General features: G+C 41.1%; 1 protein-coding gene across 2 annotated transcripts; it reads left to right on the forward strand.

Moving 5' to 3' along the window:
- The first annotated feature begins 19661 nt into the window (after positions 1-19661).
- Positions 19662-117904, forward strand: LOC144494321 (ubiquitin carboxyl-terminal hydrolase 53-like). 2 transcript variants are annotated; one of them, XM_078213819.1, is made up of 16 exons: positions 19662-20268; positions 43831-43923; positions 44745-44879; positions 53338-53451; positions 56932-57014; positions 57107-57212; positions 59209-59355; positions 63404-63553; positions 68125-68287; positions 72298-72468; positions 73451-73600; positions 77123-77810; positions 83560-83630; positions 107127-107190; positions 107334-108274; positions 115496-117904. In XM_078213819.1, exons 1-16 carry the CDS (start codon positions 20125-20127, stop codon positions 115501-115503), a joined length of 3228 nt encoding a protein of 1075 aa, XP_078069945.1. In that variant the 5' UTR covers positions 19662-20124; the 3' UTR covers positions 115504-117904. The 2 variants fall into 2 exon arrangements, with proteins under 2 accessions (XP_078069945.1, XP_078069946.1); XM_078213820.1 differs by lacking the exon at positions 19662-20268 and adding an exon at positions 36563-36688.
- The last annotated feature ends 26275 nt before the right edge of the window (positions 117905-144179 follow it).

Consider the following 144179-nt stretch of genomic DNA (forward strand, 5'->3'; position numbering starts at 1 on the left):
TTAAAAATCAGAGAATGCGACAAAAAGCAATAAGGTTAATTAAATTAGTAACAAGACACAGTAATAAAAATGTTATGTTATCATGGACAAGACCAGTGCAGTGATCAGTTCATTAACTGGAACTATCTCGTCCAACCAAGTTACTATGATGTAGGACTTAAAATCAAGCCCATATCCCTGCCTTCTGAACCAAACAGGTCTTGGAGCTATGAGGGGAATAACTCCAGTTACATTAAACCACATCACTAATAAATAAATCATCCTGAAATACCCCCCTTCCCCTAGACTATTGACAAACTGCTTCCAAATAAATTTGCACTCTGAGTATTGTAATGCAGTACCTCCTGCCACTGAGTGGAAGAGAAAGCCAATATGAGGCTGATACTCCCAATAAATAAATCAGACAGGACCAGAATTTCTAAAACAGAAACGTGCTGGGGGCAAAAAGCAACACCAAATATACCTTGAAAATTATAAAACAAAGCTTCTTCCATGTAACTATCACCAAATTTCCAGGAGCCAAATTTAAACAAACTGCTATCTGGGCTGTTTTGAACTTCATCCAAAAATGTGAGGAGTGATGTTTTTAGCTGGAATTTCACTGACAATCAGACTTGCAATCACTATATTCAAACATGTGCCTACATGTCATTAGAAGCTGCTAACTATCAGCATTATCTCCAATCATGTTTATTACTGCGACACACATAGCATGTTTTATTTAAAAACACAAAAGCATATCTTTAAATTTACATAAAGGCTTCAACTCAATTGAAACTGTACATTGACCCGGAAGAGTGGTTTTCCAGGTTTTTACCCACAGAAGAGGGTCTTCAATGGTATTGCACCTTGATCACAAAGCAGTGTTACATGGAAACTAAGGGAGATCTAAACAGGTTTCATTTAAAAAAAAGACCCATTTTAGAGACTCAGGAACAGGAACAAACTTTGACACTGTCAGAACGAAAACCTTAAAATAGTCAGGTAGACCATGACTTAAGACTGGAGAAATAGATAAAACACTAAGACAAGCAAATTGCAGAAGAGAAACACAGATGATCATGGAATTAAAATGAGCTTGCTGGCTATAAAAACCTATAGCTAAGATTAGCAGTACAATCACTCCAGACAGTCGACAAAATCCATGTGGTACACAAGCAGTTAAATACAGACCACCACATTAAGGTTATAAAATCAAAGTGAAGGATACAAGGACATTAACACAATGGAAGGTATCTAAAGTAGGAATAGTTCAGTCACCCAAGAGGAATATCAACAACCCAGGCATCTAAAGCTCAGGCTATCCGCCTTAATGAGAAGAGATCCAATGAAGGTAACCTGCCCTGTATTTTATGGCCCCTGTCGTTTGGGGGACTTTGTGCCTCTGCACATGACATTTCATGACGTTTCGTGGTAAGTCGGTCACTGAGTTGAAGATTCAGCTATTTGCCATCTATGTAACAACCAAGGTCATTTTGAAGCCCAAGATGAAACTGCAGGTGGAATTTTGAGCCCTTGTTACTGTTTATGCTGACGGTGGACAAGGGCTCAAAACTCCACAAGATTCAGGAAACAAGATTCTTGTCAGCGAGATCTTGTTTCCCAACTTTTCCCTCACCCGAGACGTAATGAAGTTCCCGCCCAGGAAGGCTGGGAACCTCAATTTAAAACATTAGCATCCAACTGATGTGCACTGGTGCTTCCACCTTCTCTCAATATTAATTACATGCCAGTGTAGTTTACAACAGCTCAATAGAAATATGAGCCTGGAAACCTCACCTCTGAAGAGGAAATTAGAGGTAAGCACACAGATCACAATTACTCACCATGGAGTCCAATGGAGTGAGGGCATTGGAGAAGATGTGGAGGAACCAGTTGTTATCCTCAGGGCTAGGCGTGTTAGAGTCTTGTCACTTCGGATGGGAGGGGGTTTGCAAAGAGAGGTTTGCAGTTCGCAGGCATTAGCGGACCTTCATTATTGTGGACCCCTAGGTCTCCAAAGGGTCTGGAGCCTGGTGTGGAGTTGGTGTTTCTCGGGTCCCCCTTGCTGATGTCTAAGTGATAGTTCCTCAGAGGGAAGGCCTGGAGTGGCAGCTGGAAGTAGGTGGGAGCGGGAGAAACCACAGGGGGTGACTGCAAGTTCCCAGGGTGGGGTCCTGTGAAACGCCAAGCTGAATGGGCAGTGTGGAGGACTCCAACATGAGTAATGATATGCTCCATGAGGACGAGAGGAGTGATGATAAGCCCCATGAAGGCAAGAGGAGCCTGACGCAGAGGGGACTAAAAGGCCAGGCACAGTCATCAGTTTCAGAGCATGAGCTGTGAGGATATGCAATGCTATTGGTCATAGAGTCCAGGCTAACAAGGATGTTATCATGGTTGTCTGGCTGTTCAACATGGGAGTCTCAGTTTGTTCGCAACCCATGAGAGCAATGAAGGTGAGGTCTAAGGGTGAAACTGAGTGCAAATTGAAGTTTTGAAATAAATCAGGCACGCCTTGTCTGCCACAGGGGGAATCCCTAATAAGTTCCCTAATGCTCTCCTTGACAAGCCAATTATGCTCATTAATCATGATTGTAATACATTAATCTGTCACTGATTGGCACCCACTGGTTAACACTTAGCCCCCACTCTCGACCACCCTTATGGAGCTGCCCTTTTACTTTGTCCCTCAGTTTGTTTGATTTGGTTTAATTGGTTTATACAAAAGAGTTGGGAGATGAGCCCCAAGCACTAAACTCCCCCTAAAAGACAAAAAAAAAGCAGTAAACTCTGTGGCTTATATTCATCTCTCCATAAGAGAGAGGTGACACAGATGTTGCCCCCAATTCAAGGGCCAAAGGTAACAGAGCTCATCGGTCAGCCCTGAAACAACAAGTTTGGTGGCAGCATTTCATACCCTCAGAAAGTCAACACACAGGTCAGCTCATTGCACTCATGTGCCCTCAGTCCTCACCCTTGGGGGGGTTAGGCAATCGACTAAGGCTAGGCTATCCAAGATAGGTAACCATCCGTCAAGTGGAGCTGGGAAAGGCTAATGTAGGGACAAAGCCATTTTGTGAGAGAAAAAGGAGTGAAGCTCATTGGAAAGGTGTACGGGTGGATGAAAGGGCCTTGTCTTGAAAGGGCTATGGGTCAGGACATTGTCAGAACTCCTCGATGCTCATATTTCTGTTTCTTTCCTTTCAGTTTTTGGATTGAGAGGATGATGGAACCAGTTGATCTGGCTCTGCTATTGCTAGCAGTGGACCAGCAGCAATGACACCAATGTGTGGCTGCACATGGGCAGGACCAGTACCCTGCAGAGGAAGGAGTGGCAGGGCCTGCTGAGGTACCAGGGGAAGGGCCACATAGAGGTGACTCAGAGGTGACACGACTGGCCAGGTGTGCTCCGTAGGAGAGCATCATACCCATATGGTGAATGAAGGACCATAGAGGTACTGATGGAATTTTTTCACTGCAAAAATGATAGTTCGACCTTCTTTGTCCAACTGTGAGTATCCCTTTTCAGCCTTTGTCTGTGTCCTAGATGCAAAACCAATGGGTTTTTCAGCCCTGTCTTCTATTAAGTGAGAAAGTACCGTCCCCACACTGTAGGGCGAGGTATCATACGACAGGATAAATTCCCTGTCTGGATCAAAATGATGTAAGAAGTCTCACAACATCAGGTTAAAGTCCAACAGGTTTATTTGGTAGCAAAAGCCACTAGCTTTCAGAGAGCTGTTCCTTCGTCAGGTAAGTGGGAGTTCTGTTCACAAACAGGGTGTATAAAGACACAAACTCAATTTACAAAATAATGCTTGGAATGCGAGTCTTTACAGGTAATCAAGTCTTAAAGGTACAGACAATGTGAGTGGAGAGAGCGTTAAGCACAGGTTAAAGAGATGTGTATTATCTCCAGACAGGTCAGTTAGTAAGATTTTGCAAGCCCAGGCAAGTCGTGGGGGTTACAGATAGTGTGACATGAACCCAAGATCCCGGTTGAGGCCGTCCTCATGTGTGCGGAACTTGGCTATCAGTCTCTGCTTAACGACTCTGCATTGTCATGTGTCGTAAAGGCCGCCTTGGAGAATGCTTACCCGAAGATCAGAGGCCGAATGCCCGTGACTGCTGAAGTGTTCCCCATCAGGAAGAGAACATTCTTGCCTGGTGATTGTAGGACTGTAGGTGATTGTGATTGAAGGGCAGGGCACCCTGGAATGGGTTCACTCCGAGAGAGGGGCCCGTGTCTTGGAAAGCGCATCACTGACTAATCAAAATTTTTTTTTAAATATAATTTTCCAATTCAATCAAATCAAGTCCAACTCAGAGTCTCAACAAGTTGAGACATTTCCGATCCAGGCTGACAAGACAGGGTAAGCGACCCTTTACCCTGTCCTGGGCCTGAGCTGCATGAGCCAAGCTGATTGGAGGAGGCGCAGGTCTTCCTTCTCCAAGGCTTGATCTCATTTGCATCTCAGCCAAAAGGCCGAGATGCCGCTTTTAAAAAATTGCTTCATATGAAAATGAAGCCCTAAAAAATAGCCCAAACAAAAACTGAGTATAATTATTACAGCTACCTATCTTGACATGGCTAAGTGTTGGTTTCTAGATCTGCCACTTTCTAGTACATATCTTAGAATCTTAGAATCCCTACAGCACAGAAAGAGGCCATTCGGCCCATCGAGTCTGCACCGACCACAATCCCACCCAGGCCCTACCCCCATATTTTTACCCACTAATCCCTCTAACCTATGCATCCCAGGACACTAAGGGCAATTTTAGCATGGCCAATCAACCTAACCCGCACATCTTTGGACTGTGGGAGGAAACCGGAGCACCTGGAGGAAACCCACGCAGACATGAGGAGAATGTGCAAACTCCACACAGACAGTGACCCAAGCCAGGAATCAAACCCAGGTCCCTGGAGCTGTGAAGCAGCAGTGCTAACCACTGTGCTACCGTGCCGCCCTTATATGATCGTACATATGATCTGCATATTTTATTAAATGATGTGGGTTGCATTCATAAAAGCTTTGCTGCACTTTTTCTGTGGAATTCTCGAAAAAGATACTTAGTTTGTGGAGGAAAATAGAAAAGCCACAATGATGTCAGATGTAAGACACAATAATGTCCTTGAATTAGATTACATCATTGCATCTTGTGCTTGTGAGTGAATAAATAAGTTTATATTTGCACACATACTGTAATAATTAAACTCATGTTACTTCTGAGAATGTTGAAAATTTATTTCTAAGATAACATGTTTAAAATGAACTAGTTGAGAAGTTTACGAACTTTTGATTTCGACGTAGATACATTCAAATTTATGAGGTTACGTTATCAATCAAGAATTCTAAACAATGGTCAGGAATATCTAACAATTAACAGTTTGTTTCAAGTGCAGAGGAAGTTAATTATTTCTAAAACATTTAGATAGCTTTCCTGTCATTGAATTTTCATAACTGTGCTACACCCCATCCTGTTTAACATAGAGGTGTTTACATTTTAGAGGGTAGGAAAGTGTTCAAAAGCCAGATGAATATGTTGAGATAATTTGTGAACTTTTCAGATGACTTTCTTCATTTTTTTTTCATTTTCCTTAGTAACTTAATGTTAAGGATTTTCTACTTTGAAATTTATTTGTTAATGTTTTCTAATATTTCAGAAAATGGATTGTTACTTCTATCTTGATATCCAGTCCTGCATTATATATTAAAATCATTTGACCATTGGTTGAGTGTCACAGTCTCTTGCAATAAAAATCTTTTAGAAGAGCAGATTACTTCTCCTCAATTCCAATGCATATACTTCTCATGACTCAGTGAGACAGATGATGTGGTCAGTTCCACTGGTGACATTCATCACACAGGTGTTAGGCAAGCTAAATGTTGACATAAGAACATAAGAACTAGGAGCAGGAGTAGGCCATCTGGCCCCTCAAGCCTGCTCCGCCATTCAATAAGACCATGGCTGATCTTTTTGTGGACTCAGCTCCACTTCCCTGCCTGCTCACCATAACCCTTGATTCCTTTACTGTTCAAAAAATTATCTATCTTTGCCTTAAAAACATTCAATGAGGTAGCCTCAACTGCTTCATTGGGTAGGGAATTTCAGATTCACAACCCTTTGGGTGAAGAAGTTTCTTCTCAACTCAGTCCTAAATCTGCTCCCCCTTATTTTGAGGCCATGCTCCCTAGTTCTAGTTTCACCTGCCAGTGGAAACAACTTCCCTGCTTCTATCTTATCTATTCCCTTCATAATCTTATATGTTTCTATAAGAGCTCCCCTCATTCTTCTGAATTCCAATGAGTATAGTTCCAATCTACTCAGTCTCTTCTCATAAGCCAACCCTCTCAACTCTGGAATCAACCTAGTGAATCTCCTCTGCACCCCCTTCAGTGCCAGTATATTCTTTCTCAAGGAAGGAGACCAAAACTGTACACAGTACTCCAGGTGTGGCCTCACCAACACCTTATACAGCTGCAACATAACCTCCCTGTTTTTAAACTCCATCCCAAAATTCCATTTGCCTTCTTAATTATCTGCTGCACCTGCAAACCAACGTTATGTGATTCATTGACATAGTGTCTTTCTCTGTTTCTTATAAAAAGCTTTTCACATATCAGTGGAATAGTTGTTAATTATACTGCCAGTATTTTGCTATTTGTTCTGAACCTTTCACGAGTCACCAGAGGATTTATACCATTTTGTAGTTCTATAAAGAATAAAATCTATTGTACCAGTGATGCAAAAACTGTTTTAGTGACCAGAACTGTACACTAAATTTGAGCTGTGGCCTAACCACCGTTTTATACAGTTCCATCATTACATCCCTGCTTTTGCATTCAATACCTCGCCTAATAAAGGAAAACATTCTATATGCTTTCTTGACCACCTTGTCCACCTGTTCCGCCACCTTCAAGGACCTGTGGACATGCTCTCCATTCTTCCTCAACCCATCTCAATATCTTCCCATTTATTCAGTATTCCCTTGCTTTGATGGATTTGTGAGTGTGTGAATTCAGAGTGATGAGAAGAATGACTTATCCTAGCAAAATCCTCTTTCAGCACTGGATGGCCCTTCAACTTCTTATATCAGTGCTAGATCAATGTCAAAGTCATCCATCCCAACTGCATTTCCTTGTATTCTTTAATACCTTTTCCCTCTTAAATATGATTGATTTTACTTTAATAACCGCCAACAGCAATGCAACCTATATTCTAACAACTATCTGTGTAGAAATAATGGTTTTAACTTATCCCTTGATGCATTTTAAAGACTCCCAGGGAATTTATTAGTGGTGTTGACATAATGAAACAACTAGACTGTATACATATGGAGACATTATTTCAATTAAATAGGTTATGGAGAACCAGGGATCATGAATATAAGTTACACAAGGATTAAATGAAATTTGATGTCTGGAAGATCTTATGTTATAATGATATGACCACTGGACTTACTTACTCTACAAGTCAGAAGGCACCAATCACTCATCAGGGATTTGATAAACATGTTGTGGGTTCATTTATTAAAGCTGGGCACATGAGAAGAGTTATACATTGGTGTAAATCTTGAAGACAACAGGGATGTGTGTTTGTGTGCTCTGCTTATGGTAAAAGTGAAACTAAGATTGGATCGCACAACACATTTCCCTTCTATCATGCTGATACCTCTGAAAGCCATATTACAACATGTAGACCTATAGAATACATTGTTGGCTTGTGCCTTATGTTTGACTTCTTTAGGCGAGAGCTGGACTGGTTCATGATATACAAAAGGTAAGTGAGATACAGGTTGGGGTGGTGGGGGGTGCAATTTCAATCTAACCCATCAGTCAGGAAAATAACCTGATCAGTTGTAAAGATGGTTTTACACCCACCAAATTTTATCCTCTATTGAGATGAGAGAGTAGAGTTGTGCAGGCTGCAAAGCAGGCATTCCACCAGATGCCATGTGTTTCTGACCAGTTAGGTTGAAGTTACCCTCACTGAATCATATCTCATCATCTGAACCAGTTTTGATCACCTTAAGGGTTAGAAAGGAATTTATTGGATTTTATTTCTCCCCAAATCAGCCTTTTCTGCTTCTACTAGAAGATTTCATGACTGTTGAGAAACGTTGTGTTGGGACCCATGATGCGAAAGACATTGGGCTGAACTTACTGTCGCTCGTGGTTGCTGATGATGGGCTGGAAATCCAGGGGAAAACCCCTCCACAGCTCTAACTGGGAGTGTGGACATGATTCTGTGTCCATCAGACAATTAGCTGCCTGGTGTCTGGCCAACCATCTTGGGTGGAAATCCTGCTTCAAGGGCAGCCTGTCAGCTGGAAGACTGGCAGTTCTTCTGTCTCGGCAGTGCCACCAGGAACATTGGTTACTCCTGGAACTTCAAACAGTCAAGAGCAGCAAGAAATGGCATGAAAAGGCAATCTCAGCAATGAAAGTGCATGTGGTTGAGATCATTGGGCAGGTGAGGCAGGCTCCGAGGAGAGAGAGGGAGGTTCATTGGTCAATGTGGGGTTTAGGTGTCTCTCCAAAGTGGTAGACCTAGCTGCTGAGGGATCCTGTGAGAGAGATAGGGTGCCCAATCAGGAGATCCCATGTCTTGGTTCTCAGGAGACCACCGGTTGGGTTAAATTTAATTAGGACAAGAACAATGCTTTGGTTGTTTCACTTCTATCACTGATTTGCTCTACACTGCTGGTACTGGACACTTCTGCTGCAAATGGACAGCATTTGTCAAGAGACTTCAGTTATCTAAACAAAGAAACTTCCAGTATGGAATGAGAATCAAGTCATTCACTTTCAGAGCCCAACTAAGATGATTTTAACCACTCCATATCCAACAAATAGTTGTGTGCGAGGATTCAGATGAAGCTGATCCCTGCTGGCCCAAGGCCACATTATTACCACCTGCAATCTTACTTTCACACATTTTTAAATTGGTTAAATAATCCCACTGCAGGCAAACAAGGATCTAATTTAAATTTAAATTCAAATTCAGCTGCAACACAATTTCCTTGACAACTGTGGGGGTGGCCTGCCCCATATCAAAGTCGCCAGTGATGTTTGTTAGGAAGTGTCTTAATATTTAATAAGTGAAGTTCTTGTCTTCCAAAATGGCTGTAGTTATTTTATTTCAGATTGGTATGGGATTCATTCTGAAGTTGCTTTCATCTCAGAAAATCTGTAGGAACACAAGTGGTTTCTGTCAGTCATTGACATGACCCGACCAGCAGGCCAGTTGTGGCTGGGCTCCGAGAGAATGGGAAACAGTGTGAAAGTTTCACTAAAAAAGACAAAGAATATACTTTGATGATGGAGTTAAAGGGGACATCACCCCTACCCTTTACTGCCTTTGAAGTGGTTCAGTGATTATGATCAATGTGCATATCAAGCTCAGTAAATTGTCCCAATCTCCTTGACGATGTAGCTTGAATCCTATGAAATAACATTATTTTTTTTTAAAAGCAACAGGAAGAGCTGGGAGGAAACTAACAAACATAATTACTTGCAATGCTTTGATTTTTAAAAAGAATTCTGCCAATAAAGCAACCCTTCAGCATTTGTTAAATGAGCAAATCAGAAAGCTGATATGCTAAATTTTCAGATGAAATCAATTTAAGCTAGTTACACGCAGCCATTTTTGATTTGATTGCAAAATGATTTGAATGTACATCAAAGCAATAATGGCAACCTTGTAGGAGCTGGGGCTCAGCTGGTAGCACTCTCATCTCTAAGACAGAGGATTCTGGGTTCAACACCCACTCCAGAACTCGAGCACAAAAACAAAACTCAATGCTGACACACTGTTGCAGAGCTGAGAGAGCACTGCTCTGTTGGAGGTACGTTCTCTCAAATGAGATGTTAAACAGGGGTCCTGCCTGCCCTCCCAAATGAAGGCAAAGGATCCTATAGCACTATCTGAGAAAGAACAGGGGAATTATTCCTAGTGTGCTGATCAATGTTTATTCCTCAGTCAACATTAGAAAAACAGATCACTTGTTTACATTCTCGCCTGTGGGAGTTTGCTGAATTCAAATTGGCTGCCATGTTTCCTACAATAGGGACTGCACTTCAGAAGTAATTCATTGGCTGGAAAGTGCTTTGAGAGGTCTGGTGGTCATGAAAGGTGCTGTCTAAATTCAAGCCATTCTATTTTCTTTTTTACATATCTCCAGAGTGAAGTCTATATCTGACTGTAGAATGTATTAAAGCAGGGCAGTATGAGTCCCCTCTAAATGGTGTCCTCCACCTTCTGGGCTAAGTACCCACTTCAGTATAATTCTAGTAAACAATGAAATTGTGCTTAAGTTGTGCTTAAGTTGCATCTCTGAAGCATTTCATTAACTTTGCACTGAGTTGTTTGAATTATATGAAAAAGCAGATGCTGCTACTTGCACTTTCCTAATATTAAAAATGTCGACAAGGAGTGTAAAACTCTCTTTCAGCGGGCAAAATGCAATTCATAACCTGCAAAGTAGTTTGTGCTTTTCACTACAGCCAGTAGAGAATAGGCAAAAGGAATGGTCAGGGGCAAGTCAAATGACAAAATTTGTTACACACAAAATTCAACCAGTAATTGGATTATGAATGTTATTATTTACCCTGCATCAGAGCAACAGAACCACACATGCATTCTAAAGCTGCAGCTTGATTGCACCTCTGACCTGACATTGGTGGATATTTTTGCTTTACCCATGCCAACAAAAAATAACCAGAAATACAAAATTGAATATTAAGGGTAAATTGTCTTATCAAAAACATAACGCATTTCACAAGGCACAAAACATTATCCTTCACTAAAATAATTTAAACTGTAAAATACCTGACCTGGACTCAGACCACAAGACTGCCACAGAAACACTCTAATTAGCTGCATGGACATGTCAGGTTGCCAGCTGAGTTAATCTGTCAAGCGTAAAGTGGCGCCAGTCTGAGCCAACTGCCTGATTTACTTGTATCCTGTACAAGAATGTGCAACTGGGCGAGTGTGTGGCAAACATCAACAGCTGAGCATGACTGCTGATTTATTTTCCCTGAATTAGCGGCTGACACAAAACCAGGGACAGCATTCCAATGACACGCTGATTCCGGGCTGAAGTAAAGTACAAGTCTTGGTAACCTTGAAATATTTCAATAATTGCACTCCTGTGATTGGGAGCCTCAATTAAATGAAGAATCAGAGATTATGATGGCTGAATCTTCATAAAAATAAAATACCTGACATGAATGGAATGCCCCAGCGTTTAGCAATATACCTTTCGAAGTCTGCTAGAATTAAAATTCATGGGCTCAAGTTTATGCAAGGGGCAGGGGGTGCATACAACTGGCCTCCACTCAGGAAGGAAAGCCGTTTCCAAACTGAGCAACTTTAACTAAGACCACCCCACAACAAAAACATGTTGCAAGTGGCCAAAACAAGCTAAGGGTCGGATTTCTGCCCCTCAGTCGGAGTGCATGGGGTGGGGCTGTCAGGTTTTGGAAGCCAGGTGGGGAGGAACAAAGGGAGGCAACATACTGGGGGGGGGGGGGGTTCACCTGATGCACTCTCCAAATGATTTGACTCCCCCCTTCCCCCATCTTCCTGCCTTTGCAAAACATTGTTTAAACGATGACCTCTCAGTCCTAAATGGCCAATCTCTTCTTCTGAGACAGTCCCCTAGTTCTAGACCCCCAATCAAAGGAAACATCTTAATATAAAAGCAAAATACTGTGAATGCTGTTAATCTGAAATAAAACCAGAAAATGCTGAAAAAACTTAGCAAGCCTGGCAGCATCTGTGGAGAGGAAACAGAGTTAATGGGCGGGAATTTACAGCCTTGCTCGACCCGAGACCTGTCCAAGGTCAACCGACCTTTCCATTCTCCGCCCCTCGCCCGCTCCAATTCCCGTGGTGGGCAGGGTGGTAGAATTCTGGAGAATGTTTCGAGTCAATATGACTCTTCTTCAGACCTAAAGAGAGAGAGAAATGTAATGAATTATATACTGTGCAAGAGGGGGTGGAGCAGCTGGAGCAGAGTAGAAAGTCAGTGATAGGTGAGAGCTGGGAAAGATTTCAATGAAAATGTGTAGAACACGAGATAAAGGAAGCTTTGATAGCAGTATGAATGCCTATAGAAGATGCTGATAGTTGCACAAAGTTAAGATAGCAGAATTTGTTAATAGGAGAACAAAGGTCAGTGCTCAGTGAAAGGGAAATATTCTTCTTGCATCTATTCCTTCAGCCCTGTAAGAATTTAATGTGCCTCAATAAGAATTCTTATTCTTTTACATTCTAGAGAATGCAGCCACTGACTGCTCAACCTCTCCTCATAGGAGAATTCCACCTTCCCAGGGATCAGTCTAGTGAACTTTTGTTGCACTCCCTCTAAGGCAAGTATATCCTTTCTTCGGTAAGGAGACCAAAACTGAACTAAAAACTCCAGTTGTGGTTTCACAAAGCTCTATAAAATTGCAGCAAGACTTATTCACTCAAATCCTCTTGCAATAAAGGCCAATATACCATTTGCCTTCCTAACTGCTTGCTACATTTGCATGTTAGCGATTTATGAAGAAGAACACCTAGGTTCTTGTGGATATTAACACTTCCCAATATCTCACAATTTAAGAAATACTCTGCATTTCTGTTTTTCCTACCAATATGGATAATTGCACATTGTATTCCATATACCATGTTCTTGTCCATTTACTTAGTCTGTTTAAGTCCCTTTGAAGCCTGTTTGTGTCCTCCTCACAACTTACATGCCCACCTAGCTTTGTGTCATCAGCAAATTTGGAAATATTACATTTAGTTCCCATATCCAAATCATGATATGGATTGTGAATAGCTGGGGCCCAAACACTGATCCTTGCAGTACTCCAATTTTATGACACTGGAGCTGGATTAGTGGACAATAGTTGGCCACCTAAAGGTCCTCAATAGGTGTCAGGGCAAGCAGACCGGTAGGCGCTTTACCCCGTCCCCATATTATGAGGACCAGGTCGGGGGTGGACAGGAACACATTGGGCTAACCACCCAACATGTTTTATGGTCTCCCTGTCCTCATCGCACCAAAAGTACGATTGGCAGGGTGTCATAAAATACTGCCATACGCGCATTCTGATGATCAGCAGAATTTTGTTTAGGGGGAGGGGAAAGAAAGAAACTTGAATCTGTACACTAATGGATTAATTAATATGTTAATGAGATATGATGACTGATGACTTTATTGAAGTAACTGATATCAGTAGTCAAATGACCGAGAGGCTCTAAGAAAGCTAGGCACAGCACAGATCATGTTCTGATTAACCTTGTGCTTACAATGAGGTCTTTGTGAATATCATCATAGAAATCATAGAAACCCTACAGTGCAGAAGGAGGCCAGTCGACCCATCGAGTCTGCACCGACCACAATCCCACCAGGCCTGACTCCCATATCCCCACACATTTACCCACTAATCCCTCTAACCTACACATCTCAGGACACTAAGGGACAATTTTTTAGCATGGCCGATCAACCTCACCCGCACATCTTTGGAGTTTGTAATAAAAAGTTTTAAGTTAAATAATACCAACTAATTCAAGTCTGTCTAAAAGGAGCAGATCCTCATCAAGGTTAGGTAGGCCAAGGCAGCATAATATTAGTGAAACCTCGCTAACACTTGGTAACAACACCAAAAGCTATCTAGGCTTGGATAAAACAGAATTATTATTCTTCTCAGTAATTTTAAGCATTCAGAAAATAAAGCCGTCCAAAGTATAGAAGACTATTATTATGTAACATAAAATATTCATAGATAGTGCATAAGGAGGTCTTTCGGCCCATCGAGTCTGCACCGACAACAATCCCACTCTGGCCCTATTCCTGCAACCCCACGCATTTACCCTGCTAGTCCCCCTGACACTAAGGGGTAACTTAGCATGGCCAATCCACTTAACCTGCATATCCTTGGAGTGTGGAAGGAAACCAGAGCACCCGGAGGAAACCCACACAGGAGTCTGCACATTCTCCCCATGTCTGCATGGGTTTCCTCCAGGTGCTCTATTATAATTAAGAATGTAATAGAATATAATTGCCTCACCTGCTCGCCCATTCTTTAATAGAGCTGCAAAAATATAGTATTTCACTTTAGCTGTCTAACCCATAAAGATCTAGAAGAACATATTTATAATCTTCTCACATAAGTAAACACCGATGAGCTCATCAAATCTTTTATAGTGGACTTTAATATTTTGAATCGTGCATCTATGTGAACCAGGCAGAAGTTTCATACCAACTATACAGGGGCTGAACAAGTATCAGCAACAACCAAGAGATTAAGACACATCCTTCCTCTTTTTGAATTTGAATTTCAGAATAAAAAGCATAATAATAGAAAGACTGCAGAAGAGAAAAATAGGTGGAGAATGGCAATCAAAGGCGGCGAAGGTGGAGGACAGACTGGAGGAGAAACAGGAGGAACAGTATGTTGTGCTTGGAATCTGGATGTACTGTATTTTACCAAGCAGCTTGGGTAGTAGTGGGTGAACGAAAATTAGATTTGGCAGGGGTGCTGTGAACCTGTAGTTAGAAGCCAATGATACATTCAACATCTGTGTAAACAAAGCCTGGTTAAAGGTGGTAAGTATTTTGCAATATTGGAATCAAATGGAGACTTTATAAAGGAGTGTATGATTTTGCTTAAAAGAAACAGGAATAATTCCTTAAGGAAAGGTGAGTATGGAGAAGACAACTGGAAGCTGGATGGTCAGGAGCTGAACTGGAATGGGATGAACTTCTCGGAGGCAGTGAGTCTGATGAAAGCGGGGGAAAGCTCAGGAGATGCCATGGGTAGAAGTCAACTAGAAGGAATTGGAAGTGGAGAGAAGTGAAGATGGCCATGTATATGACCTTACTTTTGAAAACAAATTAATCATTTAGCTCTTCTGTTTTTAGGATCAGAGCTGTAGATGCAATAGATATTTTGACGTAGGCAAAATGATACTGGAAAAATGAAAAATTGGTCACAGAGAGGAAAAGGCATTACTGCTTGAGCTGGTAAAAGCAGACTTGGCAGTGAACAGCCGGACTTATACACTGATCAGTTTGCTTCATCCTCGTGTCCTAGAAGGAAACCAATTGTTGAAATGGCTTCAAGATTCATGCAAGAAAATATAATACAAAACAATGATTCAAAAGATGTTGATCTATCACCATAAAATTCACAAGTATTTGCTTTAGGAAGTGGGAACAGGTGGAAAAAAAATCACTCCTGCACACCAAAATTTGACAGTTCACAAAAGATTGCATTTTTGGTACAAATCAGAAAAGGTTTTACTCTTTACCTGCTGTGCACTTTGCTACCAGTGGATCCTGTATGTTGACACTGGGGCTGAATTTTAACCTGTTTGGTTGTTGGGTTCCTGTACGGGCTACAGGTTAAAGCATCATAAACTGTCAGCCTTTAGAAGCTGGCAGAGACAATTTCCACGTTTAATTCAAATACATTCATTGGCATACGGGAAATACTATGGGACAATGGGGTCTGATATTTTTCTTGATTGCCATGTGCATATCCTTCTGCAATACAAATCCTTTTTCTTCCCTTTCCTATTACCGCTATGGCCGTGGTGGAAACCCTGTAGCTTGAATACAGCTAGAGGCAGGCTACTCATTTTCCTGTTCTGACTACTCAGATGCTTTGGTTGACATTTTTGGGGTTTTGGAGCTTGTTTGGGTCCTGCCAAAGTCTGCCCGATTTGCATATGTGCAGGGGCAGACTCTGCCATCAAGACAGGAAGCAACATGTGGGGCTCTGACAGACAGAAGAAGGACAAGAGACCAGTAGTGAGAAGCACTTTGAGCAGAGTTCCCTCTTTATTTATTTTTGCCCCCCCAATCCCCAAAAAAAGAAAACTGCCTTGCTGGTCAAGAGCTAGAGAATACTTTGCTGCACTTCAGTGAACGGTTGAAGGACCACAATGAGACTTTCCTCTATTTTACTTAGGGTGGCAGCCTAAGTATACAGCAAGAATAATTGCCATGTTTGGTGCTTCATGCAGGCGACCACTTTTCCATGGATGCAGGCATCAGTGCGAAGACCTGAAACGTCATGGTGCTCATTTGGACTTCTCTAACCTCTCCAGTTGTGTACAGCACTCTGCAAAGGCTAACAGGATCTTATATATTTTCTGCTGTTGCTCCACAATAGTTCTCTTCATTGATCCTTGAGAGGCACCACATTTGTATCCAGCTCAGCAGAGCTTAGAGAGTTCTGTGTCCTCTGACAGCAACTATTCACTGCTGTATCTCTCTCACTTGAGATGCACGCTTCAACATGTGATGATCTAACTACTTCTCTTTCTTGCCCATTAAGGTGTCCATAATGAAGCTAGTGGAGGGAGCATGATTTTTGTGATGGTGCTTCCTCAGACTGAGTGACCTCTTCTCATTGGTTTTGTGCTTTCTTACTTTGCAAGGAGAGATAGAGTTTAAAGTTTTGAAGTTTATTTATTAGTGTCACAAGTAGGCTTACATTAACACTGCAATGAAGTTACTATGAAAATCCCCTAGTCGCCACACGCTGGCGCCTGCTTGGGTACACTGAGGGAGAATTTAGCATGGCCAATGCACCTAACCAGCACGTCTTTCAGGCTGTGGGACGAAACCAGAACACCCAGAGGAAACCCACGCAAACACGGGGAGAATATGCAGACTCCACACAGTCACTCAAACCGGGAATCAAACCCAGGTCCCTGGAGCTGTGAGGCAACAGTGCTAACCACTGTGCCTCCATGTCGCCCGACAGATAGAAGAGACCTCCAGATGCTTATTGTTTTGAGAGGATGGAAGGATATTTGCGGAGCGTCACTGGAAGAATGGGTGTGACATCTGAATAAGATCAAGGTGAGTATCAGTCAGTGACGGCTGCTCACTTGAAGATGTGTGGAGATGTCTTGAGAGAAAGGCAGGGGTTCACCTCTAAGTGAACCCCTGCTAGTCTGGAGTGATTTGCATGAGAAGGCTGAGAAAGGCAGAGTGGATTTGCACTTGAACATGGATTGCCATTCATCTTTTCTGTACTTATCAAATCATTAAATCTCTTATAACACTGCATTCACATGCAAGGCACACCAGTGCTATCGACCTCCTCTGCCACACTCCCACTAGAGCTCCTTGTTCTCTGTGGTTCCCTTCTTCTTGCAATAGATGGGGAACAGGTCTTCCCCTTACTGTGTTCTTCGGCCCACAGCATGATGCCCAGAGATGCATTTGAGAATTGTGGACAGGCTTTGCAAGTTAACCCTTCATTTGCCAATTTTATGGTTCAGTTTTGTACTTCTAGAATGCTTCTCTTCATACCCTCCCTTCAAGCAGCAGAATTGAAACAAGCAGCAGTGGGTCATCATCACGCCCACCCATCACAACTGTTGGGAAACCTGGAAGTCAGATGCAAGTACTGTGGCTGAGCTAAAAATTCACTAACAAGCAGGCTGCAGAAATATCTGGGTTTGCAAGCTGGCTTCCTCCACTATGGGCAGGTCAGAAGGTTAAAATTCAATTGTGGGTGTCTGACAAGGGAATATTTTCAATTGCCTAGCATTGTCAAAAGTCTTGCTGAGTCCAATAATCTTTTGGCCTCACTGAAAAATGTATTGTATTAACCTGGCATTTGCAATAAAATGTTTAAAAACATCCAATGAAGGTTTTCCTGCATAACAACAATGACTACATTTCAACAGTAGCTCATTGCATGCATCCTGGGGTTATGAAAGATGCTTTAACTGATCAAAATGAAACTTCAGACTCAGGTTTGGCATTAGCTGCCAATATTACAGATGCATTTTGTTTTGGTGATGGAATGCCTGCATCACAAAGTGTGCCCTTCGTGATCATAAGAATCAAACAAACTACAGAAATCTAATTTTCAGGTCAAAGCAGAGACATTTTGTCTAAATTTGTCAACAGATCTGACACAGAAAGAAGTGACAGCATTTATCTTGTGGGGAGTTTCACTCCACGTCAATTAATTTACCTTTGTCATACTCATATAGAATGTGACTGTGACTTTGATATGAACCATTTTGGTGCTATGGTGGTAGTGGAACCCTGATTGGAGGGATCCCTACAGTTTTGGATAAGCTGACATTTTCAACAGGTAAAAGATAGGAGGCTAACTTGGAAAGTACAGGAAAAGATGAATGGAAACAGCATTTGATGGTTTCAGAGGCAGATATATTGAGGTAGGAGTGGAGACGTGATATTACAAAGGTCCAGGTAGGTGACCTTCCTTGGTTCAGCAGCTGAGCCAACATGCATTTGTGCTAAAATAAAAAGTATTACAAGTTTGTCACTGTTGCTAAGATTATTTATCCAAGGCATATGCTCATCATATTTGATGTATCCAGTACCATCGAATCGGAACTGTGATCTCAGATAGCTATCTATCTGGTGACTTAGGAGGTGATTACAAGTAATTTTTGTGTGTTTATATAATTGGAAAATAATTAATATGACTGTTGTCAGAAAGGAAAACTTCAAACTCGCTGTTGCTATGTTCTGGATTCAGTGGCTAAACATATATCTGCTTGGATACAAAACCATCTCTGTATTGTAAAATTTCAAGCACAGAAGGAAGCCATTTGGTGAATCAAACACACAACTCTGAAAAAACAGCTACTTAATCTCATGTGCCTGTCTTTCACCTACAACCTTGTCTATTGATAAACATAAATTGTTTCATTTAAAAAATATTTAAAAGTATAAAAAAATTGAAATTGTTGAAATTGAAAAAAGCTTTTTTAAAAGCTGTATTCAAATTAAATCACATGTTCTGCTATAGTAATATTTGTACAGATTAGTATACTGGCAAAGAGGAAAAAAAATGTTTATCAATAAAGTTCTTGACCCATACAAACATCTTTCAACATGAAAGCAATAACAATTTATCCAGAGATAATAATCCAAACAAATTATCCAACAGGAAGAAGGAGTGACTGCTCCGATCACAGAGATTTCCAATCTTTTTTTTCCCTTCAGCTTGATCTTTGTGTTGCAATCACTGAGGTTTCTCAACTTGGTTATTATACTGCCAGGGTACACCCCTGCTTTTCTTCAGTATGGAGTGGAGGAGGCAAATCAGGAATTGGTTCCCTATCTCTTGGCAGCATTAGTTTTGCACAACACACAACAGAGAGCACATCACAGAGCAGCACGGTGGTTAGCACTGCTGCCTCACAGTGCCAGGGACACGGATTTGATTCCCAGCTTAGATCATTGTCTGTGTGGAGTTTGCACATTCTCCCTATGCCTTGCGTTGGTTTCCTCTGGGTGCTCTGGTTTCCTAGCACAGTCTGAAAGACATGCTGGTTAAGCATATTGGCTATGCTAAATTTTCCCTCAGTGTCCCCGAACAGGCACTGGAGTGTGGGGACTAGGGGATTTTCCCAGTAACTTCATTGCAGTGTCAATGTAAGCCTACTTGTGACACTAATAAATAAACATTTAAAAAAACTTAAACCAAACGCCTGATCACCGTTCTCCTTATTTTTCCCCCCTTCTCCTTTCCTACTGGCTATGCAAACGAGGAAGTCATAGTGGGACACACACACAAGCCTAGGTTTTACCTAAGCCAGGAATTGTGAGCCATCCCAGCACCACGTCCCTGGGCAGAGCAAGCGGGGCACGTGACCGGACGCAAGCAGCTGGAATCAGGTGGTGGTGACGCAGCGGCGGTGCTCTCGAGCTGGGACGGTTGGATGTGACTGGTGCCTCGCGCCGCCCCACTCGGAAAGCACGAGTGCTCACCTACAGGGAGGGAGCCGCCGAACTGGGCGCCGCCAGTCTCCGTCAGCGAGCTAGTCAGCTAGGCGACGGGAGAAGCAGGGGGCCGCCGTTTGTCAACTTTTCGTCGTCAACTTTGATAACCCAGCCCCGAGTTGCTCGCCCACCCGAGTTAAGTCGGTGGCCCCGCCACTCACTTTGACCTCAAGAAAACAAGACAATGAAGGACAGCGGTGGTTAAAGGGAAGCCGCACCAATGGGCAGCAGCTGCTTTACCTGAAAAGAGAGTGAGGCGGGAGGGGTGAGAGCGCGAGGCACCTGGTAGCCAGCGCGCGGCCGCGAGCTGCTTGGCTCCGCCCCTGATTGTTGTCGCTCGAGCCGCTCCCGGGACAATGGCCTGGGTGAAGCTTTTCCTGAAGCCCGGGGGTAACCTGCGGAGCGCCTACCAGCCGGGCAGCATGTTGTCCATCGCCCCGACCAAAGGGCTGCTCAACGGACCTGGGGAGAACAGCTGCTTCCTCAACAGCGCCGTGCAGGTAAGGGAGCGGTGCACTTTTAACCAGGCTTGGGAGCTGCTTGCGCTGAAGTGTGCAGCGACAGACATAGCAACAACAATTGGTTCGGCACACCTTGCAAAAACAAAAGCGCTGTCTAAAGTTGGGGAAAGTTTTAACTTGTTGCGGTGCTCCGTCTGAAGGCGCTGCTAACTGCTAAACTCCACCCTGCTGGCTCCCGATTTAAGGAATGTAGTGACACCCTGATTGTATGTCGTCTTGTGTTTACCACTTCGGATCCTTGTCCAAAAAGTGCCACCCAGGGTGTAACTGACCCCAAAAATTCTTTTTTTTCCCCCCACAAAAATTGTAGAGTATTTAACTTTTTGTTGTTGCAGATCAATAGAGTTGTTACCGTACCTTGTAATAAACATCCTATCAACACTAGCCGGATTGCAAAAACAGCCCAGATTGTTTTCAAGTGTTGACTCACATAGGCGGTTCTAAGGAGGACAGGAAGAAGTGAAATTTGACAGGTGTGATACAGACACACTTTGTCATCTGATGTTATGATGTAGAGATGCCGGCGTTGGACTGGGGTGGGCACAGTAAGAAGTCTCATAACACCAGGTTAAAGTCCAACAGGTTTATTTGGTATCATGAGCTTTCGGAGCGCTGCTCCTTGCATCAGGTGAGAGGATGAAGGAGCGGCACTCCGAAAGCTTGTGATACCTGTTAGACTTCACCTGATGTTGAAATGGAAACAGTTAAATCTCAATTTTATAACTCAAGAAGTATACTGCAGTGTGGTTTGTTAAAAGAGTGAAGTAATACTATAGGGCAAGTACTGTTTGAGATGCTAGTCAATTTTGTTCTTGGCTTCTGATTATACTTGGTTTTAAAATTTTGTCTTTTCCATGGGGGATTGGCAAGCACCTATATTATACTTGTCTAATGACACAATTCAGGAGTGTGCGTTATTTTGTACCTTGAGGGTCACTGAAGTGTTTACCGTGATCCTTTTGGGTCATAAAGTTTAATCAATGTACCCATTAGTTTGCAAATATCTAAAACTGCCAAAAGATCTGGAATTTATGATTTAAGATTTAGTCATCACTGAATAAAAATAACCTATATCAAACTTGCAAACCCGCAGCATTTGAACAAGACACATGAGCAAAAAGAAATGCAAGCTTAGTGTATTGATAAACAAGGTTATACTTCAAAGTAGAAGTTGCTTATATATTTGAAAGTTCAGATTCAATTAAAACCTTTGGGGTTATCAAAAGAGCAGCAACTCAGTTTAGACAGCTGGCAATAATATCGCAAATGTCATTTTGGTTGACAGTATAAGTTGTTTGAAAAAGGGCAATCAGTTTGAATTCCAATTAAATGAATAGGGTTAGAAATTAAAGATCAAAACCCACATGTTTATTTGGACAGTATAGCATAATTGCAAAGAATATGCTTTGATGATCAGGTCGTTTTTAGACATTGTGTTTTAATTGCTTATCATGAGCTGCACTTCATAATTTAAAGATCTGTATCGAGGCACCTCTCAGCCTTCCCCTTTCGAGAGAATTGAATTCCAGCCTGTTCAGTCTTTCCTGATATCTTTCAGGATGATACTGAAAGATCTTATTTTCTCCTCCACTAGTACCTATAAATAATTTTTATAATGGAAAGACTGTGCTGCTCACCGCACTGTGGTCTAACCAAGTTTTCATCTATGTTTAACATTACTTCTCTGCTTTTCTGTTATTTTCCTCTCATTGAGAACCTGTATTTATCAGCTTATATTTGGGTGAAAGTTCCTTAAAGTTTTTTTGATATTGCCAAGGGAAGATTTAAGCACGTTGAAAGACTGGCAAAAACAATATGGAGAACAGTGGGGCATACAGTGTATTTTATAAAATGCATGGTGAGTTGCAACATATCTCTGTATAATCCAGGTGTAAGTGTTGCCATTTTATAATTTGTTTCAGTTCAAAGGAATTGGCAGTTTAGGTGCAGATTAATCAACATTCAGTGCATATTTGCATTTTGCGTCTGTATTAAAGCAATGGGGCCCCATGGCCAATGTTCTAGTCTTGTTTAGTAATAAGTCAGTTTACTACTTCTGTTTAAATAAAACTACAGGAAAGATTTCTGGTAATAGAAGTAAAGTATTGTTTTGTATGGCAAAGCATTTGTTGAAAACCCTCAGTCTGTGCTAGAAAACTTTTCACTGTGCGCTCAGGGGGATGATATATCTTCCATAATAAGCTCTAACTCCCTCATGAGTTCACAATATTTTTACAAAAAAAACAACCTTTGTGTAATTCAGATTTTGACTGCTGTAGCTGGTGCTATTTATGGGTTGCTTTTTGGTTAAAAACATTTTGAAGACCTATGCAAGGTTTCCGTTCAATTTGAGAGAGAGGCATCACTTGCCAGTCAATTCATTGGAATGAAGCACTTTGTTTAAACAAATAGGGAGTGCATAAAATTATACTATATTGAATGATCTGTTTTATTATTTTACACTAGATGAGTTGAGCACTAGAACAATGAGGTTTGATGGAACAAATTAATTTTTATCTGCTCTGTTTATTCCTTTGTTTAAATGTACTATTTCAGTATTTCTCTCCCATCAACATTTGACTTGATTTATTTTTTGCTGTGGGGTTTGACAGATTTTTCAGTTTAAATAACACCGCTCAACTGTAATTTTGATCTTTTTTTTATCTTGGGTATAATAATACACTTTTTAAACTGTTGACTATTCAGAAACATACTGAACGAACCACTTTGTAACAGGTTCTGACATGAAAAGGGAATTCTGAGCAGGACAAATCTAATCCAGTCAATTAATGTACCCTTGGTCTGTCCCTAATCATTAAAAAAGCGAGACGAGTTAAACAATAGTTGCATCCAATGATGCCTGCTCACTGGCATTCAGTTCAGGTTCTGCCAGAACCAGGCTACTCCTGACCTCATAAGTCTTGAAACGGACATTAATTGAATACCAATGGAAAGGAGTGAAAACAGTTGCCCTCAATATCAAAGCAGTAGTCAACTAACTCCAATACAATGCACTGCCTAAACCAATGTCAATAGGAAAATCCTCCAGTGCCATGTTATCTGTTGCAAACGAAGATGGTTATGTTTAATAGAGGCTAAAAGACACAACCTTTGACCATTGTTGTTAGAGTTCCTCAGAACATCCTTGGCTTAACCATTTCAACAGCTTCATAAATTTCCTTGTCTCTGACCTCAGACGAGGGGAAGGAATTAATCTCAGAATAAGAAGTCAGCGGTTTAGGGCTGAGATGAGGAGAAATTACTTTAAAAGACTGTGAATCTTTGGAATTTTTAACCCCAGAGATCTGAGGACACTTGGTTGTTGATTATATTCAAAGCAGTAATCAGCTAACTCCAATACAATACACTGCCAAAACCAATGCACTGCCGAAACCAAATAATATTCAAGATCTTCGAGCCTTTAACAAGAAAGAGTGCACAATGGCAGTGTTCCTGGATGTGGCAAAGATGTTTGGAACAATAGCATCCACTGTGAACTGCAATTGAATATCCTGGCAATAAACAATAGCTATCCAAGTGGGTACAGTTCCCTTTTGTTTGTTTTGAAGACAAGATTTCACCGTCCCCAGTGTTTGATTGTCAGCCCATTCCCTGTTCCTCTTTTTTGTTAATGACATGTACTCAAAGATTGTGGCTTGCTCATAGTTCCTTGATGATATCATCATTTGATATCCTCTTTGAGTTCGGAAATAACATCCGAAAGGCTACAAAATTACATGGGTGCTCTGGAGAAGTAGGCCAAACTCTACAAAAGCACGATGTGAGACATTTCCCAAAGGACAAGGAAAAGGACATAAAAGTTAAACTGCATCAAGGCCAGTAGGCAGCAGAAGTTCCTGGGCACAATTGTCCAAGGAATGTGGTTTGCTCATGAAATCATTTCAAACAGGCTAGGTTGATTGCGACATAAAAGCAACATATTGTGGATGCTGCAAATCTGAAATAAAAACAAAAATTGCTGGAAATGCTTGAGTCAGGTGACATTTGTGGGGAGAAACAGTTAACTTTTCAGGTTGAGATGACTTGGTGTTGCTTAAGGGAGAGATCAAGAATGTGAATGGCATTGAGAATATTTTATATTTTAGGATGCATCCAGAACAGTTTTTGAAGTCTTCTGGATGTCTTGGGGATATCTGTATTTACAACATGACATTTAGAATTTATGGAATCCATGTGAAATAGGTTGAAGTCAGACACTTACTGAGAAAGGAAACAAGGTTGTGGAAGTGTTTTTTTAGATAGCTGATCAAACAAGAGAAGGGAAATGCAAAGCCAAGAAGATGAACAAGAATCGGGGACCTGCCTAGCAACAGCAGTAACAAGAATTCAAAAAGACATGATAGAATGCAATTTGCCCACCAACAGGTAGAAATCTGCATAGCTATAGCAGTAGCCAGCATTCCAAAGACATGATGAGATGCAATTTACCCAGTAACAAAATAGCAGGCATCTAGACAGAGTCAGGTGTAAACTGCCCTAAAAGTAGAATCAGATTACCTAGATGATTCAGATCAGTGGACATGCTAATTTCTAGGGTCAAGAAATTTGAGATATCATAGAATCCCTACAGTGCAGAAGAAGGCCATTCAGCCCATCGAGTCTGCATCAATCCCACCCAGGCCCTATTCCTGTAACCCCACTTAATTATCCTACTAATTCCCCTGACACTAGGGTCAATTTAGCATGGCCAATCAACCTAACCCGCTCATCTTTGGACTGTGGGAGGAAACCAGAGCACCCGGAGGAAATCCATGCAGACACGGGGAGAACGTGCAAGTTCCACACAGACAGTGACCCAAGGTCGGAATTGAACCTGGGTCCCTGGCGTTGTGAGGCAGCAGTGCTAACCATTGCGCCACTGTGCTGCCCAGACAGACAGCCAAATCCACAAAATGAAATATCAAAGAGTCTAAATAGTATAATTGCCAGCAGACTCAGAAGAAAGGAAGCTAGTTTATCTCTGACATCCCAAGAGGCCAAAATTGTCAGAGAAACCTGTTCCATGTAACATTTAGAGGCACAGTATATTGCAGATATTCTCCTCTGCAAGGCATGGTTTCTTACCTTCTCCGAACCAATAAAAGATGGTTTCTCCGACCTGGTCATCTAAGCTATATTGTGTGGTAATTATAAGCTGGATTTGATTTGTAAAGCTATAAAATTGGATGTTGTTTGGGTTAGGGAGTGTCTTCGTGAGTTCAGGTAACATAGTGGGTATTTAACCATCCACATGCTTAAGTGTCATGTTGTATTTTTGTCTTTTTTGTAGTGTATTTTCCTTTTCTGTGACCATAGAACTATAGAATCCCTACAGTGCAGAGAGGCCATTCGGCTCATTGAGTCTGCACCAACTCTCCGAAAGAGCATGTCACCCAGGCCAACCTATCTGCCCTATCCCCATGACCCCACACATTTACCATGGCTAATCCACCTAATTTACACACCTTTGGACACTAAGGGTCAATTTAGCATGGCCAGTCCACTTAACCTGCACATCTTTGGACAGTGGGAGGAAACCAGAGTACCTAGAGGAAACCTGGGAGGACACGGGCGAACATGCAATCTCCAACACAGTCACTTGAGGCCGGAATTGAATGTGGGTCTCTGGTGCTGGGAGACAGCAGTGTTAGCCACTGTGCCACCGTGCTGCTCTTAAATATGCTTTGTTAGTTCTTTACATAAAGATTGGACTGTTTTCTCACTGGGTTGTATGTTGCTCCTCACGTTAATCCAAACAAAAATACACCACTACGAACCAGTGTTTCAAGTTGGGACACTCTCACTCTAACACCAAGGTAGATGAGACAAATGGAAATCCTGTTTTAGACAAGAGTAGAACTTCAAAAGCATTCTTGGAAGAGCAGTGGCAATGAATTAAATACTAATGCAATAGCAAAATGCTGTAAATCTGAGGGCAGAACTGATGAAAAATCATCTTGACCTGAAACAGAACTCTCTCTTTCGCAGGTGCTATCTGGCTTGTTTCTAGTCGACGAGAAATTGAGGAGCAAGTATGTAAGGAGATTACAGATAGCTCCAAGAAAAATAGGGTGGTAATAGTAGGGGTTTTTAACTTTCCCAATGTTGACTGGGACAGCCATCGTATTAGAGGGTTGGATGGAGAGAAATTTGTTCAGTGTATTCAGGAGGAATTTCTCATTCAGTATGTGGATGGCCCGACTAGAGTGGGGGCAAAAATTGGACCTCTTGGGAAATAAGGAAGAGCAGGTGACAGAAGTGTTAGTGAGGGATCACTTCGGGACCAGTGACCATAATTCTATTAGTTTTAAGATAGCTATGGAGAATTATAGATCTGGCCCAAAAGTTAAAATTCTAAATTGGGGCAAGGCCAATTTTGATGGTATCAGGCAGGAACTTTTGAAATTTTAATTGTGGGATCTGTGGGAAGGCAAAGGGACATCGGTAAGTGGGAGGCTTTCAAAAGTGTGTTAACCAGGGTTCAGGGTAAGCACATTCCTCTTAGAGTGAAGGGCAAGGCTGGCGGAAGTAGGGAACCCTGGATGACTCTGGGTATTGAGGCCCTCGTCAAGAAGAAGGAGGCACATGACATGCATAGGCAGCTGGGATCAAGTGAATGCCTTGAAGAGTATAGGGAGTGTAGGAGTAGAGTTAAGAGAGAAATCAGGAGGGCAAAAAGGGATCACGAGATTTTTTTGGCAGATAAGGCAATGGAGAATCCAAAGAGCTTCTACAAATACATAAAGGGCAGAAGAGTAACTATGGAGATTAAGGATCAACAAAGTCATCTATGTGCAGATCCACAAGAGATGGGTGAGATCCTAAATTAATATTTCTCATCAGTATTTACTGTTGAGAAAAGCATGGATGTGAGGGAACTTGGGGAAATAAAAAGTGATGTCTTGAGGAATGAAAATATTACACATAAGGAGGTACTGGAAATCTTAAAGCGCATCAGGGTAGATAAATCCCCAGGACCTGATGAAGTGTATCCCAGGACATTGTGGGAGGCTAGGGAGGAAATTGCGGGTCCCCCAGCAGAGATATTTGAATCATCGATAGTTACAGGCGAGGTGCCTGTGCCTTTGTTTAAAAAGGGCTGCAGGGAAAAGCCTGGGAACTACAGGCTGGTGAGCCTCACATCTGTGGTGGGTAAGTTGTTGGAAGGTATTTTGAGACGCAAAGACTGATTACGGACAGTCAGCATGGCTTTGAGTGGAAAATTATGTCTCACAAATTTGAGTTTTTTGAAGAAGTAACGAAGAAGGTAGATGAGGGCAGTTGATGTTGTCTACATGGACTTTAGCAAGGCACCGCATGGTAGGTTATTGCATAAGGTTAAATCTCATGGGATCCAGGGTGAGGTAGCTAAATGGATACAAAATTGGCTTGATGACAGAAGACAGAGGGTGGTTGGAGAGGGTTGTTTTTCAAACTGGAGGCCTGTGACCAACGGTGTGCCTCGGGGATCAGTGCTGGGTCCACTGTTATTTGTCGTTTATATTAATGATTTGGATGAGAATATAGGCGGCATAGTTAGTAAGTTTGCAGATGACACCAAATTTGGTGGCATAGTGGACAGTGAAGAAGGTTATCTTGGATTACAACGGGATCTTGATCAATTTGGCCAGTGGGCTGACAAACGGCAAATGGAGTTTAATTTAGATAAATGTGAGGTGATGCATTTTGGTAGATTGAACCAGGGCAGGACTTACTCAGTGAATGGTAGAGCGTTGGGGCGAGTTACAGAACAGAGATCTAGGGGTACATGTTCATAGCTCCTTGAAAGTGGAGCCACAGGTGGACAAAGTGGTGAAGAAGGCATTCAACATGTTTGGTTTCATTGGTCAGAACATTGAATACAGGAGTTGGGACGTCTTGTTGAAGTTGTACAAGACATTGGTGAGGCCACACTTGGAATACTATGTACAGTTCTGATCACCCTATTATAGAAAGGATATTATTAAACTAGAAAGAGTGCAGGGAAGATTTACTAGGATGCTACCTGGACTTGATGGATTGAGTTATAAGGAGAGGCTGGATAGACTGGGACTTTTTTCTCTGGAGCTTGGAAGGCTGAGGGGTGATCTTATCGAGGTCTATAAAATAATGAAGGGCATAAATCAACTAGATAGTCAATATCTTTTCCCAAAGGTAGGGGAGCCTAAAACTAGAGGGCATAGGTTTAAGGTGAGGGGAGAGATACAAAAGTGTCCAGAAGGGCAATTGTTTTCACACACAGGGTGATGAGTGTCTGGAACTAGCTGCCAGAGGTGGGTGCAATTTTGTCTTTTAAACTGTCTTTTAGACAGTTACATGGGTAAGATGGGTATGGAGGCTTATGGGCCAAATGCGGGCAATTGGGATTGGCTTCGGGGTTTTAAAAAAAGGGCGGCATCGACAAGTTGGGCCGAAGGGCCTGTTTCCATGCTGTAAACCTCTCTGACTCTTTACAGATACTGCTTGATCTGTCGAATATTTCCAGCATTTTTTGTTTTTATTTGGTCTGATTGAGTTTTCTGTGGAAAGTATGATTCTGTTTGCTCCAGAACTTTGCCACAGCTGTTGAAATCTTTCACCTGTCCAATTCTGGAACCTGGCCATCCAGCTACCAAATAAACCTGTTGGACTTTAACCTGGTGGTAAAACTCTTACTGTATCCAGCCTCCGCCATAGAAAGGCAACCACAAATTAAGCAGTTTAGAAATAATTTAAAACTGAGCAGAAGGGGCATCACATCTCACGTATTAAGCAACAGGGATCAATACCATTTAGACATCCACTTTATATTAAATATTCTGGAATATTACTGTCAATTCCAAATGTCGATTCAATGCCACTCATTAAGCCCCTATTACGGAAACCTTCAGCCATTGCATATTGCTAAGATCTGCCAGCAATTACACTTTAAAAATAACTTAACCAGTGCTGACTTTAAGAAGGATAGAATCCATTGTAGTATATTTTGTGCTGTTTGTGAGTCTGCAACAGATGGTAGTCATTTGCAACACACAACGTCAGAGAGGGTTCTGTATGGATTTATAAAGGTTAGTGAACTCCTGTGCCACCAACTAAAATCTGTGCTTGCCACTTCTGTGGGTACTACGTTTATCAAGTGTACACATATTTAAAATATACTTGAACATTTCCTCCACTACCAACATTCGACTAGCTGGTTTGTTTTCAGATTCTGTGTCTGATTTCTTTTGGAATAATATTTGCCTTCCTCCAATTCTTGGCCGCGAACTCAAGTTTTTATGGAACTAAAATGATTGCTTGTTTTGAGATTTTAGGGTGTATTCCACAAGTGGTTCGTGGACATTTTTATTTGTTGAATTTCTTAATGCTTTAGTAACCCTGCATAGTTCTAGATTGAATTAAAATGAGTACACTTACAAGTTTGTTCATTTAATTTTCTACAATTAATTTATTTTGCACATCTGTAGTTTTTGGAGCTTCTCTACGTAATTTCTAGATCCTTGAAATTTTAAATCATAAATTTTCTATACTGTTTGGACAAAAGCATGTTTGAGTTGGGTTGCTCTAGCTCGAGAAAAGAATGTTTGGACTTGTGCATATCCTATCAGCCGAGTGTCAACTGTGTCTCAGTTGATGGCACTCATTCCGAAGAGTGCACAAGAAATAGGACTAAGCCATTCAGCCCTTGAGCCTGATCCATCATTCAATGAGATCATGGCTGATCTTCTATTTCAATACCATTTTTCTGCACTACCCCATATTCCCTGATATTTTTAATACGTGACTGAGCCTCTGCAGCCTTCTGGGGCAGAGAATTCCAAAGATTTGCCACTCTGAGTGAAGAGATTTCTCCTCATTTCAGTCCTAAAATACCTGCCCCTTACAGTGAGACTGTGTCCCCTGGTTCTTGACCAAATATGATGTGGAGATGCCGGCGTTGGACTGGGGTAAACACAGTAACAGTTTTAACAACACCAGGTTAAAGTCCAACAGGTTTATTTGGTAGCAAATACCATTAGCTTTCGGAGCGCTGCTCCTTCGTCAGATGGAGTGGAAATCTGCTCTCAAACAGGGCACAGAGACACAAAATCAAGTTACAGAATACTGATTAGAATGCAAATCTGTACAGGTTGGCTGAAGAAGGAGCAGCTCATTCCGAAGGACGAAGGAGCTCCATCTGACGAAGGTGCAGCGCTCCGAAAGCTAATGGTATTTGCTACCAAATAAACCTGTTGAACTTTAACCTGGTGTTGTTAAAACTCTTACTGTCTTGACCAAATAACCAGGAAAACATCCATCCTGTATCTGTCCTATTGAGCCTTGTAAGGATTGTGTGTTTTTGAATAAGATCACATCTCATTCTTCTGCATTCCTGAGAATAATGCCCAGTCCATTTAATTGTACCTCATTCCAGGAATTAATTTAATAAAAAAGGCAAAATACTGCGGATGCTGGAATCCGGAACAAAAACAGAAAATGGTGGAAAATCTCAGCAGGTTTGGCAGCATCTGTGGAGAGAAAATAGAGCCAACATTTTGAGTCTGAGTGACCCTTCTTCAGGCTCCGACTTGAAACATTGGCTCTATTCTCTCTCCACAGATACTGTTAGACCTGCATCAATTTAATAAATCTCTGTATACTCCCTCTATAACAAATATATCTTTCCTTTCTCTGGAGATTTAAGCACGTAAGTCTAAACTGACACTCCAGTTACTGCAGGAAAGCTGCACTATTGGAGAGACTGTCTTTGAATGAGGCTTTGTTTGAATCAAAGCTCCATCTATGCACTCAGTTGGGTGTAGATTGTATGATGTTGTTTCGAGGAAGAGTAGGTTAGTCATCCTTGGTGTTCTGACCAGTATTTGTTCCTTGGTCAACATCACAGAAAATACATTATCTGATCATTATCACGTTGCTATTTGTGGGAGCTTGCTATGCACAAACGGCTGTCTTGCTTCCTATATTACAACCTTGACACCCCATTAACTGTAAAGCACTATAATATGTCCCACGGTCGTGAAAAAACACTATAAAAAGAAAATCTTGCATTCGTATCAACCTGACAAACTGATGCAGTGGAAATGGCTTTGTTTTGGTGTTGCACTATATCTCATATGGATGTGAATCTTTGTGATGCTGCATGTTGATAGCTATCATATTAGCTATCAACTGTATAAAATTATGAAAGGCATAGATAGGGTGAACGGTGGGAAGCTTTTCCCCAGGTCGGTGGTGACGTTCACGAGGGGTCATAGGTTCAAGGTGAAGTGGGGGGGAGGTTTAACACAGATATCAGAAGGACATATTTTACACAGAGGGTGGTGGGGGCCTGGAATGCGCTGCCAGGCAAGGTGGTGGAGGCGGACACACTGGAAACGTTTAAGACTTATCTAGACAGCCATATGAATGGAGTGGGAATGGAGGGATACAAAAGAATGGTCTAGTTTGGACCAGGGAGCGGCACGGGCTTGGAGGGCCGAAGGGCCTGTTCCTGTGCTGTATTGTTCTTTGTTCTAGCACGTTGGTGCACGTTGACTAAAATGTATGTGCTTTAGAAAGTGAATGTATATTTAAATAAAAATATTTGAAACAATGCAAGATCGATTTTTGTTTTGTCTATTTTCATGGCATGAATAAACGATGACCTGAGTCCTAATGGTACCATTTATTTTGTACACGTAGTTGTGAAGGTTGGTATACTTGCAGTCAGTCCCGCAAGCTATATTCTATGTTTAGCTTAAAATTTGAATCAAATGGTTGTAGAAACTCTTTATTTTCTATTCCTTTTGGCAAAACGTTCTCTGGCAAAACAGTCTTGGACCTCCAATCATCAGCCTTATTCCTGATAAAGCAAAACAAACTATTATCCAAAGTGACATGATTAGTACTTCAAGGGTTATGGGGCATTTTTTTTTAATTTTAACTAGCTAAGAATGGAAGTGCAAAGTTTAACTGCAATTTAATTAGTCAATTGGCATTGATGCACAACATAATAAATGCCACAAGGTTTAGAACATTAAGTTAAATTGACTGATGGGGAATTAATTTTTTGTTTGAAGCTTTTTTGGGTATCAATTTATAAAATTCCATCTGACTATGGAATAAGAACTCATAATTTTTTTTCCATTTTATCCCTTTTTCCTTTATTCTAGTGCTCTTTGTGGATTTAAAAAATCATGTATGTCGTGTTAACTTTGTGAACCGAAGCTGAGTATTGGCAGGCTATTTGAGTTGAAGCATCAAGGCTGAATTACACATGTGATATTAAAATGAGCTTGCTTCTAAGAGAGCTTTACTAGACATCAATCTGACACTGCAACCATTGCTTGTCTTTGTAATTTATTATAATATTGAAGTGATTGAGAAGCTTTACTTCATTAAATGTATTGAAAGTGTTCTTCATATGACACAATTCATACACATGCATATTATTTGTTTAGCATGGGTGGGAAATGTTCCACTTAAATATGCTGAAATCATTAAAATTCATGAACTTAATATATTTGCTCAATATATTTGCTGTAATGTTACACAATAATAAATGGCTTGGGTATCCGTTTGTAAATTTCTCCATGAAAATGCAATAGTGACTTCTTCAACTCCAATCGTTCAATTTAATGTTGCTGCCTCTTCACAGTCTGGTATTTGCTCCCACATGGAAATAAGGGGATGTATTAGCGAGAGGCAACATGGTTTTGTGAAGGGGAGGTCGTGACTCACTAACTTGATCAAGTTTTTCGAGGAAGTGACAAAAATGATTGATGAGGGTAGGGCAGTGGAAGTTGTCTACATGGACTTCAGTAAGGGCTTTGACAAGGTGCCTCATGGCAGACTGGTACAGAAGGTGAAGTTATACAGGATCAGAGGTGAGCTGGCAAGATGGATACAGAACTGCATGGTCATGGAAGTCAGATGTGGAGATGCCGGCATTGGACTGGGGTAAACACAGTAAGAGGTCTCACAACACCAGGTTAAAGTCCAACAGGTTTATTTGGTAGCAAAATCCACTAGCTTTCGGAGTGCTTGCTGCTCCTTCGTCAGGTGAGTGGGAGTTTTATTCACAAACAGGGCATGTAAAGACACAAACTCAATTTACAAAATAATGGTTGGAATGCGCGAGTCTTTACAGGTAATCAAGTCTGAAAGGTACAGACAATGTGAGTGGAGAGAGCATTAAGCACAAGTTAAAGAGGTGTGTATTGTCTCCAGACAGGACAGTTAGTGGGATTTTGCAAACCCAGGCAAGTCATGGGGGTCGCAGATAGTGTGACATGAACCCAAGATCCTGGTTGCGGCCGTCCTCATGTGTGCGGAACTTGGCTATCAGTCTTTGCTCAGTGACATTGATGAAGATGAACATCTCGCCAAGGCCATCCCCACACCCCCACTTCTTGCCTTCAAACAACCGCACAACCTCAAACAGACCATTGTCCGCAGCAAACTACCCAGCCTTATGGAGAACAGTGACCACAACACCACACAACCCTGCCACAGCAACCTCTGCAAGACGTGCCGGATCATCGACATGGATGCCATCATCTCACGTGAGAACACCATCCACCAGGTACACGATACATACTCTTGCAACTTGGCCAACATTGTCTACCTGATATGCTGCAGGAAAGGATGTCCCGAGGCATGGTACATTGGGGAGACCATGCAGACGCTACGACAGCGGATGAATGAACACTGCTCGACAGTCACCAGGCAAGAGTGTTCTCTTCCTGTTGGGGACCACTTCAGCGGTCACGGGCATTCGGCCTCTGATCTTCGGGCAAGTGTTCTCCAAGGCGGCTTTCACGACACACAACAGCGCAGAGTTGCTGAGCAGAGACTGATTGCCAAGTTCCGCACAATACACATCTCTTTAACCTGTGCTTAACGCTCTCTCCGCCCTCACATTGTCTGTACCTTTGAGACTTGATTACCTGTAAAGACTCGCATTCCAACCATTATTTTGTGAATTGAGTTTGTCTTTATATGCCCTGTTTGTGAAGAGAACTCCCACTCACCTGACGAAGGAGCAGCAAGCGCTCCGAAAGCTAGTGGATTTTGCGACCAAATAAACCTGTTGGACTTTAACCTGGCGTTGCGAGACTGCTTACCATGGTGATGGAAGACAGAGGGTAGCAATGGAAGGGTGCATTTTTGAATGGAGAGTTGTGCCAAGTGGGACCTTTTGCTGTTTGTAATGTATGTATTTGATTTGGAGGAAAATGTAACTGGTTTGATAAGTTTGCGGACACTACAAAGGTTGATGGAATTGCGGATGGCGATGGGGACCGTCAGAGGATACAGCAGGACGTAGATCGGTTGGAGACTTGGGTGGAGAGATAGCAAATGGAGTTTAATCCGGACAAATGTGAGATAATGCATTTTGGAAGGTCAAATACAGTAAAATGGCAGAACCCTTAAGAGGGATCTGGGTGTACAGGTACACTGGTCACTGAAAGTAGCAACGCAGGTGGAGAAGGTAGTTAAGAAGGTATATGGAATACTTGCCTTCATCGGCATTGAGTTTAAAAATTGGCAAGTCATGTTGCAGCTTTGTAGAACCTTAGGCCGCACTTGGAATATAGCGTTCAATTCTGGTCGTCTCACTACCAGAAGGATGTGGAGAGGGTACAGAAAAGACTTACCAGGATGTTGCCTGATATGGAGGGCATTAGCTATGAGGAGAGATTGGAGAAACTTGGTTTGTTCTCACCGGAGCGATGGAGGTTGAGGGGCGGCCTGATAGAAGTCTACAAGATTGAGGGGCATGGACCGAGTGGATAGTCAGAAGTTTTTTCAATTACTTGGGGGCATAGGTTTAAGGTGCGAGGGGCAAGGTTTAAGGCAGATGTACGAGGCAAGGTTTTTACACAGGGTGGTGGGTGTCTGGAACTCACTGCCGTGGGAGATAGTGGAAGCAGATACGATGGTGACTTTAAAGGGGTGTCTTGACAAATGCATGAATAGGATGGGAATAGAGGAATATGGTCCCCGGAAGGGTAGGGGGTTTTAGTTCAGTCAGACAGCATGGTCGGTGCAGGCTTGGAGGGCTGAAGAGCCTGTTCCTGTGCTGTAATTTTCTTTGTTCTTTGTTCAGTGCTAGCGCAGCTGATGTACAATCCACCATGTTGAGAATTGCGGGCACAAATTGTGTTCATTGAAATGGATAGAACATCATCAGGGGAAATTGCTCATTTTGGCTTATTCATAATGGAAAGCCTACATGATGAAATTGAAGAGAGACATCTGAAAATCTAGAACCTTTAAGCAATAAATTTGAGAGTTTTGGTTGGTGGATGGAAAAGTGTTTCAGTGGAACATAAATTAGTACTGTAAGAATGTAGGAGCAAGAGTAGGCCATTTGGTCTCTTGAGTGTGCTCTGCCATTTAACTAACTCATGCATGACCTTCTACTTCATGCCTTCTTCCCACACTATCCCCATATCCTTAGACGTCATTTGGTATTTAGAAATCTATCAACCTCTGCTTTGAATTCTGAAACTGTATCCCCTGGTTCTAGTATGTAACCCCCACAAGGAAAACATTCTTCCTGTAGTGTTGAGTCCTGTAAGAATTGTTTAAACTTCAAAGAGATCACCTCTTATTCTTTTAAACTCTAGAGAATACAGGTCAAGTCTCCTTGATCTTTCCGCATAGGTGAATCCTGCCATCCCAGGAACCTTTGTTGCACTCTCATTATGGTCAGTATATCCTTCCTTGGATAAGAAGACCAAAACTGCACACGCTACTCCATGTATGGTCTCGCCAAAGCTCTTTGCATTTACAGCAATGCTTCTTTACCCTTGTACTCAAATCCCCTTGCAATAAAGGCTAATATACCATTTATATTCTTAATCGCTTGTTGCACCTGCATGTTGGCTTTCAGTGACTTAGGAACAAGAACATCCAGGTCCTTTTGGATGTCAGCACTCCCCAATTTCTTTCCCCCATGTAAGAAATACTCTACATCTGACAAAAGTGCAAACTTTGCATTTCCCCATATTTATATTCCATCTGCCAAGTTCTTGCCCATTCATTTAGTTTGCCTCAATCTCCTTGAAGTCTCTTCACAACTCTCATTCCTGCCAAGTTTTGTGTCGTCAGTAAACTTTCTAAATGTTGTTTTTGGCCTCCACATCCAACCATAGACATAGATGGTGACTAGCTGGGGCCCAAGCATTGATCCTTACAGAACCTCACTTGTCATAACCTGTCAACCTGAGAATGATCTGTTTATCCCTACTTTCAAATCGTGTGTGTGTGTCATTTTTCTCCGATTTCATTGGTCTTTCATTGACAGGACTGTCAACCAATGGGATATGAGATGTGATAGAACCCAGCCACCATTCAGCTAAGGCATGGCCACAAACCCCCAACCAATTGGAATGGGAAGGGCAGCTACCAAAAAATCAGCCATTTTCTCCAGGTAGGTGCTGCTGTACTGAATTATTTTAGCTCCCATTATTTCCAAATAACTGCCTTTTCATTATATCCAGCCTCTGTTACCCTGAGCGTCATATCCTGGATCTGTCTGTGTCTGATTCTTTCATCTTGTGCTTTATTCCATTTCCTGCAATGTTCAATAAACCACCATCATTTTTTCTTATTCTTTTGGTCTTATTTCTAAATCTGATGCTGCTGAATTGAAGTTGCGCTAAATAAGTTTCTTCAATTTATATGGCTTCTGAAATGTAGAACAGAAGGTAGTAGAAGGATGTAAAAGGGATTGACAGAAAAGTGCTGTAGAGGAGAGAAAGGAACAGGTAGAGAGAGAGAGACGTCTTTGAGAGGAATAATTAAGTCTCAAAATGCTGTTGTGGAAGTGAGAAGAGAGGCAAATAAACTATTGAGGATAGATGGACAAAAGATTGAGATGCTTTTGAAGAAAAAGACTTCCCTTTGATCTCCTAGGCCCAAAAATGACATCTCTTCCAATGTTGTAGGCCCATCTTTGTTATAATATGCCTTCCAACTTAAACTAATGGCTCTTCAGTAATTTTGTTCATTGTTTATCATATTTGTTGAGATTCGCTACTTATGAAAAGGTTACATTTGCAGGTTTCCTGTGAGGCATTAATTTATGAAATGCCAACAGGAAATTCTGGAAATACTTAAGTCAGGCAGCATCTGCGGAGAGAGAAAAATAATTAACGTTGCATGTCTGTGACCTTTCATTCGGATTAATTTATGAAACCTAGTTAAAATATTGCCTAAAGTGTTACATATCAGGATAGATTGACTGTCAGCATTCATAAGTTACCTCTGACATTTTAAGATACAGTTGAAATGCATTGTATAAACTGTTCTTTAAAAAAAATCCAACCATATAAATTTAGATATCGACTTTCTATTCTCCTGGAGAAAAGCATTTTGACGTTTGAAATTAAGTGCCAGTGGGTTCAAGTTGCTCACTAGTGATGGTAATACTCTGAACAGTTTGAAGTGAAGAAGGATATTCTAAAACATTCATTCATATTTGCTTAAGGGCAACTTCCTCGTATTTTTTTTCACTGCAGCAAAAACAAATGTAAATTTTTTAGTCTTTGTAAGACTTGAATATGAAGAAGAAAAAAATGGAAACACAACTTCTGTACTTCATGAAATAAGAAGCCTGCCCATCTTCAGACTGCACAGTTGTGGTAAGTTTTAATCTTTATGGAATTATTTTTGTTTCTTAATTTACATATAGTTTCAGCTATTAGCAATTCATATAATGTAAATAATATAAAACGCAAGTTATTTGAACTTTATTCAATCAATAATATTTTCTGGTGTTTTAAATGTGTTTTTTCATCAGTTTATGTACTTTCCATAATTTGAGCTTTGGCACTCTCTCCACAGGTGGATTGCTCACATCTTCCTCTTTGGGTTGCAGTGACAGCAAGCCATTGTGATCGTGAAGAAAAACATCTCTGCTGTACGACAAGATGAACCTGAGGCTGAAGAAGACTTTGAAATGAGTGATAAAGTATTTGTGGAAAAACCACATTAGTGTGTACTTGGGAAATATAGCAGCGGAGGTGAGGGAGTCATCTGAGCAAGCCATCAGTGATGTTGATTTTTTTTCCAAGTCCCAGAGCATGCAGGAGGCTGATGTTTCATTTTCTATGCTTGTTGTTGAATGATGAGCTTAGTACAATGCACAGATTCATAAAATGTATTGCAAAATAATTTGTATAGTGCAGCTTAGTTTTTACAGGAGATAATCTGTCTAATGAATGCATTACATGAACAGAGGAGACTCTAAACTTGTACTGTGTTGAGGTGCTGACTGTATCCTTCAGTAGAGTTAGCCAAGGTTAATCTTGAGGGGGTATATGACCCTGTGGTTGATGTGCTGTTCCTACTTAAGAGTGACCCTGTGGAAGGTAACCGCAATGAGGATTTTTCCCAGAGCTCCTTTTGTGAGGTTGTAAAACATCGAGAGGTGCAAAACACATGCAGAATTTCATTTAAATACAAAACACGTTCTTAACTTGGAAATAAGTTGTATTCTATCACATTAATAAAGCCATTGCAGGTTGTATTGCTGTAGCATTTTAAAAGCCCTGTTATTTCTAAAGCTGTTGCACTGACTGGATCTTTATGTAACTACTGATCCATGTCAATGTGTATATGTTTTGCACCCTGTTTGTATTTTATGGCAATAAAAATCTTCTTTTATCCATTTATTTGGTTTTTTTATCGTTGCAATGGTTTTCCAGTTATATATTTTCAGTAATTTTGAACCTGGGCTTGGCATGTTCACAAACTTCTTGACTTACTCGCGCACACATTTTGCTGGGGATTCATTCACACATAAATATTTGTGATTGTACCATTTCACAAATACATGGTTATTTGTTGTGCAATTTTTATGCTAATAATTTCCATGTGAAGATATTTCATAAAATTGTAGTGCAACCATAGTATTGAGACAGTTGATCATCAAAATGAGAGGACTTAGTAAATGTCTTCGATAGCCCCAAAATATTTTCAAAGAATAACATTTTGTCATGGAAATTCTACTGTCACGGGAATTGCAACTTGATTGTGGTTCCAATCTTGAGTTACATAATTCTTCAACTTTTATTTATACTTTCAATATTATTCAAGATACTTTAATTAATTGCTCAAGAGTTCATGATTGGAGGAGCATCTTGTATTTCTTTTGGATCACACGTCTTGAGGTATTAAATACAAATGCAATTTATGGTGTTTGGACAGTTGCCTAGAAGTACTAGTAATTCAAGATAACAGGAACCATCAGGAACAATCAGGGCAAAACAGTGGAAGAAGGGATAAAAATGGCAGAGAGCAACAGTGAGAGGTACAGGGGCAACAAATAACTTCAATTTCTGTGGCTAAGGGACATCTGGAAGCTTTTAATGGTGAATATCAGGAATTCAAAAAAATGGGTTGAAATTTGAATTTAAGTTCAAAGGAAATGGGTTGATGGAAGCTTTTGAATTCACAGAGGCAAGTGATGGAAAGAAAGTAACAAGATGGGTTTGTGGTAGTTGATTCTGAGACCATGGTCCTGAATCTCAATAAAGGTAATTATGATGGTATGAAACATGAATTAGCTATGATAGACTGGGAAACATTACTGAAAGAAAGGAAGTGGACAGGTGGTGGCAGGAATTTAAGGAACAAATAGGTGAACTCCAAAAGTTGTATATTTCTGTTTGGTGCAAGAGTGGTAAGGGAACTATGGCCAAACTATGGCTTACAAGGGAAAGTAGATATCATATCAGATTCAAAGAAGCAGCATACAAAATGGCAAGGAAAAGCAATAAATCTGAGGATCGGAAGCAGTTTAAAATTCAGCAAATGAGGACCTGGGGAATTGATTAAGAAGGGGAAAATAGAGTATGAAAGTATGTTAGCGGAGAAACATAAAAACTGACTGTAAATGTTTTTTTATATATGTAAAGAGAAAAAGATGGACAAACAAATGTAGGCCCCTTACAGTCAGAAGCAGGAGAATTCATAACTGGGAGTAAAGAAATGGCCGCGGAACTAAATTCATACTTTGCTTCTGACTTCACAAAGGAAGACATGAATAATGCACCAGAAGTTATGAGAGAAACAAGTTTTAGTGATGAGCTGATGGAAATTCATATTAGTAAACTAGTTTTGGGGAAACTGGGATTGCAGGTGGATAAATCTCCAGGGCCAGATAATCTTCATCCCAGAGTAAACTAAGGAAGTTGCCCTGGAAATAGTAGATCCATTGGTGGTCATTTTCTAAAATTCTTTGGACTGGTTCCTACAGATTGAAGGGTAGCTAATGTAAGCATACAATTCAAAAAGGGAGGTAGAGAGATAACAGGAAACTAGACCAGTGAGCCTAACATCAGTACTGGGGATGTTGCTAGAGTCTTATTATCAATGATTTCATAGCTCAACATTTGGAAAGCAGTGGTATAATCAGACAAAGTCAGCATGGATTTACAAAGAGGAAATTGTGCTTGATGAATCTATTGGATTTCTTTGAGAATATAAGTAATAGAGTTGACCAAGGAGAACACATGGATGTGGTTTATTTAGACTTTCAGAAGGCTTTAAACAAGTTCTCACATAGGCTACTATGTAAAGTTAAAGTGGGGTTGCAGGTAGTGTTTTGAGATGGATAGAAAGCTGGTTAACAGACAGCAAGCGAGGTGTTGGCATAAGTGGGTCTTTTTCCAATTGGCAGGCAGTGACTAGTGGGCTACCATCAGGTTCTGTCTAGGACCCCAACTGTTCCAATTATATATTACTGATTTGGAAGAGGGAACTAAATTTGTAGATGATACAAAGTTGGGTGGGAGGGTGAGCTGTGAGGAGGAAGGGCCAAAAGATAGGGTGGGAATAAATGTAATAACTTATCACTCGGAAAAACATACTCAGGAAACTAATGGAGCTAAAGGTCGATACATCGTCTGGACTTGATGGGTTGCATCCACGGATGTTATAGGAAGTACCTACCAAGATAGTGGATGCATTGGTAGTAATATTCCAAAAATCCTTAAATTCTGGAAAGGGCACAAAGGATTTGAAAACTGTCAATGTAAAAGGGAGCGGGACAGAGCGTAAGTAACGATATGCCAGTTAGCTTAACATCTGTCATTGGGAAAATGTTAGAATCCATTATAAAGCATGTAATAGTAGAGCATTTAGAAATGTGTAATATAATCAAACAGTGTTAGCATGGCCCCAGGAAGGGGTAGTCATGCCTGACAAATGTATTAGAATGCTTTGAGGTGGCAGCAAGCAAGGTATATAAGGGGAAACCAGTAGGTGCAGGCTGGAATTCTCTGATGTCATAAGCCCTGCCAGTGAGAATAGAGAATGTGGCGCTCAACCAAAACTCCATTCACTGCAGCGGGACTGGAGAATCCCAACCGTGAGTGAGGTTAGAGAATTCTGGCTGTAATATACTTGGATTTCCAAGAAGTGTTTGATAAGGTATGGCACATAAGGCTACTTAATAAGATAAGAGCTCTTGGTGGCGGGGTAGTACGTTAGCATGGATAGAGAATTTGCTAATTAATAGAAGACAGAGTTTGGATAAGAGGGGCATTTTCAGGATGACAACCTGTAACTAGTGGAGTGCGGCAGGGCGGTGCTGGGGCCACAATTACTTATATATATTAATGACTTGGATGAGGGAGGCGAATGTATTATTGCCAAGTTTGCAGAAGACACAAGAATAGATAGAAAGACAAGTGGTGAGGATGACATGGCCTGCAGAGGGATATAAACAGCTTCAATGGGCAAAAACTTGGCAGAAGGAATATAATGTAGGAAAATGTGAAGTTATGCATTAATAGGAAGCATAAAGAAGCTGAATATTATCTAAATGGAAAGTCTGTAAAAAGCTACAGCACAGGGATTTGGGTGTCTTCATGCATAAATTACATAATGCTAGCATGCAAGCTCGGGTAATAGGGAAGGCAGGAATTTAAGGATTTATTCAAAGGGAATGGAGTATAAAATTAGTGAAGTCTTGCTAAAATTATATAAGGCACAAGTAAGATCACACCAGGACTACTGTAGGCAGTTTTGGTTCCTTTATCTGAGGAAAGATGTACTGGCACTGGAGGCAGTCGAGAGAAAGTTGACTAGGTTGATCCAGGGTATGGAGGGATTTTCTTATGAGGATAAGTTGAGTAGGTTGGACCTGTATTCATTGAGTTCAGTCGAATATGAGGCAACCTTATTAAGACCTAGTGGATTCTCAGTGGACTTGACAGAGTAGCTGCTGGGAGGTTGCTCCCCCTGTGGGGGAGTCTAGGACCAGAGGGCATAGTCTCAAAATAATGAATCACCCATTTAAAACAGACGACAAATTTCTTCTGTCGGAGGGTAGTAAATCTATGGAATTCTTTATCGCAGAGGGTTGTAGAGGCTGGATTGTTAAGAATGTTCAAGGCTGCGAAAGATTTTTTAATCAGTAAGGGAATCAAAGGTTGTGGGGATAATGCAGGAAAGTGGAGTTGAGGATTATCGTATCAGATCATTCGTTATCCCATTGAATGGCGGAGCAGGCTTGATGGACCAAATGGTTTACTTCCATTCCTACATCTTACGGTCTTATTCTTATCCCATTTCTTAGTGTTAACTCCTTTCATCCATATTGATGGTTGATTTCTGTATGTCTTTTGGCTGGAATGTGTCTATGTAAATTGATGGAAAAGCCAAACGTATTTGTTGGGGAATGGTTCTTGTATCGCCAACTGATCAGTCTTGTGATGAATCTGGAAAGTAATTGAACAACTTTTTTGAACCCGTTGTATGCAATCGACATATTGACATACTGAAGCCAAACAGTGTTTGCCCCAATTGTCTTGACAGGTGATTATCTAACTCAGCAAAGAATAAGGATTGAATCTGCAACCCGTTTACCAGAAAGAAACGTTTGCTCAGTGAGCCCTATATGAGTTTTCTCCTATATTTTGATGTGTAGGAAGTGTTGTGTCCTTTAAAACATGTTGATTAAAGGATTAATAAGTGATATTTTTGACACTGGAGCCTGTGGAGCAATAGTTAGAGTATTCCCATCTGAAGGCCTGTGTGAAAAGTTATGATGATTACACTTGAGTAGCATGTTTAGAGACATAGTTTTATGTGTAAACAGCAGCCCTAGTGATTTCAAATCCCCTCAAGTGATTGGTGGGTGTAATGGTGTGGGGGTGGTGGGGAACAGTTGAGGTGCTGCAATGGGGTAAAGGAGAAATGTGTTCATAGAATCCCACTGTGCAGAAGGAGGCCATTCAGCCCATCAAGTCTGTACTGACAATTATCCCACCCAGGCCCTATCGCCGTAACCCCACATATTTACCCTGATAATCCCCTGACACTAAGGGACAATTTAGCATGCTCAATCAACGTAACCTGCACATCTTTGGACTGTGGGAGGAAACTGGGGCATCCGGAGGAAACCACGCAGAAATGGGGAGAATGTGCCGGGGGATTATCAGGGTAAATGTGGGGTTTTGGGGTAGGCCCTTTTCCTTCTTTATATTTATACACCATTTGTATTTTTGAAGGCAGCCTTTTTAATTGATCATTTTTATAACTATAACCTGTCTCGCCCTGCAGATTCTATGGCACCTGGACATTTTCCGCCGCAGTTTGAGACAGCTGCCTGGACATGTGTGCTCAGGAAATGCTTGCATTTTTTGTGCTTTGAAGGTAAATCAACTATCAACATTTAGAGATTATTACAGCAGTACAGCCCATTTGAAATTGTAAATTGCCCATTGTGGTTGTGTTACCTGTCCCTGCAGTTAATTTTGACTTTATTTTAGCATGTTAATATATATTTTCTTAGATTGGACATTTCAAAAACTGCTGTTCAAATGTTTACACTCATTTTATTAATCTTTCATTAATTTGTAATTGATAAATGACTGAGAATTAATGGAAATGTTATTGAAAAAGGTTAATTTAGCAAATTTCTGAAAGATTTTTAAACCTTGCTCTTATTGTATGTGGCTACTTGTCTGTGTCTTAGCAATAACTGCATCTTATATCTGTGGGGGCCACTTTCCTTCCCCCTTTTCCTCCTTTATTGCTTTTGACTCAAATTTCACTACTGACCTAATAGGATTTCCACATCTCCATTGTTAAAGCTACTTCCTTTGTGACAAACATTGTCTTCTGCTGAACTAATTTTAGTGATATAAAACACCAAACCTTTGCCTCTACCTAGGGAGACGGGAATTCTGTATCATCTTTCACAAGAATGCAAGAAAATGCTCTTATCTGAGGCATTCAATCCCTCTCTGTTGCAATGTTGTTGGACCTTGATTTTATCAGTAGTGTTGTGTTTCTGTGAACTTTCTTTTCTTGTTCTCTTTGAGATCCAAATATACAAACTTCCCATTTACTCACCCTTGCCCTCTGGAAATCAAGATTTCATGTCATGTCTTCTATTCTAAATCATTAATTCTTAGAAGTTGCTTGTTTATTTTCACTGTTGCGAATCATTGTTTTCAACTGTTTTCTTGCAGAATATATTTGTAGAATTTCAAAACAGCAGGGAAAAAGCCCTTCCCTCTGATGTTTTGCGCAATGCTCTAGCTGAAAGCTTTAAAGATGAACATCGCTTTCAACTCGGTTTGATGGATGATGCAGCTGAATGTTTTGTAAGTATTCCATTGATTTTGGTCTGTTTATTCATAGCTTTAAAATTGTATTAATTCAAAGAAGGCGACCATTTCTCCCCTCATATTCGTCCTCCCAAAGTGCATCTCTTAGCACTTCTACATTGAACCCCGCTGCCATGCTTCTGCCCAGTTCACCATCCCACCTATCATCCTGACGTCTACAGCTGTCTTCAATATTTACTATGTTGCTTATTTCTGCATTCTTCCAGATGTTGGTTCTTACCTCCTCATCCTCAAGGGCCTGCCCCAGTTTATTTTTTTAATTATTTATGGAGCCAACTACCATCACCTTTTTCAGGTAGAATGCTCCAGATTCCAGTAATTTTGAGTGGGTTGCAAAATTCCCACTTGTCTTTAGATCTTTTACCAATGACGTTAAATCTATTGCATGAGGTTATCGCTCCAAATCTAGAGAGAATAGCCTTTATTAAAACCCTTCATCATTGTGAAACCTTTATTTAGCTGACCTTTCAACTGTCTCTGGCCATGAAAATAATCCTAACAGTTCTAACGTTGTCTCAACTGGATGCCCTCATCCTTGGTAAATCTCCTTTGTTCCATTTCTCCATCTTTATATTCTTCCTGAAGTGTCTAATATTCCTTATTAGACCTAACTAGTGATTTATAAACTTCTCATGTGATCTCTTTGCTTTTATACCTGATTCATCTACCTATAAACCAAAGTAATCCAGTTGCTTTTTTAACCACTTTATCAACTTATGCTGCCATCTTTAAGCATTTGTGTATGTGAATACCAAGGCATGTCCTTCATATGCATTTTTCAAAATCGTGTCATTTATGGTATATTGTCTCTCCATATTCGTCCCCCCAAAGTGCATCTCTTAGCACTTTTACATTGAACCGCATAGCCATAGCTTCTGCCCTGTTCGCCATCCCATCTGCCATCCTGAAGTTTACAACCGTCTTCAATATTTACTCTGTCGCTTATTTCTGCATTCTTCCAGATGTAGGGAGAAGCATTATAGTCTGGATATATAAAAGATGAGAAAAGTAATGGACTCTAAGCTACCCTTGGAGAAACACCATTGCAAACCACTCCCAATCTGAAAAATAAGCATTCCAGCATCAATCACCCTTTGCTTCCCATTACTGAGCCAATCCATGTTGGCTTTCCTTCATTTACCTATGTCTTTCCAAAGTTTATCTTTTCCCTGATGGTGGTTTACAACAGCTTCTCCACCACCAGTATTGGGCTGAATCTCATGTAGTTCCTCAATTTATCCCCCTCCACTTTCAGGAATAATAATATATTAATACCGCCTAATCTGTTCACCCACTTCTTCACCTCCTGCAGCTTCTATGGCAATATGGCGACTACTACTTGTAATGTGACACCTGGATACACTGCTGTTCTACCAACCACTCCTCAGGCTTTGAAACTCGGAGCTTGAACTGAACAGCTGAGGCATTTACTGCACCAATGATTATCTTGGATGTGTGAGGTGCCCTTGAGTTCTCTCATAGAACAGGATGTGCATGCATCGATTCTGCTGGCTTGCCGTGATAGTCAATCCAAGTAACCTCTTAATCACTTGAAACCCTGGCTGCTAAAATGTGTGATAATGAACTCTTTAAAAAAAGTTATGACACTGACATATATAAACTCTTGAAACTGGCCTTTATAAAGTGACCTCAAAAGTGGAGATACTAAAATAGTTTTAAAAATAAATTAACTACAAACATGAAGTGATTTTGATCAATCTAAAACACAATGGAAGCTATAAAACAAATTTTCAAAAGTTGTGCAGAAAAGAATTATTTAATGACACTAAATAACCAATTACCCACCAATCCACTCCCTGCATTGTGATACACCTTTTGATTTCCTTTCTTGTTTTTCTGACTCTGATTGTTCAAACTCATTCTGCTCTCACTGGCTGTCTGCTGCCAGTTCTTATGGTTCTACCTGTTGACCTCTTGCACTTTTCCCACTGAGGCTCACGCCAGTCTCTCAAATATTGGAAGTTATTAGTTCAATTCAGTATTGCACGTCTGACCGAGTAAGGGTGGAATATGAAGTCAAGCATGTCGGCAGAAGAAACGTTGAAAAAAGTAATTTATTTATTAGTCACAAGTAGGCTGACATTAACACTGCAATGAAGTTACTGTGAAAATTCCCTAGTCGCCACACTCTGACGCCTGTTTGGGTACACTGAGGGAGAATTTAGTATGGCCAATTCACCTAACTCACACATCTGTTGGACTGTGGGGAGGAAACTAGAGCACCCAGAGGAAACCCACGCAGACACAGGGAGAAGGTGCAAACTCCACACAGACAGTGACTCAAGCCGGGAATTGAGCTGTGAGGCAGCCGTGCTAACCATTGTGCCACCTTGCTGTCCCTAAAAAAAAAAGTATGGGAAAAATCAAGATTTTTGTGGTATAATGAACATAGGCCAACAGTCAAAGGGAAAGGCTACATAAACCAGAAAAGCTAATTAAAAGGAAATTGAGGTAACAAGGGCATGGTTACGTGTTTAAAGCAAGCTGATTTAAAAAGTGACAGAAGACAACAGTAAAATGTAGAATATTTATAAATAGCTGGTATAAAAGATGTGGACATTTTTCTACTGATGAGTCGTCTTAAAAGTTACGATGGTAGAGAGGGAGGTTATAGAAACTTAGAAGAACAATCACATGAAGGGGTTATTGAGGGAAAATAGAAATTATTAGACACAGTAAATGAGTTATCGCAGGTTAGTGAATGGTCCAGGCTAATACAAGAACATCGAGATGGCTACAAAGAATCATTAAACTATTGGATCTTGGTTTGGTAGGGTCAGACTAGCTTCAGTGAAATGAGGGAACAACTAAGAAAATAGACAGGAGGCCTGTTGCAGCGTGTGAGCATCTGCTTCATAGCTGATTCCAGGTAATTTGTGAATTAAGTTCATCCGAGTCTTTATCTTGGCTCAGTGTTTGTCAAATATAATCTGTTGTGAGACTATAATCCAAAGCCATTTCAGGATAATTTGGAAAATCTTTGACCTTATTTACCCCTTGATATATTGTCATGTCGAGATCTAAACACCAAATCATATTCAAAAGTAGAATGTATTTAAAAAAGAGCGTTGTTCAAATATAAGCAGTTAATGAGTGAGAACAGTTGACCTATTTGGTAAAATTTCCTTTTGTTGGCTTTTAAATCAAATCCATGAAACTGAATTGCTCTTCAGGCGAGAAAAGCTGCCTGCCTTGCAAAGAATTTGTGTTCAGACAAAATTTGAAATATTGTGTGCGATTTCTTTCTGTCTCTTTGTTCTAGTTGCTGGTCATGATTCATGCTTTCAGCAATTTCTTGTCATCATAAAAGCTCAACAAAGAATTGATCAGCTTTGAGTAAATTTGGGAAATATTTTACTCTTAGCCAGGTTTGCTATAGATGCCTCAAGACCTTGCCATTGAACTCTTTTCTTTATTAGCTGTTGATTTAAAAAAAAAAAAATTTCTACGCGGACCCGTTGTCAACTTTGTATTCACCTTGTGTTTTCTTAGCCATTTTATCTGCTACCTTTTAAATGTGAATTTGCTTTCTGCGTCTATTTTTATATTCCAGAAAACTAGTCTGTGAAGGATAGAACTGAAGCTATTCTTTACGGTTTTATAGACATTTGTTTTCAGAGGTGCACATTATCAGCATATACATAACACAACCACCACAGTTTCAATCTGTGTCTAGTTAAAGGAATTCAAGTGAATCACCAGTTAATGCCTCCACCTCCATACAGTTAACCACGATTTAATGTACAGTTAACATATGCCACCCTTTTAACAGGGAGATCCAGAACCCACCCTCTGCGTAAAAAAAGTCTTCTCAATTCCTGTCTAACCCATCTACATTGCTTTAAATCTATGGCTTTTGATTACTGATCCCTCTGCCAAGGGATAGGTCCATCCTACCTAGGTTGTCCGTAAGTTTAGACAGCTCAAGAAGATCTCCCCTCAGCTGAACAAAACCCCCAGCCTGTTCAATCTTTCCTCACAGCTAAAATTTTCCAGTCATGACAACATCCTTGTAAATCTTCTCTTTCGACTGCGATTACATGTTTTCAGTAATGTGGTGATTAGAACTGCATGTCATACTCTTATCTGTGGCCCAGCTAATGTTTTATACAGTTCTAGAACAACCTAACATCTGTTCTTGTATGTGATGCCTTGCTAATAAAAGAAAGTGTCCTTTATGCTGCCGTCCTATCTTATCTACTTGCCCTGCTAACTTCAGGGATCTGTGGACATGCACTCCAAGCTCCCTCAGTTCCTCCATACTTGCAGAATCCTCCCATTAATTGTGTATTTCCTTGCCTTTCCTGAATGCATTCCATCATATTTCTTTGGAATGAATTTTATTTCTACCAACCTGACCAGTCCATTGATAAGAGCAAATTACTGTGGATGCTGGGATCTGAAACAAAAACAGAAAATGCTGGAAAATTGAAAACAGTCCATTTGATACCTTCCTGCAGGTTTCTTCCTCCCTATCAAATGCACACTAGCCTCTTAGACACTCATTTTCATATTTTGTGTTTCACTTTTAGCATGGTCTCTGTCATCTAGTTAATACTATTAACTAGAGCAGCATATTTCTTGACCTCTGAACATATGGGTTCAGAGGTATGGAATCTTGCACCACTTGTACATTCATATCATCAATATATAAATGTTTGTTTATTTTTCAGCCTTCATTCACAGTTCCTCATTGAACTGAGATGTTATAGCCTCTGGAAACTTTTACTTTTCATCACTCAAAACTAAAAATCCAATGATAAGGGTAATACACCCACTTTTCTTTCCTAGGTTATTGTATATTCTTATGCCTTCAGTCTCAGCTTTTGCTGCCTTTGCATTTGCTTGGCCTGCCTTTAGCGAATGAGATGTGATAGTATAGTCTGATAGCCCTTGTGTTCCTTAAAACCACTGTTTTCTTTAAATGTTAATATATTTCTGCTTTATACATTTCTTTGAGCAGTATGGTAAATGTTTAGGTGGCATCTTCTCACATGAAAGCACATGATTAAACAGGATAAAATACATCCATGTGGCTCTTGAGGATAGAGAAATAAATTAGATCATGAATACAGACAGCAGGTCGAAACAAAAATAGAAAGTCTGATTCAGCCAGATATCATCTGTCTGATCGGAAAGGTTCAGAAAATAATGTTACAAATGGTGTAATATGGTCAAGAGCAGCGGGTTTGTCATGCAACAGTAGCTTAAAAAGTATCAAGAATATGACGATGAAACATGATGCAAAGGAGTTTTAGATGAGGAAAATAGCAAAAATTTATAAAGAACAAAATGGGAACTGCTTTTAGATTAACTCAATGGAAAAAGAAAGACTGAAACAAAAATAATCTTGCACAGAAGTATCGTGAATGAAATACTTATATTTCTATGAAATTTGTTCCAAAAATTATCAAACAGAAAGATGCCATTCAGATAATTGCCCGGATTTTACAGTAATAATAAGGGCCAAACTGTCAGGTGTTTGCTGTCATTACTCATCTGAAACTGTCAACAATTTATGTAGGTTTCACGTGCGTAGTTCATTGTGTTAATCCAGAAGTTGGTGTTAGTGAGTCTTGTTTTAGAGTACACTGGAGTTTCTCCCTCTTCAAACACCCATTCCATCACTGCCCCACAGACTGCAATCAGTTGACAATCACAGAACTGACAGGAACCTGCTCTTGTACACTATTAGTCTTACTGTAAAAATGCCTGAAAATGTTGCACCCAATTGAATGAGGTGTAACTGGGTCCTTAACAGCATGCTAGGTTCAGAATTGCTGCTGAAAGACATTTCTGGCTTTGGAAAAACTGATTCTATATTTGTAGATGTCAAATTTTTCTTGGTGAAGTAAAGTTTATTTATTAGTCACAAGTAGGCTTACATTCACACTGCAGAGAAGTTACTGTGAAAATCCCCGCGTCGCCACACTCCGGCGCCTGTTCGGATACACTGAGGGAGAATTTAGCATGGCCAATTCACCTAACCTGCCCATCTTTGGATGGTGGGAGGAAATGGAACACCCGGAGGAAACCCACGCAGACAAGGGGAAAGCGTGCAAACTCCACACAGACAGTGAGCCAAGCCGGGAATCGAACCCGGGTCCCTGGCGCTGAGTGCTAACCATTGTGTCACCGTGCCGCCCCAATAGATATAGATATAGATATTGATATATTTAATATTTTTATAGATACAGTTCTATGTTATTCTTTTATACTTGTTCGATATTTCAATGATGTGTATATACCCCAATCGTTTATTTCATTTCCCATTAAATTAAAAGTGGAGGATAATTGGTGCATTTTACTTCCTGGTTTGCTGTCTTTGAAAAGACTTCACTGTGATTGGCTGTTTACCCTGCTTGATGAACATCACTGTTTGACGCCTGGAGTTCTTTTGACTTTGAATCAAACTACGCAAGGAAAGGAGAAATCACACCACAGGGATGCTAGAACTTAATAGGTAGCATTTTTCAAGGTCAGGAGTGGGAGCTGTTTCTTTGTTGCTGACTGAGAAATTCAGTAAGAAGTTTCACAACACACTTGATGTCTGTGTTGATATGCGCTATCTTCTTGGAGATCCTCTCCACTTGGAGCCGGCAGTTTGCGGTGTTGATGGTAGCCATGATGTGGAGATGACTCCTTACTGTGTTTACCCCAGTCCAATGCCAGCATCTTCACATCATGAGAAATTCAGGCCAACGGCTTATCTTTCAGCATTTTAGAGTCCATTATTTCCTCTTCATCTCAGGTCAAGTGTCTTTTGTTTCTCTCCTCTAATGTAATGCATTATAGGATATCTGCAACATTTAATTCTGTGATTAAACCATACACCTTTGTTGCACTATTGTTACATCTTCCTGCAACTTTAGTGTTTCCTTGCACTCTTGTGTCATTGCATTAGCTATACTAGGACAACTTTTGGTTGTTGATTTGTCCAGGGCTGCTGCCCATCCTAAATTGTGATCTCACTCTCTCTGCCTTTTGACTTTATAGTTTATGGCAGACTGCACATCAGTCCGGGCTCAGCTGGTATAGTTGATCAATTTAACTTTTTTCTGGCTGAATTTCCTGTTGAAGATAATTTTCTTGGGCATCTTAGAAACAGCAATCCAATGCCAAATAGGTTAAACTGTAATGTGAAGCAGCTATGTGCTTTTCAGGATTATGTGGGGGGGGGGGACCCAAAAGAAAATGAAGCTGTTAGAGTGCTGCACAATAAGATATGGTAGGAAAGTCTGTGAGGAGTTAACCAGATCATCATGTTGACTTGGCTGATTGGAAACTACTGAATTTCATTTAATCTGTTTGTGAAACACCTTGGTGTTTTTTTGTATTGATAATAAATACTATGGGTGAGATTTCCCTCCCCCTTCGGCAGTGAGTTTTATGGTGGCGGGAGGCGGCATGCCATTCACTGGCAGCAGGATCTTGTGGTCCTGCCATTGTCAACAAGGTTTCCTGTTGAACATGCCCCTCTCCATTGGGAAACCTGCGGTAGGGGTGCGCCATTGACGGGACCATAGGATCCTGCCGCAAATTTTGGCATGTATAATGTTCCAAGTGGTCAAGCCAAATCTGCAATCACTTTTATTAGTGATTCATATTGGGTGTTTCTCTTTCTACAGTCAGGTATGAAAGATTGGCACAGGGCTATCCTAAGGTCATGTAAGGTCTTTGCTCTTCCAAAAATATCATCATTGTATAAGCTGTGTAAATAGGAGAAGTTAAATGCAAAGGCAAATGCTGATGTTTGGAACAGATTGATATGTGCCTTCAAATGGTTGGTTAATCAGTAGGAATTTTAACAGGACCCTCAATTGAAGAAGGCCTGTTACTCAACTTGATGTCAGAGTGAGTGAAAGGAATATGTGAATTTGGCTGAATATCATTTTTTTCTACATTTTTTATTACTTTTAATTGTTGCCCAAATGTATCTCTAAATCTTGTGGAAAGAATCTTTCAGTGAATCTGATGCTCAAACAAAATGAGAAGTTTATGCTGCCCTGAATTCAGTAATTTGCTCTAACTAAATAGGGCTGGACTCCTAATCATGATGTGGACCTGCAGAGTTTCACTGGCTGTCTTGTCTGGAGACAATACACATCTTTTTAGCCTGTCTTGATGCTCTCTCCACTCACGTTGTTTTGTTTCTTAAAGACTTGATTAGTTGTAAGTATTTGCATTCCAACCATTATTCATGTAAATTGAATTTGTGTCTTTATATGCCCTGTTTGTGAACAGAATTCCCACTCACCTGAAGAAGGGGCTTGGAGCTCCGAAAGCTTGTGTGGCTTTTGCTACCAAATAAACCTGTTGGACTTTAACCTGGTGTTGTTAAACTTCTTACTTCTAATCATGCCCATGATTCTGATGCTAGTATCACATTGTTTTGCTTCTCGTTTTCCTTTAGGAGAATATTTTGGAGAGAATTCACTCACACATAGTCTCAGACACTGAAATGGATACATGCACTGTTAAGGCTTGTATCACCCACCAGAAATTTGCCATGACTCTTTATGAGCAGGTAAGATACAGAACACTTTTTATGTAAAATATTTAGAATAACTGAACATATGATTTAGTTGTTGTAGATTTTGAAGAAATATTGATTGCTTAATTTTATGATAGCATGTGCTGACAAAAAGCATGTGGGGCAGAAAACTGTAGAAAATATGTAAATCGAAAACCTTTCCTTTAGGAGAGTTATGGATAAGGTATGGAAATGTTTTTATTCGTTCATGCGATGTGGCCATTGCTGGCTAAGCCAGCATTTATTGCCAAGTATTAATTAGTCTTGAGAAGGTGGTTGCGTGCTGCTACCTTGAACCACTGCAATTCATGTGTTATACGAACACTCTCCGTGCTGTTAGGGAGGGATTTTCAAGATTTTGACCCTGCAACAGAAGGAATGGTGATATAGCTCCAAATCAGGATGGTGTGGGACTTGAGGGGAACTTGATGGTGTTCCTAAGCATCTGCTGCTTTTGTCTTTCCAAGTGGTAGAGGTAATGGGTTTTGAAGGTGCTGTCGAAGGAGCCTTGTTGAATTGCTGCAGTGCATTTTGTTGATTGTACATTCTGCTGCCATTGTGAAGGTACGTTAAAGTTGCCATAGTCCCAGAGTAAGGGAGGGCTGCAAGAGGAAGAAGGCACTATCCAGGACATTGGGTGTACCATCCAAGAGTCAGCTACCTGTAAATGCCAGTGCAATAGGAGACTGGATGATTTTGGACATTTGCACTTTGGTTTACTATGATTTGAGGCCTCATTGCCCCCATTACTGCCTCTTACTGCAGCCATCAAGGTCAGCGTCACTGTGAATCTTTATGCGTTCAGGACATTCTGGGGACCAGGGTGACATCTCACAATCAGCAGCTCAATACACCATCAGATCATCAATGCTCTGTTCTGGAAGATGGGAGTATGCATTCAGTTTGAAGCAAATGGGCCACACAGATGCATTGGAGTTTGATGTCATCGAAGGATTCCATCATGGCCAGGGGGTTATCGTTTGTGCTCATGTAGTTATCAAGACATTGATCGATCAGAGACATTGACCGATTAGCCACATTGGCTTCCATTCATTGAATGTCCAGCTGGTCTGCGACTGCTCATTTGTGATGTGTGACTCATCCAATGTTCCCCGTTCCAAACTAGATAGAGACCCAATTGAGGCGAGTGTGTCTGTGCTGGTGTGAAGTGTTGAGGTATGATGTGACATTGCTGGCTGTGAGGAGACAGGCGGTGACTGTGATGGGGTATCTTGCTCTGTCTTGGCAACTAACCCTGTGAGAAACAGAAGAAGGTGGTGATGAGAATTCTGGTGACTCAGCAGCTGCCTCAGCATAATTAACACCAGCAGTGTATAGGGACAGTATTCATTGGACAAAAATATCCTCCAAGCCCTTTACCTGAAGATAGAGCTTTCAAATGTTTCTTTTATTCACTCATTGAGATGTGGGCATCGCTGGCTGGACCAGCATTTATTGCCCAGCCCTAATTGTCCTTCAACTGAGTGGCTTGATAGGGCATTTCAGAGTCAACCACATTGCTGTGAATCTGGAGTCACCTGTAGGCCAGACTAAGTAAGAATGGCAGATTTCCTTCCTTAAAGGATATTAGTGAACCAGATGGATTTTTATAACAACTGACAACAGTTTAATGGTCATATTAGACTTATAATTCCAGATTTTTGTTGAATTCACCATCCTCCAGGATTCGAACCTGGGTACCCCGAACATTGCCCTGGGTCTCTAGATTACTTGACCAGTGACAATACCACTAAGTCATCACCTCCCTGCTCTTGATCCTGCTCTTCATGATCTTCCATTTTATCACCCATGCCTGGTGTAATGGCAATTAGTTTCTCCACCACTGCCGCCTCCATTGGCTGCTTGGTGATTCCAAGCTGCTCCTGATGTGGATAATTGGGCGTCAATCTTGCCCCAGGCTCAGTTAGGCTATTTGCATTTCAAAATCACATTGCCTCAATGACGCTGATGCGATGCAATGTTGGAACCTGGAAATGAGCTGGTCATTGGGTTTTTGACACCAGATTGAAAATTAATTTCCTTGTATCTCAATATAAGGAATAAAAACAAAACATGCGCCAGCCAAATCTGGCATCATCTGTGAAGTTAGCATTTCAAGTCTGACCTAGTTCAAATGAAAGTTCATAGACCTGAAACATTGGGGGGAATTTTCCCGTTCTGCCTGCCACGGGAATCGTAGTGGGTGAGGGGCGGACTATGGAAAGGCACGTTGATTTTGGGTGGGATTCTCTGGTTTCAGGGGTGGGGGGGAGTGGGCACATGACTGGAAAATCCCACCCAAGGTGTCTGTTCCTCTCTGCACAGGTGCTGCTAGATCTGCTACGTGTTTCCAGAATTTTCTGTTTTAACTTCAGTTTTCCGGCATTTGCAGTATTTTGCATTTAAATTAGTTGACTGACAAACAGGTTATGTGTTCAGTAGTCCTGAAGCACCACAAGTGATTAACCTCCTAAATGTTGATTGAGCGCTTAGACTTGCATTAGTAACACTACAACAATGTAGCTCAGAAATAAACTGAGTTTATATGACTCATCAGGGCGCTATCTTAAAGAAAACAGTTGAAAAGGCTGTTAAATAATATGATGTGAATAACTGTCTCAATGAGGGTGTGGTTTCAAAAGTACATTAATGGGGGCAGTTGAAAAGAGTACGGAAAGGAGTGAATTGGTAGATGACAAAAATTAAACAGATTTTTTAGTGGAAGAGCAAGTGCTAAGTTTCTTAACTGAGAAGTGATCATTTATACATTACACTGGTTGTAATTTTAATTATTGAATTATAGCATTTTACAAAACAGATGGGGTTTCAGATATTTCCGGTTTGAAGTGATCATGACTTTTTAAGAAATTGGAGCTGCATCTACGTACATTGACAATACTTCTTAATTTCTGAACAGAGAGCGATTTCTCAAGTTTATTTCTGATCTACATTGTTGTAGTGTTACTAATGCAAGGCTTGATATTGAAAACGCTTATCACAGCACAATCTGAAAGGCAAAATGGGTATTATAACAATGTAGTAGGATTTTTCAGAAAATGACATTGGCGCAAGCTTTCAATGCATTGTGCATTGGGATGTTGTGACACAAAACCATGTTCGATATCCAATACATTATTCAAATCTTAAACTATCTCCCATGCTTTTTTGTAGTGCGCAAGAACTATTTTAAAACAACAACTTGGGTGATACTGAAATAATTATCATACTATTTAATAAAGAACCGTATAAACACAAATGTTTAGGCAACACATCTTTGCCTATACTAGCAGTATTTTATAGTCTGATTATGTGCAGAACATTGATTATCATTGGTTGCAATAATATAAAATATATTTGCATGCTATTTTCCTTGGAGAGGCATCATTGCCCTGATTCTCTTTCCCCCACCCCCATTACTTGAGTGAAGGAAGATATTTTAATAAGCTGATTATTATTGTAAAAATCTTGTTTTAGAGTGTGTGCCATAGCTGTGGAGCTACTTCAGACCCTTTACCTTTTACTGAGCTGGTACACTATGTGTCCATTACAGCACTGTGGTGAGTAATATTTTGTCTCTTTTTGGAAAAATAATCAATATATTAATGAAAAATGAATCAAGCAAGACATAACAGTCATTGTTTAAATTTAGTAATCAGGTAGACAGGATGGTGGAGAGAAATGAACGTCTCAGGCCAGAATTGTTTGCTGAGCTACTTCGGGCAGCAAGTACTATTGGTGACTTTAGGAATTGTCCGGTAAGAAAATTTAAAGTTTATACACCACCAGGTCCTCTGATTTGCTTTTCTGTTATCATGAAATTATCTTCTGTAGTTGTGCATCATATAGTGTTCCACGGGCTTTATCTGTAGGAGATGAGTCTGTACATGCATTCAGCTGTCAAAACAATGTTCTGTGTCATGATTTCTTTCAAGCATGTGTTGCACTCAAATAATGCTGAGATTTAGTAGAATCTGTTTTAGTGTACTTGAGTTTTTAGTGTGTACTTTATTTTGGTTAATTAATTATTCCTGCTGATGAGAAGCAAGCCTGCAAAAAATAATGATTAAATAACAAGACATCGGCATTTTTGGCAGTATACTTTGCAATATGGTAATGTCCATTAAGCTACCTACACCTTCAGTGTAGTCTGGGTTTCAAACTCATGTTACATGGTGGGCCAATCTCGCACCTTGAATTTGGCATAAGTGGCTTTCCACCGTGCCATTTGCCCTCCCATATTTTAACTTTAACTTAGAGTCTGGTCTAATAATCCAGTGAGCAGAAGATCAAATTACACCATGTCAATTTGAGAATTTGAATTTGGTGTTAAAAAATCTGTACACAGCATACATCAGTGAAAGCATCCATGGAGCTGTTGCAGTATTGTTAAAAACTCAAGTACACTAAAACAGATTCTACTAAATCTCAGCATTATCTAAGTGCGACCCATGCTTGGAAGAAATTATGACAGAGGACATCATTTGACAGCGTGTACAGACTTCGAAATCCTACAGATAAAGCCAGTGGAACACTATAATGATGGACAACCACAGAAGTCTAAGGAAAGCAAAGCTGTTGTTCTTGCCCTGCCCGTTTAATTTTTGGCAGTGTACTCACCTGATGAAGGAGCAGCGCTCCGAAAGCTCGTGATACCAAATAAACCTGTTGGACTTTAACCTGGTGTTGTGAGACTTCTTACTGTGTTTACCCCAGTCCAACGCTGGCATCTCCACATCATGTTTAATTTTTAATTTTGTTTCACCTTCATACTCCCAAGTTTACTGATGTCTGACCTACGATTTTGATATTTAATCTGGAATCCTGAGTGCTTATATGTAGAAAGATGACGGGTGTGATTTTCCTGACCCACTGCGTTGCTCACGTAGCGTAGCAGGCCGGAAAATGTCAGTGGGAGGGCTGTTGGGGGGATGCCGGTCATGACTTTCCCACATAATCAGTCTCGCGCCAGGTAACAGCATTAGGCTGATTACAATATTTAAATCACCTTTTCTATATCATTAGAGAGCCCCAGGACGGTATCACTAATGTTTCCCACCCTGCATGGGTAGGTTGCCACCAGTGGGGACTAAAGCTGGTCCCCATCAACGGGGACCAGGCATGATGGGCTCGCTGATGGGAGCAGAGGCCATTGAGGCCTCGGGAGGTCAGGGGCAGTAGGGGGTGTGCCTTTGGCGGTGCCAGCCTAACACTTGGCATTGCTCACCAGGAAGTGCCAAGGGAGTTGGGCCTGAGGGGGTCAGTCGGATTGGTAGGGGTGGGTGGGGGACCACTGCACTCTGCTACAGCGATGGATTTGGGTGGGGGGGAGCGGGGAGATCAGAGGTTTGGGGATGTTGGCGATCGTGGGGGTCAGGGAAGCCATCGGTAGGCTAGTAGTTGGGGGTGGGGAGGGGGGGGAGTGCACATGCGCCGATCTCCTACGAGGAGATTGATGCATGTACAATGGCCCGCTCAACGTACTGATGCCGACTCCTCGGGCGGGATAAAGAGTTCCATTTAGCTTGTGCTGCTGGTAATGTTTGAAACAGCAATTCAAGATCCAGAAGCTTGTTCTCTCCCTGCTGCATTCCCCAAGATTTAAATGATTTTAAACATATTCAGAAATATTTTTGTGTTCACTGACATACAAATTGAACACGTTGGCATATATCTCCTATACAACAACTATGGAAACATGTTGAACGTGATTGCTGGTATGTTTGAGATTTTCCTTTTTTTTTCATCATTCAGAGTAATTGTGGACAGAAGATAAAGATCAGACGTGTGCTAATGAATTGCCCGGAGATAGTCACCATTGGTTTAGTATGGGATTCTGAGAATTCAGACCTCACATTGGATGTGATTCGCTATTTGGCACCACACCTCTATCTCCCTGGAGTAAGTCAAGTCTTTTACTTTGCCTTATTTCTAACTATTAACTATTGTTTAGTGTTAATGTACAGTAGAACCATTTCCAAACTTGTACAGCGTTTTCAAAATAATTGTCTTAAAAAGGTTTAATCCCAAGTCTACAAGATGCATGTAATTTGAGTGAAACTGTTGCAAATGGACTGAAGATTCTTTCCTCGACCAAGGATCTTCCCCCGCACTGTGATTGACAGGCACTCAATCGTGTCCAGCCGTCCTCCTGCATCTCTGTCCTCCTGTTCTCACTTTTCACCCCACTAGTCTCTGCATTCAAAGGATCATCCTCTGCCATTTCTGCCAACTCCAGCATGATGCCATGCAAAGCACATCTTCCCTCAGCTCCTGCATACCCCTCCTCCAAAAATCATTTTGCAGGGACCACTCCCTCCATGACACACTAATCCACATCTCCATTGTCCTGACCTCTTCATCCCCTTCCCAAAACACCTTCCCATGCAATTGCAGAAGATGGAGCACCTGCCCCTTTATCTCCTCCCTCCTCTGTCTGGGGACCCAAACACCTCTTTCAGGTGATGCAGCATGTTGCTTGTTCCACTGTATTTGCTGCTCCCAATGTGGTCTCCTTTACATTGGGGAGACTAACCAAAGACTGGGTGACTGCTATGTGAAACATACTTGCTCTATCCGCAAGCATGACCCAACCTTCCGGTCACTTGCCATTTCAACTCAGCATCTTCCTCTCATGCCCACATATCTGTCCTAGCCCTGCTGTCCAGGGAAGCCCAGTGCAAACTGGAAGAACAACATCTCATCTTGGATTACAGTCTTCTGGGCTCAGCATTGAGTTTAGCAACTTCAGATTGTGACATTTCTCCTCCATCTTAACTCCCCTGCTTTTGTAGTTTGCAATTTTAAGTTCCCTTGGCTTACCCCCAACATAACATAAGCTGTGACCTAATTTCATATACTTGTCATTGTCCCTTATCTTGAAAAATCTGTTGTTAACAAATCTATCAATTCCATATTTCAAATTAATAATTGATTTCGCATTAGCTGCGGTTTGTGGAAGAATTCCAAACATCGGTCATCCTCTGGGTGTGGCAGTGTTTTCTAATTTCGTTCCTAAAAGATCTGACTCTAATTTTTAGGCTATGTTCTCTAGTCTTAGATTGTCCAACCAGCAGAAAAAGTTTCTCCCTATCGAATAACCCCTAAATCTTCTGAATTGTGTGGAATAGAACAATGGTTTATGTATTTTCCTTGGAGTTCAGTGTGATGGCAGAGAGCTTTTTGGGGGGGAGAGGGAAAGCTTATGTTTTGTGTTGTAGTGTGGTCCCTTCAAGAATATAAGGTCTCAGAGATGATTTCTCGTTTCTTAAAAAAGCTTGCTTCCAGTGAATGATCATGTGACCAAGTAACCTGTAAGATAAACAGTGAAAATGGATCAATAAGTTAATTATAGTGGGGTGGGGAAGTACTGTGTGTGCGCACGTGCATGGTGTTGTGTTCAAGCATTTTTGTTTTGAGTTCAGAACAAGCTGGCTAGAGAGAACATTTTTTTCCAGCAGAATTCAGTTGAAATTGTGTTGCTAAAAGAATTAAAAACGCTTGTTAACTTCATGAAGGGGAAATTATGTCTGACAAATTTATTAGAATTCTTTGAAGTGGTAACAAGCATGGGAACCAGTAGATGTAATATCTTTGGATTTTCAAAAAGCGTTAGATAACATACCACACAAAAGGCTGCTAAGATAAGAGCCCACCATGTTGAGGGTAGTACATGAGCATGGATAGAGTATTGGCTAACTGATAGAAGGCAGAGAGTTGAGATAAGAGGGACGTTTTCTGGATGGCAACCTGTAACTAGTGGAGTGCCACAGGACTCAGTGCGAGGGTCACAACTATTTACAATGTATATTAATGACTTGGACAAGCAAAAATCAATGTACTGTTGCCAAATATGCCAAAGACACAAAAATAGGTGGCAGGGCATGTTGTGGGGATGACCCCAATGAGTTCACAGAGAGATATGGACAGGTTGATTGGGCAAAAACTTGACAGGTGGAATATAATGGAGAAAAATGTGAAGTTATGCACTTTGATAGGAAGAATAAAGGAACTGAATATTATTTAAATGGAGAAAAACTAAAAAGCTGAAGCACAGAGGGATTTGGAGGTCCTTGTGCATAAATCACAAAAAGTTAGTATGCAAATTCAGTGGGTAATAGGAAAGGCAAATGGAATGGTGGCCTTTATTTCAAAGGGAATGGAGTCTAACAATAGGGAAATCTTGCCAAAACTATACAAGGCACTGGTTAGACCTCATCTGGAATACTGTGAACAGTTTTGGTTTCCTTGTATAAGGAAATCTATACTGGCACTGAAGGTATTCCAGAAAAGATTCACCAGTTGATCCCGGGTATGGAGTGATTTTCTTATGAGGAGAGGTTGAGTAGGTTGGGCCTCTGTTCATTGGAGTTGAGAAGTATGAGATATAAACTTATTGATGCATACAAGGTTCTGAGGGCTTTATAGGGTAAATGCTGAGAGGTTCTTTCCCCTTGTGGGAGAGTCAGGGACCAGAGGGCATAATCTCAGAGTAAGTGTTCACCCATTCAAGACGGAGATGAGGAGGAATTTCTTCTCATAGGGTAGTGGATCGGTCAAATTCTTTACCGCAGTGGGTTGTAGAGGCTGGCTTGTTAAGTATGTTCAAGGCTGAGGTAGACAGATTTTTAATCAGTAAGGAAATCAAGGGTTATGGGGATAAGGTGGGAAAGTGGAATTGTGGATTATCACATCAGACCAGTCATGATCTCAACGAATGGTAGAGCAGACTTGATGGATTGAGTGGCTTACTTCTGCTTCTATGTCTTACGACCGTATAAACTTGGGGGTCAATTTACATAGATTAAAAATATTATGGACAGGATTAAAAAATAATCAGAGGCTAATGAAATATCACCCTTTATATCTGGAGCACTAGAATGAAAGAGGAAACATCTTCTCAGCGTCTACACTGTCAAGTCCACTGAGAATCGATCATTCGTACTGACTACATTCAGCCACCACTCCCCTTCCTCTATCTTTCTAATCTGCTGTAGGTCTGTGGGGGCCATCATTTGCATTGAGCACTCTGGGAACTTTTCCCTTTTCTGTATAATGCAAGTTTCGTACACTGTTGACATAATACTGGACTTGGAAACTCACAAAGAACTGAAAATAGCTTCAAGCAATTATATTTCAGTGCTGAACTTCAGTTAATTCTTTGCTCATTCAGTTGCCTTCTCTGGGTTTTTTTTTTCCAACTTGTAGGTCCAAGTGTTCTCTTTCCTATCTCTTTCTAACCTATTCTTCATGTTCCTTTCAATGAGAAATTACTGATCTGCTTTCCTCAACATGACTATGTACTGCAGTAGTTGTGTGGGTGGAAGATTGAAGGCCCAAGCTTAAGTCAAAACACATATACAAGAAAATATTATTTTCCATTTATTAATGCTAATTTTCTTCATTTTAGTTGAAGCATTGAGAATAATAAATTGGGTTGAAGGGGTGAGGGTGGTTTATATTACTTGAGTAGCCTGATCATGATTGAATGTTTTCAGTTGAGCATATGATTAAACCCACTGCATTTTCTGTTTGTCTCAATTTAGTAAAATGGTGAAAATGTAGACAAGCTCAGTGTACATTATAATGGAACTTTTTGTGTTATTAAGTTTTCCTGTTTAAATAATATTTGGACTAGTCAAAGATGTGAAAGGCTGTATTTGGAAGGCTATTACATTGTTTGAATAGAATAATGACATAGCACTGGGCTGAACACAGCACTGAGCCAAAACTTCCAAGTTTAAAAATATAAATCTCTCTTTGGTGAGATGTATCTTATTCTCAATATATGTAATTTGTGGTTAGAGGAGGAAGTTGTATATTAAAAGTCATACAGTACAGTAATCCTTTTAAAAGTAAACAAGGCATGAAAACTTGTCAATTAAATTGTGACTTGTAGTTACATGTTATGTGCAATGACAAACCTTAATGTGCACTGCTTTTTTTAAAGCTTTTCTTCCAAGTAACTGATGAAGGGGCTAAGAGAAGCGAGTTGGTCCTTGTTGGAATGGTTTGCTATTCCAGCAAACACTATTGCACCTTTGCCTTGCATACTAAAAGCTCAAAATGGATTTTCTTTGATGATGCTACTGTTAAAGAGGTGAGCTTTAAATCAATAACTTGTAAATATGATGGCATGTAAAAATGTGCATTGTATACATTTCTGGTCTTCATATTATTAAAAAGTATTTAAGGGCACTGGAGAAAATGCATGCCAAGATATTCAAGGATTCGGGAACAAGATTATAGATATCAACAAAGATTGAACAGGATGATGCTTTTTTCAGTAGAAAAGGGAAGGTTGATGAGGCGAATGATAGAACATATGAATTGGGCAGGCAGGGAAAAAAAAAACAGTTGGCCCGTCAAGACTGCATCAAAACTTTGTCTTTAAGATTGGGTTTGATAGGGTGGACGAGGAAAAGGTTTTTCAACTGCAAGGTTTTTCAAAGGCGGCATGGTGGCACAGTGGTTAGCACAGCTGCTTCATAGCACCAGGGACCTGGGTTCAATTCCAGCCTCGGGTCACTGTCTGTGTGGAGTTTGCACGTTCTGCCTTTGTCTGCTTGGGTTTCCTCCAGGTGCTCCGGTTTCCTCCCGCAGTCTAAAGATGTGCGGGTTAGGTGGATTGGCCATGATAAATTGCCCCTAGTGTCAGGGGATTAGCAGGGTAAATGTATGGGGTCACTGGGAAAGGACCTGGGTGGGATTGTGGTCAGTGCAGACTCGATGGGCCAAATGGCCTCCTGCACTGTAGGGATTCTATGAACGTATTGGGGAGGCCAAACTAGGGGTTATAAGTCTAATACAGTCACTAATAAATCTAATGGGGAATTCTGGAAGAACATTTTAAATCCAGAAAGTATTTAGAATGTGTTATTTGCTACCACAAGGAGCATTTGAGGTGGATAGCTTAGATACATTTAAGGGAAAGCTAGGTGAACACACAGGAAGGAATTTTGAGCCTCCATCCGCCACGAGTATAGACGGCGAAAGTCGGGAAACAAGATTCTAGCCGACAAGTCCTTGTTTCCCGATTTTCCCCACTCCATGCCAATGATGTAATGGGATTGTGGGGACCTCATTTACATATATTCAAATATTATAGGATCGCCCCACCACATGATTTCCCCCCTCTTTTCCCCCCACCATTCACTGAATACTCCTAAGTTTACAAAGCTTTATAAGAACAGGATTCAGTCAAGGGAAAGTGCCAAGTTAACTATAGCCCCCGGGGGAAGAGGGACATGTCCGCAGGGAGGAGAGTCCCTGATACTTCTGGGGGTGGGGCAGGGGGGTGGGGAGGCAGGATTTCAGTTCCACTGCTGATGACCTGGGTGCCCTTTACAGTGCCAGAAAATCTGGTCTGAAAATGCAGCTGTGCACCTGGACAGTTTCATGTCAGTTTTCAGTTAGAGCCTGACTCTGACAAGTTACGGTAAAATTCTACCCAGCATGGAGAAAAGAACCTAACTTTATACCAGTGGGGTGAAATGATGAGTGTGGGAAATGGTTATGTGGAACATAAACATCAATATTGAGTAGGTGGGCTGAATATCTTGCTTTGTGCTGTCCGTTTATTGCACATACTTCTATTTAAAAAATAATAACATTTTGATTTTTTTTTTGCAAACTGTTTTTGAAATGTATTTATACACCGAGAAGCTAAAAGCTGTTCACTTGGGGATGTTACATTCTTTCTCCGGCTATAAGCTTGTAACATCAGATAATATTTATTAACAGCACGGCATTTGAGAAATATACTCAAAAGATGGACAATTCGTGAAACTTTTATTGCTATGCTTTCATTATTATTTGCAAGAAATTAGAATAGTATTGGGTATCAAAAGTTTCTACTTGTTACAAAGCATAATTTCTGCAGTGGTTAAAAAGAGCTGATGGAGGTTACAACTGCAGATTCACTAATGGATATCAGGTTCATGTCTTTCCCACGCAGCAGTTTAACTCCAGTTTTATTGTGTTCCTATGCCAGTGTTGTAAATATCCTAGAAATTCAGTGTTGCAGTGCAAAACAGGCACCTAAACATGTGCTATCATAGCATGTGCTTCTTTCTTGTTTTGTTCGCCAAAATGAATAGGGTTTCTCTGTAGGTGTCCAGTATGCAAGCTGAAACTATTTAAATTAATGATTAAAACATATAATTAAGGGTCATACACTGCTTCAAAGACCTTTATATGATCTTTGGCTGTCTCAGCACGTGACTCACCATGTGATAAACTTGCCCAGCAACTTGTAAAACTAATAGACAGGAATTACTTTTTAGCAGTGATGTTTAAAGGGCTCGTTCACTACATACAGGTTATTTGCTGGTTTGTCATTTAAAGTTAGTTGTTAACTTCTGGGGGAAAAAGAAACAGTAAGAAGTCTCACAACACCAGGTTAAAGTCCAACAGGTTTATTTGGTAGCACAAGCCACAAGCTTTCGGAGCGCTGCTCCTTCATCAGGTGAGTGGGAGTTGGGTTCACAAACAGGGCATATAAAGACACAAACTCAATTTACAAGATAATGGTTGGAATGCAAGTCTTTACAGGTAATCAAGTCTTAAAGGTACAGACAATGCGAGTGGAGAGAGGGTTAAGCACAGGTTAAAGAGATGTGTATTGTCTCCAACCCTGTTTGAGAACACAACTCCCACTCACCTGATGAAGGAGCAGCGCTCCGAAAGTTTGTGGCTTGTGCTACCAAATAAACCTGTTGGACTTTAACCTGGTGTTGTGAGACTTCTTTCTGTGCTTACCCCAGTCCAATGCCAGCATCTCCACACCATGGAAAAAAAACAACCAGTTGTTTGGCAAACTATTTCAAATCTTAATCTTTTTCTCTGACCAATGCCACTGGGAGTTTCTTGGTTTCGTTAACCAAATCACCACATTTCAAATCCAATCTAATTTAAAAAGAAACACTAATTGTGCTTTTTATAAACCATTGAAAGGGAATGAATTATGTTTTTAAAATTTCTTTTTATTTATGAACAAACCAAATATAGTATCTTCCTCCTTCAATTGGTGTGTCTTTTGAAAATGATGATGGTAAGGCGGCATTATTAGTTAAGGAGTTAGTTACTACAGGAAGGAAAGATGATATCTTGGAGGAGGCATTGAATGAAGCTTTGTGGATAGAGCTTAGGAGTGAAAAAGGGCAGCCACATTGCTAGGTGTTAGTTAGCGGGAAATTGAGGAGCAAATTAGTGTACAATTCACGAAGGTGTGTAAAAACAATAACAATATTAGGTGATTTCAGCTCTCCAAATATTAAATTGGGATAGGCATAGTGTTAAAGGCTTGGATGGAGTGGATTTCTTAAAATGTGTACTGGACATTGTTTGAGGTCAATATGTAGAGGGTCCAGCAAGGGACGACGCAGTTTTGGACCTAATTCTGGGGAATGAAGCTGAACAAGTGGTTGAGATGGTGGTGGGGGAGCATTTTAGTGATAGTGACCGCAGCGTGGTACAATTTAAGCTTATTATGGACAAAAGTAGACAAGGTGCAAAAAAAAATGTTTTGGATTGGGGGAAAGCAAGTTGGGATCTGGCCAAGGTACATTGGGTCGCACAGTAGTTAGCACTGCTGCCTCACAGTGCCAGAGACCTGGGTTCGATTCCCGGCTTGGGTCACCGTCTGTGCAGAGTCTGCACGTTCTCCGCGTGTCTTTGTGGGTTTCTTCTGGGTGCTCCGGTTTCCTCCCACAGTCCGAAAGACATGCTGGCTAGGTGCATTGGCCATGCTAAATTCTCCCTCAGTGTACCTGAACAGGTGCCGGAGTGTGGCAATTCCAGGATTTTCATAGCAACTTCATTGCTGTGTTAATGTAAGCCTACTTGTGACACTAATAAATAAACTTTAAAATATCTACTTGTGGAGAAATCGACAAGAGCATTGGGCTGGGAGGGGGGGGGGTTCAAAAAGGAAATGGGGGAGTTCAAAACAGAACTTGGGAGGGTACAGGCTCAAAATCTAAAACTTTATTTAAGATTAAGTGACAACTGCTCTACAGTTTTAAATATCATGGTTTGATATTCCAAACTGGACGTTTTATTGAGATTAAGATTCAATTGCTTATCTCTATGCCGAAATCTTCTTTTTTCACTGCTGCATATTAATCCCATAAGATCAAAGTGCTCAAAAATCCAATGGAAAAGTATGCAAAAGATGGTAAAGAATTCAAAAAGGAAGAAAGTGATTTACAAATATACAAAATAATAGGATAGAAGAAAATTATGCATTAATTTTGCCGTATTCATTTGCTCATTGCCTAAAGGCTATATTAAAAACAAGATGGGCGGCACGGTGGCGCAGTGGTAGCATTGCTGCCTCACAGGACCAGGGACCTGGGTTCAATTCCCGGCTTGGGTCATTGTCTTTTTGAATTTGCACATTTTCCCCATGGCTGCGTGGGTTTCCTCCGGGTGATCCGTTTCCCCCCACAGTCCAAAGATGTGTAGGTTAGGTGCATTGGCCATGCTAAATTCTCCTTCGGTGTACCCGAACAGGCGCCGGAGTGTGGTGACTAGGGGATTTCCACAGTAACTTCATTGCAGTGTGAATGTAAGCCTACTTGTGACTAATAAATAAACTTTATCTGTCATATATCCTTGCATCCATCTGATTGCATAGCTATTACATTTTTAAAAACGTTCATCTGATAGGTTGGATCGAAGTGGAAAGATGTCCTCTCCAAGTGTGTTCGAGGTCACTTCCAGCCCCTGCTGCTGTTTTATGCTAATCCCTATGGTATGCCAGTCAATACAGAGGATGTACCAAGACATGTCTTTCAGTCTGCTCATGGTAAAGCAGATGGAGAGGATTCAGGTGAGTTTTATATCTTTAAATTAAAAAAACTTCATTTTGTACTTTAAGTTTTAATAGGTCACTTTCTGATTCCATTTGCAAATCATCAAAGCTTATATGTACTTTGTTTTATGTTGCAACTAAATCTGTAAATATATTCTCCATTAAGCAATTGTGCATTTTTATTTATTTGCATACTGCATTGTCAATTGCAATGAAAAATACTCTAACTTCAAAAATGCTATCGTTGGAATGCTACCAATTGCTTTTTGTTTGTATTTGTTGTCCTAAGTGTCAGCTTCAATCGGTGATAGCACTCTTGCCTCTGATTTAAAGGATCATGGATCCACTCTGAAACTTGAGCACTTAATCAGTGCTGATACTTCAAGAGTTGCATTGTCAGAGGTGCCATCTTTCTTTAAACCAAAGCCAACCTCCCTTTTAAGTTGATGTATTAGATCCAGTACAATTTTTCTGAAGATTAGTTTCCCATTTCCTGTCCAACATTTAAACCTCAACACCATGAAAACAGATTTGCTGGTCATTCTTCTCGTTGTTCTTGTTGGTCCCGATCAAAACCCTCAACTTGGCTTGAAGTAGAAGATGCAATCCAGATTTCTGACTTATAAATGGAAGTTTTGTGGAAATGCATTTCCAATCTAGACCAAGTCTACTCATTCTTTCCTAACAAAAACTCTACAAATTTGTCAAAGACAATGTGTGGGATTATCCAGCCACATGCAACCCAAGACCTGAAATTCCCACCCAAGCTCAACGGACGTTTAAATAGTTTGCTGCATTTACTGGCTTGCCCACTACAATTCCCGTGTTGGGCAAGACAAAAGAATTTCGGCTAATTCTCCACTCTAGTTCACTCTGCCCTACTGCCAGCGAGAATGGTGAATTTGGTGCTCAGCCAAAACTCCATTCACTAGCAGCACTGGAGAATCTCTGGTGCGGGCGAGGTCGGAGAATTCTGACTAACTTTTCTTCTTTAAATAAAAGCAAAAGAGTCACATTGGACTCAAAACATTAACTCAGCTTCTCTCTCCACAGATGTTGTCAGACCTGTGAATTTTTCCAGAGTTCTCTGTTTTTATTTCTCTTTCTTAAATCTGTGTTAACTGCCCATTCAAGTGTCATGTTATCACATCCCTAATCGCAGATTCTGACATTTTCCATATTGCTGATGTCAGGCTAACTGGCCTGCAGTGTCCTGTTTACACTCCCTCTCCTCTCTTGAATTTCCAGGTTACAGTTGCAATCTTCCAATCCACAGGGACTGTTGCAGAATCTGAGGAATTCTGGAAGATCAAATCAATCCATCTCTGCATCTGATTTGTCAGCTTTTTGTCTTATTAATTTATCTGTACTATTTTATTCATGTCTTTAAGTTTCTCATTTTCATTAGACTATTGGTTCCTGACCCCTTTTTGAAAGATTTTGTCTTGTACTATGAAGACAGATGCAAATTTGTCTTCATAATTTCTCCTGTCTGTCTTTTAGGGACCCACACTTAGCCTTGTTAAACTCTTCCTTTTTACATAGCTATAAAAACTTCTATAATCTTTTTTATAATTGCATTGCCCCTTATTGCACCTTTTTGTTTAATCCACTTCCTGGTCATTCTTTGCTGAATTTTAAAATCCTCCCAAGCCCTCAGGCTTATCATTGTTTGGCAGCATTATAAGGCTCTACCTTTAATCTAATACTATCTTTAACTTGTCCTGTTGGTCATGGTTGGATCAACTTTTCTGATGGGGACTTTATCCCTAAAGTGAAAATTATAAATTAATTCTTTGTGCGTTTGTCATTACCTATCTATAGTCATATCTTTTAACCTAATTTTCCAATCTAGGTTAGTCAGTTAGACCCTCTAACCTTTGTCGTTCTATTTGTTCAGATTTATTCCCGAGTTTTGGAATTAGACTCCCAAGTGTAATAAAATAATTCTTCAGATAATCATGTTTCCCTAAAGACTTATTCTTCATTTAATCATGCTTCCCCAAGGATTTATTTGCTACAAGTACAATCTTGTCTCATTGCACAAAGCTATAAAGCCTATTGCCTAGTTGGATCCTTTACCTATAAACCTAAAGAACTAGCTTTAATGTACTCCATGAGCTCATCTTACACAGTTTTGCTGTAAATTTATTTTGTCCAGTTGATATGAAGGTTGAAGTCCACATGAAGCTTTGTCCATGCACCTCCTGATTTCCTGAGTTACAGTCTATTTGATGGCCTAACTACTTTTAGGGGGTATATAAACGACCATAGTTTTCTGCCTTTTGTTGTTGATTAGTTCTACTGAAGCTAATTCTATGGCAGGAATTTTACCAGCCCATGATAGGTTGGGAGGTGAGAAGGCTGGCAAAATGGCTCAGGAAGGTGTTGGGATGTCTTTCCATCACCGTCAGTTTGCCAGCAACAGGACAGTTGGCAGATTGGGTGCCAGCTGGGAGTACAGTTAAGCCACATAAGTGTCCTTGTAGATTACAACAAGAAAGATCCTGGAGAAGGTCTGTTTCAGTCCAAGCATGCCATTACGCAAGGTCCTTGCTGATCTACTGGTTGCTCGCCTGCTATTATCCTAGTCGGTATGGCTAAGATCACCCTGCCAAGGAATAACAGCAGAGACCCTGTGGCAGCAAGAATGGAACTAACACGCCACCATTAAAAACCACTTCCTCATCACAGATCCCACAGCTTGCTCACGCAGCTTCAACCTGCCATGTCAACATTGAGCACTCCTCAACGGTTTCTGCCTGGCAAAGGCCTTTGTGCTACAATTGGGCACAAGTGGGGCCTTGCAGGGAACCTGGACTGCCACTGTGGTGCACACCAAAAAATGATCTATGTCATTGAAGACTGCCCCCTGACAAAATTCAGTGGAGGGTTCAGGGAGCTCCATTTAGCCACTGCAGAAACTATTGCCTGGCTTGGTGAATACTGCAAATGCTTAAAAGAAAAACTTAACGTGGCCAAAGCAATTTTCTATCTCCATGGGTGTTTTGTTCACGGTGGAGGATGTGGTTAGACGATGTTGTGCCTGGTATATGGAAATAAAAGGATTTTCTTGTTGCGTATTGGTCATAGCTTGGACTAACATAAAGATAATTTTATCTTCAGGCTTCTCGTTTGGTAAACATGCAGCTTTGAGTAAACATTAATGATATGATTTGATGATTTTCAATGACCAGTGCTTTGCTGCTACATTATTCCATCAAACAACATTACTTCCCAAAGGTGATCCAGTGAAACAGCAAAATATTTATCCACTGTTGAATCCAAGCTAACTGCAATCTTGAATGCTTTGTCTCACCACTGATTTTTGTAGTATTAAGTACAATTCTGACTGTACATGTGAAAGTAAGTTAAGTAAAGAGAGAATGTTGGATCACTTCCATTTCTCTTCCTTATTTGAGAGGGATTCAACTTCCAAATAAAAATATTCTATCCTATCCTTTCTTGATTTGGTTTTGCTTAGAAGTGTTACCTATTTTATTTGTGCATTGCCATGTGAAATAATTGCTACCTCATTTAAAGAACAAAAATTAGAGCTGAGAATTGGACCTTGTTTACAACCAGAGAAGAAATTGGTGCAAATAATTTATTGAGGTCGATTTTCATCACTATCTTTGTGTGGCAATAACAGAGCAGCAACTGCCTTAAAATAGGGGCAGAAGCCTTTCCTATTGTTCATTAACACTGGCAATGTAGGTGGCTCCGTTTGAAAGATGTCTCCTGCCAGAGGCCCAAAATGCCTGTTTCAGATGATGACCCCTTTTTTAATATGGATGTTGCACTTCTAACGTGTAAATAAAAGCCCCAGTTGTCAGTTGGGTTACCCAAAAGTTAAATTGATCCTGTTTTTCTTGTTGATCTTCACTTATATATTGCAGTTCAGTTAGAAATACCACCAAGCACTATCAGCAGTGCTATATTTTCTGTGAACTGTTAGTATCTTGTGTGAAAAGTGACTTGATTTGTGCATCTACATCTAAATGATTCCTACATTTTTTTATAATCAGAAAAAGAAATGCAAATTTCTGCTGCCAGAATGACTGATTACATGAGGGAAAATGAAACTGAAGGACATTCATCAAAAACCAGTGGTCCAAAAATGCCTCCAAAACAACAGTCTAATACCAAAGGAGGTTTCCAGAGAGGATATATTCAAGATAGTCGAGGTCGAGGGCTCAGTAAGTAATTAATTACCTTGTGGCACTTAATTTAAAACTTGGCTACTCTTATTAATGTTAATAGGCAGGGCTGCTAGAATTCTGCAGTAACTCCAAAGTGAATGATATCATTGCTATAACAGAAACTTCACTTAAGGAGGGGCAAAAATACAGTTGTAAGTCTAAAATGCTTGTTCAAAAATGATTGTGTTTATACAGACAATACCTTCGTATAGTATATAAGTGAGGCACATTGTGATATTTATATAAAGCACACTGGCCCCTATTTTAAACTAATCTACTTTGTTTTAATAGTCTCGGAAAGCAGGGGTTTCTGTATCCCATGCTACAAGCTCCATCTCCAAATCTTTGATATGCACAAGAACGAGAAATTCAGTTGAATAGAATGAAAAATAAGGCCACTAACCTCAGCTTTGTGTGTCTTGCTTTTCTCATGAAGTATAAGTTTTTATTCTAAGTTAACTCTGGAAAAGTTATCTTTAGTGATTCATTAAAAAAAAATAGTTTGTGCACTTCTTTCCATGGAGTGAACTGAAGTTCTTGCAAATGAATTATGGTGTGTTGCTTGTATTTAGTTGATAACACATGCTATTATTCTTGGACATGATGAACCCTGCCTTCTGTTGCTTCTCATTCCTGCGAACTTCTTAGCTTAAAAAATCATAAATAGTGCCAAATTCAAAGAGCTTAACAGAATATGTGCAGTAAGTGATTAAAAAGTTGCCAATTATGTTACTTGTTGGACAAAATTTAGGACATTATGAACCTTGTATCAACCACAAAAGTTCATGAACAAAATCTTTGTTCAACATGCGTGTGTTTTTATACCCTTTAACTTCTGACAATAGAAAACAAATGGAAATCCAACTACAATATTTTTGGAAGTGGGGAAGAAGAACTTTTCAGTTTCTTTTTCTTTTGTTGCATCAAACCTATTTGATCTAACACTGTTGAACAAAAAAGTACACTTTTGTTTTTACAGTTAAAGTATTTCCTGATGAAAATCCTTTTCGATTGCGAGACCGTTCAAAAGAGCGTGCACAAAAGACACACAATGCAAGAAACTCATCACATCCCCAGAAAATAGAAAATGATAAACCAACAAGAAGAGCTGACTATGGCAAACAGAAAGGTTAATACTTTTGTGCTTTTTGTTGTGGATCTGTACATTTTTACCTGCTGTGTTAGGTGCTCCCATGAAGTATAGTGAATATTCTCATTGTGAAAAATAATATTTAAGCTGGTGGGTGGTTGATATGGACTACTGCTAATTTGGATTTGCTAGAGCATGAAGAATTTGGACCTGTGTAGAGCAGTTGCAACAGCAGACCCTAATGAGAGAGGATTTAGTGTGAAAGTATCTTGTTTCGCTGTGTAGTGTTTTCTAATTGTTCAGGAATACACACTATATTCTACAGAAATTGTCATCTCAAAAAAGTTATTGAAATGCTCATGGATCCCAAAAAGCAAAAAAGCCTTATTTTCCAAATAGACATGTTACAAAAGGATGGTCTTCCACTCCCCACACACATACAATGAAAATTACTCAACAAGTTTGTATGTTAATCCAGGCTACATTTTAAAATTCCTATCATACTACACTATTGAATATTGCATGCACAAAACAATACAAAATTGTATTCCACTCAGATGGGATATCTGTCATTTGTTAGTTGTACATGCCTTGGACAATTAGTTGCTCTGCATTGAACTTGGAAATGTTAAGAGGACAATGTGTTTAATTGCAAACAGTGTTATGTTAGTATTACAAAGTTTCAAGTTATCCTATAGATGCAATGACAAAGCTTAAAGTATAACTGAGAAATTGCCTTAGAATGAATTATAATAAGGAACAGGTGTTTGTGATTGTAGGCTAATACAGAAAGATTATATTTACATTGGAAACAAGGAGGGATGAAATGCATGGAAATTCCCACAACACTCTGAAGTAATGAAGTCTTACTCTGGAGATTCCTGGTAAAATAGGAATAGGAATCTAGGTTAGGGGCTTGAATGGGAGATACCTGTTTTATCATTGTATAGCTGAGTAGATGAATATTAATTTTGTCCAAGAATATATTTCTGTGAAGTAAATTATACTACATGCACCTCAATTGGAAATATTCATGATAACGAGCAAATGAAATTCAAGAACAAGTTCCATGTCTCTTTATCCAGTGTATACACACACTTAGAGATGCATTTCCCCAAATATCTCATAATTTGAAGGAACCAGCAGACAGGCCTATACAGCCTATGTTTAAGCCTAAGAACTATGGCGTTTTAATATCATGGCAACAAACAGATCCTACGAACATATCTAAAAGGAAGGTTCAACTCTCTGGGATACGAATACTGCTTCTGAATCTGGAGACTTTCTGGTTGGTTGATTTATAGATAGCTACTGATAGATGTCGTTTCTTGCTCCCCTTCTCCCCAAGTGTAATTGATCTACTGCTGAATATTTACTACTGGGGTAATAACAAAAAGAAAAGTTTACATTGTGGTATCTTGGTTAGCCCTATCTGATCATTTCCCTTGTTAGACATCACTGTGAAACAGTTTAAGATCATTTTTAAATGTTTTGCTTGGATTAATGAGTCAGAGACTCAGCTGAGCTCAAGGGAGGTTATTTGTATGAAATATCTGACTTTACCTTCTGAAATGGGTATAATTACCATTTGTACAATCAGCATAAGAACAGGAGTAGGCCATTTAACCTCTAATCCTTTTCCACCATTCAGTGAGATCAAGGCTGATCTGTGACCTAACTCCACGTACCCACCTTTTCCCTATATTAAAGTTTATTTAATAATGTCACAAGTAGGCTTACATTAAGACTGCAATGAAGTTACTGTGAAAATCCCCTGGTCGCCACACTCCAACGCCTGTTTGGGTACACTGAGGGAGAATTTAGCATGGCCAATGCTCCTAACCAGCATGTCTTTTGGACTGTGGGAGGAAACCAGAGCACCCGAAGGGAATCCACGCAGATACAGAGAGACCGTGCAAACTCCACACAGACAATGACCCAAGGTGGGAATCGAACCTGGTGCTGTGAGGCAGCAGTGATGGCCACTGTACCTTTCTGTGCCATTCTGGAATACCTCTGGTTAATAAATATCTATTAGAAACATAGAAACTAGAAGCAGGAGTAGGCCATTTCGCCCTTTGACCCTGCTGTGTCATTCATTTTGATCATGGCTGATCATCAAAATCAATATCCTGATTTCCCCCCCCCCCCCATATCCCTTGATCCCTTTATCCCCTGGAGCTATATCTAATTTCTTCTCGAAATCAGATGACGTTTTGGCCTCAACTACTTTCTGTGGTAGTGAATTCCACAGATCCACCACCCTCTGGGTGAAGAAATTTCTCCTCACAGTCCTAAAAGGTTTATCCTCTTATCCTCAAACTATGACCCCTAGTTCTGGACTCCCCCACCATTGGGAACATTCTTTCTGAATCTACCCTGTCTAACCCTGTTACATTTTATAAGTTTCTGAGATTTTCCCACCCCCCAACCCTTCTAAACTCCAGTGAATATAATCCTAACCAACTTAGTCTCTCCTCATATGACAGACCTGCCATCCCAGGAATCAGCCTGGAAAACCTTCGCTGTACTCCTTCTGTAGCAAGGACAGCCTTCCTCGGATAGGGACACCAAAACTGCACACAATACTCCAGGTGTGGTCTCACCAACACCCTACACAATTGCAGCACAATATCCCTATACTTAAATCCTGCCACTATGAAGGCCAACATGCCATTTGCCGCCTTTTCTGCCTGCTGTACCTGCGCGCTTACTTTCAGTGACTGATGCACGAGGACACTAAGGTCTTGCTGAGTATCCATCTCTCTTAATTTGCACCCATTCAAGTAACAATCTGTCTTCCTAATTTTGCTACCAAAGTGGATAAATGGATAACCTCACATTCAGTTTTAAAATTAGCCATCTATCTCGCATCAATGCCATTTGTGGAAGAGTTCCAAATTTCTACCACCCTTTGTGTTTCTTAATTTAACCTTTGAAAGGTCAAGCTCTTAATTTTTAGACCATAGCTGCTAGTCCTGGAGTTCCCAACCAACAGAGGTAGAATAGATAAGCAAAGCTGTCTGTTCCCCTTAATACCTTGAAAACATTCTATTATCGCAATAGTTAATAAATATGGTGTGTGGTTGAGACCAGGGCACCATTCATTGTGCCTAACTAATTAGAATATCTATCCCTACTATATTTCCTGCTCCTCAGCCAATTACCTACCTTGGCTAATAGTGTCTTCTGAAAGACTTTATCAAATGCCTTCTGTAAGTGTATATATTTGCAGAATGAAGAAGTAGAAAATGATTGAACATTGTAGTGGAATTTGTATATGCCTCCTGGTATCAGTTTTAAAGCGGTAGATTTTATAAATGTGGAGATTTGCTACATTTAACAAAGGCAGAGTGGTTTTAATGGGGGATTGAACTTTAGACATGAAAGGCAAGATAGAATGGCATACAAGAAATCTCTAATTCCTGAATATATCTCCTATCAGTAGTCATGTATCTTGAGATTGTACATGTATGATGTTGGTGTGCATTAATAACATTAATGTTATTAATTATTAATGTTCTATTCTTTGCTCACACTGTGACAATAACATTTCTTCAGAGGACAGGTCTCCTTCAAAATCTGGAACACCACCTCATGGAAATGGTCTGAAACACTTCTGGGATCAGCACGTATCCAGTGGTCACAGAAAAGGACCTTCAAGTGAAGGTAGAACTACTCCACAACCCAAGGCGACATCAAATAAATTATTTTATGCTTCTGATGGTATGCACCAGAAAAACAAAAGCAGCAGCTTCACTGGATATGACACTGATAGCAGTCAAGATTCAAAGGACAAAGGCCATGGTAGGAATAGGGGTAAGGGTAAGGTTTGGAAACCCTCACGGGAAACACTGAATGTAGACAGTATTTTTGAGGAAGGTAACAGAAGACAAGGGAGTCCAAAGCACAAATCAAGCTCTGCTGACCAACCAGTACATAGCAGAGGACTAAACTCTAATGATAACCGAAAGCCCAAAGGATTATTGACTATATATGAAGATGAACTCAAACAAGGAAGTGGAAGTTCTTCTTTGGTAATTGATGGAAAATCAAGTCAAGAAAAAACCAAAAATAACATCACTGACAACTTAAAAATTCACAGCTCTAGCCGTCAAATGCAGAGAATTGAACCTGGGCATGAAAGTAATGATCGACTCAACAACGGTGCTTCTAGTCATGACACTTGGAATATGGATACTTTCAATGGAAAGCACATGAAGAGCACCCAAGATGCATTTTGCAACAGGTAACTCTTTTTTGCTTTCATTTTCAAACTGGCCTGCTGTTTTCAATTCTAATTTTATAATGTACTAAAATTCTAGTAAAATTGTGGTTTTTGTATTTTTTTAAATAATCCATACTATTTCAAGATCTCTCACTATCTGTAATATATTTAAGAAAAAATTGCAACTGTGCACACTTCCTGTCTGCACCGAGCTATTGCTTACCACAATTTTTGTGTTGAACTTTTTATCCTTTCTGATTTCCAGTGTCCACATTGATAATGGGATTCTCTTGTGCAATTTTTGGTGCATGAGGAGAAAGTTTTCTTTCCACCTGAGGCAGCTCAGTTACTAGGTTTCTCTGGAGCAATTTGTCTCCTTGGGTAGTTGCTTTCAAAATTAATATTTTAAATTTGTCGCTGTTTTAAAATAAAATCATTTATGGGCTCACTGGCTAGGCCAGGATTTATTACCCATCCCCAGTTGCCCTTCAGAAGGGTTGCCTTCTTGAGCCACTGCAATCTGTGATGTGTAGGTAGGAAGTTCCAGGTTTTTGACCCAGCAACGATGAAGGAATGGCGATTATATTTCCAAGTTCGGATGGTGAGTGATTTAGTGAGGAACTTCCAGGTGGTGGTGTTCCCAAGTATCTGCTGCCCTTGTCCTTCCAGATGGTAGTGGACATGGTTTTGGAAGATGCTGTTTAAGGAACCTTGGAGAGTTCCTGCAGTGCATCTTGGCTGCCACTGTGTATCGGTGATGGAGGGATTGAATGTTTGTAGAAGGGGTAGCAATCAAGTGGGCTGCATTGTCTTGGATGTCGAGCTTCTTGTGTTCTTGGAGCTGCACACATCTAGTTAACACTCCTGACTTGTTCCTTGTAGATAGTGGACAGGCTTTGGTGGGGAGGGGTGTGTGTGTGTCACAAGATGAGTTACTCACTACAGGGTTTCTAGTCTTTGACATGCTCTGGTAGCTGCAATATTTATCTGGCGAGTCCAGTTCTGTTTCTGGTCAATGGTAACTTCCAGGATGTTGATAGAGGGAGATTCAGTGATGGTAATACCATCGAATGTCAAGGGGGGATGGTTAGATCTCTTGTTGAAGATGGTCATTGCTTGGCATTTGTGTGGCATGGATGTTACTGGCCACTTGTCACCCCAAGACAGGATAGTGTCCAAGTCTTGCTGCATTTGGCCGTGAACTGCTTCAATGTCTGAGGAGTCATGAATGATGCTGAACATTGTGCAGTCCTTGACAAACTTCTGACCTAATGGTAGAAGGAAGGGAAGGTTATTGATGAAGCAACTGAAGATGGTTGGGCTGAAGATTCCGGGGATTGCTAAACTTCATCTATCACTTGCTGCTTTATGCTGTTTGGCACACAAGTAGTCCTGTGTTGTAGCTTCACCCAGGTTGACACTTTATTTTTTGGTATGCCTGGTATTGCTCTTGGCATGCCCTCCTGCACCCTTCATTGAACCAAGGTTGAACTCCTGGGTTGGTGGTAATGGTAGAGTGTGGGATATGCCAGGCCACGAGGTTACAGATTGTGATTGAATACATTGCTGCCTCTGAGCGCCAGGGACCCAGGTTCAATTCCCAGATTGGGTAACTGTCCGTGTGGAGTTTGCATGTTCTCCCTGTGTCTTCATGGGTTTCCTCTGGGTGCTCCGGTTTCCTCCCACACCCTGAAAGACATGCTGGTTAGGTGCATTGACTCAAACAGGCACCGTAGTGTGGCGACTAAGGGAATTTCACAGTAACTTCATCGCAATGTTAATGTAAGCCTTACTTGCGACTAATAACTAAACTTAAATTAATTCTGCTGCTGCTGATGGCCCACAGCTCTTCTTGGATGCACAGTCTTGAGTTGGTAGGTCTGTTCAAAGTCTATCCCATTTAGCACGGTGGTAAGGCCACACAACACAATCGAGAGGCATCTTCAATGTGAAGACCGGAATTCGTCTAATTAGGGACTGCAGTCACTCCTACCAATACGGTCATGGACAGATGGTCCTGCACATCATAATAGAGATCATTAATATGTCAGGAAAAGCAAAGGTCCTAATACTGTGAAAAAGTGAACATGCAATACTTAACCTCTTTCATGGACAATTTGCTTGACTTAAGCAGACCGACTTCTATGTTTACTGGCCTTTCCCAGGGTTTCTTTATTTCAGCTAAAGCTTTTGTTGCAAAGGTTAAAAACCTTTTTCAATTTTTGTTTTTATTTCAAGGCTGCATCAATAGCATCTTAAATACTTGATGTCTGCACCCATTATTTATTCACTATGCTATCAAAATTAACAGTAACATTTTTTTCATTTTTGTGGCAGAATGGTCAAAAAATCCTGAAACCCAACTACTGCTCCAAAGTATTTTATTTTAAGTACAATTTTCTACTGCTTTTGACTTTGCCAATATGTGTTTTAATCATGTTCCACCCAGTGTTTTTTTCGCTCCCACTTCCAGTGCTACTCTTCTAGTCCTATTCCCTTATGTGGGTTTTTAAACAGTCTGCAATTAAATGTTCCAAGATTCACCCATCCAAATTATTTCATGTTTACCCTCACTATTCTCTTCAGTGTAACTCTACCCTTTTCTCCTTGAGAAAAGACTTGATCCCACTAATCTTTTATGTGCTTACTGTTTGAGATAGTCTCCATGATTTGTGGACTCTTGGCGTGGCTCTTGGTTGCTGGTATGTGTAACCTAACTTCCCTTAGACTGTAGTCGTTCGGTACTTGCATAAAACCAGTTAACACTACACTAAATGGGTTACAGAGTGGGTATGTTGTTCTGAGCACTTTTCCAACCCCCCTCAAGAGAGTTTAGCACATGATTGATATCAGTGATACATCATCATCTACTTGACTCATTGGCACATCCATTCTGGCAACCCTTTATGCTACAACTACCACCAAATGTCCTCAAACCTTCTAAACTTGCTGTCAATTTATTACAGTCCACTTGCCACCATAACTTTCCTTTGTTACTCACCAACTCTATTCCATGGCCCACTTTCCCTTGCAGCGTATATTTCATGGATTTGCATTACTTGCCATTCCCTCCACATTACCACCTGCTGATATTTCCAAATATTAAACATTCTTTAATTGTTTCATGAATATAAAAAAACCGCGTACAAATTATGTTCAATTTATATGTATGTACCCATCTGTTTACATAGATGTTATATAGACACTATATATAAGTACATTTTATTTGCAATTGCTATTTCATTTTTATTTTGCCCCTTTGCTTCACATCTTTTAGCTGCTGAGCCTGTATTGCAGAGAAATCCTTGTGCTCACAGATCTACTCTGTTTCTTGTATTATTATGAATGTTTCTATTTAATTAGAAATAATACAAAATAAAAGTACATGGGTGGGATTCTCTGGCCATGCTCGCCTTAAAAGTGGAAAATCCCACCTGAGGTCAATGGACCTTTTCATGGTCCGCTCCCCGCCCACTAAAATTCCCATTGCGGGCAGTATGGGAGAATTCCAGCCCATATTTCTCTAAAATGCAGAATGGATGATCTAGATCCAATCTTGAATGAGCAACAATTTCATCTAGTTAAGCATTTGATATGTAGAGCAATGAGCTTCTGTTCAGTGCCACAACATTTGTATTCATATCATAGAATCATAGAAACCCTACAGTGCAGAAGGAGGCCATTCGGCCCATCGAGTCTGCACCGACCACAATCCCACCCAGGCCCTACCCCCACATATTTTACCCACTAATCCCTCTAACCTACACATCCCAGGACTCTAAGGGGCAATTTTTTAACCTGGCCAATCAACCTAACCCGCACATCTTTGGACTGTGGGAGGAAACCGGAGCACCCGGAGGAAACCCACGCAGACACGAGGAGAATGTGCAAACTCCACACAGACAGTGACCCAAGCCGGGAATCGAACCCGGGACCCTGGAGCTGTGAAGCAGCAGTGCTAACCACTGTGCTACACCCTCATCACGTTCCCCTCCCCACCCCCAGTCATTCCTTCAGTTGAACTAGACCATTCATCTGAAGAATCTTTTACGATCCTTAGCGTATACTTTGCCTTCCTCTCACTACATCACCTGCTTCTGACCCTATCCCAGCCCATAATCTGAAGAAACGGTTACAAACACCTTTTTCACCTCTGGATTCTGCTTCTATCTAGCTCCTCACCTACTCTTTCACCTTTCTCATCAATGCTTTGCTGCCTACATCATATTCTGTGACCTATCCCTGCTCATCCATCAGTCCATCCTTGCTGTGTTCGGGCTTATTTGTATGTTTAAACCTTCTCGTGGCCATAATCTTCGTAATTCTTTCCCGTTTACAGCTCTGATCCAGAACTTGCTATTCCTTCGACTCTGATGTTTAGCAGCTCTCCCTCCTTTTGTTCCATGATTGGCGGCCTTTCCTCAGCCACCTAAAGCCCCCAGCTCTGGATTTCCTGCCCTGAAACCCTATACCTTTTCCACATCTCTTTTTTAAGTCCCTTCTTTAAAACTCACTTCTTGAATTGAGCTGTTATTTACCCATCCTAATGTCTTCTCCTTTGATTCGGTGTCCATTTTCTGTTTGACTGTCTGGTGAAGCATGTGGGTATATTTTCTATGTTAGAGGCATTGTATAAATGTAAGTTGTTGTAGATGTTGAAACTGTGTCCTGGTCTAATTTTGGCCTGTTTTATAGTTGTGCTTCACTTGAAAGACTACATTTGTTCTTGACTCATTATGGGAACTTCCTAGGAAATAAACTAGTAATAACTTTATTCTGTGTGCATCCGCTTTCAACTTTATCATTTTAAATTGTTTTGTCCGTGCTTTAGATGGGAACTGACTAGGCACTTTATACTGCAGGTACATACTTATACCAATGAAGTTTTCATTAGCGCCACCACTTGTTGGAGAGTGTAATTACAGAATGACGCCTAGCAGTGGGCATTTCCTACCATAAATCTGGATTTAGGAATTTAAAATTAAAATAAATAACACTGAAGAATATATGACTTTAAACACTTAAGTGAACATGTCTGGGCACCCTGATCCAAATCTCAACTGCCTTCTAACCCTACTTTATCTGTGGATTGCAATTTTTCTTGACAGTGTGCGCCTTGAATGTTGTCACAAAACAATTTGTAATATATTAAGAATTTTGCACCTGAACTTTTAGTGATTTTTTTCAATCCTCGGGTTAAAGATGGGACCATTATGGTTTTTTTTCCAATCCTGACACAAATTGGAGGTGAGATATTGGTGACTTTTGTCATTCAACACTTGATGACTTTCTCCTATTTGGAGGTGGATTGAGATTAGAAGAATTTCTGTCGGAGCCTTGCAGCCAACAGTGAAAGTATTTTGTTCTATACCATTTAAATAGATTTAAATCTGAATTTCAGTGGTATTTGCTCTGCTGCCTAGTTCCAACTATTCCTAAACTTTCTTGCATCAGTTATCTTGCAGAATTAATGTCAGAAACTTTTAATTGAGATATAAATATAACTGCAAACTGGGAAAATCACATTTATGAATTGCTTTACAATATAATTTTTTGAAACATCCTCGTAATTAAAATAAGGTATGTATGATAGCATGTTAAAATGAATTGTGTATAAATTTGAGTACCTTGGATATAAATGGAACCCAAAAGGATGAGATTGATTCAAATTGCTGCTATGGTGAAGACTGGTGTCAAAGTTGTGGACTGCTTCAACAAATAAAATATTCTTAGGAGTTTACATCTAAATTTTCTATTTTGTGCATTTCAGGAATCAGCACGAATTACATAAACCTGATGCATGTCCCAGTCTGTCAAACAGTAGAGTTCCAGTTACCGAAGGTAAGGTTTGCCCTATCATTCTGTATATTGCATAATTTGCAGTCATGAATTTTTATGAAATATTTTGTGAATTATAATTAGGAGGATGTACAATGCCTGTAAAACAGAGCTTAAAGAATTTGATTCATTGGCAGTTGAAATTCCAAAACATTCAGATTGAAGGAATTGAACACAACATTGGAGTGAAAATTAAAATGACTAAAGTTGATGAACTTTAATTGTAATTTTGATTGATGTGCAATAGCTGTACACTAGTCCTTTTCATAATTCTGCCCAGTAATTATTGCAGTCTTATGTTGATTCTTCCCTACACGTAGCAACTTTCTGCAGATGCATTTAGAATTATGTTTGATCTATACTATTGTTGGTGCTTAAAAATCTTCTGATATTTTCAAAGATTACAAAGACGCACTTTCAGTTTTGTATGACAAAGGCCCTCTTTGAAATTGTTAGAATTCTCTGTCTTTCTCGGTCATTGAAGGAACTGCTAGTTTTTTTAACCAAAGTTGTTTTATTTATGCTCTTGTAGGCTTCATTGGGTAATGGGTGAATAGCTGTTTAAGATAAGCTGTTTTGAGCTTTACTTGTCCCATTGTTGACTTTGCCTTTGAGTTATTTGCTTTAACCCAACTACCTTGCACTCTTCAGTATTTTTCTTTGAAGTGATTTATCTAATGCCCTTTTAAGTAATGGAATTGACTCTTAGTAACCCACTCATACCACAAATTTAAATAATCCTTTGGGTGAAGGGACAGTTCTTTTAACCTCATCCTTTGTGCTTCTATTATTGATTCTAAGTTTGTGCTCCATTATTATCAACCCTTGGAAGTAATTTTTCATAATACTGAACACTGTCTTTCCTTTCCCCATCACCTTTGTGTTCAAGCATCTCCAGATGTCTCTCTTGCATTTCATTTTTTAAAATTATATTATTTAGCGAGTATTGTCTCTTCTTTCTTCCTACCAAAATGTATTCTTCAGACTTTTCTGCCTTAAATTCCATCTACCATGTGTCTGTTCATTTGTCGGTCTGTCTATTTGCCAGCTTGGCCATCCTTTTCAATCTACTACTAACTTCCTCACTGATTACAACATTTAAAATTAACTTTTAAAATTGTGCCCTTTACCACCAAGTCATTAATGTGTAGTAAAAACAGCAGTGGTCTAAAACTGACCACTGGGAACTCCACTTTGTACCTCCTTCCAGTCTAAAAAGCAATTACTCACATTTTTAAAATTCTTCGGCAATTTCAATATCCATGTTACTCCTGTTACATTTACATCAAATAGAAGAATGTATCAAACATACGACAAGGATTGGTAAAACAATAATATGGATTCCTTTTTTATAAGGCTGTATAAGTGTTACCTGAGAGATTGACCTCTTCATCTGTATTTGAGTAGAGTCATGGGACTACAATATCAAATCCCATCTTTGTGGTACTGATTGAGTGTAGTTTTAAGATTCATTTTGTTAAAGGTAAATGTACATCATATCGCTACATCCCCCTTTTTTCTTTGAGAATCAGACATGAAAGCAAAAGAAAGTCACATTGTGTCTGACTGTACCCTGTTACAAAGTAATAAATTTACAAGTATCTGAAACGTATTGGTGGTTTGCTTAGATACAGACTTAGTTACGATGGAGGCTGCCATATGTTTTCAGAATACTGGTTAGGTGTGCAGTGTTTTCTTGTGTCTTATTCACGATAGATTATTTGGCGTATTGTTCTGATTTGGCGGCTGTTTGGTCTCACGGTCTTACCATTTTATCCTGGTACTTGAAATGATCTTGGTTATGAGTATATGCTGCGATTTTCTGCTGAATACCATGTGGCATCATTTGGGTGTTGGACTCAAACTTTTTGACTGGTGTTCAGGGTGGCTAATTCTACCTGTATGCCAGTCACGAGCAGCTTTCATCATCCCCTGTTTTTCAATAAACGCATCTTTGACTCCTGGGACTACCAACGAGTGATGACTATGACGATGAGTTATCTGCACTTGTCTGCTGAATATTAATCTTACATTGATTCTGCATAGCATGTATGTTCGGAATGGGCGCACACATTCGGTTCAAACTGTTGCGTGGCTTGTTGACTGATGATCTACACTGCAAAATATGATGGTCTTCTCCCGGTGTAAGTGGGGGTCTTCAATGCAGCCCCTTTGGTCTATGGTCCTTTTCATTGTCTTGATGATATCATGAACGGTGACCAAGGGCAGATCCCTGCATGCTTGTAGGCCTACAATCACCAGACCAATGATGTCCACAGTAGAAATAATCTGGGATGACCAGGTGTCACCTGGTCCCAGTTTGGTCATACCAGCTGCTTATATCAGCTATTGTATTGAGTGTGATGGAACTTCTGAGCCCTTGTATGTGGCAAGTTTGGCTGTCGTTGGTTGAATCACCATTAGCCAGTTCTGTGAGTACAAAGATTTCAAACCTGCAAACTGGAAGGATGTTTGTACCTGCAGTAGTATCCAGTTTTGTGTACAATTTGCGCTGTCCCTGCAACTGTGGGCATATAATCTAGATAGTAGTAATTGCCAATATGTTCTTTAATGTTCACCTTGTGGGATATCTGTTCACTTTTTGTGCTGATGTTCTGGTTATCCTCATCTGATTGGCTAAATAGTTCATGGATTGTATTTTGCTGATGGCTGTTATGTGCTCCTGGTTGATTAGGTTGCTGTATCTGTCTGGCCTCTGGTTGTGGCTTCCAGCCTTTGCTTTCTGCATTGGTGCTTTCAGTGTCCTCTGATGCCCCGTGCCTTCTATATATTATTAGAAGCTTGGTCATTTCTGAGGCTGCGCCATCCATGTAGCCAATACAGGCAAGTCTGTAAGCAGTTGTGCCAATGATGGATGAATTGTGCAAAGCTGTAGATTCTGTCTGTCTTCCCAGTTGGATAACTTTGTACTTGCATCCACTTTGACTGTTTCCATGTTGTAACCTTTGGGTTGGTTCAAAAAGTATTTTTCAAAAACTTATTTTGGGATAGGTGCTATCACAAGCTTGACTATTCTGCTGGCTAACTCTGATGCTATAAAGTTGCAATCATGCTCATTATCCCTGACTCTACTTATGAATTGATCAAAAGTCTCTGTTAGTTGTTGTCTAAAAGACATGAATTCCAGACCACGTAAATTGAGCTTCACTGGTTATTGAACTTCACATATTGACCAGAATTTATCTGATTATTTTTTAAGGTCCAACAGACCTGAAGTTCAGCCTGTGAATGCCTGCATTGTCTATAGCAAATTTAATCTTAATGGTTTGTTAATGTGGTTTGGAAATATCAAGGTCCAGAAAACACAGCTCTGCATTTTGACGAAACTAAGTGAACTCAGATACGAGAACCATTGCTGTCTAATTGAGTGAGAGTTTTGTGGCTTTTTATAGAATTATTAAAAATATGTATCGGGAACAAATATTCAGGGTTTTGACAGTTCGGCTTCTTGAGTTGCAGTACCTTAAGTGGCCACAGTCTTAGCTGATCATAGATTGTAGCTTGACTGTAATGGTGATGCTGTTGAGCTGTTGTTGGTTTCCTGGTTCAGGTTAAGCTCTGTCCACAAAACAATGATCTGGTGTGAAAATGAGCAGCAGGCTTCAAGGAGAAAATTTATCAGATGATAAAATACTTTTGCATCCTTCCTCTTACTATTAGGCAATGTTGGGAGCTGTTTATTGGATGGACTGTTTTTCCCTAGCCCAATGTCCAGAGTTTAATCAGCCCCTGGACTTCCTGAAGGGATAGAAAGCAGCAGTAATGGATTCTTTCTCTGTGGAGTACTGCTTAAAGCTTTAATCTCTGTTCATGCACAAACTTTGTAAGCTTATACAAATTAAACTCTCCCAAATTTGAATAATTTTACCAGGATCTGGTGCCTGCTGGCTGGACTGAGGTGTGATGTTCCAGAATAAAGTTACAGTATGCAGGATCCCTACAGTGCTGCAGAATCACTTACACATGATGAATTAGTGCTTAATGATTGTTTCAATTCCACACCAGTTCTTTTGCAGCATATGAAAGAATTGAGGCTTGTGTGCTTCTTGGTCAAATGCTGCCACTGTGTTACATTCTTCTAGATTGGGTGCATTGACCCAAACAGGCGCTGGTCTGTGGCGACTAGGGGAATTTCACAGTAACTTCATTGCAGTGTTAATGTAAGCCTACTTGTGACTAATAAATGAACTTTAACTTTTTTCTACTCAACATAAATATACCAATCATATGACGAGGATTGGTAAAACAATGGTGGGGGGTCTTTATTTGAGGTTAAGACTGTGTTGATGCAGTGTTAACTGGAAGGAAAGCTTTGCATACATCTCTTAACTTCAACATCTATTGTTGTATTCTGAGTACAAAGTCAAGGGACTACTAAACCATATCCTGCCTCGGTGGAAATGATGCACAGTAGTTTAAGATATGCTTCCTCAAAGGTACGTGTACATCATATCACAACAATTGCTATCCATTTTATCCCATGGAAAAAATTATTAGCAAGTTTAATATGCAGTACTTTATCAAAGACCTTTGAAAGACCATGTGCACAAGATCATCTGCAGTGTCCTCAACAATCCTTTCTATTGCCTCATCAAAAAACTCTCAAGTTACTCAGTATGACTTGCCCTTAAATCCATGCTGACTTTCATTATATTTGTTCATGCTTATCCAAATGAGTTTTAATTTTCTCACTGATTATTGTTTCTGAAGGTTTACCCACCACTGATGTTAAACTGATTGGCCTGTAATTGCCAGGTTTTATCCTTCTCTTGAGCAAAGATAGAACAAAGAAAGGTACAGCACAGGAACAGGCTTCGGCCCTCAAGCCTGTGCTGATCATGATGCCTGAACTAAACTAAAAAAAACCTGCTGCCCTTATTTAGTCTGCATCCCTTTTTACCCTCCCTATTCATGTACCCATACAGATGCCCCTTAAATGTTGATAATGTGCCTGCTTCCACCACCATCTCTGTCAGCACGTTCCAGGCACCCACCATTCTCTGCATGAAAAACTTCCCCCGCACATCTCTCTTAAACTTTCCCCCTCTCGTCTTGAAACTGTGCCCCCTTGTAATTGACACTTCCACCCTGTCCTCATAATTTTGTCGATCTCTATCAGGTCTCTCCTCGGCCTCCATCTTTCCGGTAAAAACAATCCTAGTTTATTCATCAAAAAAGAAAATGCTGGAAAATCTCAGTAGGTCTGGCAGCATCTGTAAGGAGAGAAAGAGCTGACATTTCGAGTCCAGACGACCCTTTGTCAAAGTTAAAAGGCATAGAAATTGGGAGATATTTATACTGCAGGGTGAGGGAATTAAAGATGAGTCATAGCCACAGAAACCAGGGAAACCAGCTAATCCACAGGGAGAATAAAGAGTGTGAATGGCCAAACGGCAGAGAAGCTAAAATGAAGATGTTGGTGGGAGAGGGTGGGGGGGGGTAATGGATGGGACAGAGGTAAGATTTAGAAAAGGAGAAGCAATGGGGGAGAAAAGATAAGGGAAGGGGTATAAAGTGGGGGGGGAGGGGGGGCGGGGAAGAAAAATGAAGAAAGACAATAAAGAAATAAAAGGTAGAGAACAGTAAAAAAAATTTAAATAAAATAGAATGAAAACAAAGGGGTTGAGGTGGGGTAGAGCAAATCATCTGAAGTTGTTTAATTCGATGTTGAGTGGTGTTCATTCATCCGTTGTCGTAGCGGATGTATGATCTCCCCAATGTACCCAGTGTTATGAATGAACACTGCTCGACAATCACCAGGCAGGAGTGTTCTCTTCCTGTTGGGGAGCACTTCAGTCATGGGCATTCGGCCTCTGATCTTCGGGTAAGCGTTCTCCAAGGCAGCTATCACAACACATGACAATGCAGAATTGCTGAGCAGAAACTGATAGCCAAGTTCCACACACATGAGGACGGCCTCAACCGGGATCTTGGGTTCATGTCACACTATCTGTAACCCTCACGACTTGCCTGGGCTTGCAAAATCTCATGAACTGTCCTGGCTGGAGACAATACACATCTCTTTAACCTGTGCTTAACCCTCTCTCCACTCACATTGTTTGTACCTTTAAGACTTGATTACCTGTAAAGACTCGCATTCCAACCATTATCTTGTAAATTGAGTTTGTGTCTATATATGCCCTGTTTGTGAACACAACTCCTCACGCACCTGATGAAGGGGCAGTACTCTGAACGCTTGTGGCTTGTGCTACCAAATAAACCTGTTGGACTAACCTGGTGTTCTGAGACTTCTTACTGTGCTTACCCTAGTCCCAACGCCGGTATCTCCACAACATTGCAGCAAGCCAAGGATTGATATGTGGACATGGGAGCAGGATCGTGTGTTAAAATGGCAAGCAACTGGAAGGTCAGGGTCCTGATTGCGCACAGACCGAAGGTGCTCAACAAAGTGATCACCCAGTCTACGCCTGGTCTCTCCGATATAGAGGAGACCACATTGGGAGCAGCGAATACAATACACCAAATTGAAAGACGTGCAAGTGAAACACTGCTTAACCTGGAATGAATGTTTTGGACCTTGGATGGTGAGCTAGGAGAGGTGTTAGACCTTCTGCGGTTGCATGGGAAGGTGCCATGAGTGACAGGAGAGGTGTTGGGTAGAGTGAAGGAGTGGACTAAGTTATCCCAGAGGTCTCTGTGGAATGCTGACTGAGGGAGTGAAGGGAAGATGTGTTTGGTGGTGGCATCACACTGGAGTTGGCGAAAATGGCGGAGGGTTATGCTTTGCATGCGGAGGCTGGTGGGGTGAAATGTGAGAACAAGGGGGACTCTATCCTTCTTCTGGGAGGGAGGAGAGAGGGTAGGGTCATGGCGCGGGAGATGGACCGCATGCTGTTGAGGGCCCTGTTGACAACTGTAGATGGGAATCCACAGTTGAGGAAAAAGGAGCACATATTAGAGGCACCACTTTGGAAAGTGGCATCATCGGAACAAATGCGATGGAAGCGAAGGAGCTGAGAGAAAGGGATGGAGTCCGTACAGGACGTAGGATGTGAAGAGCTGTAGTCCAGATAGCTGTGGGAGTCAGTGGGCTTGTAGTGGATATTGGTAGTCTATTGCCGGAAATGGAGACAGAAAGGTCAAGGAAGGGAAGTGTCTGAGATGGACCAGGTGAAGGCGATGGAGGGGTGGAAACTGGAAGCGAAGTTGAGGAATTTTTCGAGGTCTGGACGAGAGCATGAAGCGGCACCAAAATAGTCATCGATGTACCAGTAAAGGAGTTGTGGGAGGGGACCTGGGTAGGCCTAGTTTATTCAACCTTTCCTCATAGCCAATGCCCTCGAGACCAGGCAACATCCTGGTGAACCTTTTTTGCACTCATTCCAAAGCTTCCACGTCCTTCTGATAGTATGGTGACCAGAACTGCACACTACAAATGCGGCCTAACCAAGTTTTTATATAGCTACAACATGATTTCCCAACTCTTGTACCCAATGTCCCTGCTGATGAAGGCAAGCATGCCATATGCTTTCTTAATCATCTTGGCCACGTATGTTGCTACTTGCAGGGAACTGTGGACCTGCACGCCCAGTCCCCTCTATGTTACTGTTCCTAAGCGTTCTGTCATTTTCTGTATAATTCACACCTCAATTTGATCCTCTCAAATGCATCACCTCACATTTGTCCGGATTAAACTCCATCTGCCATTTCTGTGCCCAAGTCTCCAATCTATCTATATCCTGTTGTATCCTCTGACAATCCCTGGCATCATCAGCAACTCCACCAATCTTCATGTCATCTGCAAACTTACTGACCAGACCCAATACATTTTCCTCTAGATCATTCATACATACTAAAAGAAACAGAGGTCCCAGCATTGATCCCTGCAGAACACCACTAGCTACAGATCTCCATTCTGAAAAACACCCTTCCGTCGGTAGTCTCTGTCTTCGATAATCAAGCCTGTTCGGTATCCATCTAGCCAACACACCCCAAATCCCATGTGATTTTAGTTTTTCTACCAGTCTGCCATGTGGGATCTTGTCAAACCATATAAACCATATAAACTACATCCACAGCCCTTCCCTCATTAATTATCTTTGTCACCTCTTCAAAAAATTCAATCAGGTTGGTGAGACATGACTTTCCCCCTACAAAACTATGCTGCTTGACACTAGTCCATTTTCTTCCAAATGTTCTGTCCCTCAGTATCTTCTCCAAAAGCTTCCCCATCACTGACGTCAAGCTCACCGACCGATAATTTCTTGGATTATTCTGCTTTCTTGCTTAAACAAAAGAACAGCATTGGCTATTCTCCAGTCATCTTGTCTGTGGTCAAAGAGGATGTGAAGATATCTGTTAAGGTCCCAACTATTTCTTCCCACAGTAACCTGGGATAAATCCCATCTGGCCCTGGGGATTTGTCTACTTTAATGCAATCGAGGATAGTCAACACTTCCTTTTTCGATATATTGACATTCTCTGGGCCATTCACACACTCGTCCCTGACTTCAACATCCGTTGTATCCTTCTCCTTGGTGAATACCGATACAAAGTACTCATTAAGGATCTCACCTACTTCCTGTGGCTCCACGCATAACTTGCCTCCTTTGTCTTCGAGTAGGCCTACTCTTTTGCTACCCTCTTAATGTTTAACATTTTGAATTTTTTTTAGTTCTTTGGCACCACTCTGCATCTGGAGAAGATTGAAAGGCTGTGACCAGCACCTTAGCAATTTCTACCCTACTTGAATCAGCAGCTAGGTTGCATCCCATCCAGGCCAGATGACTTACCCACTTTAAACATTACCAGCCTTTTTAATATCTCCTCTTTATTTCTACTACTTCGAGAATTTCAACAGCCTCCTTATTTACAGTAGCTTTGATGAAATACCCTTCCTTGGCAAACACTGATCCAAATTCTCATTTAGTATCCCTCCCTTGTATTCTGGCTGTGCCATTTTGACTCTTATTTGGTGCCACAACACCTCTGACAAACTGTTTTCTGTTAACATGACCATAAAGGACCTTTGGATTTATGCTAACTACTAATCAGATTGTGTACTTTCTTTGCCTTTCTTATTACCTTTTTCGCTTGTTGCTTGTCAAAAGTTAGCTGACTTATCCCTTTTTGGCAGTAGGCTGTAATATCCACTAGCTTCAATTGATTCATGTTTCCAAAACAAATTGGAAAATTACTACACCTGACATTTCATTGTTAATTTATGCCAATGATTGAAGTTTGAAGACCATCCCCAGCATGGTGATTTACAAAATCTTTGAGCCCCATTCACCCTTTTAATGTATTTTGCATTGTGTCCTTATTTATTTTGTTGCATCCTCTTTAGGTATTTTTGTGTCAGAGCATAAACTGTGTAAAGTTGAAGACGGCACCATCATCAGTAATGGGGCAGAGAGAGAGGGAAATATGCAAAATGTTCAATGTTTAGTGTTGGAGGAGGTTGCAGTCATATTGAGAGATGCGGCCATAAAGATATTGAAGCAAAAGGATCAGAATGTCTAATAGAAGACTCTGGTAACCTGGTACCAATGTATATCATGATGTGGAGATGCCGGCGTTGGACTGGGGTAAACACAGTAAAAAGTCTCACACTACCAATGTATATCAGCATGGCTAGAGATGACAGGTGAGTAGAGAACCTCATGTGAAATACAATGTGGACAACAGTGTTTTAAATAAACTGAAGTTCAGAGGATGGAAAATGACTCCAGAGAGTATTGCAGTAGTCGTCTGGTGGTGACAAAAGCAGTTTTCCATGTTGGATGGACTGGGGCAGAGTTGGGAATTGCATGGAAGGTGAAGGTAGCTGGCTTTTGTGATGGGAGAGGATCTGGGAACAGAAAATCAGCTCATGCTTCAATAGATCATCAAGGTTACAATTAGTCTACTTCAGCTTCAACTGATTGCCAAAGTAGAGCATGGAATTGAATTTTGAGGCAGGAGTCAAAAAGGATGGCTTCAGTCCTACAAACATTTAACTGGGGCAAGTGGTGGCTCTTCCAAAGTGGCAGTCTGGCCATTTTGAGGCAGTGGAAGAATTGAGGGTCGTGGTGGAAAGGTCAAACTTTGCTTGAAAACTTCAGGCAGAATTTTACGAGATTTTTTGTAAGTGGGCGTGAAGCTGGGTCAGTTCCAGATCTGTTTTTTGGACGCGTTTTCAGGGCCAATCTGTCTGCAAAATTTTGGACTAGTCGGTTTCTGGCCAGAGATGCTATGGGTGGGGCTTAATGTGCCCGACAGCCTGTAGAGGGAGGTAGTGCGCATGTACAGACCTCTGATGCTGCACATGCGCATTAACAGTAGCAGGGGTCTGACAGACAAAGAGAGCTGTCAGGCCCCTCTACTGCAGGCAGCCTCAAGTATCCCCACTCCGCCCCGCTGCCCAGACTGATTGCAGACCCGCTCCCTCCCCCACTGATTGCGCCCCTGCCACACTCCCCTACTGATTGCATTGAGTGGCAGCGAGCCCTGCCCCCTGGCATTGCTGAGTGGGCATTACCCTGTGGGCATTGCCCAGATGCCTGATTGGCATTGCCAAGGGATACTGCTAGTCTGGCACTGCCCAAGGGGCATCCCCACCTTCTCCTCGGGGGGGCATCAATGGCTTCCGGTTCCACTGGCGAGGCCAATACAACTGTTCCCCGTTCATGGGGAGCGGGTGTTTTCCTCGCCGGAGAGAACCTCTCCCAGCGAGGCCATAAAGGCAAGTGAGCCCAGATGATTGAGCGCCAGGCTCGCAAAATACATGTTAATTGAGATTTAAATATATTAACCAGCCTCTCGTCCATTTCCAGCCAGAGGCCGACCGCGCTGGAAATGCGGCTGCCCTAAAATCCCGCCGGTCATGAAAACCAACACCATTCACGCTAGCCGCTTTACGCCTGATTTTTATGGCATTTTCCTGCTACAAAACAGGCATAAAGTGGTGGTAAAATCCCACAGTTCATGGCTGCAATTGATATTGCCAAGGGGCAGTACGTAGAAGAGGGTTGCCAGGGATAGATTTTTGGACGAATCTGGGGTATTATGCAGGGATGGCAAGATAAACTATTGATTAGATAATTTGAGTGAAATCAAGAGGGGAAAGTTTATTAAGCAGATCAATGTAGGAAAGTTATTTGTAGAGGATGGTTTGGTTGACCATGTCACGAATCACAGAATAGCTACAAGATTGAAAGAAGCTATTCGGTTCATTGAGTCTGCACTGACACTTTGCAAGACCAGTTTAGCTAGTTCCACTTCTGTCTGCCCTTTCCCCAGAAACCTTCACTTTTTCCCCTTTCATTTATTTATCCAATTCCTTTTTGGAAGTCATGATTGGATTTACTGCTGCTTTCATGCTATCTATTTTAGATTGTGACCACTTGCTGTGTAATAGAGTTTTTCCTCCCGTTTTCTTTGGTGCTTTTCCAATCACTTTCAATCTGTTTCCTCTGGTTTTAGACGATTCTGACAATAGGAACCACTTCTCTCTACTCATGATTTTGAAAGCCTCCATCAAATCTCTTAATCTTCTGTAAGGAGAACAACCCCAGTTCCAGTTAATCTGCATAACTAAAGTCCTTCATCCTCAGATCCATTTCCAAATCTTTTCTGTGCTCTCTAAAGCCTCCACATCCTCCTTAAAGTGTAATGCATGGAAATGGACACAATGCTCTAGTTAAGGTCAAATCAGAGTTTCATAATAGTTAGGATAGTTTTATAATAAGAGGCTATAATCTCCCTGCTTTTGTATTCTCTGCCTTCTATCCATTATGCCCAGGAGCTTATATGCTTTTTGGCTACTTTCTCAACCTGTTCAATCACCTACGATGGTTCATACCCTGAGGTGTTTTTGTTCCTCTACCCACTTTGGAATTGTTGCCTTTAGTTTATATTGCTTCTCAAGTTCTTCCTAAAAACAATTATCACTTAGCACTTTTCTGCATTAAATTTCATCTACCATGTGTCCACCCATTTCACCAGTTTCGCCATAACCTTTTGAAATCCATTAAACCTCTTTCAGTTCATACTGCATCCAAGTTTTATGTCATCATCAAATTTTGAAGTTGTGCCTTGTACATCCACATCTGTCATCAATATATATTAGGAAACCAGTGGTCCTAGTACTGACCCTTGGACAACGCCACAATGTGCCTCAGTCTGTTTATCACAACACTACTTACTGTCACTCAGCCAACTTCTCGTCCATGCTGCCATTAACCTCACTTACTCCAATATCTTTGACTTTGCTAGAAAACATATTATGTGGCTGCGAGAGCATTGGTTCTGGCTTGAGGTTGAATCTTTCCATTCTATACAGGTCCAACATCCTGCAGAGCTAGCCTCCATGCCTTAGGAATCTAAAGTCTTCATCTTGCATCATCCACGAGCTTCATAAGAGCATTGTGATCATGGAACAGTGTGCTAAAGCTGTGCACTAAGCTGTGCTAAAGTCAGAAATTCAGTGCAGAGGGTTAAAGAGATTCTATGCACTGACAACAATCCCACCCAGGCCCTATCTCCGTAACCCCACGTATTTACCCTGCAAAGCCCCCCGGACACAATTTACCATGGCCAATCAACCTAACCTGCACATCTTTGGACTGTGGGAGGAAACCGGAGCACCCAGAGGAAACACGTGCAGACACGGGGAGAATGTGCAAACTCCACACACACACTAGCCCAAGCTGAGAATTGAACCAGGGTCCCTGGTGCTGTGAGACAGCTGTGCTAACCACTGCCACCATGCCACAGTGCCACCTCAATGCAGACATTGTGGGGTGTTAGAGAAGGGAAGGCGATCACACCACCTTGGGTTAAGTCGAACTTCAAGTTGATTAGTAGTCAGAGGCAGGGAGATGATCTGGGATGCAGTGATGGTGCTGCCTTGGCACTTGAGTTTGACCAGTCAGGAGTGTGATGGAATACTGTCCATTTGCCTGGATGAATACGGCTCCAACACTCAAGAAGCTTAACATCATCCAAGAAATTGCAGTCGACTTGATTGGCATCCCATCTGCCACCTTAAACAGTCACTCCCTCCACCACCAATGCACAGTGGCAGCAGTGTGATGCACTGTAGCAACTCACTAAGGCTCCTTTGACAGCACCTTCCAAACCCACAATCACTGCCACCTCGAAGGACAAGGGCAGCAGATGCATGGAAACACCACATCCGGCAAGTTCACATGCAAACCACTCACCGTCCTGACTTAGAACTAAATTGCTCTTCCTTTACTGTTGCGTGATCAAAATCCTGTAACTCCCTTCCTTGAAAGCACTGTTGGTATACCTCTATGGTTCAAGCTGGCTCATCACAACCTTTGAGGGCAATTTGAGATGGGCAACAGATGCTAACCTTGCCAGCAATGTCTATGTCCCATGAAATTTCCTGTATGGAATGGGTAAGGACCTTGGTGCCCTTGGGTTTTTCTCACTACTTTAAAGATGTTCAAATGAACCAGACAGACACAAAAATGGTCAATTTTTAGGGAGAGTGTCAGCTGATTCTTCCACGTTAACTACAGGATTCATAATATCATTGGCCTAACTGCTTCAAAAAAATCTGCAGATTACTGTTAAAAATATATTTTTACTTTGACACCAAGATGTAAATCCAGTGAACTGCAATGTGCAAGTGCTAAAAGCCAAGGTTAGTTTGTACCTAGCATCATTTTTCTTTGACCTAGTGTTAAAGGATGATCCGTTACAACTTGAAGGACATTTTTAAACAGCATCGTCATTCAAAAACTTATGATCTATGAACAATATTGTTTATCTTGACGAGATGTTATGACGTCTCAATTTTTCTTCTGGGGCAAAAAGTAGATCAGCTGTGTAAACTGTGCAACATATTAGTCAGTGAGTTTCTATCAAACCTCATACTGAAATTTTAGGGGTTATCTAAGCAGCAGACCACATTTCCCTATAAAAATTGTTTGCTGTTTTTAGCCATGTGTGGTTATCCATGTCAGCAGAAGAGAAAAATAACGCGTCTATTTATAAAGGATGGAATTCCATGTGCAGTCATCTTGGCACTAAACAAGGAGGGCATGCAGTTTGCCAAAGTGCTGTATTTTATTTCTAAACAGTGTTGGCAGGGCTCTGCTGCCTCCATTGGTTGACAATATGCTATTGCTTTCTAATTAAATCTATATTAATGTGACTATGTTGTTCATAAATTGCAATTGTTTACTAACTAGTTGAAAACATTGTGCCAAGAGTCTGTGGATTAATGCTAGTCTTTCAAACCTTCCCTGAATACCTTCAGAAACTAATAACATCCTAAAAATTAGTGAAAAAATATGTTTGTAACCAGTTAGTTGAATACAACATTGTAATTTGCACAGCTATGTGTAACTAGTTGGAATTATTAACAAATGCTCTCGACTCATAGTTTTAGCAAAGGTTATTTTGAGGAAGTGGCAGTTGCCTAGATAGATGATATCATGATTATTTCATTTGATTTAAAAACGATCAGTGATTAGTAATTGAAGATAGTTGATATGACATTTATCATTTGAGTGAGTTCACTAAATTATTGGCAAAGAATCAGCACTGTGTTTGCGTCATATTTTATCTTCTGCACCCAGGCTAGTGTGTTCCCATTCCAAAATCTTCATGGTACTTATGGCATTTTATTTCCGTGGTGACTGAGAATGTACTCGTGCTTTGATGATGATATTCTTTGACAGTAAATGTTCACTGACCTGAACCTAGCCTGTAACACAATACTTTAGTGGGAATATATAGTATCTCACTGATGAGGGAGTTACAGCAAATATTCAAAACTATATAATTGAGCAAATTTTTAGTTGGGACCAGAGGAATAGTTTGATCTAAGGTGCCATTTATTGTTTAATTAAGATTTTGACAGATTTGTCTAACCTGTGCAGATAAGTTTATTTCAGGATTAATAGTTGGGAAAAAAATTAGGGATAGTAGATTCATAGAGTGCTTCCAGCACAAAAGGGAAGTCATTTGGCCCATCATATCTGTGTAAGCTGTCTGAGAGAATTCAGCAACTCCCTTTCCCCATAGATCTGCTAACTATTTTTTTTATCCTCTTTGGATAATCGACTAATTTCCTTTTGAAAATGTTTGAATCTGTTCCACCAAACTCTAAGGCAGTGCAATCCAGATCCTAACTGTGAACATGTTTTTCCATGTTGCCTTTGAATCTAATTTTGTTGCTTCACAGCATGAGAACAATCTGATGTGCTTCACAAAAAAATGATTGTTTAAGAAGCAAAAGATATAAATCATTATTTGCCTTGATGAGTTTTTTGACTAATAAGTTTTGAATTTTGGCAGGTTTTCTCAAGTGTTCTGAACCAGGCTAAAACATGACTGATGCTAAAAATATTGTTTCTTGCAAGGTCACTATGCTAATTCCATCTGGTTAAAAATAAATTGTATTTGTCAAAACCTTCTTAAATAGAATATCAAGAAGATGGAAACTATCATTTTGACCTTTTGCCATAAATTATGTTCATTTGCTACTGACTACATACACTAGCCACTTGTTCTGGCCAAAGTAGATCATATGAAGTTTGAGCATACTGTTTGACTCCAAACAGACCTAAAAACCTACATCACAAAAACTTTGTTTCCACCGTTGCAATATGTCATGCCTCTACTTCATGCACTTCACTGCTAAAACTCAACCTTAATTTCCCTACTGTCTTCCTTCGTGATCTTCTATTTTTTACCCTCCCTAAACTGCAACTTCTCAAAGCATAGTCAGTCATATTATGTCAAACAGAGAATCCTAATTGCAAATCTCTTTCCTCCCATATTCGTTGATCTAAAGTGATGGAGAGTGCTGCTACCAAGTGACACTTGAAGGGTAATAACCTGCTTACTGATGCTCAGTTTGCATTCTGCCAGGGCCACTCAGCCATTGATCCAAGCATGGACAAAGTTCTGAACTCAGGTGCTGGTGAGAGTGATTGGCCTTGACATTAAGGCAACATTTGCCTATTTGTGGCATCAAGGAGCCCTAGAAAAATTGAAAGGAGGAAAACTTTCCACTGGGTAGAATCCTACCAAGCACAGAGGAAGATGGTTGTTGGAGGTCAGTAATGTCAGCCCAAGGGCATTGCTAAAGAAGCTCCTCAGGGTACTGGCCTGGGCCCAGCCAGCTTCAGCTGTGTCATCAATTACCTTCCTTTCATCATAGGTCAGAAGTGAAGATGTTCGCTGATGATTGCACGATGTTCAGCACCATTTGCAATTCCTCAGATGCTGAAGCAATTTGTGTCTGCATGCAGTAAGACTTGAACAACATTCAGGGTTGGGCTACTAAGTGCCAAATAGCATTCGTGCCACAGGGAAAGACCATCTCCAACAAGTGTATCTATTCATCTCCTCTTGAAGTTCAATGGCATTACTATAGCGGAATTCCCCCATTATCACATCCTGGGTTACCATTGACCAGAAACTGAATTGGACCAGCCATACAAACACTGTGGCTGCAAGTAACTCGCCTGCCTCCCCAAATCTGTCCCATCATCTATAGGGCACAAGACAGGAGTGTGATGGCATGTTCTCCATTTGCCTGGATGTGTGTGGCCCGAGTGACACTGAAGAAACTGAACACAATCTAGAACAAAGTAACCTGCATAATTAACACCCCACCCAGCACCTTAAAAAAAATCACTCCCTCTACAACTGCTGCATAGTGGCAGCAATGTGCACCATATACAAGATGCACTGCACAAATTGCTGTGGTTTCTTCTAACAGTACCTTCCAAGCCTGCTACATCTACCACCTAGAAAGATGAAGGCAGCAAACCCATTGAAAGACTACCACTGACAAATTGTTCCCAAGCCAAACCATTCCTTCACTGTTGCTATGTTAAAACCCTGGAACTCCTTTCATAACGGCACTGGGTATACACACCACATGAACTGCAGTAGTTCAAGGAAGTGGCTCATCACCACCTCCTTGAGGATGAAAAACGTGCTGGCCTTACCAGCAGCACTTGCATTCCGTGAAGTAACGAAAGAAAACCATGTTCCCAGTGGCGTACATCTAAAATCCTTATTCTCATCTTGAAATTGTTCCATTGTCTTGGTCAAAACTCTGCAATCTCCTCCAGCCTCGTATGTTCATCTGCCTTCTATCTCTGATCTTTCTGTGCAAGCCTTCCCCTCTCTCCCTACTACTGGTGGCATTGCCTTCTGCTAACTTGCTCTGGCTGCTTTTAACTCCTTAGACAAATTAATTTTAACCTCTCTTTAATTTTAACAGCCTTTGAAAGAAGTTTTGTGACCAAGCTTCCAGTCACTCTTCCTTAATTCTGCTTGCACTAGACAACATCTATTACATTGTTTCCTGCATTGAAGTTATATAAATGAAATTTGCTTTTAAAACAGCTTTTACAGGAATAAATGGTATCACTATATCAAGATAGAAGAAAAATATTTGTCATGCCAGCAGCATGCTTGAGCTTCCTAAAGATAATACTTTCAACTTTGAGGATGTAAAAGGAGAGATACCAGATCAGCTTCCCATTATGCACCATGATTTTCCTTTTCATTGAAGTCAGTGGAACTTCACAGTTCTGCTGTATGTTGAAGAAAATCTATCTAAGTTGTTTGTAACTCAACAAAAATCATTTTTGTACACTATCTTTGAGTAAACATCGCTGTTTAAAAACAAACTAGTCAACATTCAGCACAATTTCTTAAAAAGTTCAAGTAAAAATGCACAGAAAGCTTGCAGCTTCCCCTTAACCAGACATTACAAATTGTAATATTTTGTAGGTGTTTTTTTAATGTTTTGTTACCATGGGCACAAATTGGACGTGAAACCTGATATGGCATCATAAAAAGAATGCCTTCATTCTAGCCTGCAAATGAAATATATGCTTAACGTGAGCTAATTGTGTGGTATTTGATTTATTCCAAATTGAACTGTGGTGGTCTCACCTCGCCTGTTTTTATGTCGTAACAGTAAGTTACGACATAAAAACACTACAAGAGGTGGGAAGTGCTGATGTGCTTTTGAAACTGGATTTAAATTTACTAATTTTACTTAGAATACCTGTGCAAATACATTGCGTAATTTAATTATTAATTAATCAGAGAACACCAGCAATAATTTTAAAGCTGCTTTTGTCAAGGTTTTATCGGTCACTTTCAACAGCATGATTCATAATTGCTGGATTTTTGAGCATTTTATCAACGCCGTCAAGGGTAGATTTTTATGACGCAATTGTTTGTCTGTGAAATCAACTAGCTGCAAAAAAGTAAAAAATTGAAGAGCAGTTCTTCAAATTAGTATTTCTAGAACACATAAGTGAATGTTAATAACCAAAATATGAAATTTCGGTTGGCAGATGATCCGATTTGTTTAGTCTAAATCCATATTATTTGATCTGTCATGGTGCAAATCTCTTATTAGCAGCTATTGCATAGTGTTAATCTGATTCCACTGATGCGCCCCTGCCACAACCAGACCACTGGGAAACCCCTTGTACTGCCTTTTGTCACCTCAATACTGCTCTGCTCCTGTACTACTTTCTATCCTCACCTCCTCTTATCTCGGCACAACATCGTGGGCCGAAGGGCCTGTTCTGTGCTGTACTGTTCTATGTTATCATTCTGTTTCGGCTTGTCTAAATTTATGTCAACATTTCTGATCCTGTTCTCACTTATGTGCGCTTGTTCGTGTCCACTCAGCATTTCAAATGTAAAATGCTCATTTTCAAATCAATTCCTTATCCCACCATCATCTAATCATAAAATGTACATAATCTTCAATATGAAATGTAAATTTTAAAATACTTTCCATCTAATTTTATTGTACAATTAAACAAAGTTGATCAGTTCTATGTGAACTAAAAATGTTCCTCTTTCGCTAGTTTTCAATATTTATTGTTAACAGCACTCTGTTTTCAATAAGCTATCTCTGTGTAGATCATTTTTGTTTGAGGTTAGGCCAAAAGTAAATGACTCTGTTAAAATGTTCCTCTTGAATATTTAAAAAATAATTCATTTGTAGCGTATCTTGTTTCAAACATCCCAAAGTGTTTCACGTATGACAAATTCCTTTGAAATGCAGTCACTAGCTTTTGGAATAGCATGGAATCAAATGCTCTACTCTTGAGATCATCCTGTGTCTGGTACATTGTGAGATGTGTTGATGAGCCTTATAACAGCTGTTCCTGTACCAAATGCGTCATGAAAAGAGAATCTGGTTGCAAGAGGCTGTATTGCATGGTGGTTGTGCTCAAGGGCTGACCAAAATCCAAAGTGATAATCAGTGCAGCTTTTCTTGTTTTTTGAATTTCATCTGGTTTGCAGTTTATTTTTTGTAGTAATAACATACAACTTTAATTTAGAAATCTGTTTAATGCCACAATTTAGTCATAGTTCCTGCAATAAGAGTTTTTTTTTTGACTGACAGCATTAAGCCTTGGAATTACTATTTTCAAATTTTTTCACACTGTATCCTTTGATTAATTGCAATTTGTTATGGCAACCATCAAATCATAGAACCCCGACAGTGCAGAAGGAGACCATTCGGCCCAACAAGCCTGCACTGACAACGATTCCACTCAGGCCCTATCCCCGTAACCCCACGTATTTACCCTGCTAATCCCCCTGACACTAAGGGGCAATTTAGCATGGCCAATGAACCTAACCCGCACATCTTTGGATAGTGGGAGGAAACCGGAGCACCTGGAGGAAACCCACGCAGACACGGGGAGAATGTGTGAACTCCACACAGACAGTAAAGGCTGGAATTGAACCCGAGTCCCTAATCGCTGTACCATAGTGCCACCCAGAATAATTGTACATAGACCATTTAGTAGTAATTCATCTGCCCTGTTTTAAGATTAGTGTCCAAAGGTATTCAGTGCCCTAAATTAGATTAAATCTTTAAAATAACCTATTTCCATTTGTAGTCAAATCAATTTGTGATCCATCCTTGTATTTGATGGTGTTGATGGAAGCTCCAGATAGATTTGATACTTTATGAATGACCAATCAAAAGACCAAGATCCACCTTTGCTAATCCAAGTAATGAATGGATATTTGTCCATAGGAAAATTCACATTTTTTTAGATTTGTTTACTTGTTACATCAGTTGCCTTGCTTACAGTGTGATGTTAATAGTTTTAATACTTTTAGTCAAGGAAAATTCATGAACTTTTAAGTTGTGTCTTCATGTTGTATATCATTACAAATAGCAAGGGATTCAAAAACATTCCTACACTATTGTTATAGTTTTAAATTGATTGAACAAGTCGCACTACCCTGCCGATATCAATTACAGTTGTAATGAAATTGCTTTATTTTCAGTTCTTCTATGACCATACAAAAATATATTTCATAATGACAGTAAGTTGCCTTTATAAAAATGAAATTGATAGATATACAATTCTCCTCCACCTTGACTGACATTTTTGAACCATGAGAGGAAGAACTTGCAGTTCTTCAGTGTGATAATGACATGCTGACTACAAGAATGGTGGAAATGGAGATGATTGATTTTCAAAGGAAATTAGAGGGCATTTGAAGAAAATAAACTTACAGGACTATAATGGGGAATGAAAGTGACTGAATTGCTCTACAGAGAGTACATGGACTCAATGGGCTGAATGATCCTTTTTTGTGTTAATATGACACTTGAGTCTGTTTTTCTCTAATTCCCCTACTTTTACCTGATGCATACTATAACATTATATTCATGTCAATATTTGGAAAAAATAAAGATTTAAAATGGGTTGAGAAACAATTCTAAAGTTGATTGTGACTTAGTTCAGCACAGGTATCCACATATTGCTTAATCCCGCCCAACAAGGATTACACTGATAGCTGCCCATGATGCTTTAAAGGAAGGAAATAGCTCTGAGCATTCATTATGGGTGAAGGGAGGCAAAATCTACAATTGTGAAAAAAGCCAATTTAATGCCATTGTTCCTAAAACCTATTCACTCTCTGTGCTTTTACTTTAAGTTTAAACTGCTTTGGAATTCTCTCTGGTATCAACTCCATGGCCGGAATTCTCCCAAAAAATTCGAGGTATTGAATTCAGTGCTGAGATAAGCGCATGTGCAGTTCCCTCCCCACCCCCCGCTGTACTGACCCCCTCAACAAGCTGAGTGAACTACTCTGGCGGTGGGGAGGAGCTGCTACCGGGCCCGGAGACTTCAGTCCCGGGCCCGCTAATCAAATTTAAATTCTATGCAAATGACTCTTTTCATGGTCTTTGCGCCTCCCCACCAATTTCCGGCACGGTCCTGACACTGCCGGAAATCTGGCGCTGGGAGATGTTAGCGGGGCACAAACCCCGCAAATAGGCTGATGCGAGAGTCTCCTGGCCCGCTGCGCTAAAAAAATTAAGAAAGAGTTTTAACAACACCAGGTTAAAGTCCAACAGGTTTATTTGGTAGCAAATAAATTTGGACTTTAACCTGGTGTTGTTAAAACTCTTCCTGTGTTTACCCCAGTCCAACGCCGGCATCTCCACATCATCACTAAAAAAATTAATGCAGCAGGAGGGGAGAATCGCGGTCCATACGTCTGATGTCCATTGAGTTTCTAATGTAGACTTCAGCTGCAAAAGGAGTGTAAGATCAAGTTGTGGGGCTCTTGAGCATATGACCATAAATATAAAGGATAACACCTTTCCTGATAAAACAAATCACAGCCAATTTTGTGGCTTGGGCATAATACGAGGCCTTCAAATTGCTGTACTCCAAAGTTTCATACTTGTAAGGCAAAAGAACTATGATTTTTCTAAAAAAAACATTGCATTAGTGATGAGTGGTCTTAGATGAATGGCAAAGGAATCAAAGTGAATATTAGAAATTACATTTCATGTCCCATATTATCTATGAATACTACTGAGATCATTCATTTGGATAGGTAATCTAAGAAACTCATGTAGATGGACAATCTTTCATGGAAGCCCATTGTGCAGCTGCTTTATATTTTGAACAGATATGTATACCAAGATTGTTTATCATTTATTGTGGAAGGTGGATAATTTTTAATATCATTCCCTCCCTTTTCCTTAGATATTTTGGTGTCAGTATTTCTGAATTGTTATTGGAATAAACTGAAAATAGTGAGATGATTGTTGTCGGTGATGGATGGTAAACTTTAATATAGAATCATAGAATCCTACTGAAGGAGGCCATTTGGCCCATCAAGTCTGCACCGACCACAATCCCACGCAGGCCCTATCCCCATAACCCCATGCATTTATCCTAGCTAGTCCCCCTGACATTAAGGGGCAATTTAGCATGGCCAATCCACCTAACAAATACCCAGACACTTGTGAAGTGAGACAGCAGGTGGATGCATGCAGTAAATAGGAAAGAACTCATTAACCACATCTTGGATTACTTTACACAAGTAATTGGATAAATAAATGTTCTGACTACTTTGATTGGAATTATGTAGTTGGTCAAATAATAGTTGCATTTGATTTCCCAATAAACACCCACGAAGAAGAGAAGGGATGTTATCCCTGGTGTCCTGGCCAATATTTATCCCTCAATTAACACTAAAACAGAATATCTAGTCGTTGTCAAATTGCTGTTTGTGGGTATTTATTGTGCACAAGTTGGCTGGTGCTTTTCCCACATTGCAGTAGTGAGTACACTTCGGAAGTACTTAATTGGCTACAAAGAAGCAGTTTGGGGAGTCCGGTGGTTTTGGAAGCCACCACATAAATACAAGTATACAAGTTCCTTCAAACTGAGAAGATTTGAGAGGAATGGAGTTGTTTATAGTCAGAGGTTTACAGCATGGAAACAGGCCCTTCAGTCCAACTTGTCCATGCTGCCCTTTTTTAAAAAATCCCTATGCTAGTCTAAATTCATTTTTTGGGGATGTGAGCATCGCTGGCTGGGCCAGCATTTATTACCCATCCCTAACTGCCTTCCATTTTAGAGTCACATGTAGGCCAGACAAGGACGGAAGATGTTGGTAAAGGGCATTATTGAACTTCCTGGTCACCACGTGACTTCTAATTCCAGATTTTTTTTTAATTCAAATTTCACCAACTTTCTTAGCGGGAATTGAACCTGGGTCCCCGGATCTTGCTCTGGATTACAAGTCCACTGCCTCCCCTTGTGCCTTAAAATGGCTGAAAAATAGTACAGCCTAGCAAGAGAGCAGGTAAATAATGTTGTAAAAGCAGTCCAAGCATTGTTGAAATTCAGCATAAATTAGAGGGCCAAATAGTGTGTGAAAATTCCTGTTCCTATATGGGGCATGAAAGCATTCATGTTTTGCAAAATGTAGCTTTTCATTATCTTTTATTTCCATGATGAGAGTATGTTTTACAAACTTTTCATCCATTCACAACTGCACAAATGATGACAGCAATAAGCATCTTCCAATTGTGTTAATTTGATTTCTGAATGTTTTTATAGCCAAAAATGTAATATTTATTCTGTCTGACTGCACCATAAGAGTAAAATCTAGTGACTGTTTGCAGTTGCGGTTATGTGAACTAACAAAATAGCTTTTGCTCCTCTTTAATTACAGCTGAACCGCAAGAAAAAGTGACCAAACCAAAAGATGATATTGCTGAAGGACCTAATATGCAAAGGTAATTGGTGTTGCAATATATTCAAGTAAGAATTTCAATTTTAAACTTTTATGGTGACCCTTTTATTCTAAAGAGGAAAACTTTGAATATACTGGGGGAGAATTTCAACCTGCAATGTTAAGTTAACCTTATTTTATTTTTAGATCACAGTTTGGTAAAGGCCAAGCATCACCTTCATTAGAAAGAGCCAGGAAACCTGCTCTCTTCCCCAAGCAAAAGACATTGTTCCAAGAGTGCAGGAAGGAAAATACAAATCTATCACAGCAACAATTGAAACAACCCTCCACAGACAAATCTTGCCCAAGTATTTCAGCCAAGTTCACCAACGAAGATATATCTGTGCCACATAATCCTGAATTTCCATGCAAAGACTTCAAGAAGGTTGCTTATGGGAAAAATTCTGGTCACAATTTTCAAATCTCACCTAATTCTGCAGATCATGGGTTTCCTTCCCAGTCTCAGCATGTGGAAATAAATGCTGCAGCAGCACCTGAGTCATCAGCGCATTTGCATCCAATCAGCAGTTCCTCTGATAATTCTCAGTTCAACAAATTTGGGGGACTAAGCTCGTGCCATGGTTGTGGGATGAGAGATCACTTCCTAGAATCTCCCCATCAAGAAAGGTCATCGCCACCGCCTCTGCCTCCAAAAATGTATAATCGGAGAGCCCAACCAAGTTTGGACAGCAATGCTTTAAATATCAAACCAGCAGATGAACTAAGGGAGCAAAAGGAAAATGTTTCTATTTTGACTAAAGTGGCTGCATGTGTAAAATCCAGGTTATCAGATGATGCAGCGGTGCCTCTGAATGAGGTGTCTAAAAGGATTTTTGATCAAGGGCAGGTTTCAAGTCCTGCAGAAAATTCTAGTCATGAGTTCTCACATGGCTGGCCTGATGATTCTGCAAAGCTTGAAACCAGTGCTTCTTCAGGTCTGGATAAACATGTTGCTCCAACAACCTATTTTTCTGTGGATAGTTGCATGACCGATACTTATAGAGTCAAATACCATGAGAGACCTAAACTCTACTTTGCAGATACGAAAGTTAATGAATCCCAACAAGAAGCAGGAAATCCCTTTCAAGGTGAGTTGGATTTAACAATTAGAACTAGCTAAATAACTGATGAAGAGTTACCCTGAAATATTAATACACATTTCTGCTTCAGATAATGCTCAAACTGCAATGTATTTCCAATGTTTTCTAGCTATTAAACATAACCTAAAGTATGAGTGTGCAGGAATATTCCTCCATTTAATTAATTGTATATAATTTAGTTAGAAACATTGCAGACAGGTATTAGTTTCTTAGATTCCATTGATTGTGAATAAACTATACCTATAAAATAAATTTACAATAAATGTTTGAGATGTAAGGAGGCCCACATCTCAGTGGATCTTCAAAAACTTTCTGGATAGAAAATATTGCTCAATTAAAGGGTGTCACCTACATCTCGTATGGCAGGAACTTGTATTTATAGGAGTACATCAAATAAAAGTTGGCATCAAGCCACCTAAGGAAATATTCAGCGATGTATAGGTTTGAAAAATATGTAGGTTTTAAGGAGTGTCTTCAAGAAAGAGGGAGGTTTGGGGAGATATTTCCAGAGAAGAGGTCCCAAGCAGCTGAAGGCATGTCCATTCATGGCTGAGATTGAAATCTGTACTCTGGCCTCTTGCATAGTCCTGAGATTTTGCAGGAGTTTATCTAATATGGGAGGAGGGGGGGGGGGCATTTTTGCAGAGGGATTTATGAGAATTTTTAAATTGAGATGCTGCCAGATTGGGAGTTAACATAGATAAGTGAGAATAGGTGCACTGGGTAAACAGAACTTAGTTAAGATATGGACAGCAAATTTTGGATGAGTTCAAGTTTATGGAGGATGGAAGGATGGAGATGATTAAAATATTCAAGTCTAGAAGTATCAGACATCTATGTGGATTTCCTCAGATTTGTTGAAGCAGGGCAGAGATGGGTGATGTTGCAATGACACAAATCACCAATTTTGATCGAGTAGATATCTGATTTGCAAATTCTTTGAGAACATTACATGTGCAGTGGACAATGGGAACCTGTGGATGTGGTGTATCTGGATTTCCAGAAAGCATTTGACAAGGTGCCGCACCAAAGACTGCTACATAACATAAAGGTGGACAGTGTTATGGGTAATGTATTAGCATGGATAGAGGATTGGTTAACTAACAGAAAGCAAAGAGTGGGGGTAAATGGGTGTTTTTTCTGGTTGGCGATCAATGACTAGTGATGTGCCACAGGGATCAGTGTTGGGATCACAATTGTTTACGATTTACATAGACGATTTGGAGTTGGGGACCAAGTGTAGTGTGTCAAAATTCGCAGATGACACTAAGATGGGTGGCAGAGCAAAGTGTGCAGAGGAAGCTGAAAGTCTGCAAAGGAATGTAGATAGTCTAAATGAGTGGGCGAGGGTCTGGCAGATGGAGTACAATGTTGGTAAATGTGAGGTCATCCATCTTGGTAGGAATAACAGCAAAATGGACTATTATTTAAATGGTAAAAAATTGCATCATGCTGCTGTGCAGAGGGACCTGGGTGTCCTTGTGCAGGAATCTCAAGGAGTTGGTTTGCAGGTAATTAAGGTGGCAAATGGAATTTTGTCCTTTATTGCTAGAGGGATGGAGTTTAAAAACAGCGAGGTTATGTTGTAGCTGCATAAGGTGCTGGTGAGGCCACACCTGGAGTACTGTGTACAGTTTTGGTATCCTTACTTGAGAAAGGATATACTGGCACTGGAGTGGGTGCAGAGGAGATTCATTAGATTGATTTCAGAGTTGAGAGGGTTGGCTTATGAGGAGAGACTGAGTAGACTGGGGCTATACTCATTGGAATTCAGAAGAATGAGGGGAGATCTTATAGAAACATATAAGATTATGAAGGGAATAGATAAGATAGAGCAGGGAAGTTGTTTCCACTGGCAGGTGAAACTAGAACTAGGGGGCATAGCCTCAAAATAAGGGGAAGCAGATTTAGGAGTAAGTTGAGGAGGAACTTCTTCAGGCAAAGGGTTGTGAATCTGTGGAATTCCCTGCCCAGTGAAGCAGTTGAGGCTACCTCATTGAATGTTTTTAAGGCAAGGATAAATTTTTGAACAGTAAAGGAATTAAGGGTTATGGTGAGCGGATGGGTAAGTGGAGCTGAGTCGATGAAAAGATCACCCATGATCTTATTGAATGGCGGAGCAGGCTCGAGGGACCAGATGGCCTACTCCTGCTCCTAGTTCTTATGTTTTTATGAATGGTCAGGTTTCATCTCAGACAGTGACAGGCGAAAAATGAAGTTGGTGACTAAGGAATTGAGTTTGTGGCAGCGACAGTCTTCCAATTTTTAGTTAGAGGAAATATCTGCTCACCCAGGTCAGAATGTCAGACAAGCTGCATGATAAATCATAGACCATGGAGAGTTTAAGAGAGAGGTATTGCTGAGATAGATATGTGTCTTGTCAGTATGCATGGATGCGTTTTCAGGTAATGTCACCGAGGGCAGCGTATAGATGAGAAATGGGAAAAGGCCCAAAGCCCAGATCTTTTGGAGAGGCCAGAGGCAGTTGCACGGTAGCAAGAAGTGAACCATTGTAGGCAATTTTTTGGCTACAACTGAACAGCTGATGATGGAGCCAGGCTAGAGAGATCCCATCCAGCTGAATGAAAGTGGGGAATCTTTGGGAGAAAATTATTTGGTTTCAAATGCTGCAGACAGGTTAAAATGAATGAGATGGGATAGTGCACCATGGTCACAATTAGAGGGTGTCATTTGTGACTTTGATGTGGGTTGGTTCAGGACTATGCAGAACTGATTGAAAGCATTCCCACATGGTGCTGCAGGAATATTGAGCACTGATTTGAGGTGCAATAATATGTTCAAGAATTTTGAAGAGGATAGCGAGATTGGAGGTGGGCAGTATAGAGGAGTCAATAATGCCAGTTTTGAAGGGAAGGGAGACGATAGCTGAGGAGAGGAAACCATTAATATTATAATAGAAATTGTGCAAGAAGTGACCTTTTTTGAATGAGAATGTCTGGTCTTGAAGATAATAGTTTTTGATACAATAAGATGAGATCCATGATACAAATTTAGAAATGTGTATCATCTTATCTGAGCATAATTATTTTATGTTGATTCTATTTATAAAACATGTTTCAAATTTATTCAAACATGGTTAAAATTTAATTTACTTTATGCAGTTGATGAGATTTTATCATTCTAAACTTTTCTTACTGAAGGTTCATCTGAATACATCTCAAATGATGCATAGCCCTAGAAAAGGAAACTCCCATTGATAATTGGTACTGTGAAACACAACCAGCTATTTCCCAACAGCTTAGCATTGTGTAATATGAAAATGTTGCTATATTCAGTTCCTATTGTTGACTAGTTGTGTTTGTAAACAAGGATATAAATTGTGGGTGTAGAAGGATAAATATTTCTCAACACAGGGCGTTTGGTAAGATAAGTATTGCTCGGATGGATGTTTGCTAGGATGGATGTTTACACTGGAGATGTTTAAGAAAGAACTCTCTTTTGCAATGCATAGATAGTGGAAATGATATTCTGAAGGATACGTTTATTTCTAAATCGCAAAACAACTTTAGATAGAAGACCATCTTCATTTGGGCTTATTTTGTCATCTTGAGTTTCTGGAAAAGTGTGTGCCATGTACTCGGCCCTAAACATTTAAGATCATTTCAATATATCTGCTTTATAGCCACTCCCCTGGATAATACTAGGACAAAATACTGCTTCATAAATTATAGACCAGGTACTCAAATTAGTGTGTAAAATACTTAAATAATTTTACATTCAGATGCCATATCTGACTGTAATGTCGGGAAGGCAATGTTATCTCGTGTCTGTTTCAGGGGTGCTGTGGCCTCTTTTATACCGAGGTAAATGTTTATGCCCATGATTCCTGAAGCAGCGCATGCTCAATTTTGCCTGTTTCATTCGAGGATATAGTGTGATGAAGAGGGAAATCTGATGGTAAATCATATGAACTAATTCACCAACATTAGAACAAGTTGGTTTCTGTTATCTGTCTTGGAATGATAAAAATTAAAAATTGGCCGACATTGTGTTGAAGATAAGGCTGTGCCACTTGTACTGTTCCTAGCATCTTGGTGCAGCATAACATTGTCGTTAACTTGGGAGTTCATCGTTCACTTATCTCCTTTTCTATGGATGGTACTGATTGAAAGTGAGGTTGATCAGAAATTCACTGTAGATCAGGAACAGAGGTGATGGTGAAGAGGTGCCAGTTTGCTTGAAGGCAGTGTATGAATGTGTGAGATCAACCTGGAGACCTTGGAGCTTTTTGATCTGCAGGTAACAAAAGTATAATTGAGGTTTCAGCAACAGATGGCTGAATGTGTGTTCGAAACAGGTGATATTATGGAGTTGGAAGGAGATGGCCTTTGATTCAGAGAATATATAGGGTGGGAATGTTGCAAACAGTCCAGTTCAGCTCCCAAAAGTGTGGCCATCTCATCTAAATTGCATTCCAGTATTGTTTTTAATACCTAATTTTATTTAGTGCTTTGAAATGTGATGCTGTGATACATGTCACGTAATTTTGCATCATTACTTCAACTAATTCTCCCATTTTAAAATAGTCACTGTTAAAATGAAATATGGGAGCTGTGAATCAAGTGTGTACCCATTAATACCAACCAGTGCATGCAGTATCCATTTTCTGAATCCTGTCGAATTCCATAAAACTGCCTTAATTTCCAGGTCACATGTTTTGGTAATATTGTGCATTGCATCAATCAGGATTTTTCTTAACAGTTAAGATTTTCCAATTAGCCCAAAATACAAGGCAGTTTAATCAAAGCTGGTGCAGCGAGGGAGATAGGACAATAAACACAAGCCAGACAATTTAATATGTTTTACATTATATAAATATTTGAAATTGAATCCAGTTAATACTGGACAAGTGTAAATGTTTTTTTTTTTACCTTGTGTCAGTTAAGGTGTCAATTGTTAACACACTTATTTCTAAGTCAGAGTGCCAGGTTCAATTTTCACTCTAGGACTTGATCACAAAAATCAAGATGGCATTCCAGTGCAATACTGTGCAGAGCACTGCACTTTTGGAGAAGCCGTCTTTCAGATGAGATGTTTAGCCAAACTCTCTCTGCTCTCTCAAGTGGACATAAAATATCCCATGGGACTATTTGAAGAAGAGTAGAGGAGTTATTCCTGGTGTCTTGGTCAGCATTCATCCCTTGGTCAAATATCATAAAAACAAACTGATCTCATTGAGTTGAAGAAGTCATATTGAACTTGAAACATTAACTCTTCGTGGATGCTGCCAGACCTGCTGTTCCAGCACTTTCTGATTTTATTTCAGATCTGCATTACCCACAGTATTTTGCTTTTAATCACATTGACATTGCTGTTAGTGCACAAATTGACTGCCATATTGCCTACGTTACACCAAGACAAACTTCACAATTACTTCATTGACTGTAAAGTGCTTTGAGATAGTCATGGAATGTGCTATATAAATGCAAGTCTTTTTTTTAATGAATGATGTCAACATTTAATAATGCCCCATGTAAGGAAATGGAATATAAACAGAAATAGAATGTCAGTGTGTAGTAGTTAAATTCTTTATAGTTGACGAGAGGCAACACTAGAGCCAAATCGCAGCAAATAACTGCACATCATTTGGCAGAAATTACCAGGGTAACCAACCATCCCAGATTTTCTGGTACTGTCCCAGAATTCTGCTTCCTTTCCAGGACCTGGGTTTCCCAGATGCTGCTGCCCTGATTCTTCCAGACAGTGCGGAAGGAGACTGCTCAAGGTTTTCTCTTACTGTTGCACTCGTATCTTCGGTATTTGCGCATGCACAGTCGAGAGCTAGTGTGGTGTGCATGTGCAGACACTTGGCCACAAGGGAGCACTGGCCTGCAATCTCCAGCTTCAGCATATGGGTGCTTGGAATTGGGTTGTCAGGCAGTGGGGGAATGTCGGGTCTGGGCCAATGGCAGCAATACTTGAACTTGACTCTGGGTTTGGGGTGGTGGGGGATGGTAGGGGTTCTGTACGTAAGTAGAGTCGGTCAGCAGTGCTAGTATTCTGGCTGGGAGGTGGGGAATCCAGAAATCCTGAGGTGGAGGGAGTGACAGGCATGTATGAGCATGCAGTCCAGGAAGACTCGGAGAAGGGGGCAGTCACTCAGGCCTGAGGTGAGGTGGGGAGGTTCAAAAAGGGGTGGTGGGGGGGGGTGGGTGGGGGGGTGAGGAAGAGGGAAGATAGATGTACGCTTGGTTAAGTCTTCCCCAAGCCCCACACCTTGGGTCCATGCCTATGCTCCTCCAGCAAAGTGGCCCTTATGTTTTTATCCCAGAGTTGGTCATCCTGGAAATTACAATGATCCAAAAATGGTATGCTGCTTTAATTTGTACTGAGTTTTATTCATAAAATATCCTCATTATGATGAATCGTGAGACTGGTGGATTTTTTAAAAATCTTGCATGTATAAGTTTTATAAATGTATCCCTGTACACAGTATATTAACAGTTTATGAAGCATGACATTGGGATGTCCAATGCACTTCACAGCCTATGACGCACTTTTGGAAATGTCACTGTACTGTAGGGAAACATGGCAGTAAATTGGCATATAGCAAGGTCCCCAAACAACAATGAGATAAATTGCCAGATAATCTATTTTTATTATATAGATTGAGGAATTAATATTGGACAAAATACCCTGGAGAACTCTTAAATTTTGCCACGTAAGGTTCTGTTTCCACCTTGGAGAGGAGACCAGGCTTCATATCAATATCGTATCCAAAAGGTGGAATCTTAAACCGTGCCGTACTGCCATTTTACAGTCAAGTGTTAATCCGGATTCGGTGGAACAGGGCTTGTGCTCTTCAGAAGAGAAGCTATTACTAATCTGTGCTTGTTCCAGTGTTTACCTTGCTATTCTGAAATATCATGAGCTTTAATAGCTCTATAGACCAACTATAAAAATATTTGAATAAAAATGTTTGAAATGCTCAAGTAGGGTAGCATATGGGGAGCGAGAAACTGAGTTTCACATTGATGACCTTTTGTCAGAATGTGAAATTAGTTTGATTGTTTTAAACTCTGAATTCTTATTCAGCTGGGAATTTCCAATATGTCTGACAAATATACGTTTGTGTTTGGTAAATGAGTTTTTAAAATGCTGTGTGTTTAAATGGGTTGTATGCCATGTACTATTTATTATATTTATGCAGCTCAAAGGACCTGTTTAATTTTGATTTTGTTTTTCCAGGCGATTGATTGATATGCTTTGTGCGCCATTTGGCATACATGGATTTAAAGACATCATTAATTGAATCCAAAGACTTGACAAGTGAGATAAACCATGAATAAAATGGTCACAGAACCTAGTTCTACTCTATTCCAAGTTGGTTTTAAAGACTGCATAATCAGAGGACAACAAATAAAAAAGAGAGACCTCCCAACTGAAATTGCCATGAGAAGAATGATCGATGTTGCAGATATTGTCCAGCAGAGGGTATCTGGCATTCATAAAGCTGGACAAAGTCAAATAAAAGTTGTCATAGTGATCTTTATTGTATAGACTCAAGTACTGTGCATAGTGAGGAAGTGCAAATATTTAAATATGTCAGCCAAAAACTTGTTTTCTAATTGTTAACACGACTGTTTTATATTACTCAACCTTTTTGTATCAACCACAATTTGAGTTTTCATGTGGAATCATTTCAAATATTCCTGTCTTGAATCCTATGCCAAGAAAACGTTAAGCAAAGTTGATTACTAATTGCAGATGCAAAGTTAAAGCACGTAAAGTCTGTCTTTTTTTTCTCACTTATTTTTTGAACTTATTTTTTTGAAAAATGATGATTTTTAAAGTTTTTATACCAGAGGAAACTGACAAATTGCTGTAAAAGGAAAAGTCGTTGATAGGTGGAGATTAATTTCAACTTAATCTAATCTTAAACCTTTGAGCAAAATGTAGTTGTGCAGGAAATAAAAATATCTTTGAAGCTGGGAGGTTTATCCACTGAACATCAATTAATTCTTTTTATGGTTGATGGAAACAGTGACAGCAGCAGAAGAATAGAGTAAATTATCTGAATTGAAATATTTCAGTGGTTTCGAGGAGCTTTTTTTAAAAAAAAAATCAGCTGTTAACAAAGTTTTTTTTATGGTGCTTGGAAATAATGATACACTCCCAGAGATTCCTGTTCAAATTTCCAGGACATTTTCAAGTATCCAAACAATAGCATAAAACATTTTTACTGACATGAAATAACAAAGCATTATTCCAACAAGTCAACAAATACTGAATCAACTATAATAGACATAAATCTTTTGGTGCTTTTGAACATTTGGCAAAAACAAACTATAGTTTTTTTTAAATTGCTGAAACTTTAAGTAAGTTTATCGTTTTCTGTATTTGTCAAATGAGCTTGCAGAAACCAGTTTTATTGATAAAATGTATGGATTTTGGTGTAATTATGTACAAGCTATAGAATCAGTCAGACATTTTAAGCAAATAGTACTTCCCGAGTGTGCAGTTTGGATTTTTTTTCAAATCACTGTTACTGTACAAATTAACCTTCAAAACTGTAAAAGCCTAATCACGCAGTGAAGTGATTTATTGAAGGTTAATTATGACTGTAGATAAGTATACAAATACTGGACAGCGAAGATGCATGGAGATCTCTGGACACAAATGCCAAAATTCTGAAAAATTGCTTTAAACATTTTCTTGATAAAGCCTTATATAAAAAATGTTCTTATGCAGCAAGGATTTATTCTATGCAGGCTGAGATTTGAGGTACTGTAACTTATTATTTTTGACTATGCTAATGATATCTGCATATAGGTATTCTCCAATTTTTTTTCATAAAAATATTTCCTTTGCAGTATCTGAAAAATACTATGTATTAACAGTAGACTTCTGTTTTTCTGTTACTATGCACACATGTTTATGGCGTTTGAGTTCCACTCTTAAAAAAATTACATCTAACACGTCACCTAAAGAGCAGAGCAATTATTTAATAACATTATTTCAATTTGTAACAAATGCTACTAATGCACTTTTGTATCAAAATGGCTTTTCTTGTTCCAACTTGTTTTCTTTTCAAAGTGTGCCGGTATCCTTTGGGCTAAAACCCCACTTGGCTTCAACACAGATTGAGGATATTTAAATTATCTTCTGAATAATGTTGAATTTTGGTGCGCACTGAACTGTTAACTTAGTTTACTATCAAAGGTGTCTTTGCATACAAGTATTTTACCAGTTTCATTAACTTGCACAAATATTCCAAAACAAAGCCTTAAGCATTTTAGGATCATTGTGATAAACCACACACAATCCTAAATATATCTTGACTATAAAATAATTCTATTGTGCTGTAAAAGTACTGTATTAAAAATTCTTGACTCCAAACACCTAATTAATGCAGCCTATGGAACAATTAAATACAAAAGGACCAATTTAGATACAAGGCCAAACTGTGGCTAGTACAGAGTGTCTATTTATTTTTCTATGTAAAATGTCGGAATATTTGTAGCACACTGATTTTTATTATGCTTTGGATATATATTGTGGAGTAACTATTTACTTATTTGTACCAGAAGGTTATTTCTAGTTTCATGTACTAATATCTCAGATAAAAGTATTAAAATCTGGAGTAAATAATTTTCATCCTAATTTCTCTGTTTACTTATAAGGGCATGCAGTCAAGTATGGAAGATGGAATGTATAGAAGTATGGTAAATAGAAGATCTATCCATCGCAAACAGTATTTAGGGTTGCAAATATTTCTAAGAACTAATTAAAGTTTAATGACATCAAAGCACACAAGTACAGTGCTTAAAGATGTAAAAAAGATGTGCTTTTCAGAAGGGTTACTTTTTTTCAGTCAATACCAAACAAAAGAAAGAAACATTAGGTGTGGTCAAAGAGGAATTTAAGGAGTGTCTTGCAGGTAAAAAAGACAAAGGCTTGGATTTTCAGTTTTCAGAGGTGGGTTTTCTGGCTCCAGAGGCACCAAAGTTTCTGGCCATTTGCGTTGCTCGTTGGCTGTGCTGGGACCAGAAGATCCTGCCAATGGGAAGGGCTGGAAAATCCTGGCCAGAGGATTGGGAAGTAAGTTCTTGAAAGCGTAGCCACCAAAAATGGAGGAAAGGTAAGGATGATGTACAAGATGGAGAGTCTGGGTTTACTGGTTGGAGAAGTCTAGATTTAGAGGTGAGACCGTGAAAGGATTTAAACATGAGGTTGACTTTTAGATTTGAAATATTGTAGGACCAAGAGCAGGCTTAGGCCACCACAGACAAGGGTTCTGAGAAAATGGAACTTTGTGTAAACACTTTTAGAAGTGTTTCTAGATGACTGAAGGCTACCCGGAAGGTTATAGAAATGGTGACAAAAACATAGTTGAAGAGTTCGTTGACTGATGGAGTTTGTGAGGAGTTTGCACATTCTTCCCGTGTCTGCGTGGGTTTCCTCTGGGTGCTCCAGTTTCCTCCCACAGTCCAAAGATGTGCAGGTCAGGTGCATTGGCAATGCTAAATTGCCCCTTAGTGTCAGGGAGACTAGCGAGGGTAAATGCATGGGGTTATGGGGATATGGCCTGGGTGGGATTGTGGTCGGTGCAGATTCGATGGGCTGAATGGCCTCCTTCTGCACTGTGGAAGTCTATGTCTATGACTGCAGTAAGAAATGAGTTGGGCCATGTGGAATTGAAAGTGTAAATTTAGGCTGAACAGGGCAACAAGATTGAAAATAGTCTGGTTTAGCCTGAAACTGCTGGGGAGAGGGTGGAATTGTGCAGGCACAGTTTTCATCATCCCAGGTTTGGTTGAAGGAAATTGTCATTCATATAAGATGAGCAATCTGACAAAATAGGTGGTTCAATTGAGAGAGGTAGAACTATGTATCATCAGTTTACACTTGGAAGCAAACCCCATGTTTGTGGCTGAAGTAAATGAGGAATCAGAGACCCAAGGAAAGATCTTTCAGGAGTGCTAGCATTAACTGTATGGAATGCAGAAAGGGGAGCTATTACTGATGGTACTATGGTTATGATAGTATAAGCAAGAGTAAAAACAAATGAGTCTGAATGAGCTGGACAATTGAGGAGGTTACAGCTTTTATTTTTTTATAGGAAAGGGGATATCTTAGCACATCAAGAGAAGGAACCATTTACAATGTTAACATGGGAGCCAGAAAGGGAAATTATGATGTAGCAATTAGATGTAAATAGGCTGAAGGAAGTGGTTCTCCTGGAAAGTGAATCTGAGAAAGTCGAGAGAGGTTTGGGGAACTGTGCTTAAGATTTGAGTTATCAAGGTGTTGATCAGGGGACAGGCTAAGGGAGGAATTCTTGGAATAAGCTGGGGGGGTGGGGGTTGTTGTAAAGGAGGATTTTAAAGGAATGGTGGGAAAGTGTGTTTCTCACAGGAGGACAAGAGCCACACTTGGATAAACTGGTACAAGCTTGGCTAAAGGACTGGTCCAGGAGGGAGGGCTTCATTTTCCTAGATCAATGGGAAGTTTTCAGGAGAGGATGGCACCTGTACAAGAAGGACGGGTCACAACTAAGTTGGAAGGGCACGAATATCCTGGCTGGGAGTTTTGCTAGTGCAGTTCGGGGGGGGTTAAACTAGTATGGCAGGGGGGAGGGGATCAAAATATTAGGTCTACAAGTGTAGAGGCTGGGGACGAGCTTGGGGCTGGGACAAGGCTGGCAAAGAAGAAGAGCACTCTGGGGGAGGATGACCTCACTGGGCCTGGAGGTCTGGAGTGCTTATACTTCAATGCAAGGAGCGTAGCAGGTAAGACAGATGAACTTTGGGCCTTAATGCTCACGAGGAATTTGGATGTGGTTGCGGTGACAGAGACTTGGTTGAAAGAGGGACAGGACTGGCAGCTGAATATTCCGGGGTACAAGTTTTTTCGGCGAGACAGAGGAGGGGCCAAAAGAGGTGGGGGGAGTAGCAGTATTAGTTGGAGAGCATATTACAGCGGTGCAGAGGGAGGACAATTCAGAGGGGTCGTGTAACGAGTCACTCTGGGTGGAGCTTAGAAACAGGAAGGGCGCAGTCACTATGTTGGGGGTGTACTACAGGCCCCCCAACAGCCCAAGGGAAGTGGAAGAACGGATATGTCAGGAGATACTGGATAGGTGCAGGAAAAATAGGGTTGTTGTAGTGGGAGACTTCAATTTCCCTGGTATAGACTGGAAATCGCTGAGAGCAGGGACTCTGAATGGGGAGGAATTTGTAAAATGCATACAGGAGGGTTCTTTGGAACGATATGTAGATAGCCCGACTAGAGAGGGGGCTATACTGGACCTCGTACTGGGGAATGAGCCCGGTCAGGTCTTCAAAGTTTCGGTAGGGGAACATGTGGCAAATAGTGACCACAATTCTGTTAGCTTTAGGATAGTGATGGAAAAGGATGAGTGGTGTCCCAAGGGTAAGGTGTTGGATTGGGGGAAGGCTAACTTTAGTAGGATTAGGCAGAAATTGGCAGCTCTTGATTGGGAGAGGCTGTTTGACGGTAAATCCACATCTGGCATGTGGGAGTCTTTTAAGGAACAGTTGTTAGGCTACAGGACAGGCATGTGCCTGTTAAAAAGAAGGATAGGAAGGGTAGGATTCGAGAACCGTGGATAATCAGGGAAATTGAGGGACTGGTCAAAAAGAAAAGAGAGGCGTATGGTAGGTCCAGGCAGCTAAAAATGGAGGGAGCTCTGGAGGAGTACAAAGAAAGTAGGAAAGAACTCAAACGGGGAATTAGAAGAGCAAAAAGGGGTCACGAAATGTTCTTGGCAGACAGGATTAAGGAGAATCCCAAGGCATTTTATTCATACGTTAGGAACAAAAGGGTTGTCAGGGAAAAAATTGGACCTCTCAGGGACAAAAGTGGGGAATTATGCTTGGAGCCCAAAGAAGTTGGGGAGATCCTAAATGAATACTTTGCGTCGGTATTCACAAAGGAGAGGGATGTGTTGACTGGGAGTGTCTCGGAGGGGAGTGTTGAACCGTTGGGGAAAATCTTCATTACAAAGGAGGAAGTGTTAGGTTTGTTAGAGAATTTAAAGACTGACAAATCCCCAGGGCCTGATGGAATCTATCCAAGGCTGCTCAGGGAGACGAGAGATGAAATCGCTGGGCCTCTGACGCAAATCTTTGTCTCGTCACTGGACGCAGGTGAGGTTCCAGAGGATTGGAGGATAGCTAATGTGGTCCCGTTATTTAAAAAGGGTAGGAAGGATAACCTGGGTAATTATAGGCCGGTGAGCTTGACGTCCGTGGTGGGGAAGTTGTTGGAGAAGATTCTTAGAGATAGGATGTATGCGCATTTAGAAAGGAATAAACTCATTAACGATAGTCAGCATGGTTTTGTGAGAGGGAGGTCATACCTCACTAACCTGGTGGAGCTTTTTGAAGAAGTGACCAAAATGGTTGACGAGGGAAGGGCCGTGGATGTCGTCCATATGGACTTTAGTAAAGCGTTTGACAAAGTCCCTCATGGTAGGCTGGTGAAAAAGGTTGGATCTCATGGGATAAAGGGGGAGGTGGCTAGATGGGTGGAGAACTGGCTTGGTCACAGAAGACAGAGGGTGGTAGTGGAAGGGTCTTTTTCCGGCTGGAGGCCTGTGACTAGTGGTGTTCCGCAGGGCTCTGTATTGGGACCTCTGCTGTTTGTGATTTATATAAATGATCTGGAAGAAGGTGTAACTGGGGTGATCAGTAAGTTTGCGGACGACACAAAATTGGCAGGACTTGCAGATAGTGAGGAGCATTGTCAGAAGCTGCAGAAGGATATAGATAGGCTGGAAATTTGGGCAAAGAAATGGCAGATGGAGTTCAATCCTGATAAATGCGAAGTGATGCATTTTGGTAGAAATAATGTAGGGAGGAGCTATATGATAAATGGCAGAACCATAAAGGGTGTAGATACGCAGAGGGACCTGGGTGTGCAAGTCCACAGATCCTTGAAAGTGACGTCACAGGTGGAGAAGGCGGTGAAGAAGGCATATGGCATGCTTGCCTTTATAGGACGGGGCATAGAGTATAAAAGTTGGGGTCTGATGTTGCAGATGTATAGAACGTTGGTTCGGCCGCATCTGGAATACTGCATCCAGTTCTGGTCGCCACACTACCAGAAGGACGTGGAGGCTTTGGAGAGAGTACAGAGGAGGTTTACCAGGATGTTACCTGGTATGGAGGGGCTTAGTTATGAGGAGAGATTGGGTAAACTGGGGTTGTTCTCCCTGGAAAGACGGAGGATGAGGGGAGACTTAATAGAGGTGTATAAAATTATGAAAGGCATAGATAGGGTGAACGGTGGGAAGCTTTTCCCCAGGTCGGTGGTGACGTTCATGAGGGGTCATAGGTTCAAGGTGAAGGGGGGGAGGTTTAACACAGATATCAGACGGACATATTTTACACAGAGGGTGGTGGGGGCCTGGAATGTGCTGCCAGGCAAGGTGGTGGAGGCGGACACACTGGGAACGTTTAAGACTTATCTAGACAGCCATATGAACAGAGTGGGAATGGAGGGATACAAAAGAATGGTCTAGTTTGGACCAGGGAGCGGCGCGGGCTTGGAGGGCCGAAGGGCCTGTTCCTGTGCTGTATTCTTTGTTCTTTATTTTTGGTCATTTTATTTTTGGATTGAAACTTCTGTTAACTCTTTGGACATGCAGAAATCATTCACCATCATATATTTATGCACATTTTAGCAGTATTGTACATAACGTACCATCACATGATTGTCATTGTGAAAGTAAAACTTTACAGCAATTGTGGCGGACTTCATTCGGCAAAACATCACCAAGGTGTTGTTTTTGACACTTATGATCCAGCAGTCTTCTGGTTGTGCCTGCAGGTAGGTAGGATAAAGCTTTACAGCCATCTGCATGTAATAGAATGGATTTGAAATTGCTTAATAAAATTGGTTTCACTTTTCCTATTATATTGCATCAGGTTGTTTATCAGAAATGCAAAAAATTATAACATCTGCATCATAACATTTGTGCTGTGAATTTCAGTATTGTGGATAGAAAACTAACAGATAACTGAGTTCATTGTGGTGGTTAGTCTCATCAACAGTCAGAGGATCTTTTTATGGTGTTGACTCGGACCGAAAGCTCCACCCAGGATGTAATAACTGTTAAAGCATTTTGTACATGTATTTCTTCAACCTCCTCAGTGGCTGATGGAATCAACGATAGATATGGTTTGATTAGATTTGAATGTCAAGTGGTAGACTTCATGTGGTAGACTTATTTGAGTACGTCCAAGCTGTAAATGATTTCTTCATCTTCTGCAGGCCCTTTCATGATTAAGGATTAGCATGGCTGACCATAGTTTATGTTGGTGCTTGGGGGAACTTCTGCAGCTACTCCTTCTCTAGGTATGTTAGATGTTGCAAGTTTGGCGTAGATGTCCTCAAATTGTTATGAAATCCATTTATTCTGTGTCTCTGTGTGCTCTGTAAGCTTGTAGTCTGTGGGGATTGTAACATTTGAGGTACAGGATGTTCCATGGCTTGCTACATTTGTTCCTGCCCAGTAACAAGAGAGGAACCTTGGAGTGTTGTGATAGATCACCAGATCAGTTCAAGGGTCAGTGAACAACACTTTTTGGGGAGTCGATTTGAATCCGTCAGCTAGCAGGTGTCCCAGGTGAGAAACAAAGGTAAGTGATAGCAACAGGTCCCAGTTAAACTCAAAACAAAATTAGCAGAAAAATACGCTGCAAGAGGAAGGACTGGAGGAGCAGACTTTAAGTGCTGTGGGCCGCTGGGGAAAAATCACCCCCTTGGAACAGTGGTGTTCTTGGCACAGCAAAAGATCTGAAATAGGTTGATGCTCAGGTGTGCTTGGGAGTTGGGAATGTGATCTTGGAAGGCGAGATTGAAATTCTGCGAGGATGGCTGTCATTAAAGTCATCTTGAGTCAGAGCCACCGGGGAGGTGCCAGAGGACTGGAGAACAGCTAATGTGGGGGTCCCACTATTTAAGAAAGGTGTAGAGACAAGACAGGGAGTTCCAGACCAGAGAGTCTCACATCTGTGGTTGGGAAACTACTGGAGAATATTCTGAAGGAGAGAATCTACCTCCATTTGGAGAGACAGGGTTTGATCAGTGATAGCATGGTTTTGTCAGAGGGAGGTCATGCCTGACAAATTTGATTGAATTTGATGAGCATGTAATGAAGTGTGTGGATGAGGGTAGTGCGGTTGCTATAGTTTACATGGATTTAATCGAAGCCTTTGACAAAGTCCCAAATGGGAGACTTAAGAAGGCGAGTGCATATGGGATGCAGGGTAATCTGACAAGGTGGATTCATAATTGGCTTAGCGATAGGAGACGGAGGGTGGTGACCGACAGCTGCTTTAGTGACTGGAGGCCAGTGACCAGTGGCGTACCACAGATCTGTGCTGGGCCCCTTATTGTTGGTCATTTATATAAATGACATAGATGACTATGTGGGGGTAGGATCAGTAAGTTTGTCGATGACACAAAGATTTGCCAGGTGGTTAACAGTGAGGTTGAGTGTCTTGGGTTACAAGAAGATATAGACAAGATGGTCAAATGGGCAGATGAGTGGCAGATGGAATTTAACCCTGAAAAGTGAGAGGTGATGCACTTTGGAAGGAGTAATTTGACAAAGAAGTAAACTATGAAAGATGTGACACTGGGAAGTTCTGAAGAACAAAGGGACCTTGGCATGTTTGTCCATAGGTCTCTGAAGCCAGAAAGGCAGGTTAATAGGGTGCTGAAAAAGGCATATTGCACACTCGTCTTTATCAATCGGGGTATAGATTACAAAAGCAGAGAGGTCATGATGAAGTTGTATAGAACTTTGGTGAGGCCACAGCTGGAGTACTGTGTGCAGTTCTGGTCGCCACATTATAGGAAGGACGTGAACGCACTGGTGGGGGTGCAGAGGAGATTCACCAGGATGCTGCCTGGGATGGAACATTTAAGTTATGAAGAGAGGTTGGATAGGCTCGAGTTGTTTTCGTTGGAGCAGAGAAGACTGAGGGGTGACCTGATTGAAGTGCTCAAGATTATGACGGGCGTGGATAGGGAGCAACTGTTCCCCTTAGTTGAAGGGTCAGTTACGAGGGGACATGAGTTAAAAGTGAGGGGTGGGAGGCTTAGGGGGGATTTGAGGAAAAACTTTTTTACTCGGAGGGTTGCTCAGATCAGTTGAATCATATTGTGACTAACGTCTGGGTGGGTCATTGAGAAATCCTTAGAATCTGTTTTGGTCGCATTTGGTATTATGGTGCATTCAACCACAGTCCGTTAATTCACATATATTAATGTTAGAGTACAAGATAGATATTTTAAATTTTTTTCTTAACTTGTGTAGTAACATTTATTTCTGTTTGTTCAAAGCCTGTGGAATCGTGTGGCTTTATTCAATTAGCAGGTGTCTTAAATCTCAAACTTTTGTCTGCTTTTAGTCAAAACATTTTGATCCCGAACCGGATCTCCCAGAACATTCTGACCCAAATTTCAGTGCATGCCTCCAGTAGACTGGTTGGCTGTAGTGTTTTCCCAAACAAGGGTGCTCTGCAGTGCAGAAGTCTGTAAGGCTATTTTTTTCCCTTGTATCCTTTGTAATGACCACCTTGATATAATTTGAGATGGCTTCCCATAGAAGCATCTGCTTGGAGATTCTGTAATCATCCATGGAGGAGACATGTCCTGTCCATCTAGGTTGAATTTTCTTGAGGCTGGTCACCATGTTGTTGAGTCCAGCAGGATTGAGGACCTTTGTGGTTTTGTCGTGCCATTAGATTCTCGTGGTGGAGCTCAGGAGTCTTTGATGGAAGCATTCCAGGTCTTTGATGTGGTGTCCTTAGCAGACTCAGAACTCAGTGCCATAGCAAGGCGGTAAAGACAATGCCCTGTTAGTTTGATTTTAGTCTTCAGATTAATGCATGCTGTTTTCAGATGGAGTCTGCCATATGCCGAATTTACTTTCTGGATGCATACACAGCTATCTTAATCAAAACTGGCGTCCCAAGTGAGAAAACTATCAACGTTTGTGAATTTTTCAATGGACTTGAGACTGGTGCTATTAGTGATATGTCCGGTATTTCATAATATGACAGGTGCTGGTGGGAACACAATCTCGGTCTTGGAGACAACAAAGCCAAAGGTACAGAACATGTTATCAAATTGCCGCCTTTCATGACATAGGGAAACATAGTGAGTTATTTGTTTTTTATATCAGTTAGTCATCAGGAAACAAATGAGGTTTAGTCATCTTCCTATTCGGCATTTCTCACCTCTTTGGCATTGCAAAGGCCATTGCATCTTTTAAAATAAAAGGATTGTCCTTGAAGCCATAGTTTCACAAGCCTTCCTGTATCTTATCCCCCTTGAAGCCAGAGATCAAGTTTTCCAGTTACCCGTACAAGCTAATGATTTGCATTATTGTCTGAGTCTGAGGAAACATCAAAGCTAGCCTACCTTTGCAAGAGCAATTAAGAATTGACAATAAATTCTGACCTTGGAAGTGACACCCACCTGTGACATCCCATGAATTAGTGAAAAAAATGCCGTAATGTTTATCTGCCAAGCCAACCCAATATCAGCATGAAATTGGGGATATTTGCTATATTTTAGAAACATTTAAATTCAGCACCCCACCCTCTGCATTATTGAGCCTGCAAATGAAGGAAGTGTGTGTGGGATGACTATCTTAAACAGGTTGCAAAATTTCATTTTTCCAACAGGTTGAGATGCAAACATCAAATCAGCAGCATGTTTGTGGCATGTCAGATATCACACCAAACTCTGGAGGTTTTGTACTTGCAATACATATGTGTGCCATGAATACTCAGCATTAACCATTTTCTTGCTTATCAAAAATCTACCTACTTCTGATTTAAAAACTGAAATACTCTGCTTCCACTGCCTTTTGAGGAAGATGATTCCAAAGATTTATAACCCTCCTGTCTCCTCATTGCTTTACTGAGCTGGTTGACCCTTATTTTTTTTAAATGGCCCTTAGTACTAGATTCTCCCACAAGAGGAAACATCCTCTCCCTCATCCAACCTGTCAAGACTCCTCAGGATCTGAGATTTTCAGTCAAGTTGCCTCTTACTCTTCTAATTTCCAGTGGATACAAGCCTAGCCTGTCCAACCTTTCCTCAAAAGGCAACCTGCCAAATCCCAATATTAGTCACACAAATCTTCACTGAACTGCTTCCAATGCATTTACATCCTCCTTTAGATAAGGAGACCAATACTGTACACTGTACTACAGATGTGAGGTGGAATTTGCCAAATAAAGTGGGAGCATGTTGAGTGCCATCATTCTTGTGGTGTGGGGCCTAAAGATGCCTGCAAAGCCAGCCAAAAACAGTGCCTTGATCTCAAATTAAAGTTAAAGACTGCATCTTGCACCCCCCCCCCCCTCACTGACCCACAGACAAAGGCAACCCCTAACCACAGAGGGACAACCTTCCCCCTAACACTTAATGAGTAGGTGAACACCCCCTCCCCCACACCATTGGGATCCCTTGAGGCCTGGCTCTGCCCTGCCATGTCGCTGACATTTGATGTCCCCCAGAAGCAATGACCAGCAGTCTAGGGATATTTAAATTATCCGAATTGATAGTAATCAGGTTCATGCCTTCACTAGGACGTGAGCCTGATTACGTCGCCAGCAGGGAAGATCTGATTCTGAGAGGTGTGGCGCAATGACACAGTGTTAGCACTGCTGCCTCACAGAACCAGGGACCCGGGTTCGATACCCGTCTTGGGTCACTGTATGTGCAGAGTCTGCACGTTCTCCCCTTGTCTACATGAGCTTCCTCCAGGTGCTCTGGTTTCCTCTCTCAGTCCGAAAGAAACTCTGGTTAGGTGCACTGGCCATACTAAATTCTCCCTCCGTGTACCCGAATGGGCACTGGAGTGTGGCGATTAGGGGATTTTCACAGTAACTTCATTGCAGTGTTAATGTAAGCCTACTTGTGACACTAATAAATAAACTTTTAAAAACAAATCCCATTATGGCCTTCTCGCAAGAGATTGCAGCTATGATGCGATTAGTGCCTCTGGTGAATGTGTTCTAAAAATCTCCTCCCCGTGGTCTCACCAATGTACAACTGAAGGATAAACATCACTTTTTGTTTTGTCCCCCCCCTCACAATAGATAATCTATTAGCTGTCCTGATTACTTGCTGCATCTGATTCATATTTTCTGATTCATGCACGAGGGCCACTAGATCCCTCTGCTATCTATCACCATTTAGATAATGATTCTTTGTATTTTTCCTACCAAAATGGACAATTTGGCACTTTGCCACACTATGTTCCATTTGCCAGGCCCTTGTCCACCCACTTAACCTATCTATATCCCTTTATAGACTCCTTGTGTCCTCTTAAAATCCCAATATCTAATATATCCTTGTGTCTTCAGCCAAGTTAACAACCTTAGGGTGATTTTGTCGAAAGGTTTCTAAGTGTCATAACAGCGTGAAAACAGAAATCCTCAGCGCAGTCTTTCAGGCAAGCTCGACACTGCAATCTTCCCAGTCAATTTCTTTGACAGCTGGGAGCCTTGCACCAGTGAGGGGGCCTAAGTAAGCCAGCATCAGCGCATTTGGGCGCAGGGCTCCCCAACATGGGCCACTGGCATCAGGATTCGCCCAATGAGTCCTCTGGCAAACTCCCCTCCTGTCATGAACCCCTCCATGATCCACCTCTGCACCACCACCCCCTTGGTGCAGCTCTCCCCCGCCTTGAATAACCATTCATGACCACCCCATTTGCAGAGCTCCCCCCTTGCATAAGCATTCCATCATAGCCCTCACTCAAGCCCCACGCCCTTGGCACTTCCCTGGCACATATATGGTGCCCAATTGGGCACTGCCATGGTACCAGTTGGGCACTGCCAGGAAGCCTGATGGGCACGGCCCAGCATGCCTCTGACCACTCCTGGCATAAGCCATGGTACCAGGTCCCAACTACTGCAGAACCATAGTGATTCTCGCAGCGTGACGTCTCGCCAGCGATGGGGAAAGCAGCCAGGAGGGCGGAAGCAGTCGTGCCGAACTCAATAAGTGGATTAAATGTAGGCAGTCCTATGTTAAAGCTTTGCGCCCTTTCTGGAGCTTGCCACACTGATTGACTGGAATGATGAGCCAGTAAGATCGCGCCCCATATCTTTGGTTGCTTCATCCAAGTCATTTATATAAATTGAGGCCCCAGCACTTTGGCACACCACTTGTCACGTTCAGCCAACTAGAAAAAGACCCATTTACGACCACCCTCTGTTTCCTGTTAGTTAGCCAATCTTCTAACCATGCCAACATGTTACCCCTGCACCATGAGCTTTTATTTTTCACAATAACATTTGATGTGACACCTTATCAAATTCCTTCTGGAAATCTAAGTACAGCACATCCACCGGTTCCCCTTTGTCCATGGCATCTGTTCCTTCTTCAAAGGACTCCAATAAATTGGTAAAATATGATCTCCTGTTCACAAAACCATGTTGACTCTGCCTGATTACCTTTAATTTTCCTAAGTACCTTGCTATTATATTTTTAATAATAGTTTTGAACATTTTCCCTATGACAGATGTTAACCTAACTGGCCTGTAGTTTCCTGCTTTGTCTCCCTTTTTGATTAAAGGATTTGCATTTGTTATTTTCAAGTCTAATGGAATCTTCCCCAAATTTCGGGAATTTTGGAATATTAAAACCAACACACCAACCATCTCACTCGCCATTTACTTGACTGACCACTTCCCTGGTGATTGTAATTTTACTGAGTTCTCTCTACCTTCTATTTCCTGCTGTACAATTATTTTTGGGACGTTACTTGAATCCTCTATAGCGAAGACTGATGCAAAATACCACTTCAATTCAGCTGCCATCTCCATATTTTCCAGCAGTAATTCACTCGATTCACTTTCTATTGGACCAACTCTCACTTTCTTAACTCTTTCCTTAATTAAAAAAAAATAATTGTGGAAACATTTCACTTTCTCTCATACTCGAGTTTTTCTTTGAAATCTTTTGGTCACCTAATGCTGTTTTTTTTATATTCTGTACCATCCTCTGATCTGCCACTCATCTTTGTGATTATTTGTTTTTGCTTGTCCAATCAATGGCTGGCTTCTCAGTCCAGCCTCTGAATGAGCGAGCTGGAAACAGCAAAAAAACTCAAATTTCAAGATCAGGGTGAGTGAAGAGAGTGGAGCGTTGGAGAGACAGCACTCGGAGAAGATGTTTGGGTGTGTGGAGAGCCAGGTCTTGGAGAAGGAGTGGGGTGGGAGGTAGTGGTGGAGGAGCCAGGCCTCGGAGGTGTGTGAGAGAGGGTGTAAGGGTGTGTGTGAGAAAGACGAGAGACTGAGGGGGGGGGGGGAACTGAGGGTGCGTGTGTGAGGGGGGGGAACTGAGGGTGCGTGTGTGAGGGGGGGGACTGAGGGTGCGTGTGTGAGGGGGGGGACTGAGGGTGCGTGTGTGAGGGGGGGGGACTGAGGGAGCGTGTGTGAGGGGGGGACAGAGGGTGCGTGTGTGAGGGGGGGACTGAGGGTGCGTGTGTGAGGGGGGGGACTGAGGTTGCGTGTGTGAGGGGGGGACTGAGGGTGCGTGTGTGGGGGGGAGACTGAGGGCACGTGTGTCTAATATAAGAATCCAGAATTCCAGCAGCACTTTTCCCATTTGAAGTAAGAGAGCAGTGACACTCCTCCCATTAAAAATGACGGAAAGGTAAGACCTAATTTTTTTGAGAGCTTTTTATTTATAGTAAACCTACACATATAATGAATAAAAAATGCTTCAATAAATTAGGTTTTTATAGATTTGTACCTATTGCACAGAATAAAAAAACTTTCTCACCAGTTCCTTCAGTATGTTTGGGAGGTCAAAATGGTTCCATGGCTGCAAAGGTTTGGGAAGCCCATGCCAATACCATCATTTATTAGCCTTTTCCTAACTTCCTGCCCTTCCTATATGTCACATACCCATCAATATTCTAGCCCTAACCTATGCCATCCCACAGCCATGTCTCTGAAATGGCTTAGTAAGAAGTCTCACAACACCAGATTAAAGTCCAACAGGTTTATTTGGCAGCACTAGCTTTCGGAGTCTCGAGCTCCTTCATCAGGTGAGTGGGAGTTCTGTTCACAAACAGGGCATATAAAGACACAAACTCAATTTACAAGATAATGGTTGGAATGCGAGTCTTTACAGGTAATCAAGTCTTAAAGGTACAGACAATGAGAGTGGAGAGAGGGTTAAGCACAGGTTAAAGAGATGTGTATTGTCTCCAGCCAGGACAGTTGGTGAGATTTTGCAAGCCCAGGCAAGTCGTGGGGGTTACAGATAGTGTGACATGAACCCAAGATCCCGCTTGAGGCCGTCACCGTGCGGAAGTTGGCTATCAGTTTCTGCTCAGTGGTTCTGCGTTGTCGTGTGTCGTGAAGGCCGCCTTGGAGAATGCTTACCTGAAGATCAGAGGCTGAATGCCCATGACTGCTGAAGTGTTCCCCGACTGGAAGGGAACACTCCTGCCTGGTGATTGTAAAGCGGTGTTCATTCATTCGGTGTCGTAGGGTCTGCATGATCTCCCCAATGTACCATGCCTTGGGACAACCTTTCCTGCAGCGTTGGCCGAGTCGCAAGAGTATGTACCGTGTACCTGGTGGATGGTGTTCTCATGTGAGATGATGGCATTTGTGTCGATGATCCGACACGTCTTGCAGAGGTTGCTGTGGTAGGGTTGTGTGGTGTCGTGGTCACTGTTCTCCTGAAGGCTGGGTAGTTTGCTGCGGACAATGGTCTGTTTGAGGTTGTGCGGTTGTTTGAAGGCAAGAAGTGGGGGTGTGGGGATGGCCTTGGCGAGATGTTCGTCTTCATCTATGACATGTTTGGTCCCCATGGCTGTTCCGTGTGTCTGGATGAAGAACTGATTGTTGAAGGTGAAGACATTGTGGTCCAGGATGAAGCGGATGAGTCATAGAATTGCATCTGGAGATTGACAGTTGTCGGCATTGAGTACTGAGGCAGTTGTAGCAATGCCGTCGTCGTGGGGGATGCTGGTGTAGAGTGCCGAGACATCCATTGTGACGAGGAGTGCTCCTGGTTCAACTGCTCCATGTGTGCTGAGTTTCTGTAGGAAGTCCGTAGTGTCACAACAGAAGTTGGGAGTTCTTCGTACAATGGGTTTCAGGATGTCCTTGACGTAGCTGGAGAGGTTCCCACACAGGGTCCCATTGCCTGATACAGTGGGATAGCCGGGTGTGTTGGCCTTGTGTATCTTCGGGAGGCAGTAGAGATCTCCAATGCGGGGAGTACGTGGGATGAGAGCAAGGAGGGTGCTCTGAAGGTCCGGATCAAAGGTCTTGATCAGAGTGTTGAGTTGATGGGTGTGTTCTTTGGTTGGATCTGCAGGTAACCATCTGTAGTGTTCCTGGTTGTTCAGTTGTCGGTACACTTCTTTGCAGTAATCCGTTCTGTTCAGTATGACGATGGCCCTTCCATTGTCTGCTGGTTTGATGACAATGTTGCGGTTGGTCTTGAGAGCGCGGATGGCATTGTGTTGTGCTTAGGTGACGTTCGGGGCTGTCTTGTGAGTGTGGTTAATGAATCTGACATTGACGCACCTCCTGATGGCTTGGGCATACATGTCGAGTCGAGGGCAGCGGCCTTCCGGAGGAGTCCAATTCGACTCTTTCCTCTTCGGTTTCTGCACCACCGGATCTCTCTGTCAGCTGTTCCGGTTCATTGGCTGTCTCATTGTGTTTGCTGTTGGCCTCTTGGGGTTTGTGGAACAACTCCCGCAGCCTCATTCTGAAACGGCCATCAGATTGTACTTATTTATTTCTATCTGTATTCTCAGTTCATCTGTTTTGTTTTGAATGCAACCTGCATACACTTTATTAATTTTGTAATCTCTAACTACTTAGATTTATACTGTTTGTACTCTGTCCCTTCCTGTCTTGTCTGTTTATCATTCTCTACAGCAGTAGTACTCTTTTTCTTGTCTTTTCTCGATTCTTTGATTAACCACATCTTTCTAAATTTGATCCCTTGCCCTCTCTACTTCCCTATTTATGTAGCTCATTAGAATACCGGTCCCAGCATAATTCAGGTATAGACCATCCCAATGCCACAGCCCCCACTTTCCCCCCATTGGTGCCAGTGCCCCACAAACCAGAACCCACTTCTCTCACACATCTGTCTTTGAGCCATCTATTTATCTCTCTCATTTTATATACCCTTTGTCAATTTGCACAAGGCTCAAGTAATAATCTATAGGTTATTTATTACCTTTAAGGTTCTGCCTTTTAATTTAGTATCTTGCTCCTCATACTGTCTATATACAACCTCTTTCCTAGTTCTACCTAAGTCATTGGTACCTTCGTGGACCACTCCAACTGGATCCTTCCCATCCCACTGCAACTTCCTCTCCAACTCACAGCCATATGGGCTCTCACTCTTTGCTGCAGAGGGCGGTATCTATCCCTTACATGGTTTCCTGTACCACACTGCCATGGTCAGTTTGCTCATTCTCTTTTTATCCCCCACTATCATCCAAACAAGCTGAGAGGACTTCAAACCTATTGGACAATTGCAAAGGCAGAAGCTCCTGAACTCCTACCTTCTGGTCCCCTTCCTGCCACCCTCGCGGTCACACCCTCCTAACCACTGACCAAATCAGCACACACTATCCTAAGAGGTGTGACTGCTTCCTGTTATAAAGTATGTAGGTAACATTCACTCTTCCTGATGTCCGCAGCTCCGGCTCCAGGATTCCAAGCAAAAGTTCTTCAAGTCGCAAGTACTTGCTACAGATGTGTTTGCAATGGATTTCACTCATGTTCAGAAGCTCACTCTTGCTGCAGCCTTGACAAATCACCTGTCCTGCCTTCCTATTACTTAATTGTATTAATCTACATTAACTATGTAGATAGTTTGGGTCATGTTGAGATCAAAAAGGTGGTGGTATTGGGGTCTTGAGAAGCATTAAGATAGACAAGGCCCCAGGGCCTGATAGAATATAACCCAGAATGCTGAGAGAGGCAAGGGAGGAAATTGTTGGGGCCTTGAGAGAAATCTTTGTATCTTCACTGGCTACATCGGAGGTCCCAGAGGATTGGAGAATAGCCAGTGTTGTTCCTTTGTTTAAGAAAGGTAGCAGGGATAATCCAGTCAATCACAGGCCGATGAGCCTTACGTCAGTGGTAGGTAAAATATTGGAGAGGATTCTTCGAGACGGGATTTACTCTCACTTGGAAATAAGTGGACGGATTAGCAAGAGGCAACATGGGTTCTGTGAAGGGGAGGTCGTGCCTCCCTAACGTGATCGAATTTTTTGAGGAAGTGATGAAGAAGATTGAGGGTAGGACAGTGGATGTTGTCTATATGGACTTCAGTAAGGCCTTTGACAAGGTCCCTCATGGCAGACTGGTACAGAAGGTGAAGTCGCACGGGGTCAGAGGTGAGCTGGCAAGATGGATATGGAACTGGCTCGGTCATTGGAAGACAGAGGGTAGCAGTGATAGGGTGTGTTTCTGAATGGAGGGCTGTGATGAGCGGCATTTGTAATATATGTAAATGATTTGTAACTGGTTTGATTAGTAAGTTTGCGGATGACACAAAGGTTGGTGGAATTGCGGATAGCGATAAGCACCATCAGAGGATACAGCAGGATATAGATTGGTTGGAGACTTGGGCGGAAGATGGCAGATAGGGTTTAATCCAGACAAATGTGAGGTAATACGAGGTCTAATACAGATGGGAAATATACAGTAAATGGCAGAACCCTTAAGAGCATTGATAGGCAGAGGGATCTGGGTGTACAGGTGCACAGGTCACTGAAAGCAGCAACACAGGTAGAGAAAGTAGTTAAGAAGGCAAGTAGTCAAGTAGTCAAAGTGGCCGAGGCATTGAGTTTAAAAATTGGAAGTCATGTTGCAGCTTTATAGAACTTTAATTAGGCCGCACTTGGAATATAGTGTTTAATTCTGGTCGCCACACTACCAGAAGAATGTGGAGGCTTTGGAGAGGGTACAGAAAAGATTTACCAGGATGTTGCCTGGTATGAAGGATATTAGCTATGAGGAGAAGTTGGAGAAACTTGGTTTGTTCTCACTGGAACGATGGAGGTTGAGGGGGCGACCTGATAGAAGTCTACAAGATTATGAGGGGCATGGACAGAAGCTTTTTCCTAGGTTGGAAGAGTTAATTACCAGAGATGATAGGTTGAAGGTACAAGGGGCAATGTTTAAAGGAGATGTACAAGGCAAGTTTTTATACACAGAGTAGTGGGTGCCTGGAACTCGCTGCTGGGGAAGATAGTGGAAGCAAATACGATAGTGACTTTTAAGGGGCATCTTGACAAATACATGAATAGGATGGGAATAGAGGGATATGGTCCCTGGAAGGGTAGGGGGTTTTGGTTCAGTCGGGCAGCATGGTCGGTGCAGGCTTGGAGGGCCAAAAGGCCTGTTCCTATGCTGTTATTTTCTTTGTTCTTTGCTTACTATCCTTTTTTATATGTTTTAAATTTCCCACCAGTTTGTATACTATTTTAAACCTCAGGACTAGAATAATCCTTAACCATGTTGTGTTGTTTCTGGCTTGGGGTATAGAGACAGTTTCAATTAAAGAGGTCCATGCAAGTTTTAGTAAAAGCAGCAGGCAGGTTAATTTTTAGGTATGCACTGTACAAGCTTCAATTCCCCAATTGCCGGCAGGCTGTGGAGACCCCAATGATGTTATGGAGTGATTACTTGACCATCCTCTTAAAGAGGCCATACTACACACTATAATTCCCTAAATAGACAACAAACCATTTACCAGGCACTTGCCAAACAGCTCCTTCTGTAGTAGAGTCAGAATGTGAGGTGATTCATTTTGGTAGGACTAATTTAAATGTGGATTACAGGGTCAAAGGTAGGGTTCTGAAGACTGTGGAGGAACAGAGAGATCTTGGGGTCCATATCCACAGACCTCTAAAGGTTGCCACTCAAGTGGATAGAGCGGTGAAGAAGGCCTATAGTGTGTTAGCTTTTATTAACAGGGGGTTGGAGTTTAAGAGCCGTGGGGTTATGCTGCAACTGTACAGGACCTTGGTGAGACCACATTTGAAATATTGTGTGCAGTTCTGGTCACCTCACTATAAGAAGGATGTGGAAGCGCTGGAAAGAGTGCAGAGGAGATTTATCAGGATGCTGCCTGGTTTGGAGGGTAGGTCTTATGAGGAAAGGTTGAGGGAGCTAGGGCTGTTCTCTCTGGAGCGGAGGAGGCTGAGGGGAGACTTAATAGAGGTTTATAAAATGATGAAGGGGATAGATAGTGAACGTTCAAAGACTATTTCCTCGGGTGGATGGAGCTATTACAAGGGGACATAACTATAGGATTCGTGGTGGGAGATATAGGAAGGATACCAGAGGTAGGTTCTTTACGCAGAGAGTGGTTGGGGTGTGGAATGGACTGCCTGCAGTGATAGTGGAGTCAGACACTTGAGGAACATTTAAGCGGTTATTGGATAGGCACATGGAGCACACCAGGATGATAGGGAGTGTGATAGCTTGATCTTGGGTTTCAGATAAAGCCCGGCACAACATCGTGGGCCGAAGGGCCTGTTCTGTGCTGTACTGTTCTATGTAAGCAATTCCTACAGGATGATAAAGGTAGAAAAAGCAGAAGGAAAGTGTCACCTCTTTCCCTCGCCTCAGTGAACTCTCCTACTCCGCAAACTGCCAGGTTACCACTCAGTTCCAAGGTTGCACTATTTGCCTTAGCTACCCTGAATTTGTAGAAAATTGAATTGGAGCTAGCAAAACCAGATTCAACCAGTTAGCTGATTAACTGCTCAACTCTGTCAACAGTGTGTGTTTACCCTGCCTAAGGCTGGAAGAAAGAAACCTGGTCTTCTTGCACAATACTTTCCAGTTATTGCTAGTTACTGACTCGACTGGACTTTTCCAAAAAAATCTCCCAGGTATGCACTCGGAACCAAAGCTGCACTCATTTGCCTTAGCTATGTTAAAGAACCCCAAGTTTATATTAAATTGAACTGGAGCTATTAAAAACAGATTCAGTCAGCCTAAGGCTGGAAAAAAATATTTACATAGTACGTTCCAGTTACTGCTAATTACAGACTAGCTCTTTCAAGAAAATGATAAACGCTTTAAACTCCACAACTCACCAAACACCAAGGAACTGAATTTCAAAGCTGCACTTGTTGTTTGTTTTTCTTCTGTTCACATTTTCAAAAATGTTAATATAAACAGTTTTAATTTTCTGGTAAAATGTATGTATTTAGGTGAGGGTGCTGGGAAATGGAAACTTGTTTTTACTTTTATCACTAGGTGGCAGCATGAGCACCGTGACATGGGACAGCAGGAGAATAACATGAAGTAAATAAACACCCTTACATTTGGAATGGCAGCTATCACATAAGATTTATTAACCAAAAAGTAGCTTTTCTGTTAAAAATTATTATTTTAAAATAAATATTCAGACTGTGCCCTACTAGGACTGGGACCTAGGACTGTGTCCGACAACCAGAGGGCTTCTCAATACACTGAATGGACCATACAGCAACCTCAGGCAAGGCTAAGGGAGATGGGGTCTGCACTCTAATCAACACCTCTTGATGCTCAGACGTAGCAACACCAGCATGTTTCTGCTCCCCGCACCTAGAATGCCTGACGCTGAAATGCTGCCCCTACTACCTTCCATGGGAGTTCACCCGTTATCCTGACAGCAGTTTACATCCCACTAAATGCAGACGGGAAGATTGCGATGAACAAAATATTGTTTTGTTTAATTTTTATTAAATATTACTAACAAAATACCACAAATAGCCTTGAGACGAAACATTCACATTCATCGTGGCCGGGGCTTCAACTAGGCCAAGCTCAAGAGTATCATAACAAGATAATACCAGCACATCGCCTGTCCCACCAGAGGCCCAAACATCCTCAACCACTACTACACAAATATTAAACATGCCTACTGCTCCATTGCCTGTCCAAGCTTTGGCAAATAAGACCACAAGGCTGTGCTTCTGCTCCCGGCTTACAAGCATAAATTGAAGAGGGAGAATCTGATAAAGTCGTGCAATGTTGGTCTGAGGAATCGGATGATCTCCTATGGGACTGCTTCGAGTCAGTGGACTGGTCAATATTTAAGAATTCAGTGACCAACCCGAAGGAGTGCGTCGGCTACAGTAAGTGACTTCATTAGTAAGTGTGAAGAAGACTGTGCCAAAGAAGCAATTCTCTGTTTCCCAACCGGAAACCATGGATGAAAAGGGATATCCACTGCTTGCTGAAATCCAGGTTTCAGGTGTTCAAGCTGGGTGACCCTGACCGATACAAGAAATCCAGATAACAATCTACAGAGAACCATCAAGCTAAAGTCCCAGGCTAGCCACACACATTCCCACCGATTATGGCAAGGTCTGAAAGGTGAAAGCATATAGAATCACCAACAACAATCACCTCTCCCCGCATCATCATAGTGGGCTGGATCTCAAACAATGATGAGATGGTGTACAGGAAAGAGATAGAGAGTCTGATGAAATGGGGCAACGATAATTACCTCTCTCGATGTCAGTAAAACGAAGGCAATAGTCGTCATTTTCAGGAAGTGCAGTGGAGGACATGCCCCTATCTACATCAATGGGGATGAAGTGGAAATTGTCCAGAACTTTAAGGTTCTAAGTGTCCAGATTATCAACAACCTGTTCTGGTCTCTCCACGCTGATGCTATAGTTAAGAAAGCCTATCAACCCCTGTACTTTCTCAGGAAGCTAAGGAAACTCAGCATGTCTGCTACGACACTCAATTTTTACAGATGCACCAGAGAAAGCATCCTTTCTGGATGTATTACAACTTGGTATGGCTCCTGCTCTGTCCTAGATGGCAAGAAACTACAAAGGATTGTGAACGCAGCCCAGTCCATCATGCAAACCAGCCTTCCATCGATTGACACTGTCTACACTTCTTGCTGCTTCAGAAAAGCAGCCAGCATAATCAAGAACCCCACGTACCCCGAACGTACGTACTTCCATCTTTTTCTGTCAGAAAAATGATACAGAAATCTGAGAGCACATACCAATCGACTCAAAAACAGTTTCTTCCCTGCTGCCATCAGATTTTTAAATGGACATACCTCATAGTTAGTTGATCTTTCTTTACATCCTAGCTATGACAGTAACACTATATTCTGCACCCTCTCCTTTTCTTCTCCCCTATGTACTCTCTGAATTGTATGCTTTGTGCACAAGAAACAATACTTTTCACTGTACGTGTGGCAATAATAAATCAAATCAAGTAAGGGTGGTGAGCCCCCAAGAGCAGGTGGATGGGAGGTTAAAGTGAGTTAATTTTAGATCGTAACTGAAACCAGACTCCAACGAGCCCAATTTTGAATTTAATGACGGTGCCTGTATGTAACCTACTTGTTGAAGTCGGAATCTTAACCCCTAAAGGCAGAGAGATTCTTGTTGCAGCATTTAGGACCTCATTAATGTCTTCTAAGATTGTTTCTACCTATCTTTAAATTTAGCAAGGGCAGCACAGTTTTCCCTGGGCTCAGGAAACTAGCCATGAACAAAGATTACATCCCAGTTCAGGTGGGTACTTGCAACTGTCCCACCTGGCTAACACCTCACCAATTACAGCTGCTTTCTCCGGCTTAAATTTTGGCCAAGTTGGGATGACTCAGGAACCCTTTAAAAATGACGGATGGGTGGTGATTCCAGGATTTCCAACCTCCTTCCTGAGCAGTCTGATTTTCAGGAGTGCCTTTAAAGGGTGTGGGCTTGGCATTCCCATCCTGGCCAGCTCCATTGTGGAGATAGGGATGTCCAACTCTTCCCCAATTTTCATAAAGTTGGGCTCGTTCTTTAAAGAGTTATGGTTCACAACCCTCCGAGAATGTTGAAGATGTTCTTCAGATGCCAATACAAATCCAAAGGCACCTTCCTGTATTCACCACCATGTGTGTCTTTCACTTGAAAGGTAATGCAAGTGTCAATCATCCAGACCCTTTAAAAGTATAAACAAAAACTCAAAATGACTTGTTTTTCAATATAGTGGAAAGGTATGAATGATTTACTTTTTAGAAAGTTTTTTCTTTGCTCATCCTTCTGTCATTTATGAGGTTCATTGGTTCTATACAGTATAGTTGGTCATTAGGCATTTAGTACCATAGTTTGATATTGGGGGTATGAGGGGTTGTAGGTTTGGGTGGAATGGCATAACTTGGCGTAGGGGACATGGGTCATGGGGAGTGGGGTGGAAGGACAAAGCTTGGCATGAGGGCCATGAGGTGGGTGGAAGGGCATAGCTTGATATCGGGGGAAATGAGTGGCAATGGGATTGTGTAAAAGGTCATATCTTGGCATGAGGGAGCCATAGAGGGTGAGTAGAGGACATGCGATGGTATGGATGGGGCATTGGGAGTGTTTAGAGGGCAACTGAGGAATGAGAGCTAGAGGGAATTTGTGTTTTTAATTTTAACCGGGGCTAAGTCCCACAGCACCAAGGCGAGCCTTTTAAACAACTTGCCTTCACATCTGGCAGCCTCTGTGTCTGATGTTGTCTGTGCAGGCTCGATGGGCTGAATGGCCCGCTTTTGCACTGTAGGGATTCTATGATTCTATAAGATGCAAGTCGATCAGAAAACGTAACTCACTTTTCCTGAGCTGGTTAGGTTATTAAATTGTTTCCTGCGCTGCATCAAATACCCAGTTACACTGCTCCTGTTACTCACCTCCTTAGCAACCTCAACCATGACATGGATCCTTTCTCCCATTAGTGCAGAGGAGCATGTTCCTCCTGCAGTAATTCCATTGATGTGACGTTGAGTCCCATGTGTATCCATTATGAATATCTTCTTGCTCCCTCTAATTTCCACTTGTACCTTGTCACTTTAAATGCAGCTGAGATTATGCCATGCAGGTCCTTTTTAAAGCCTGCTGCACAGTTTGGAGACTCTAATCTTAAAATTTATTGCTTCAGTTGAGCTATGGTTCTACAGACTCCTGTTTGTTGACATGACTTCCACCTTCCCACTCAGAAGCTGTTTTTTGATTAATTTTGGGGCTGAGGTCATCTTGAAAAATGTCCCAGTCAAAGGGGTTAGCATTGAAGTCCTATGTACCATATCCATCCCTTCAGATAGGAAGGTCCATATTCACCCCATCAGATAGGAGGATCCCCTCCACCAGTCCACATTGCCCAACCTCCCCCTCCCTACCCACAACAACATATTTAGTGCCTTTAAAAGAGCAAAACTTTCCAAGGCACTTCAAACAAGTAATATCAAATAAAACTTGACAATGAGCCGTGTAAGTGCAGATGACCAAAAGGAGGAAGTGTTAGGTTTGTTAGAGAATTTAAAGACTGACAAATCCCCAGGGCCTGATGGAATCTATCCAAGGCTGCTCAGGGAGACGAGAGATGAAATCGCTGGGCCTCTGACGCAAATCTTTGTCTCGTCACTGGACGCAGGTGAGGTCCCAGAGGATTGGAGGATAGCTAATGTGGTCCCATTATTTAAGAAGGGTAGGAAGGATAACCCGGGTAATTATAGGCCGGTGAGCTTGACAAAAGAATGGTCTAGTTTGGACCAGGGAGCGGCGCGGGCTTGGAGGGCCGAAGGGCCTGTTCCTGTGCTGTATTGTTCTTTGTCTTTGTCTTTGTTGGTCAAAGAGAGAGATTTTAAAGGAATATTTTATAGGAGAAAAGTAAGATAAAGCGATTCGGGAAAAAATTCCAGAACTGAAGACATTGACACTAAAATGCAACTACTGATCGCGGGGCAATTATAACTGGGCTGTGTCTCAGGTAGAATTAAAGGATTGTAAGACTGTAGCAGACAACAGTCCCAGATCACTCGGGATAAGAAAGGGCACAATCATGGAGGGATTTAAACTTTGCTTTGATGGACTGGGAACCAGCATAGGTCAATGAGCACAGGGGTGATGTATAAACAGGATGTGGTGCAAGTGAGGACACGGGCAGCAAAGTTTTGGATGACCTGAAGTTTACAGTGGTTAGAACATGGGAAGCCAGCCTGGAATGTGTTGACATGGGCAAGTTTAGATGTAAGAGCATGATGAGGGTTTCAACAGCAGCTGAACGGAGGCAGGAGGCTGAATCAGATGATTGTATGGATATTGAAATGGGTTCACCCAAAACAAGTGCACTTCAGTGAAACACTGGCATTATTTGCTTACTTGTCAACATCCTATTTTTAAAAAAAGTAACAAAAATTGCTTTGACCAATGATGGTAGAGGTAAACTTTGCAGCACACAGCTTCAAGCAGGATAACATAGATGTTGGGATTCTCTGATTTCATTTGCCCCGCCATCGCTGCCAGCGAGAATGGAGAATTTGGTTCTCAGCCAAAACTCCATTCATTGGAAAATTCCAGTGGCGGGTAAGGTCGGAGAATTCTGGCCTATGTCAATTCCCCGGTGGCAGACAGTGGAAGTTGGCAGTAGCTGCATTACCTTTGCAACATTCCTTGCAAGACACTTCTATCAAAGTTAGGTCTTGGCACACTCAACTCTTTGAAGATGAAGACTATATGAAACAGAATCAGAATTTTATGAGCAACCACAGGGGGTCTACACATGGAGTGGGTGTTGAGAAAACTGACTCAGTATTTTACATGCCATGACGTTAAATGCCTGATATCTAACTAGCATCTTAGTTGGATGATTATCTTTTGTAAAATTCCAATATTATCAAAGATTTCATGTAAATTAACAGGGTGAAATATTTTTAATTGTTCAAGAGTACTATCTGTGATATAATTCACACTGTCTCTCATTCACTCCTCACTCACTTGATTGTTGCTTCTGTTGATTCCCAGTCGAATAATCCTTTAATTATAAATTTCTCAACCACGATTTCAAATCCCTCCATGATCTTATCCTTCTTATCCCTGTAAACTCTTCCATCTCTACAGCCCTCTAAGAGCTGGGCGGCATGGTGGCACAGTGGTTAGCACTGCTGCCCCACATCACCAGGGATCCTGGCTTGAGTCACTGTCTGTGTGGAGTTTTCACATTCTCCCATGTCTGTATGGGTTTCCTCCGGGTGCTCGGGTTTCCTTCCACAGTCCAAAGATGTGCGGGCTAGGTGGATTGGCCATGCTAAATTGCCCTTTAGCGTCAGGGGGAGTAGCTAGGGTAAATGCATGGGGTTATGGAGATAGGGCCTGGATAGGATTGTGGTCAGTGCAGACTCGATGAGCCAAAGGGCCTCTTTCTGCACTGTGGGATTCTAGCCCTGTGGCCCTCCAATTCCTGATATCCTTTGCTGATGACTTTAGTTGGAGTTTCCATTGCAGCAGCTCGACCTCTGCTTCTGCTGCAGTGAAGCTGGGACACTGGCTATCAAATTGTGTCATGGCTGGCTCTGTAAACGCGCTCATGGAGTTTGCCATCACTTCCATGTGGGAACCGATGGACTCTAAATGCTGTGGCTAAGCCAAGGACAGCAATGGGAGGGCAATAAATGCGGCCTAGCCAGAGAGACTCATGTCCCATAAATGCATAAGAACAAATTGGTGCAGCACTCCTCCATGCTCCTTGACATTACACACAGGCTGTCTGTCAATTCTGCAAATGCATCAAGCAATTCAGTTACCCATAATCATCAGCCTTGTTTTTTAACCCACCTTATTGGGGAGCTGGCTGAGTCCTCTGCAGCAGTGGTAAAGCTACTCTGTAAAATCGATCCGTTTTATAAAATGTTTGGTCAACTATCCTAATGTCTCTTTGTGACTCAATATAAAATTGTACTGTTATGAAATGTCTTGGGCTGTTTCACTGAATTTATGATGCTATGTAAATACTAGTTGTTATTTGATCTTTGCCTATTGGTTTACTTCTGAGGACTGATGTACCACCGATGCATGCTTCCAGTAGTTTTCCCTTCATTCCAT

The sequence above is a fragment of the Mustelus asterias genome, chromosome 1 (assembly GCF_964213995.1).
Source record: "Mustelus asterias chromosome 1, sMusAst1.hap1.1, whole genome shotgun sequence".
NCBI classification, from domain to species: domain Eukaryota; kingdom Metazoa; phylum Chordata; class Chondrichthyes; order Carcharhiniformes; family Triakidae; genus Mustelus; species Mustelus asterias.

Excerpts from the sequence above, each read along its gene's own strand:
- LOC144494321 (XM_078213819.1), top strand. The coding sequence starts at position 20,125 with ATGGCCTGGGTGAAGCTTTTCCTGAAGCCCGGGGGTAACCTGCGGAGC. Across the intron at positions 43,924-44,744 it reads GCATTTTTTGTGCTTTGAAG|AATATATTTGTAGAATTTCA; the intron begins GTAAATCAACTA and ends GTTTTCTTGCAG. Across the intron at positions 57,015-57,106 it reads GTGTCCATTACAGCACTGTG|TAATCAGGTAGACAGGATGG; the intron begins GTGAGTAATATT and ends GTTTAAATTTAG.